At 45.9% G+C, this 142856-nt stretch overlaps 6 protein-coding genes, 2 long non-coding RNA genes and 2 pseudogenes across 12 annotated transcripts; 7 read left to right on the top strand and 3 right to left on the bottom strand.

Annotated features, from left to right (window-relative positions):
• The first annotated feature begins 8380 nt into the window (after nucleotides 1-8380).
• LOC133903510 (wall-associated receptor kinase 4-like) lies at nucleotides 8381-15188 on the top strand (annotated as a pseudogene).
• A 29684-nt stretch (nucleotides 15189-44872) lies between these two features.
• On the top strand, nucleotides 44873-48109 carry LOC133903611 (protein NEOXANTHIN-DEFICIENT 1-like). Of its 2 annotated transcripts, none has more exons than XM_062345035.1 (9): nucleotides 44873-45258; nucleotides 45370-45517; nucleotides 45617-45663; nucleotides 46278-46332; nucleotides 46409-46447; nucleotides 46577-46748; nucleotides 47214-47274; nucleotides 47493-47549; nucleotides 47658-48109. In XM_062345035.1, exons 1-9 carry the CDS (start codon nucleotides 45191-45193, stop codon nucleotides 47902-47904), a joined length of 894 nt encoding a protein of 297 aa, XP_062201019.1. In that variant the 5' UTR covers nucleotides 44873-45190; the 3' UTR covers nucleotides 47905-48109. The 2 variants fall into 2 exon arrangements, with proteins under 2 accessions (XP_062201019.1, XP_062201018.1); XM_062345034.1 differs by having other exon boundaries at nucleotides 47205-47274.
• A 12399-nt stretch (nucleotides 48110-60508) lies between these two features.
• Nucleotides 60509-61160, bottom strand: LOC133903407 (uncharacterized). Its single transcript, XR_009907260.1, has 2 exons — nucleotides 61045-61160; nucleotides 60509-60963 (listed from the first exon to the last, which is right to left on the bottom strand). It is a non-coding gene; the product is annotated as an uncharacterized LOC133903407 (long non-coding RNA).
• LOC133903406 (E3 ubiquitin-protein ligase AIRP2-like) lies at nucleotides 60949-74495 on the top strand. 4 transcript variants are annotated; one of them, XM_062344769.1, is made up of 7 exons: nucleotides 60949-61231; nucleotides 63237-63383; nucleotides 72336-72486; nucleotides 72570-72636; nucleotides 72725-72959; nucleotides 73624-73666; nucleotides 74008-74244. In XM_062344769.1, exons 1-7 carry the CDS (start codon nucleotides 61197-61199, stop codon nucleotides 74041-74043), a joined length of 714 nt encoding a protein of 237 aa, XP_062200753.1. In that variant the 5' UTR covers nucleotides 60949-61196; the 3' UTR covers nucleotides 74044-74244. The 4 variants fall into 4 exon arrangements, with proteins under 4 accessions (XP_062200753.1, XP_062200751.1, XP_062200750.1 ...); XM_062344767.1 differs by lacking the exon at nucleotides 73624-73666 and having other exon boundaries at nucleotides 63270-63383; nucleotides 74008-74495; XM_062344766.1 differs by lacking the exon at nucleotides 73624-73666 and having other exon boundaries at nucleotides 74008-74495.
• A 407-nt stretch (nucleotides 74496-74902) lies between these two features.
• On the bottom strand, nucleotides 74903-75819 carry LOC133903505 (uncharacterized). Its single transcript, XM_062344913.1, has 2 exons — nucleotides 75414-75819; nucleotides 74903-75306 (listed from the first exon to the last, which is right to left on the bottom strand). Exons 1-2 carry the CDS (start codon nucleotides 75682-75684, stop codon nucleotides 75086-75088), a joined length of 492 nt encoding a protein of 163 aa, XP_062200897.1. The 5' UTR covers nucleotides 75685-75819; the 3' UTR covers nucleotides 74903-75085.
• A 1369-nt stretch (nucleotides 75820-77188) lies between these two features.
• On the top strand, nucleotides 77189-80507 carry LOC133903503 (uncharacterized). Its single transcript, XM_062344912.1, has 5 exons — nucleotides 77189-77425; nucleotides 77750-78084; nucleotides 78468-78563; nucleotides 79503-79562; nucleotides 80009-80507. The coding sequence occupies exons 1-5, from the start codon at nucleotides 77296-77298 to the stop codon at nucleotides 80234-80236; spliced, it is 849 nt and encodes a 282-aa protein (XP_062200896.1). The 5' UTR covers nucleotides 77189-77295; the 3' UTR covers nucleotides 80237-80507.
• Nucleotides 80508-81494: 987 nt separating this feature from the next.
• Nucleotides 81495-95927, top strand: LOC133903050 (uncharacterized). Its single transcript, XM_062344394.1, has 6 exons — nucleotides 81495-83405; nucleotides 83732-83959; nucleotides 84092-84232; nucleotides 86423-86554; nucleotides 92819-92893; nucleotides 94359-95927. Exons 1-6 carry the CDS (start codon nucleotides 82254-82256, stop codon nucleotides 95604-95606), a joined length of 2976 nt encoding a protein of 991 aa, XP_062200378.1. The 5' UTR covers nucleotides 81495-82253; the 3' UTR covers nucleotides 95607-95927.
• LOC133903051 (uncharacterized) lies at nucleotides 85059-85527 on the bottom strand. The gene is made up of 2 exons (XR_009907191.1): nucleotides 85395-85527; nucleotides 85059-85142 (listed from the first exon to the last, which is right to left on the bottom strand). It is a non-coding gene; the product is annotated as an uncharacterized LOC133903051 (long non-coding RNA).
• A 4157-nt stretch (nucleotides 95928-100084) lies between the features above and the next one.
• LOC133904045 (pentatricopeptide repeat-containing protein At2g20710, mitochondrial-like) lies at nucleotides 100085-101860 on the top strand (annotated as a pseudogene).
• A 23167-nt stretch (nucleotides 101861-125027) lies between these two features.
• LOC133902998 (calcium uniporter protein 2, mitochondrial-like) lies at nucleotides 125028-128213 on the top strand. The gene is made up of 2 exons (XM_062344332.1): nucleotides 125028-125687; nucleotides 127586-128213. The coding sequence occupies exons 1-2, from the start codon at nucleotides 125196-125198 to the stop codon at nucleotides 128093-128095; spliced, it is 1002 nt and encodes a 333-aa protein (XP_062200316.1). The 5' UTR covers nucleotides 125028-125195; the 3' UTR covers nucleotides 128096-128213.
• Nucleotides 128214-142856: the final 14643 nt, after the last annotated feature.

The raw sequence follows: 142856 nt of genomic DNA, 5'->3' as shown, positions 1-142856 counted from the left end.
AACCATAACATATGGAAATTGTAACTGAACGCTAAAGAAATTGTTATGTTCTAACTCGATTGTTTTTTAAAAAAAGTTTCCAGCCAAGAAACACAATTCTAGCTGAAAATAATTTATTCTTGTTCCAGTCTATTTTCCCTTTTTCTGCAATCCCGCTTGATTCCTTATTCCTACTTCCTAGTCTATCAGGAGGTTTAGGTAGATGGTGACATGATGCCTCCTTATATATAGTTTTTTTCAGAAGAAAAGTTTCTTTATTTGCATGGCATGTCAGCAATCTTGATTGCATGGTTGCTAATTCCTTCTTTGTCTATTTTACGTTGCTTCTGTGTCGGTAGAGTTTCTTTTGGACCTTAATGTGGTATTATTTTCATCAAGCAAACTAGTCAGTTGTAGATGCTGAGTGCTCATCAGCAATCTGGAGGGGTATGAAGAAATTGTTGGATCGATCGTCAAAGCTTTTCCTTATGCCTACTTGCTACCCGAAGTAAGGGCGGCAAAAATCAGGTAATTCTCTTTTCACCTTTTTGTATTTTCTATGTTATCCTCTGGGTCATAATTCATTGTCAATTCTTGCAGGTCCTTCCTCAGATCATGCCGAGTTCTATAGGCGGCACGACATGGGCCTCTAACCAAGGGCCTAGTGGTTGAGGAAAAAATAGTACCAAGTCTCCTCCGACCCAAGGTAATGTTACCTTAACCCGAGCCAGTAAGAAGACATGGATCATAGTGGACAACTCAGAGACAGAGTCCGAGGATGCAATTGTCTACGTTCTCCCTGCTACAAGCAAAGGGAACTCTACATGAGGTAATCTTCAAACTCGAGTACCACACATTCGAAGTTGTTGGAGATCTACGATGGCATTTGGGTTGCGAGAGCCCAAGTCCCGCTCAACAATGGCTCCTATGTTATGACGTCCCCCTTCACTTAAAAAAAATGTTTTCCTGTCACTTGGGTGGGTTATCAACCCGTCTGAAATGGGTTATTTTCGTGTTAGGTTGTGCATCCTGAGAAATGTAATAGGGAGATTTTTGAGTCTCCCGTGATGCTTACATGGCTTTCTATATGATATGATTGGGAAAGGAAGTTGCTTGAAATTGTATTATGATGAAAAGAGGGTGGGTGTTAATATGATGTGAGATAAATTTAGGAATGAAGGATCAAACTGCAAGGTTTCGGAACCTATACGGCTACATGCAGCATAAGAGGGCGGAGCCAAGCGGAGACCATACTGGGCTCCGGCACTCCTTGGCCGAAAGAAATTTTCCAGAACCCAGGTATACCAGCCTAGCCCCATTAAGCTCAGTAGTAAATCAGCCCATGTGAGAAGCAAATACATGGTCGGCGGGCTGTGGAAACCAACATCGATCTCATCTCACACAGTACCTTCTTGGGTTCTTCTGTTCTGGTCGATCGCACGATAGAACGGGCGCACGGTGGCAAGCGGCAGAAAAGAGCGCGGTGTAGCAGCTAGGACTGGTAGCGACGATGCAGTGCAAGAGCTCGCACCATGGCTGCGCTCGTTCGTCGGACCTGTGCTCACCGCACTGCCGTGCTTCCTGGCTGCGGAGGACTGCCGCAAGGCCACCTGGACGGCTCACGGCTGGACCTGGTGCTCGCCTGCAGATTTCAATTTGCAACTTTGCTCCAATGATTCAATCATTCTTGCAATAGTTAGTTTGTAACATGTAGTCAATTGAGATCACTTGCACAAAAAAATTTATTGCAGAATTGTGTTTGTTTGCCCAAATTTCCTAATTGATGTCTTTTCATTAGTGATGAAAACGGAAATGATAAATCTCATTTATCTGAGCTCATTTTCGAAGTCTTCCGACCAAAGTAGTCGGAAATGATATTACGAGGAAATGATAAAAAAAAACAGAAAAAAGTACACGGAAACAATAATGCAAAAACTTTGGACTCTACTGGCTGTTTATGAGTTTTTGCGTTCTAGGCTGTAAATTACCGGCGGTAATTCCATTTTTTCTCCGATCCCAAAAAGGCCCATAAGGCCACGATGACACAAAAGGGCCATAGGCCCACCCAGGCACATGATAGCTCAATTCTTACTCGCTTAGTCACGCTACAACGCATCACGGTCACGGCTCACATCCAGACCTCACCTCACGCCTTATGGTTCATGTGGCCTCCCCAACTTGCCCTTGAAAACACTAGGGTCTTATCACAAGTCATATAACACTTGTCTTATGGAATGTATCTTGGTGTTTGTCTTATAAGATGTGTCATGTAAGACTTGTGAGATATCCATGCTATATTCCTATACATGGTGTTAGGGCCCAGCACTACGATTTGGTGTTTTCCGCTCGCGTTTAGTAGCAACCGTTCACTAGCTCTAGTATCCACATACTTTCAAGGAATTATCGATTCTCAATCGATACCGATATGTTTCTATCCCGATAATATCGATTCCGATTTTCCTGTAGTACTAAGTCTGTTCCTAAGAAAAAAATGAAACTCAAAGTGGTTTAGGTCTTTTCTCATCGTTTCCGAACTGTTTTCACCACTAGTTTTGATGGCTTTACAGTTAAGTGACTACTTTGTAATTTTTAATTTATTACCAATGGTTAAGAAAAACACTTTATTCATTTTACAAAAAGGAAAAGAAATGAATCTGTGGAGAAGATCTTTTGTCTCCTGTATTCTTAGTTGAATTGGAACAGCAAGAGCAAGATGAAGAACCATGAAAAAAATGAACCTGCCATATTTCGAGGCATTGAATTCTCGAGCGACATCCTGCATTACCGTCACAAATTTGGCATCTACATCGTTTCAAGTACAGTTGGTTTGGTCAATTTCCATCTTGGTTAGAGTACTCAGAGATGTCTACTTTGCTTCATTTGCACCAAAAATATAAATAAAAAGAAGTGGTTTTGATGTCTTCACAACACAAGGTTTTGACAATCGGAAGAGTTAACATTGAAGAAAGTGTGCATTCTTATGTCTAAGGTCATATAGGATGTGATCTTTGCTCGCAACACAAGTTTACGGTTCAATGGAGGAGGGGGATCTAACAGGACCAAAAAAATCAACATATCATGTCGCGTCTATCAAAGTCATCCGTCAGTCTCATGTCCATTTTCATACATCTCCATCCTAAGATGCCAAAGCCAACTAGTATTGTCCACCGGATCTGTTAATAATATGCATACGTTAATAATATGTTGTTTGGATATGCTCGTGGTAGCATAGTAATATTTTTAGTTCTGATATTAATGCAATATACTCGTGTGAGTGGTGTTGCGTGAATTGATCTTGACTCAAGCTAGAAAAAACTTATGCTCGTATATAAGTGGTTTCGTGGTTTGTTTATGTCTCAACTATGCAGAAACCCCCTTCACTGTCGGCTCCAAAACCACCTTCATTGCCGGTTTTGGAACCGACAGTGGGCAACGGACAGTGATATTCGTTGACTATCATTGCCAGCTCGGTGGACCGGTAATAAAGGGTCCTATCACTGCCGGCTAAATCCTTCAGCCGGCAGCGATAAACCTGAAATCACTGCCGGCTGAAGTGTTTTGGCTCTCCTCCCTCCCCTCCTCTATCCTCTTTGTACTCCCTCTCACTCCTCGATCTCTCTATCTCTCTCTCAATACATGCATACAATGATACATATATTTAATGTAAATCAATAATAAAAGCACCTTCATTAATATATAGTAATGAACACATATTTCAAGTCATAGGTATCAACAAACACACATATATAAATAATAGTTCTCACATGTCACCCCTGAAAAGTCGGTCGAGTTCAGCCAGTCCAGTATCCCTCTACCTCTACCTCTCCCGCGATGAGGACCGCGTCTCCGCACTATCGACTATTGGCGTGTGTACATCCAGGGACGCGCGGGGGGGGGGGAGGTGATGGTGGTGGAGCATTGGACCCGGCCATGCCTGATCAACCGCAACGTCGTCTAAGCTCCAGGATCGCCGGCATGTCAAAGGCATCTAAGTCTGATGCCTGAACGCCTCTACGGTTTGAGCCTTCGGTCTCCTCCGCAGCACACCGATGGCCTGCTATCACTGCCGGTCGGTGGATTAAACCGGCAGTGAAGATGGAGCATGGCATCACTGTCGACTCAAGCCAACAACCGGCTGTGATGTCCTTATCACTACCGGTTCGTAAGCCACGATGACTATATTTTTCCCGCGCAGCTTATGAACCAGCAGTGATTCCCTATCACTGCCGGCCCATTAGGACCTGGCAGTGATGGACCGGTATATATAGTAGTTTATGCAGTTGTGTGTGCAAGTGTCTTAAAGGTGAATATGATTGATGACGGAATTAAAACTAAGTTCAAAGAAAAACCAATATTCTAGTGATCAAAGATATTATACGGAACGTTCATACTAGAAAATAGTGTACGTGGAGTTGAGGATACAGACATGTAACGAAGATATAGGTAACGAAGATACAAGTGAGCACGGTGTGGATGGCGCGACTTCGGGCGTTTCGGATTGCGGTGCTGCGGCGTATGGATTGTCCGTGAAGGGGTGTCAGGCAGGAGTGCAGTACGAGGTTTGCTGTCAGTCTCCATCAAGCGTAGCGTGTAACAGAGGCCAGATGTTCAGTGTTTTCCATTCTGAATTATCGATTCTCAATCGATACCGATATGTTTCTATTCCGACAATATTGTTTCTGATTTTTTTTAGTACTAAGTATGTTCCTAAGAAAAACAAAATGAAACTGAAAGTGGTTTAGGCCTTTTCTCATCGTTTCCGAACGGTTACCCCTAGTTTTGATGGCTTTACAGTTAATTGACTACTTTGTAATTTTTAATTTATTATCAATGGTTAAAGAAAAATGCTTTATTCATTTAAAAAAAAGGAAAAGAGATGAATCAGTGGGGGAAGATCCTTTGTCTCCTACATTCTTAGTTGAATTGGAACAACGAGCAAGATGAAGAACCACGAAAAAAAATGAACCTGCCATATTTGGAGGCATTGAATTCTCGAGTGAGATTCTGCATTACCGCCACAAATTTGGCATCAACATCGTTTCCAGTACAGTTGGTTTGGTCAATTTCTATCTTGGTTAGAGTCCTCAGAGTGCACTAAGCGTGCATATTTGTCTACGTTGCTTCATTTGCACCAAAATATGAATAAAAAGAAGTGGTTTTGATGTCTTCACAACACAAGGTTTTGACAGTCGGAAGAGTTAACCTTGAAGAAAGTGTGCATTCTTAAGTCTAAAGTCATATAGGATGTGATCTTTGCTCGCAACACAAGTTTATGGTTCAATTGGGAAAAAATCTAACAGGGCCAAAAAAATCAACATATCATGTCGCTTCTATCAAAGTCATTCGTTCAGTCTCATGTCCATTTTCATACATCTTCATCCCAAGATGCCAAACCAACTTGCATTGTCCACAGGATTTGTGGAAAGTAATTTAGAACACATAACGGTATGTGCTGCATTGTGTGGAGGATCTGTGGAAAGTAATTTAGACCACAAATTCTTCGGCTATACTTTAATTTGATAGCGATTTCCTCCTTTAGTTTACATATAAGTGTTATTTCCGATGTTTGTAAGGTCATCGCAGCATACCCTTCATTGACCCTAAATAGTAATATGCTTGCTTGTGGACTTAATAAAATTTTAATATTATGAAAGTATTCTATAAACCATATTAGTACTATTCTACTATGGTAGATCTAAATATTCATAAAGATATATTGTTGATCAATGTTAATGTAATTTTATTGCACATGTTCATGGATGATTTTTTTCACAGGAGAGAAGATCAAACTATCGTTATCATGGACTAAATTTCCTATTGAGCAGGTTATAGAATAGTCACGGTGTTCCATATTCTTGGATACAATACCATTCACTTTCCTGGAACTTATAACGTTAGACTTCTCGGTGTGCAGATTATTCAAGAGAGTCTGAAATCATTATTCAAAACTGTACCTCTAAATTGATAATTTTTTATTCGCTATTCATAATGATATTTTTGATGAATGTTATAATGGTTTAACTTGATGCATTCCAAGATGACTTTTTCAGAGGAAAGAGTAGGTCAAGCTGTCATAATCATGGTTTCGCATTTTTTGGGTGCCAGTTTTAGCTTCTTGAAAATTCTGATGTTACACTTTAAGTGTGCTGATTTTCTACGCATAGTGATGAACTACCTGGAATATTCCAAAGATATTCTGAAATCGTTATCCAAAACTGCAGCTCATATATTGATAGAATTTCTGTTAGGCAGTTGAGGAAGCACACCCTAGACCTACCACACAAACATACTGACACCACACTGTACGTCCTGCTAAACATAATAGGATTCTGGAGGCTCTGACAATCGCAGGATCTTACACGAAGGATATTATCTGCGTCCTCAGTGAATGCACACATGTGTGTACTCTAAAACCAGCTTCCAATCGGTTGTTGTGTTGACTGATATATTGGTATTATTTCCTAAACAGAACCAACTTGGCAATATCATTTCAATATATCAAATTGGAGCATATCGCCCAATACGACCGATCGATGTGGCTGATATCTAATTTTTAATGTTTTAGATGTGAATTGAAAGTTTCTAGTGACATGGATCAAATGTTTTTTATTTTCTCTAGTTGCCATAGAGGATCAAAGTACCATCCAATGTGGTAGACCCACCAAGTCTTGCTACCATCCAATGCTGTGGAAATGCGAGTAAACAAAACCCATAAGGCACTGTTGGTTTCTCTTGAGTGTGATTATATGTGATAAAAAATTAGTTTAATGATAAAATTGATAAAAATATAGTGATTTAGCATTATAGCATAGATGATATGCATGTGTTAATAATACGTTGTTTCGATATTCTCGTGGTAACATAGTAATATTTTTTTTATTTTGATATTGATGTAATATACTTGTGTTAAAAAAAACTTATGCTCATATCTATGTGTCTTAAGAGTGAACGTAATCGATGATATGATTAAAACTAAGTTTAAGTTCTAGCGATCAACAATATTACAAGAAATATTTATGCTAGAAAACTGTGTACATAAAGTTGAGGTTGCAGACATACAACCAGATGCGTTGTGAGTAACGAAGATGTAGGTGAGGTCGTGGCACGGAAGAGCAACAAGACGGAGTGAGCACTTCGGGCGTTTCGGATTGAGGGGCTGCGGCGTGTACGTGCGGGCAGCTTGGGTTGTCCGTGAAGGACACGACACGGCGTCCGGCAGTACCAGGTTTCCTGTCAGTCTCCATCAAGCGTAGCATGTAACAGAGGCCAAAGGTTGCATGTGCAACCGCATGCAGGAGGGCCCACGGGTGTCCCATTAATGCAAGTGCAGGAAAAAAAAGGTACCCAGGCGTTTTGGAAGTTGAACTCCAGCCTTGCACCTCTGGATTTCTCGGCGCGCACTGCTGGAGTTTGCAGCCGAGTCAGTGGCGACCCAGGATTTAGCGATTGGTATTCAGTATTAAAAAAAATGTTTAATTTAAAATACGAGAAGTTCGTAGTAGCGTAAATTTTAAAGTATAAATTGTTTATAGTAGAGAAGTTTCAACTAATTAAAAGAAATTACAAAGTATTTAAAAAAAATACAATTTAACTTTGTGTTCCTTTATGGCTTAGAAGCGTTTAATGATGTCACCATCCTTAACTTGCAAAAAAATTCACGCTCAACTGCTGATTGCCGAACTGGGCAGTCACAACATAAAGATCATAAATACCTGATATTTGTTGCTATATGGGCTCTTTTCAGTTAGGGAAAAATGCAAACCCCCCAAAAGTCACTTGGATTTTAACTTTCCCCTCCAAAAATTGTTTTGTTGTAAAAAAAACCCCCAAAAGTTTGATTTTGTTGCAAAAACACGCCCAAAAATTTAAAAAATTTAAAAAAATCACAAAAAATTCTAAAAAAAACTAGAGACAATTATAAGACCTTTTGTGAAATTTGTTTTCAAAAATAATATCCTTTACATCATATTACATGGAGAGTAAGTTTGAAAAAAAAGAAAAACGTACAACTCATTTATTAATTCGAGTTAAATGCATAGTTAATTATTTACTAATCCAAAAATTATGAAACAAAATTTTTTAGTCTTCTTACATGATCCTCTATCTTGTAAAAATACATGAAATCTTGAAATAGTTATTGTAACTTGCAGGATTGAGTAAATGTGTTGCAGATAGATTAATTCATAACTAATCCATAACACCCCCAAAATTAGTAAAATCACTTTTATTAGTTTACTAAAACAATTAGTTTACAATTTGCTGAGTGGTCTGATGGATTGAAGCAGCAAAGATATATATACGTAGTATATGTGCTATATACTTAATTTTTTTTTTTAAAGTTGGGTATTCAATTGAATACCCATGCATCATGGTGGGTCCGCCCATGAGCCGAGTATAAAAAAAAGGCCTCGGGCCTGTTGTCTTGAGGTAGAGTAGAGCACAGAGATAGTGCAGGTGCCGTTGAGACCGAGAGAGAGAGAAAAAAAAAACTCGTATAGGGCTTCATGAATTCGTGAAGAATTCTTATAGGATGCTTGTAAGAGGCATCTACGTAATGAGATCAAATTTTGTAAGTTAATGTGTTGATATAATTCCGTTCCTTTTCTTCATTCTTCGTTTTGCATACTCTTTTTGGTTTTTACGGAGTTCTTGTTTTAACGTGATTTGTTTTAATTTGATCCATCCAAAATCTTTCTAAGTATCAAATCAATATTTAAAAAATCCATTGGTTAATCTTTCGTAATCAAGAAATTAGAATTTAATCAATTTTTATCATCATCTGTCGCAGTCTATTTTCAGGGTTTATAACTTTAAATCTAAATATCCGATTGACGTGATTGTTAGTGGTTTAGTTCTACAATTTTATCTAGTTCTTGCTATTAAAATTTGAGATCGACAAGAGTTACAAATTTGGATTTACGTTATTTTTAGTGATGTGTGTACAGTCTATCTAAAAGTGAAATACGGGATTAATTTAGGTTTTTTATTAAAATAAATTGTTATTTTAAAAAATAAATTTAGTTTCCGCAATCATTCAACGTCCCTCTGATTGACTGATTAGTGAATAAACGATCCTATATCTTGTGTAAAATGCACAATCTACATACCCTGCATAAACCTCCGACATAAACATACTGAAGTCATTTCAGAATTAGTTTCAGCACCAGTGGTGATGAGATGGGCCTCCTCGATGCAATGTTCCCTGTGCTCTTCTTTGGATTACTACATATGCCAAGGGCAGGAGCATCGTTGGATCTCCCCTCTGCTGCCACGCTCTCTAGCTGCCCGAAGAGATGCGGCAACGTGGACATCTTTTATCCTTTTGGCATCGGATCTGGGTGTTTCCGGCAGCCCGATTTCAACCTCACCTGCGATGACACCAACCAGCCGCCCAAGCTCTTCCTGCACGATGGCGCCACCGAGGTCGTCGCTGCTCCTGGTAACACGGTTGGGTGGTCGTCGTTGACCGACGTAGCCATTTCTCACACTATCCCTATGATACCTGATGTTCGCATCTACAACTTTTCATGGAACTTGGGCTCTTTCATTATAGATCATGCCTCTTTTAATATTACTGGGTGTGACTTAGACATTTATCTTCTCAAACAAGAAACAAATAGTTCTATATTGGTGTGTACCAACAGTTGCCTCCACAGCGACATCACAGAGATGGTAGCCAGACAAAACTGTAATGGTACTGGATGTTGCACAGTAGATATTGGATGGGATGTTCGTGATTTTCAGCTCAAATTTGTCCGACATAATAAAACCAAACTAAATGCTTACTCTAGTCGAAGCTCCTTATGGGACATGATTAATATAACTACCAACAAAGCGGCCCTCCTGTGGAGTATAGTCGATCAACCCACATGCGCCAGGGCAAAGGACAATAAGACAAACTATGCATGTGTTAGCATCAACAGCCAGTGCTATGATGACGGGCTGTGGGATCCTGGTTACATATGTGAATGTAACAGTGGTTATGAAGGCAATCCTTATCTACTTGATGGCTGCAAGCGTGATGAAGGTGATTATTCTGTACTAAATCATTTTAATACCTCATATTGTATTTAATATATATATATATATAGGTCAGTATGCAATCATTTTAAATTAATTTATAATGTGTCATACAAATATATGTTGGTTATTTCCGTTTCCATTGTACATTTATTCTTGAATAGTATGCGTTTATGCCTGACTACTAGTATAAAAACTCTTTCTTTTTTCTTACCAAGATCTATACTTAGGGAGGTTCTATATATATTATCAACCGACTGAAAACTCAGTCTTTCACACTTAATGATTGTAGACCACCATATCTTGATTGGATGTGCCTCCTTCTTCTACCTCCAACCAAAGAGTTCTCTCTGTCTCTCTTCACAGTGCTGGCGTGACTTGCTCCCCCACCATGCCCTCCTCCTTTGTCTTGGGTTGTTCTCTCGCCACCAAATCTACGACAACCAGTCATTCCCAATTAACCCGACAGTGTTGCTAGGAAAACTATCCAGTACTATAAAAATGAACCAACATCTCCGATATAGCTCTATGCCTCCTGTATTTAGGATTTTTTATTTTATTTTTTAAATTTAGCAATTTTAGACTGTCGTTTGAAAAAAATAGCAACTATAGACGTTTGTCGCCCGTTGAAAGAGCGATAGGCACATGTTGCCCTTCCAACGGGCGTCATGTTAAAAAAATAAAAATACAACATTCTATTGTTCTCAAAATTCAAAATACTATGTAAATGGTCATGAAAAATTCTAAAAACAAATTATGGTGTAGAGAATGCTATCATCTAGTTCTCACAAACATGTCTTTTTTGTTTCTCATTGTACAAGTAACTTTTTGAGCTTAAATTTTAGTGAGAGCTAGATGGTAGCATCCTTTACACCATAATTGTTTTTCATATTTTTTAATGATAATTTACATAGTCTTTTGAATTTTGAGAACAATGTAATGTTGTAATTTTATTTTTTTAACCTGTCTTTCATTGGAAGGGTGACAACATGTTTTAAAAAATAAAACTGTGGCTCTTCCAATGGGTGAATGATGCCTATCCATGCTATTTTTTCAAGCGGGTGTCTAAAATTTCTAAATTTGAAATTTTAAAATAAAAAATAAAAAAATCCTGTATTTAGAACGCGGAATGTTACAGCATAATTGTATCTTTTTTTTATATCAGTTCCATAGCTTGTAGCTTCGAGCTTTAATGTCTCTGCACTGACATCATTATATCACACATAACAACGAGATCTCAGTGCCACCTACACCAGTGCAAAGACATTAAAGCACAGCGGCATATAATATGGCGCGGATAAAAGAGGTCCATTTTTTAAATAAAATTCTAGGTCCAAATGAGGTTTTACCAAGTAATAAACAGTTAGGAGTGCCAAAAATGTGCCATTTTGAGTGCCAACTAAGTCCACGTCAAGGAAACGTCCACCACCTGGTATACAGATTTGATAACTCGCACATATGTTTATTGAATTGCACATAGATTGTCAAATATGTCTACAACTCTAAAGCATTTCAAGCATGAAAATTAGGAGAACTATTATTACTTGATATGTAACTGAGAAAATCAAAGGAACTGAGAATAATAATATATAAGTATTTAACTATGATCATAGTAATTATTTCACACATATTTCATTTTGTTAGATTAAAGAAGATTTATTCTAAGATGAAATAATGTTCCGGCCTTTGAACCAAGTGGGTACATGTAGCCTTTACATAGAAAAAGGAGAAAAAAAGAAAAAAGAAAAGACTAAAACTGATCATGCACAAAGTAGTACCGAATCTCAAAACAAGACCAAGAGCTAACAACCGTACACTTCAAGTCGATGAAAAGCTTTCTTATTGGTATTTCAATTGCTCATGTAGGGAGAGAAAAATCTAGCATCTATTGTCTTCTGCCACAGATTGAGAGGATCTCGATGACTCCCCAAAATCTGATATTCGCCCATTTGAATTCATAATCAGATTCGACCATTTGAAGTACTTTTCATGCAGAAGTTATTTGATTCCAGTATTTATGTCTTATAACACTAATTGTTGGATCATTATTTTTACACAAAGGAAACTAGAAAAATATTATTATTTTTTTGTAAAATTAGTGGTGAACCTCACGATTTGTTCACTGAATGCAGGATACAGTCCAATTCAACTAAAAGAAAATTGTGCTCAGTCGTGCGGGAATATCACGGTTCCATTTCCTTTCGGTTTACAGGAAGGCTGCTCTGCAAGAAAGCTATTTCAACTCAACTGCACCAATGTGACATCGTCCATGCTCCAATTTGATGATGACCATGTTGTGATGTATATAGATCTTACGGAAGGTCTTGTGGGCATTAGATTTACCTCACGTTACGAAGATCGGGAACTTGGAATGTACGTACCAGAAGAACCAAGTCTGTTTGTACGTGCGGGAATCTGTGGTCTTAGTGCACTGGGCTGCTGCCAATCTAACATGTCAGGAGGCTCAGAAAAACCTCTCTAAATATGCATGTGTCAGTACGAACAGCAGATGTTTAGGTGTTAACTCTACGGAAGGTTATGTTGGATATCGGTGCAAATGCTTAGATGGTTTTCAAGGAAATCCATATATAACTAATGGCTGTGAAGGTATAACTGTGGTCCCCCTCTCTCCCTTTTCTCCTCCCCCTCTTTCCCCCTGTTAGATTAACTATTTCTTTGCTACACTGGAGAACAACTTACATCCTCAATTTTGTATATTAAGTATATATTATTTGGAGTTGTTGCTTAACATACACGTCCACTTAGAAAATCAAAATTGTTGTGATTGAAATTTTTTCACTCTCTACATTTGCTTTAAGCAGGCATATCATACACATTTACGGGCTTGTATGATCTGACATTAGTTATTGCTACGAGTGAATAATTGTTGCAATATACAAACATTTTCTACTCTAAAGAGAGATGATAAATTGATATTATCTGCATTCTATAGACAAATAGTAGCTTTGGCGTGGTTGTAAGGCACTATGTGCGCAATGGTGAGATCTCAAGTTCGACTGCCATCAGTGAGGAACTGAGATCCGGCAAAGCCTTGTGAAAAATCCTATAATCCTTGGAAGCCCATGATGCCAAGACTGTTTAATTGTTATATTTACTTTTATCTATACCCATGACTTGAGCTGTTATAGGGACAAATATGAGGGGAATATGATTTTTTTTTTCATGCTTCTGAGTTAGCATTCAGCATAAATGGGAGTTCAAAATTTATTTTTATTTCTCACCATTGACATGGGAATTCAGTAGCAGGAATAAATTCTCTGGTTACATAGTCACGCCCTTAAAAGTGTACATTTTTGTAAGAATTGTTGTCTTGAATGACATGCATATTGAATGCGTTAATGTTGATTATTATATATACAACTTTTTATATAAAATTATATTTTTTGGGAAATTTTGCACTTTACTTTTTATGTACAATGGTCAAAGATTGAATAGTTGACAACAAGAATACTAGAGAGAAACGTTTATTACTTTCATCTTAAACATTTAGGGCCTAAAAACAATTTTATTATCTGAATCTGAGGTCAATCGTTACTTCCAGCTTAGTAATGTCGTTTGCCATTTGTATGCGGGTTTCTCATTTTACAGTTAATTATGTTTCCAGACATTGATGAGTGCGGAACGCCAGGCATTTGCAAAGGGGTATGCCATAATGTTGTAGGGAGCTACTACTGCACAAATTGTCCTGGTAAAACAGAGTACGATGCAACAACAATGCAGTGCAGTTCATCCAAAAGACAGAATCTTCTCTTTGGTATGTTCTCTGGTCGACTTTAGTCTTCAGAACTGAAAACTCTATGAAAATAACATTAATCAAATATCTTATTAGGTGTGATCATTGGGCTTAGTGTTGGCTTTGGCATTCTACTATCTGCCTTGGGTGTGATGTTTCTCATCCGTAGATGGAAAAGGGACATTGAAAAGCAACTACGAAGAAAATATTTCAGAAAAAACCAAGGCCTTCTCCTGGAACAACTAATATCATCTGATGAGAATGCCAACGACAAGACAAATATTTTTTCTTTAGAAGAGCTCAAAAAGGCAACAAATAACTTCGATCCATCACGTATCCTTGGACGTGGAGGCCATGGAATGGTATACAAAGGTATCTTGTCAGATCTGCGTGTGGTAGCAATAAAAATGCCTAAGATCATCGAGCAAGATGAAATCAGCAATTTCATCAATGAGGTTGCCATTCTTTCTCAGATAAATCACCGCAACATCGTACGGCTCTTTGGATGTTGTCTTGAAACCGAAGTCCCACTGCTTGTGTACGACTTTATTCCCAATGGTTCTTTGTTTGAAATTCTCCATGCTGATGCTGGCAATGATTTCCAATTGTCTTGGGATGAATGCTTAAAGATTGCTTTAGAGGCTGCAGGAGCTCTCTGTTATCTTCATTCCGCAGCTTCAATATCAATCTTCCATCGTGATGTGAAGTCTTCTAATATACTTTTGGATGGAGACTACACTGCTAAAGTTTCAGATTTTGGTGCATCAAGATTGGTCCCTATTGATCAAACCCATGTTGTTACAAATGTACAAGGCACTTTTGGGTACTTAGATCCTGAGTACTATCACACTGGGAAATTAAATGAGAAAAGTGACGTGTACAGCTTTGGAGTGGTACTTGTGGAGCTCCTCCTTCAGAAGAAACCTGTTTTTACAAGTGAGACTGGGATGAAGCAAAATTTGGCCAACTATTTTCTTGGGGAACAAAAGGTGAAGCCTATTACAGGCATAGTGGCTCCTCATGTTCTCAAGGACGCAACAGAGCAAGAAATTAACATGGTTGCCTCCCTTGCGGAGAAGTGTTTGAGACTTCGTGGTGAAGAAAGACCTACAATGAAGCATGTAGAGATGACATTGCAATTGTTGCGAGCAGAAAGGTTGAACTCATGCCGTGATGTTCCTGGAAACAAGCAATACATGGAACCATTTTTAGGTACAAGCACTACAGCCTATTCTGAGCCATTGGGTTTTGACTTTTTGGGCGAGAAAGCTACTTCCGAATCCCAACAATCCAAGAAATGTTATAGCTTGGAGCAAGAGTCGTCTTCTGTCACTCTGTCGCGTTAAATATGTCATCAGTTCTATACAGTGTGTACTTTTGTTATAAATACCGATTGTCTATTTAGAAGGATACAATACTATGGATTAGTTTACTATCCAACTGTTTAATTTAGAGGCATTGGTTCCTGAAAGAAAACTATTTTGTCAAGAATCATGTAGCGATTGTTGGACAGAACACCTAATGGTCAAAATATTCACTTATCTACTATTTATAAGTCTTTAAATTGCTTGATAATTTATCTGTTCATAAATGATCAGCATTGATGGACTTTTTTATCTCCTAGTTTGAGGCTAATTACGAATTTTTGGGCTAGATTTGGAATGGAGCATTTGGCTCCACCACTAAGTTCATATTTTTCGAATTGCTCCATTTTACTGTCTGAAATTTGTTCGTCACCAAAACTGGAATCATTGCTCCATTTTTATCCATCCTCCTACTAAATTAAACTACCCATCCTCCTACTAAATTAAACTACCCCTAATAATCAATGGCTATGATTCACCCCAGGACCTCTTGTGGAGTAAGTGGGACTGAGTGGAAGAGAGAGAGATTGCTCCAGGAATGTTTAGGTCCTCCCTTTCGAAATAGGCCCAAAATGAGCCCCATAAATATCACAAAAATGACAATGGCCATTCTTGTGGGAGCATTCTTACATCCAGCCTCTTAATTCATCGTAAGAGGCTTTGCATGTGCCTTTGCTGCTTGCAGGAAGAGACAAAAGAGAGTCTCTCTGCGCTAGTCATATCTTCAATTTCCCTAGTCCGATCGATGAAACTAGCACCTAGTTTTATTTACTAAAGTGTACCCTTTTCCTTGACTGCTATCGGCAGCCATGAAAATGTGTTTAGCCGAAAGGAAAACATAGTTGCTCAGCAATCTTATTTGCACTATACAGTTGTACTAGCCATAATTAATTGCACCATTTGCACATGCATAAAGAGAAAATAGAGGTTTAACATATAATTTGTTTGCACCATTGCACATTCATACACCATTCTTCCAGTTGTGAGCCAACATGTGACGAACTAGTCCCATGAGATGTGCATGTACAAGTGAGTTAAAAAAAATCAGCAAGCAATTGTGCCAGTCTCGTGAGATGTGCAGAAGGTAAAGTTGAAACAAAAACAGAAATATAAGGTTGTAATTTGTCATGCAAATCAATTGTCGGATGGTTTAGGAAGTCTTCTATCAGGAAGGAACTAATTTATTCGACATGAGGGAATTTTGGCATTCAGGCACAAGAATGCTTCGTGGCAAAGATTCTAAACTTGTATTAGCAAGCATTGTGGTCACGCAAACCAACCTTGAGTGATTTTACCATGAGCAGGGAGATCATGGACAGACCAACCTTTGTACATCCATCCACTCATGGTCTACCGTGTTAGTACTCCAGGCCCAGAGGAAGAAGCTACCGAACAAACCCTGAAGTCCAAGCGGAGCACTCAAGCCCGAAAAGATAGCACTCGCTATATTGGGCTGGATTGTGTCTAAGACCTGTGTTCACAGCTGGACGCTAGCATGCGTCGCCCATATATGTTCACGCATGTGTGACGGTGTGGGGATGATCAGCCGAACGGCTAACAACCTTCTTCCGCAACTAGCTAAGTACTTGTATATTACAATAAAAAAAAATTGATGTAGTAACATCAAGTATAAACTCAAGATATACAGATGTGGATACGCTATGGGAGCACCGGCGAATGAATACATCGGGAGTCATGTCGTAGTTTGATTTCAGATGGGGTCCAAAAAGAATGAGATTATTTGCTAATTTCCCTCATAATTTTTTTATTTATTTTTATTAGTAAAACGAGTCACATATCCGTAGATGGTAACAAGGCGGGGAGGCTAGAGTACAAGGGTGGATGATAAAAGTGAGTAAATTATTCAAATTTTAGGGATTTTTATTAGATGGAAAGAGAGTAGGGGAAGAGGTGACGCGGAACCAACTCGTGTTTTATATAGTACAGATTCATCTCCTATCCCAAACTCTCCTTCTCTGAATCCCAATTTTATATTGCTTTGCTCGTCGACACTTCCCTCTCTCTGAGGTCGTTAACAAGTAGGGTGCGATGGATCTAGAAATGAAAATCATCCTCGACAAATTGAAGAGTATCAGAGAGAGGTTAGAGGGCATGGAGAACTGCATCGATGGGGTGGAGCACACCATCGGCAACCGGTTCAAAGCGGTAGAGGATGCCACCGTTGATCTGAATGCTTGGAAGCCGAACATGGACGCCGCCATGGAGGATCTCCGCCTCAAGGACGGTGCCCTCGATAAGCAGATTGATCGAGTGATCCTTGATCAAGGAACGACCACGCCGGGCATCTTCACCATTCCGGAGGCGATCGCGGCGCTCAACTCTGCCGACAACCCAGTTGTTGGCCCCAATGAGCACTACATCGACAAACTCACTGAGACCATGCATACGGTTCGGTCACGACTCTTGCCCATCTGGTGGTCAAGCATGCATCTCATTCCCACCCTCCCAACCCATTAGATTCTCCCATTCTTTAATTTTCTAGGATTCCAGGGTCTGGTTGTAATGGAATTATAATACCCGTAGATTAGTGACCTATTATAAATTGACTGACGTTCAAGTGGTGTTGTGAATGTGTCAAACATGTCACAGTATTGGCTATAACATATATCCTGTATGTTTCATTTTTCTGGCTATCGATAGTCGTGAGCTCGTTGCAGCTCTCTATAGTGGGAACTAGATAGATCTAACTCTTGTATCAAATTCTCGAACGGAGAAAGGGGAGAGCTCCCCATTCTAGTCCTCCTGTAGCCGGATTTCTCACAACCAAAAGTTTATACGTTGCATTCATATTGAAATAGTATATCATTGCATTAAGGTAAGTATCCTCGTCCAGTTACATATACATACACACAGACACCTCTACATTCTCCATCCATAGTTCTGTGCGTGTCTGTCGTGATAGCGTTCCTGATGTCTCCCAATCCCAGTTGCACATCACGACCGGCATAATCTAGAAGTTGCTGGCTATATCACAGGTACGTGTTTCAAAAGACATGCGTTAAGGGCTAACTCTTGCAAACAAGGTGGAAGGGTCAATTGACCATATATATGTGGAATTTGTAAGCCAACAAGTGACCATGTGGATGCATTATGCTTCCTGTCCTGAAAAACAGGACACAGCAGTTATTCAACCTTTGTGAAAAGGAGCTAGCTAAATTCTGCCAGCTTTTGCATCTGCAGCCATGTCGCAATCCGTATCATTTACTGTTGTGTAAAGTACATTTTAGCAACTTTCTGATTAAATTGATTCCGAATTTACAAGAATATATAAAAGCATAACTACCAACATATATCATATAGGTAAACATGAGCATTTCAAAAGCATATATGAAAGCACATAATCTACTCATGAATACAAATGAATCAAGACTGACAGTTGATAAAGAGAGGCAATATAACACATGAACAATTATTAAAACAAAGTCATGGCTCTTAGAGCGAGTTGCCGAATTAACGGCCATCCAACACATACTAAGATGTTACTGATCAGTGTATCAAGTCACCTCTAGAGCTAAGCCGAGCTACCCTAGTTTATGATCAAGTGAACAACTCTGAAAAATATAAAGCACAGTATCAGTCGGCTTCTAAAGAATACAGAGAAAGAGCCGAACACAAAGTACAGCAGAGCGCCCAAGCCACCAGGATCAGGCAGCCACAAAGACAGCCGAATGCAACAGATCAAAGCAAGGTGCCACAAGGTGGCACCAGATCAAGAGGAATATTCAAGGGCGCCCAAGCCAACAGAATCAGAGAACTCCAAGTGCTCTCCAGAGTTACTGTGCCAATACAGAGCCACTAAACAGAGGGCGTCAAAAGACACACCACAGTGGACACACAGCTGAACAACAGAGATTCCACTAGATCAATAACCGGCTACTACGGCCCAGCTTAAGAGCTCAATTGATATACTAAACGCACTTAGCTCGCATTCATCACAGAGCAGAATATTGCCAATTCTAGCATGCATATACAATGAACTTAAATGAGAATCAAAATTGCATGCTAGAATGTAAAGGAGGGATTGGAACGAGCTTACTGTCCAGCAGGATGAAGATGGCAAGGCACGCGAATGCGCTGACCCAGAAAACTAAGATTCCCCCTCTATGCCGAGGACAACTGGGAATAGCTTTCGCAGATATAATGCCACAGAGCCGGCTGCGAGGCACATCACAGCCGACACACGAGAAGCAGAGAAAACCACAACAGCAAGAGTCCAACACCGGACCAAGGTGAAGAAGCTGAACACTGCAAGCTATGGCGTGCACGAAGGCACAGCCCAAAAACCACCAAGCCGACAACACCACGGATCTCCTCGCGCACACGCGCAGCCAGCAATCGAACAGCCGAGCACCGAACAGGCGGAAGGCGTAGCGCCAAATCTCGCACGAGGCCGGCGAGAGAGAGCCGACGGGAACTCGACCAAAGGTGAGCTCAACCGCGTCGGTCGACGCCCCACCGGAGGAAGTCGACACAGCCTCGCGCGAGAGAGAAACAGAGAGAGAACCGTGGCTCAGAGCAAGTGGAGAGCAGCTCGCAGAATCAAATGGGGGGAAAGATCAGGTGAGTCCACCTGCATTTGAAGGGAGAGGAAGAGGCCCGGCATCCACCCACGACGTCTCAACGGCGCGCCGAATCCGCCGGGCGACGAACGAGCGACCGAGAAGGGCAGAGCCCCCCAATGTGCCTCTGTGGCGGCCGCCGCCAGACCCCAGGGCACAGGCACCCTTTTAGGTTAGGCAACCGGCCGGGTGGGCTGCTCGGCTTTTGGGCCTAGAAGCGGCCCACTCGGTCAGGCCTTATTCCCCCGTTTTTTTTCTTTAAGGAATTTGTTCAATTCAAATTTGACTCCAACTCAAATTCGAATTTTAAAGGAAAACCTCCTTTAAATTCCAACATTTACTACAGCACTGTCGTTGAAAACCTACTATCGTGAATAAGAGAAAAGACATTTCACCATTCGGAAATACGCTACCATGATTTGCCAAATTCCAATCAATTTAACTAGAGAAAGCACAAGGACCGGAGGGCGCGACCCAATGCACATAGCAGAGGAAGCAACAGAGAGGGAGAGAGGATGAGGAATTCATACATTCTCAGTACATTGAACATCACATATGTTATGTACCATCATTCCTTATGGCCTACAATCCCTGTTGCACATCACCACAGCACATGTCAAAGCAAAACAAGGAACAACCACAGTTACTATATTGCGAAGTAAAGGCATGCACATTGAGGGCAACTAGCGATCTGCAAACACGCAGGCAGACTTCGGAAGCCAAGAAGTCACTATTCGTGTGCATGCAAAATAGTTCCATCTTTATGGGGAGGAACTCAATAGCATCACTGTGATGTACTCCCAACAAGAAGCAAAATAGGGTTAAAAGTGTGAAGTAATAGGATCCTGATCAGAGAGCTGGAGCCTACCTAAATGCTCTTCAGCTGGCGGTTGGTGCTTGCTTGCATCAGTCCCCGACGTCATCCGTGGCGTCCATCTGCTTCTTGTACAATTGTACTCGTTGTACGTGCCGCCGTAGAAGCGCTCGTCCATGGCGTCGCCGTAGTACTCGACACAGTTCCGCAGTTGTCGTTCCGTGAGGCGTTGGCGAGCTCGAGCCCGGTGCACGGGTGAGCACGCACGTCGGTGGCGTTGGCGGCCGTGGTTGATCCCGCGCCGATTCCGGACGTCGCCGCCCGCTGTTCCGCTTCTGGCACGAAGGTGTCCGCCTCATAGTCATACCACCCGACCATGTGGTTCATACCCAACCTCCTCTATCTCTGTGGTGCGCGAGCACGAAGGTGTCCTGCCATCTATATGGAGGAACGTTTCCTTTTTTTCTTTCCCCTTCGTTCATGTGGCTAGCATGTTATTTGACGTTTCGTATATCGTAAGAATTGTAAGATGTATTTCCATATCTATGTTGTAGTATGCATGTCGGACTCCTTTTCCATACCTTTTTTATTTGTCTTTTAAGATGTATTTCCGTATCAATGTTCTAGTATGCATGTAGGGACTTTTTTCAATATAGTTTTTCATATTCTACTAGTCTTCTAAATATGAACCAAATCCATCTCTCTGTTGTAACCCCTCTCATGTACGCATGAGTTTTTCTCTCTCATACTCGTATAACACGTTAGATAAGATCTAACCATCATAATCTGGGCCTACTAAACTAATGGTGAAGATCTTTTCTTTTTCAACGATTAACATGATAATTTCTACCTCTTGAGGTATTACTTTTAAGGAGGTACCATAAATCCTTTCGAGGCATCAACGATCTGACCATATGCTGTGTGCTTGTTTCCTGTTTTAATTTCCGCTTCTGTTAGGCTGTGTCTACCTTATTAGGCATTTTCTTGGCTTGGAGATTGCATGGAATGTTTGTTCAGCAATGTTGAAGAGTTGAAAGATACCACCACTTCGCTTGGGATTTCCATGAACTTGCAGTGAGCATTCTCTGCTCTGCAGCACTGAAGACAGAATAATCATCGAACGGGGGACCTGCAACTTCTGCAGTGTGAGAGGAGAGAGACCCTCTGAAGGCTACACAGAAGCTGCATCCTGCTGACGTCTCACGTACGATAAAATTGGAAGGATACAGAAGCTGCATCCTGATTCCTCTGGATGCCGACACGCTTGGAGAAAAGCTGAGGGTGCTGTCCAAGAGGCAGTGCAAGAACCATGAGACCTGGAGAAAGTGGTGGAGCAAAACAAAAGGAGTCTAGCACCCATTTCATCTCATCGGACTCGTGGTCGGCGAGCAGCAGCAAGCCAGAACTAGAGCAATCTCGTGCGAAGAATCGGTCAGGCTACTCGTAGCATTCTAGGCACTGGATTTGTGATCAAACGAGTCGCATGCAAATGAATATTATGCTTACGCGATCACTGATGTCAGCAGGCTAGATTTCTTTTTTGTTAGCGAGATTTGCTTGTCGTCAGCGTGCGTGTCCGTTCTGTTCACGCCGTGCGAGCTCTCCTCAGTGATTGTAAGGATGCATGTCATGCTGGAGATGTTGTCGAATAGCACGAGCTTGAATTCTGAACAGCGTTTTTTCCTCCAAATTTCAGTTCGTGAACCAGCTCGATGTGGAACTGTGCCGTGCGTGCTCACGTCACGCACCAGGACGGCTCTGCCGATTGCCAACAGGGCGAGCTGCACGCTCCGGGTGCCGATCGGGATTCTCGCGTTTCCTCCGCGAGATGCCGACGAGGGGCGCGCCGCCGGGCTATGTGGATCCACGGTTGCCGAGCAAGCACGTGATCGATCGGCTCGGCGCAAGGTCAGCTAGCGTGTGATGCGCTTGCCCTGCCAATTTTTTTGATGTTGACCTCGCGGGAGCGCTGCTGTTTGGTTTGGAGCCGGCGGTCGGCTCGTCGTCCACGCCCCCTTGTTGGCTGCTAGTTTATTTTCCGCGTCCACGCTGGTGACCGATTCCTCTGCTAATTTTTTTTGGCGTGTCTAAGTTTGACCGGTAGGCGTACGCCGAAATCAAAATGGCCCGTCGCCGCTCGCCTTGCGGTCGGTTGGGCCGCGCGCCCACGCGACGCTAAGCGCGGGCGCGGTTGGCTTGGGTTCGACCGTGTGCCACGGCGGTGCGACGCACTGTCGGAGCCCGAAGCTCTTTTTTTATTTTTATATTTTTTCAATTAAAAATTTAAATACATAGATTTCTCGTGAGAAAAATTATAAAACTAGACGTCTGCAATCCCTAAGAGGGCTACAACCCTCTGAGATAGCGGTTAGAACTGCATATCGCTCTTGGGAGGGCGGATGGCCTAATCGCTCCCTTAGAGGGCGGCAAGAAGGTGCCCGCCCGAGCCAACATCTTACCACCCCCAAGAGGGCGAGTACAGCTCCTTGCCGTCCTCCCAGAGGGAGGTAAGGTGGCTGCTCGCTTGCGCCCGCCCGCCTCCACCCCTTGCTCCCTCCTCTATAAAAAGCCCTAAAATGAGGTAAAATTCATATTTTATTCGAAAAAAGAAAAAACTCTGAAGAGGGAGGAGAGGAGAGGAAGAGAGCGCGGCGAAGCCCTGCTGTATTTGATCCGCGGATTTGAAGATCACTTTCCGGTAAGTTCCTCTATATTTTTATTGTTGTTAATTAGTACAGTAGTAGTATATGACATAGGTTTTAGACATGTATGATATAAGGTTTAGAAAATGCTATGTTTAGTAGAAAATTGTCAATTTTATTTACGATATGGTTCATATCATAATCTACCTCGCCAATTAGCCACAATTTATAGAAGGAACCCAGGCAGCTACTATGATATCAAGCATTACCCCTCGACTGATGGGGAGTACAGCGGGAAACGAGTATTGCAGCGTGCTTTCTTTGCATTCGTTGTAACCATCAAAGCATTTCAGTATTGTCGACCCATCATATGCCTAGATGGAACATTCCAGACTGTGAAGTACAAATGACAGATATTGTCTGCAATTGGGGTCGACGGTAACAATCAAGTCCTGCCACTGGGGTTTGCTTTCGTGGAGAGTGAGAACAGGGACAGCTGGTATTGGTTCCTTAAGCGGGTGAAACATGCTATTGTTCTTGACTGGCCAGATGTGTGTCTGATTCATGATAGACGTGCAGGGTTGTTGCAGGCTTTGCTGGATATGCATCATGGTAGTGTTTGACGAGGTGTAGCAGCACAGTGGCCTGACCTGAAGAGCAGGTGGTGCATGCACCATATGGGTGCAAACTTCTACATACAGTTTAAAACAAAGAGTTGATGAAGTTTTTTAAAAAGTTGCATAGTCAAAACCAGCAACAGAAGTTCAATACCCTATGGGCAAGGCTGGACGAACTAACTATAAAATAAACAGCGGAGGCTGCACAAACTGGTGATGAACTGATAGTTCTTGGACCTCTCCCAAAAGATACTCCGTAGATAGTAAGGAGGTTAGGGTCAGCTATTAGGAGTTTTTCACAGTGGATATATAATGAGCCAAATGAAAAATAGGTTTTGTTGTACGATAGTGGTGGGGCAAGGTATGGAGTAATGACAACAAATCTTGCTGAGATTTATAACTGGGTCATGCGAGGAATGAAGTCTCTCCCACTTGTTGGAATTGTAGAAGGCATTTTGCATGGGACTTGTAAGTACTTTATTGATCGGTACGCAGCTGCTAAAAATGTAATGGAGGATAATCGTATGCTGTATGGACGGATGCTATGTGAGTATATGGAGAAGGTCACAAAGAAGGCCCACATTCATCGCGCAAATCAAGAGGGGACTGCAGAGCATAGGTTCAGTGTCCTGTGCCGGGATAAGGGTTGAAGGGGTGGAAGATGTGAGCGGCATGTTCAAAAGTGCGTGCTAAGGAGTGGGATATGCATTTGTACTTGCCAGGAGCCACAATTATTCCACAAACCTTGTACACACGTCATAGCTACATGTGCGGAGCACAATATACTTCCCATGCAATATGTTTCAAAGTACTTCATGAAGGATAAATACTGAACACCTGGAATCATGAGCTGTATGGTTACAGCATTGTTGACACTTTTACAAGTAATCCAGGGCCTTCACGAATCTATGTGCCTGATTTGGAAAAGATGAAGAACGCACCTAGCCGCCGACAAACTCGCCAGATTCGCAACGATATGGATGAATCCGAGGTGGATCCTAGGGTCAAGCGATGCAGTCAGTGCAATGAAACAGGTCACACGTACAAGTATTGTCCTAAAAATGCACCTGTTGTCTAGGTGAGTATTATGACGCGTTCTAGTGTGATTGTATTTAGCATAGCATGCTGTCTTAATTGTACTTCTCATTTGAACCTTCATTTTTAAGTACATGTCACAATATATTCATGTTGCTTAGAACCTTCATTTTTAAGTACATGTCACAATATATTCATGTTGCTTAGAACCTTCATTTTTAAGTACATGTCACAATATATTCATGTTGCATATAGTTGTAAAGTGAATTTGCATTCAATGTATATTGTTCCTATCTACATGTTGCAATGCATTAATGTACATGTCTTTCAAATGCAGATATGACGGACCTTGCGACCCCTGAGCTTCTCGACCCTACAGTGGACAAGAGGCACCGCAACTTCTTGTCCGTCGAGCACCAGATGGAGTTAGGAGTGTTCCGACCACGTGGCCCTGGAGAGCTACTTACGATCGACGATCGGTGGAAGCACAGGTACTTCGATACTTTCATACGAAATTGCCATATCATTGATGTATTGCATTCCCCTGTTTATTTATATTCCTAATTGTTCAGGTTGGCAGCAGTGGGACTCCTACTGCTTTGCCGTTTGGTTGAGGCCCGATCGACAGAGAACCCCGAGGCAGTGGCGCGTTATTTCTATTTTGACCGGTCGCTGATAGCAGCACTGATTGACCGATGGAGGCCAGAGACACATACGTTCCACCTCCCTTGCGGCGAGATGACCCCGACCTTGCAGGACATAGCCTACCTTTTAGGCTTACCTTGCGCGGGAGCTACGGTTGGGGTTATCGATATGGATGCTGACTGGATCAATGTCATACCTCAGCGCTTTGGCCCGGTTGAACGGAAGGCCGATGCACCCCCCTACGTGCCTGAGTTTTTGTCCGATGCATGAGGGCCAACGAAGAAGTGGATCCTATAGTTTCAGGTTTGGTACAATACAACCTCTCATTTACTATTCGAGTATCTAGTTATGATCCTTATTGGCACCTATCATATTTGCAGCCGACATACATGCACCCGCAGGCCAACGCAAACTCGGTTTCCAAGCATTTGGAGGCCTATCTGCTTTGGCTATTTGGGTGGGTTATGTTCACCAGCGGCCAAAGCCACCTGGTTGCGAGGACCATTGTGCCGTACGCCAGGTTGATAGCGGATGCTGATGGTGAGGAGGTACCGCAGTTCAGTTGGACATCTGCTGTCTTTGCTGCGACATATCAGGCGCTCTGCGACGCGTGCACGAAGAAGGAGCCACTTGCCACTTTTGCTGGCTGCCCACTTCTTCTGCAACTGTGGTCCTACGAGTAGTTCACCATAGGCTGGCCAGTGGTGGACCATTCCCCGTACCCAGAGGAATGGTACGGCGACCCGAGGAGGACGCGTCTACCATGGTCTCGCTTTGGTGTTGTTGTCGGGTACATACTTTTTGTTAACACTTTCATTGGCACACATGTTATTTCTAATGAATTCTAACGATGTTTGTCACACAGCCACACTGGGCGCATAAGCAGCCTCGCAGAGCTTACGAGCATTTTCGGTCACAGTTCGACAGGCTGCGTCCGGACGACGTGGTCTGGTAGCCGTACAGCTTATTGGTCGTCTAAGGTCGTGCGGGTTTGGGTTTGTCGCCGTTGTATACCCAAGACGAGGAGCACTGACTTATGAAGGCACCGCTTGTCTTCGACATCTACGTCGAGGAGTACTCACTACACCGCGTCATGCGGCAATTTGGCCATCACCAGGCATTCCCTCTCGTCCACATTCGTATTGTTACCGTGCACGTCCATAGGTACATATGTAGAATTAAAATTTCCGTAACATTCGTCTTACTGTGAATTATATTTAACATGGTTAACTTGCAAGTACACACGCAAAGGCCAGCCAGCTGGCAACCTCTCGGCAGATAACTTGGCCCCATACGTCTCAACATGGGCCCAAGCGCTACAGGATGTCGTGGAGGAGGCGCGTCTGTCGGTGTATCAGGAACCGGGGGTCCCTGAGTCCCGAGGCCAGGCCAGCCGTCCGCCACGTGTCACCATCCCGCGAGGTCCCTCCTGCGGGATGAGGAAAGTCTAAGTTCCAGGAGAAGGTGTTCGGGGCCACAGTCTCTGGTCCCCGAGCACCCTAGTTCCCCGATGACCCGCAGAGTCTAAGAAGAAAGTGCTCGGGGAGGCGCCCGGTCACCCCCGAGCACCCTAGTCCCCCGATGATCAGAAGGGCTAGTGCGAAAGTGCTCGGGAGAGAATGCTCGGGGCTGCACGTGGCAGCCCCCGGGCTCTCGGTTCCCCGAAGCCTCGTACAAAGATAGGCATTCTCGGGAGAGAGTGCTCAGGGAGGTGAACAGTACCCCCGAGCACCCGGTACCCCGAAGACAAAGATAGGCATTCTCGGGAGAGAGTGCTCGGGGAGGTGAACGGTACCCCCGAGCACTCGGTTCCCCGACGACCCAGAGAGGCCCCCAAGGGGCCCACCGATGAGGTGTCCACCCGTCAGAGGTCCAAGGCCGCATTAAATGAGCGCGCGTGGCCTGACATATCCAACTGCTCCCGCCGCAGCGTCAGTTCCTGCCATGCATTGGCAGGGGCGCGTGGGGCTATTAATTGCACGGGTCCCGTCCCGTATCATCCGATGTGTCTCGGGATAACATTGCCAGGATCAAAGCGTTCTGCCTGCCGCCCTGCCGTGGCAGAGGAACAAGACAGGGCGGGCACGCCGGGTGGCTCTGTGGCTGCCCGGTAGGCCCTCTCAACGGCGCCCGTTGCCAGGGCGTCCACAGTGACAAGTGACTGGACGCGCGCCACATTTTTCCATCGCCCCAGTCACTTCGCTCAGAGGAAATGATGACGCCTTTCTCAGTCGTGGCGTCTTGAAACTTGTGCCCCCTCCTTCCCATTTGGGGCATGTCGCAGCCGGCGAGTGCATAAAAGAGTCGGCACACAGAAGAGAGGGGGGAGGGGAGAAGAAAAAGCCCAAGCAATCAACCGCAAGGGACGAGTTGACTGACGAAGAAGACGAATCCCACAGCAAACCAAGCCAACAGACGAGGACATTGTGAGCAAGCCTGAGCAGAGCCCCTGCCAAAGAGCAAGGAGCCTCAAGCTCTTAGTTAGACACAATATTCTTGTAACCAGATACATCCTCGAGGCATCTCCCTCAGGACAGTTATTGCATCCATACAGGAGTAGGGTATTACGCCCTGTGCGGCCCGAACCTGTCTAAACTCCGGTGCATTTATTTCTCTTTGCACTAGGTCGATCATCCCCCACCACCGGCCATTGCATTTACATCCACTTCCATTTATTTCTCCGACGAACTTATTCAGGATCATCCCCCCGGCCGAATCTCTAAAAAGGGGTCTCTCGGGATCCCTGCGACAGGAGCTAATCCTCCGACAGCTGGCGTGCCAGGTAGGGGGGAACATCCAACAACATGGTGGAGTATGAAGGTCTCATCGCCGGCCTCCGAGCTGCGGTGGGGCTCGGGATTCGTCGCCTCCTGGTAAAGTGAGACTCCTAGCTGGTGATCAACCAGGTGTCCAAAAAGTACCAGTGCACGGATCCTCAAATGGCGGCGTACGTGACAGCAGTCAGGAAGCTGGAGAGGCGCTTCGATGGCCTTGAGTTGCGGTACATCCCTCGCCGTGACAACGCTCTGGCCGACGAGCTCTCCCACCTGGCCTCCTCCCGTGCGCGCGTCCCTGCCGGAGTCTTTGAAGAAAGACTCACACGGCCTTCCGTCCTGCCTGCCGAACAGGACGAAGGGGAAACCTCGAACTCAATTCAGGGGACCCCGGCGGTGCCCTCGGTGGGAAGCCCCGTCAGGGTGCCGCCATCCGGCGAGTGCGCTGCACTTGCTGAATGTTCTCAAGATGCCTCGTGGATGGATGACATCCGAGAGTACTTGAAGGAAAAGTTCCTTCACGGGGATGAGGCGTCTGCCGAAAGAGTTGCTCGGCAGTCCAAGCGCTATGCCATAGTAGATTGGGATCTCTACCGGCATAGCGCAGGAGGTGTACTCCTGAAACTCCGCTGCATTTATTTCTCTTTGCACTAGGTCGATCATCCCCCACCACCGGCCGTTGCATTTACATCCACTTCCATTTATTTCTCCGATGAACTTATTCAGGATCATCCCCCCGGCCGAATCTCTAAAAAGGGGTCTCTCGGGATCCCTGCGACAGGAGCTAATCCTCCGACAGCGTCCCATCGACGAGCGGAGCTTCAACGACTAGCTACAGTGGCACGTTCCACGTAGACGCACACGGGTCACCTACACCCTGAGTGTGTCTGGCCCCACATCGCGTTGACTATGGAGGCGTACCCAGTCCATTGGGACGAGGACGCTGCATTGGTGGTATGTTTTACTTACAAGTCAGTAGTCCATACTCGATGAACAAAGACTGTAGATTTAAATTGGTTTTTTCTTGTTTGTATCCACAGGCCGATATCATTTACGATGTCCATAGGGATGCAGCTGGTACCATAGACCGTCTCAGGCAAGGGGTGCACCTCAGTGCATCGGATGTCGCGGGCTTCGTCAAGCGGGTTTTCAATAAGATCGCGTGAGCCTTGAAGCTTATCTCATGCCGATCCACCACAGATGTAGCTGGAGCGCCTCCCAGGTCTAGTGGGGTCCACGCCGAGTCATCCCGGAGGTCAGATGTGCATCATCGTTCATCGGTGTCGGCACCCACACGACCCTTTTTACCACGTCATGCAGGCTTGGAGCAAATAGGTATGAATTTTTAATTCGCACGGTGTTGAAATATATTCGTTTCTTACTGGTGCAATGATTATTAAACAAATATTAGGTGCACCTACACAAGCCTCAACGCAACCTCGTAGACCGAGCCCTGTACCTCCACCCTCATGTAGTGGGTGCCACTTCATCCCCGTATTCAATATATTCAGCAATTCATATAATATTGTCCACAGGTTATTTCGGTGATGAGGCCGGCTGTCGGAGGATTAACTCCTGTCATAAGGATCCCGAGAGACCCCTTTTTAGAGATTCGGCCGGGGGATGATCCTGAATAAGTTCGTCGGAGAAATAAATGGAAGTGGAAGTAAATGCAACGGCCGGTGGTGGGGGATGATCGACCTAGTGCAAAAGGAAGTAAATGCACCAGAGTTTAGACAGGTTCGGGCCGCACGGGGGCATAATACCCTACTCCTGTATGGATGCAATAACTATCCTGGGGGTGATCCCTCAAGGATGTAGCTGGTTACAAGAATATTGTGTCTAACTGAAAGCTTGAAGCCCCTTGCTCTTGGGCAGGGACTACGGTTTTTGTTCTCGGTGCTTCTGTGCTCGATGCTTACGGTCTCTTCTTCGTTGGTTGCGGCACGGTCGAATGCTTGGGCTTGTTCCTCTCTCTCTCTCTCTCCCTGTGTGCCGATCCTTTTATGCATTCGTCGGCCGCGACATACCCCGAACGGGAAGGAAGGGGCACAAGTTCCAAGACGCCACGACTGAGAGAGGCGTCATCATTTCCTCTGGGCGAAGTGACTGGGGCGGTGGAAAAACGCGGCGCGCGTCCGATCACTTGTCACTGTGGACGCCCTGGCAACGGGCGCCGTTGAGAGGGCCCACCGGGCAGCCTCAGAGCCACCCGGCGTGCCCGCCCTGCCATGTTCCTCTGCCACGGCAGGGCGGCAGGCGGAACGCCTTGATCCTGGCAACGTTATCCCGAGATACGTCGGATGATACGGGACGGGACCCATGCAATTAATAGCCCCACGCCCCTCTGCCAAAACATGGCAGGAACTAACGCCGCGGCGGGCGCAGTTGGATATGTCAGGCCACGCGCGCTCATTTAATGCGGCCCTGGACCTCTGACGGGCGGACACCTCATCTGTGGGCCCCTTGGGGGCCTCTCTGGGTCGTCGGGGATCCGAGTGCTCGGGGGTACCGTTCACCTCCCCGAGCACTCTCTCCCGGGAATGCCTATCTTTGTCTTCGGGGTACCGGGTGCTCGGGGGTACTTGTTACCTCCCCGAGGACTCTCTACCGAGCATTCGCGCATGATCCTCCGGGGAACCGAATGCTCGGGGGCTACCACGAGCAACCCCGAGCACTCTCTCCCGAGCACTTTCGCACAGACCCTTCGGGGAACCGAGAGCCCGGGGGCTGCCACACGCAGCCCCGAGCACTCACTCCCGAGCATTCTCACGCTGGCCCTCGGGGAACCGTGCGCTCGAGGACTGCTGCGCGTGGTCCCAGAGCACTCTCTCCCGGAACTTAGCTCTTCTGATCGTCGGGGGACTAGGGTGCTCGGGGATGAGCGGGCACCTCCCCGAGCACTCTCTTCCCGGTACTTGGACTCTGCGGGTCATCGGGGAACTGGGGTGCTCGGGGACCAGAGATTGTGGCCCCGAGCACCTTCTCCCGGAACTTAGATTTTCCTCATCCCGCAGGAGGGATCTCGCGGGATGGTGACACGTGGCGGACGGCTGGCCTGGCCTCGGGACTCAGGGACCCCCGGTTCCTGATACACCGACACCGGCCCATCTTCAGCTGCCTCACACCCTATCCCACCAGCACCGTTCGAGCCATACTACGCCACGCCTGCCTGGCCATCTTCTGCTGCACTGGCATACCACGTAGGTACAATTGTGCATTTTTTTACTACTACTTTCATTTCCACATTGTCCATATCTAATATAATTATTTATTCGTAGGCCCCTCCAGCCAGTACACATGGACGCCAGCAGATCCTTCACAATCCTCGTACCCTAGTCAGGAGGATGAGGCTGGCCCAGACCCCGCGTACGACCTCGTTCGGGACTTTTCGAGGGCACACCTAACTACGACGTCCTCCAGCGGTCCCATGTACCCAGTGCTCCACATCGGACACAGCCCACGCAGGACGAGACCTCGACACCGATGCTCCCTACTAGGCCTACCACGATGGGGGGCACGGTCGACGACAGCGGGGGAGACAGCAGTAGGATTTTACATTTGTTTTTGTAACTTATATATGCATATTTGATTCGCGATGTACTCTTACGTATTCAGACGCGTGTAATCTTTATGGTCCACTTAGCATGTCGTAACTGCATTTCTTATTCCAATGTGATGGCACGCTAGTTGTATTTCTTAATCCTACATGACCACACACTACATTCTATCGTCCTCACCCATGTATGAACCGTTCACGACAAACTAGAAAAGTATATCTTACAAAGCTACTTATACACGAAGTGACTGCTCGCTTACTCTGTTGGGAGTGTAACTTTAATCACGAAGTGACCACACTACTGAACTTTAACCATGAAAATGACAACACATGTCTCCTTGCGCAGGCTTTAGACAAGAAGTGATAACACCGGACAGCTTTTACCACAAAATAAATGACAACACAGGTACCAATACACATGGAATCTCTGTCCATCATCAATGACACAACTTTCCCATTCTTCAAGATGAAATTCAATGCTCCTGCCACCCTCTGAGCCCTTCCACTCACTCCTTTCTTCAAGAACGAATCCAATGCTCCTGCCTTTCCCCATCATAAATAGCCGAACCTCCATACATTGATGCACCACTCATTTCTCAGATCTCTCAAGTGCAATATCTTCCTCAGCTCCACCAAACCCACCAAGAAAACATTGGGGGATTTTCATCCCTCAAGGTATCGAACTACCGATGTACTTCTGTGATGACCGTTGCAGGCTCCACGAGTCACAGGACATCTCATACTCCTATGGACTACGCTTCTTCATGTGTGCCAACTACCAATATGACAAGCCTCAACATGGAATATATGAGTATCCACCAGTATAGCAACAAATATCAGCCACATTTTTGCTGATTTTGCACCCTGTTTTATTAACCGCTCATCTTGTTCTATTTCTTCAGTCCCCTTCACCGCTCTGTGATTTTATTCAATGGCTCAACAATGAGCAAAATGAGGAACAAAAGCAGTGGTCGACATGAACATGAGGTGGAAAAGGGAAGCTTACGCACGTCGGGAGTACGAGCAACAACAAGAGTAACTTCGCCTAAAAACGGCAGGAAGAAGAGCGCATGAGGAAGGAGGTGCACGACCATACCGTGGCTCAGACTCGGGAGGCTGAGAGGGCAAGGAAGAGGGAGAGAGCCCGCCATGCTAAGGCGGCAGGTCCCGATGCCCTATGAAAAGGAAAATATCCTAGATGCACTCAGTAGAGAGTATCTCATGTAACCCGACATACTTTCACTCCCTAAGGCATGTTATGATTAGGAGCGGCGCACTAATAAGTATGTGTTAGTGCGAACCGTACATGCCACCTTCTTTTCCTCGTCGTGGTTACAGTCTCATGTAATATTTTCTATAGTATGTTTAATATTATATTTGTCACCGTTCGCAACCTCATACCCACATAATATGCTACGAGTGCTTCACATATACAATTTGTTCACAAATACTGATTTTTTATTCTCCAACAATTACGTAACCTACTCTAAATTCTCGCTTCCTCAGTATACCGTTTTCACTACTCTTCAACCTTTTTAATTCTAAATTTTGTTAATTCCAAATTTTGTAAATTCCCTATTTTAAATTTTGGTGAAAAACATAAAATTTTACAATTTTTGGCAAAAAATATGCCATTACCGTCTCCTCAGAGGGCGGCTAGGCTGCTAACCGCCCTCTCAGGCCCTATCCGCCTCCTGACAGGGCGGTTAGCACCCTTGCTGTCGGAGGATTAACTCCTGTCGCAGGGATCCCGAGAGACCCTGAGGAAGTCCCTCAAGGGTGTGATGGTTACAAGAATATTGTGTCTAACTAAGAGCTTGAGGCTCCTTGTTCTTCGGCAGGGACTATGATTCGGCTCTTGGTGCTTCTGTGTTCGATGCTTGCGGTCTCTTGGACGTCTCGGATGTATCTTTGGCCGGATTCTCCTCGGTCTATTCTTCGGGCTTCTCTTTTGGAGACTCTATCTTCATTCTTGGGTGTGCCGACTCTTTTATGCACTCGCCGGCTGAGGCATGCCCCAAACAGGAAGGAGGGGGCACATGTTCCAAGATGCCATGACTGGAAAAGGTGTCATCATTTCTTCTGGGTGAAGTGACCGGGGGGTGGAAAACGCGGCGCACGCCCGATCACCTATCACCATAAACGCCCTGGCAACGGGCGCTGTAGAGAGAGCCCACCGGGCAGCCACAGAGCAATCTGGCGTGCCCGCCCTGTCTTGTTCCTCTGCCACAGCAGGGTGGTGGACGGAACGCCTTGATCCTGGCAATGTTATCCCGAGACACACCGGATGATACGGGACGGGACCCGTGCAATTAATGGCCCCACGCCTCTCTGCCAAAGCATGGCAGGGACTGACACTGCTGCGGGAGCAGTTGGGGATGTCAGGCCGCGCACGCTCATTAAATGCGGCCTCGGACCTCTGACTGATTGACACCTCATCGGCGGGCCCCTCGGGGGCCCTTCTGGGTCGTCGGGGCACCGAGTGCTCGGGGGTACTGTTCACCTCCCCGAGCACTCTCTCCCGAGAATGCCTACCCTTGCCCTCGGGGTACCGGGTGCTCGGGGGCACTATTTACCTCCCCGAGCACTCTCTCCCGAGCACTCTTGCACGAACCTTCGGGGAACCGAGTGCTCGGGGGCTGCCACGTGCAGCCCCGAGCACTCTCTCCCGAGCACTTTCACACTGACCCTCGGGGAACCGGGCGCTCGGGGGCTGCCGCACGCAGCCCCGAGCACTCTCTCCTGAGCACTTAGCTCTTCTGATCGTCGGGGGACTAGGGTGCTCAGGGGTGACCGGGCACCTCCCTGAGTACTTTCTTCCCGGTACTTAGACTCTGCGGATCATCGGGAAACTGGGGTGCTCGGGGACCAGGGACTGTGGCCCCGAGCACCTTCTCCCAGAACTTGAACTTTCCTCACCCCGCAGGAGGGACCTCGTGGGATGGTGACACGTGGCGGACGGCTGGCCTGGCCTCGGGACTCAGGGACCCGTGGTTCCAGATACACCGACAGTAGCCCACGGGCCCATTGGCAGGCGATGGCACGGAGACTGCGGATGGACCTTCATCGCGAACGAGGCCGAGGCTGCCGCGGACGCCACATGGCAAGCTTTCAAGAGGTGGCCTTTTAGATCCGGGCGTCTAGTACAGCCCAACGGGGAGATAAGCGGACGCGCGTCCACACAACTCCCGAAGGGCATGACAACGGGACGGGCGGCACGCGCGGCTGCCGCGTAGATCGAGGAAAATACGCCTAGCAACCGCTGACGCCGCACAGCCAGTGGGAGATTCGCCTGGCGGTTACGTCGACCGAGGAAACTGTCCCGCCGAGCGCACCGTTGGTAGGAGACGTTTGAATTCTGAGATATAAAAGGGGGAGGGGATCGATCTGCCCCCCTCTTTACGCCATCTTGCGATCTTGCTCTCGTTTCCTTCGTGCTCCTGAGCCCCTAGAACCCCTTGGGCGATCAGAGCGCTTCTCCTCCTTCCTCTCCACCACCAGACAACCTCCCCTCCCGACGAGATGCCGAGAGCCGGAGGAAGCCGCCGTGACAGGACTCCAGACAACGTGCTGCTGGAGTCTCGCCTGAAGAATGAGGAGGCGGCGGAGAAAATCAGGAAGCTGCTGGTCCCCGAGGGCCAGCAGGGGGCCTCGGTGGTGACGCCGGCGAACTTCCCGCCGGCGACGACCATCCCCCGACGCATCGTCTTATTCACGTCTTTCGTGGCGGCGGGACTGGTGCCGCCGTTCTTGACATTTCTCCTCCAAGTCATCGACACTTACGGCGTCCAGTTGGTGCACCTGAGCCCCAAGTCCGTTATTGTGTTGGCGGTGTTCGCGCATCTGTGCGAGATGTTCGTGGGAGTGGCACCTTCGGTGACGCTTCTTCGACATTTCTTCGTCCTGCGACCGGCCGGGAAGAAGAGGGGGTACTCCACGGCGGACGTCGCAGGGTACTGCAATCTTCGGCTGCGAGACGGTATGGGGGAGCGGTACATCCCCCAGGTGCTGCGAAGAAAGTGGGAGGAGTGGCGGCGGGACTGGTTCTTCGTCGACGTTGACCCCCATGACCGTCTTGCCCTACCAGAAGTGGCAGCGGAGCCCCAGAAGTCGACGTGGGAGGCGCCACCGCCGGAGGACGCGAGGCTGGAGCTGGTGTTCGAGCGCATCAGATTCCTGCGCGACGTCGGGCTGACCTAGGTGATGGTGGTGGTGGACTTCCTGCGCCGCCGCCTGGCGCCTCTGCGGGAGCGGGCCCGGCCGTGCTGGCTCTACATCGGGCCCGAAGACATCACCCGGACCCAAATCGGTGTAAGCTGGGACCTGGGCCTAGCGGAGCTAAGGGGAATGATCCGGGTGGTGACCGGCGTGGAGGATACGAGCCGGGCGGAGCTCCCGTGGTCGGAAATGGCGCTCTGTGCCAACCCCGAGCGCACGGCGATCCAGGCTGGGATGCCGGAGTTCGACGCCCAGGGGCTCATCGACCGGCCGAGGAGCCGGAGCCCCGAGGCCCCCGAGCTCCCAGGGCTGGATGAGGCGGCCAGCGAGGGCGCCGCAAGCAGCCAGGTGCAGACTGGTGGCCCGGGCGCCGCGAGCGGCAAGCCGCGGGCCAGCGGCGGGGCCGCTGCGGGTAGCAACCATCGCGCCGAAGGAGGAGGCACCGCCGACGACGGAGCGGTGGCGACGCCGGGGGACCGGGGGAAGCGCCCCCAGTTGTACATTCCCATGCCGGAGTCCCCACCGTCGCCATCGGCGGAGGCGGCGTTCCCGGTGCTGGAGCCACACCTCGTTCGGATGGGGCTCGATCCGGCGCCCGGAGAACGCGCGGCGGCCCCGCCTAGCCCCCGGCGGAAGAGAAGAAGGGAGGACTCCGGGCCGGCATTGACGTGCCCGGAGTTCAGACTCCCGGCGGCCAAATGGCAGTACCGGGGGACTACGACCGCATAAGTCTCATTCTTCGTTCTTTCTTGGGCGTGCTTCGCCCGAACTAAGCTTCAGTTTTGATCTTCGTCTGTCTCCTGCAGGCCGCCCAAGGACGCCGCCGAGGTTGAAGGGGCGCCGGCGCCAGCACCCGAGCCAAGCCGGCTGGCGGAGCCGAAGCAGGCAGACACGGCAATGGCGGCGGGGCCAGCGGATGCAGCGGCCGAGGCGGGGACGGCTGAAGCGGCGGCCGTGGCAGAGCCAGCAGACGCGGCGGCCGAGGCGGGGACACAGCCATCGCCTGAGCCCTCGGCGCCGGTGGAACCTACCCCGGGCGTACCGAGCCCAGGGCGGATGATGGCCTTGCTACCTTCGGGGACCCCCAACCCACCGGAGGAGGGTCGCGGGGAAACCAGCGCTCCACCGGCGCCCGGCAGGCCTGCCGACCCCTTCCTGGCCGCGATCGAGGGCGTCCAGGTGGCGGTCGAGCGGCTAGGCGCGGCGGTGGATGTGAAGGAGGAGCAGCTTGAAGCGGAGCGCGCCAGGCTAGACTCGAGAGGGCGCAGCTTGCAGCCGCCTGGCGCGCCTTCGAATCCCGCCTCACCGCGCAGCGAGCCGCGAACGAGGAGGAGCAAAGCGCCGTGGAAGAGGCCCGCGCGGCGGCCGCGTGAGAGCAAAAGCTTTTGGAGGATACACGCGCGGAGATCGCGCGGGGACTAGAAGACGCCGCCCGCCTGGCTGAGGCATCACGGCAGCAGGCTGCCGAGGCCCTTGCTAGGCAGAGGCGGGCGGAGGAGCGGGAGGAGGCGGTCGCGAGCCGTGAGATGGCGGCGGAGGCCCTCGAGGCCGACCTGACCTACCGGGTGGGCGAGACCGATCGAAATCACGCCGACCTCCAGCGTTGGGCAGCGGAGCTTCAGAGCATCAAAGGAGACCTCCGACGCTGGGAGGAGGACGTTGCCCTCCGGGAGTTCGACGCCGAAATCACGGCGGCGAACCTGGGCGCCCGGGAGGACTTGCTGTCCCACCGGGAGGGCGAAGCTGCAGAGGCGGAGGCGGCCATCGCCGCCAGGGAAGAGCAGAACGCTAAGCACGAGGCGGAACTGACCGGCCGCGAGCAAGCTCTGTCCGATCTGGTGGCGCAGGCGAAGCAAGCCGCCGGCCTCACACCCGGCGCCGGCGCTTCTGGTGCGGCCGGGGGCCAGGGTCTTGAGGAGCAGCTACGGGCCACGAAGGAGAAGCTCGAGGCTGCCTTTGTCGCGCAGATCAACCTGCAGCAGATGTTGGAGGACGTACTCCAGCGGATGCGATGGTCCGTGGCGAGGGCCGGCCTTGGGTGACTCGTCGCGGACGAGAAGAGCGATGCCCCCGGACGACACGTCCTGGGGCTTCGGCAAGTCTGCGAGCGCCTCGAGGCGCTGCCCTGGGCTGTCCAAGAACTTGCCACCCGGGAAGGACGCGGCTTGGCCCATGCGGTGGCCGAGCACGTTCTGGCCTGCTACCGGAGCAGAGACTCGAACTTCCCGCTGGAACCAGCGCAGGAAGGAGTAGTCGAAGCCGAGGGAGAGGCCGCCCGGGAAGCGGTTCGGAGCACCACTGTCGAGGTGGCGGCCGGCTTCAGGCGGGAAGTGCCGCCACCGCCAGCCCCCGGGGATGGCCAAGATGACTCCGACGCCGACTCTGCCTCCGATTAGGCTTTTGTAGTAGTTTCCTCTTCTTTTATTTTTGTCTTGATGTAAATACGGGAGTGATCCCTTAGAAATGCTTGTATTCCCCTTGTAAATATAATGGAAGCTTTTCTTTGGGCTCGCAACTCCGATATTCTCAAGTACTTAGTGCCTTTTCTGATGTTTCGCCTTGATGCCCCGGGGAGTACTTAGTCGGTCCAACCCCGACCTTTCCATCCCCGAGAATGAAGTCGTCCCGATCATCCTTTTCGGCGCGTTCCGCCCCCGAGCCCTCGCGAGCCCGCACTGTCTAAGTCAAAAGACAAAGACACGAACTTCCTTGCTCGGGAGATAGGTCGATCCAGCACGGAGCACGCCATGACCGGTGAACACTTTTTCACCTTGCGACCACTCAGTCAGCAGACCGGAGACACGTGCGGGCGGAAATGCGACCAAGAGTCCCCATGGTTCGGTGGTGCCCGGGCTTAAGGCGGACCGAACCGAGCACCGACAGCCCGCCCCTGAGGCCTAGGCTCCGGACTACTCGAGTGGCTCGAGCGATAGGATTACCCAGGGCACCCAGGGACTCGGTAGTGCTCGGGGCCCTTAAAAGCGGACCGAACACCATGACCACCTTGAAAGACTTCGATCAGACATTACCGCACACACGGTGCACCTTTCTGCGGACCGTTCTGTCGTTCTAGGAAAAAGCGGACACACGGTAGGGTTTTGTGCGCGAGGAGACCATCTCACCGGGCAGATTAGAATGCGAGGGCCCCCGAGGACGACTCGGGAACAAAATACTATTGAATGTAAATTCGTCTGAATTTAACCACTAACCGGATAGCTGTCGGCCTTCCAGCCAACCGATCCAGGAGGGGCGTGCGCTCCGAGCTCGGGGTGGCCGGGGACTTGGATCCCGCAGTCGGGGCACCCGAGCATCAAGGGGGCACGCGAGGAGCCCGAGGTCGGGTGATCTCGACCACTCATGCTTAAGCGGTAGGACCACCCGCGGACCCCTGGGGCCGAGCAGCGACCTAGGCATCGAGGCCCTCGCGGTCGAGCTGCCTTGCTTTGATTATCGATCTGTGACTTAAGAGAGAGAGGAGAAAATCCTTGTTTGGTGCGCTCTGTTAGTGCGGTACTTGTTATAGACTGCTCTCGTTTTCGATCCGAGACCTCTCGAATACCCAGACCGGCGGACAAGAGCGAGCAGAGGCATAACCTAGAGGTCCTATGGTTCGGTTGCGCCCGGGTATGACAGACCAGACCGAGCACCGACAGCCCGCCCCTGGGGACTGAGCTCCGGACTACTCGAGCGGCTCGAGCGATAGGATTACCCAGAGCACCCAGGGGCTCGGTAGTGCCCGGAGATCCGCCACGACACCGAACGCCACAGCCTACCACATCGGACGTAAGTCAGCGGCAGCTGCCCGCGCGCATACCGATCGGTATTCATTTATCAGCGGGGAAAATGAGAGAGCGAACTTTTCTCGCACAATCGAGCATCTCACCAGACAGATTAAACATACAAAATCCAGGAAAGCGAAATTGACATATGATTGCACATTAACATTACAAGGTTGGGTAACTTACCCAGCTAGTGGTAGCCCCCGGTCAACTTAGGCGGGGGGGAGCCCCCGGCCTGGTTGACCTGAGCCGCGAGCATGGCCATCTACGGGTAGAACCTGCGTAGGTGCTCGATGTTCCACGGGTTGGGAAGCGGCTGCCCGTCTTCTGTCGCCAACCTGAAAGAACCCTCTCGCGGGACTCCGATCACGGTGAAGGGACCCTCCCACATAGGGGACAGCTTATTCTTTCCTTCGCGCGACTGGACGCATCGGAGAACTAGATCCCCCACCTCAAAGGACCGTGCCCGGACGTGGCGCTGGTGATAGCGCCGCAAACTTTGCTGGTACCGACAGCTGGTGCCGTACCCCGTGGCGCGGGCGGCGCTCCTTGGCGGAGAACGCCGGTGAGCCGGGGAATCCTGGCGATCGTGGGCCAGAAAAGAGGAGGCTTGGTCCTCAGCCTCGGCCTCCTGCCAGGTCTCCCGCTGGCGCTCGAGAGTGACGCGCGCATCTCCGTGGCCCCTCCGCTCGTTGAGACGCAAGTGAAGGTCCTGGGCTTCGGACGTGGCCAGGAGGGTGGCGCTCTGCCTGGAGGCCCCCCGGCCCGTGCGAACGTTGCCCGTTGATGGGCCGGTCCGGGTGGCGCCACGCTGGGTGGTGGCGCGAGAATTGCCGGCCAGTACCTGGCGGCGAGCAGTGCCGACCAGGGCAGCGACTTCTTGGATCCAGCGACCCTCCGGGGTTTTCGGAGTCGCCTGGACAGGCGGATGCCTGAGGAGAGCATGCGCCGCAAGCAGCGCGCTCCCGGGGCCGGCCTCACTGAAAGCGAGCCTACGCCGAAGAGGCGCCCGACGCTGTCCAAAGGCGGACCTGGCGGCCGGAGTTTCGACCACCTGATGGGGGTCGGAAGGTGCACCGACGGCGGCGACGGCGGCCCTGCTGGGCCCAGCGCCCTGGTCCCCTTGGGAGGGGAAAGCCGTACGTGCAGATTGCGGCTGCTGCTGGGACGCAGCAGCGGCTAGGACCTCCTGTGCGAGGGGCTGCATTTCCTCACTGGAACTGGAGCCGGAACGCTAGAGGCGGAGTCCACTGGCCATTCTTTCTTGTGGAAGAAAACAAACAAACAGATTCAGGGATGTTCCCCCCTACCTAGCGTGCCAGCTGTCGGAGGATTAACTCCTGTCGCAGGGATCCCGAGAGACCTCTTTTTAGAGATTCGGCCGGGAGGATGATCCTGAATAAGTTCACCGGAGAAATGAATGAGAGTAAATGCAATGGCCGGTGGATGGGGGTGATGATCTAGTGCAAAAAGAAGTAAATGCACCGAAAATTTAGACAGGTTCGAGCCACACGGGGGCGTAATACCCTACTCCTGTGTGGATGTACTAATTGCCCTGAGGAAGTCCCTCAAGGGTGTGATGGTTACAAGAATATTGTGTCTAACTAAGAGCTTGAGGCTCCTTGTTCTTGGGCAGGGACTATGATTCGGCTCTTGGTGCTTCTGTGTTCGATGCTTGCGGTCTCTTGGACGTATCGGATGTATCTTTGGCCGGATTCTCCTCGGTCTATTCTTCGGGCTTCTCTTTTGGAGACTCTATCTTCTTTCTTGGGTGTGCCGACTCTTTTATGCACTCGCCGGCTGAGGCATGCCCCGAACAGGAAGGAGGGGGCACAAGTTCCGAGACGCCATGACTGGGAAAGACGTCATCATTTCTTCTGGGTGAAGTGACCGGGGGGTGGAAAACGCGGCGCACGCCCGGTCACCTATCACCATAAACGCCCTGGCAACGGGCGCCGTAGAGAGGGCCCACCCGGCAGCCACAGAGCAATCCGGCGTGTTCGCCCTATCTTGTTCCTCTGCTACAGCAGGGTGGCGGACGGAACACCTTGATCCTGGCAATGTTATCCCGAGACACATCGGATGATACGGGACAGGACCCGTGCAATTAATGGCCCCACGCCTCTCTGCCAAAGCATGGCAGGGACTGACACTGCGGCGGGAGCAGTTGGGGATGTCAGGCCGCGCACGCTCATTAAATGCGGCCTCGGACCTCTGACTGATTGACACCTCATCGGCGGGCCCCTCGGGGGCCCTTCTGGGTCGTCGGGGCACCGAGTGCTCGGGGGTACTGTTCACCTCCCCGAGCACTCTCTCCCGAGAATGCCTACCCTTGCCCTCGGGGTACCGGGTGCTCGGGGGCACTGTTTATCTCCCTGAGCACTCTCTCCCGAGCACTCTCGCACGAACCTTCAGGGAACCGAATGCTTGGGGGCTGCCACGTGCAACCCCGAGCACTCTCTCCCGAGCACTTTCACACTGACCTTCGGGGAACCGGGCGCTCGGGGGCTGCCGCACGCAGCCCCGAGCACTCTCTCCCGAGCACTTAGCTCTTCTGATCGTCGGGGGACTAGGGTGCTCGGGGGTGACCGGGCACCTCCCCGAGTACTTTCTTACCGGTACTTAGACTCTGCGGATCATCGGGAAACTGGGGTGCTCGGGGACCAGGGACTGTGGCCCCGAGCACCTTCTCCCGGAACTTGGACTTTCCTCACCCCGCAGGAGGGACCTCGCGGGATGGTGACACGTGGCGGACGGCTGGCCTGGCCTCGGGACTCAGGGACCCCCGGTTCCAGATACACCGACACTTGCCGCCATCTGAGGGAGCGGTTAGGCTACCCGCTCTCCTCAGGGGGCGATAAGCATGTTTAATTGTCCTCTCGGAGGGTTACAGTCCTCTCAGAAGGCTGCAGACGTCTAGTTTTATAATTTTTTTCACGAGTAATCTATTTATTTAAATTTTTAATAAAAAATATAAAAAAACTCGAGCCTAGAAGCCCCGCGCGGTGGGACGGGCTCCGCTCGGGAGCCGGGACACGGTGCGGCGAGGGGGCGACGCCAGGTAGCGAAAATCTCGTCGGGCGTCAGCTGCGCTGCGCTGCGCCGCGCACGGCGCGGTGTGCTCGCGGCAGGGCTGGCGGGTAGGTCGGGACCCGGCTCTGTGGTAGGTCAGTTTCTGAATCCTGACCGCTCCACCGTACCGATTCATTGAACTGCAGAGCGCAGAGGACAGCAGGGACGATCCTCTACGAAAGTGATCTAAGCTAACGAACGACGGCCCGTTTTAAGCACGGAAGCAAATTCTATATAGTATCATCTTCTTTGAATTTTTTTTTATGTAATGACACATATCTAAATTTTTTTATTCTCTTCAGTTTAGTTATTAGATTATATGATAAATAATGTGAATAATATCTCACATCTTTCTAGATATGATCTTATAGAATTTACTTCTCCATTTCACCGCTACTGACGAATTAATCAGGATGCCACCATTTTAATCACAAGAGATGCTGCAGAACTGGCCGTGACATTCTTGCCGATTCCTCCCCTCCATCACTAGGCACCGATGCATCCTTCTCTGTCCCCTCAAGGTTTAATTTATCGACAGTAACTTGTCAAAATTTACGGCAACCGAATTTAAATTCAAAAAAATAAAAATATCAAAAAATTTCTAAAAAACTAGAGACAATTATAAGACCTTATGTGAAAATAATTTCAAAAATAATATCGTTTGTATCATATTCTATACGGAGGAAGTTTGAAAAAAGGAAAAAAGTTGAAGCGTGCGACTCAGTTATTAACTCATGTTAAGGAAAAGATTAACATGTAAACACATATTTTTCTTGTGTAGAACGTATCTTAAGAGGATCTTTAAAATTGATTCCACTTCATTTAGAGTTTTATTAATTTCTCCATAATTTTTACAAAGTTCACAAGCATAAAGTGAATATGTTAAGAAACAACACTTTAATTAATATTTTCATGTCTAGCATTATTTTTCTTACATAAAGAATAGTATAAATAAACTAATAAAAGTAGTTTCACTAATTTTGGATGTGTGATGGGTCAGTTATGAATTAATATAGTTGCAACACATTTACACAATCCTGCATGTTAAAAAACTAATTCATGAGTTCATGTATTTTTAAAAGACATAGGATCATATAAGAAGACTAAAAAAATTACTTTCATGATTTTTGGATTAGCAAAGAGTAAACTAGGCATTTAACTTAGTTTAACAAATACATTTTCTCACAAAAAAATTTCAACTTTTTTATGAGTATAAATACTTTTATCATGTAGATCATGTTACAAGGAAATCAACAAAATTTGTTTCACTTGATTTGAAGCTCAGATAAATTAGTTATTGATTTTATAAGATTGAGCTAATTTTTGAGTTTTTTTAACTTCATAAAAATCGAGAAAACCGCTCGATAAATCGAGAAAATCGAGTTGTTACCGATAAAACCAAGCGGCTACCGATAATACGGAAAATTCGAGAAAACCGCTCGATAAATCGAAAAAATCGCTCGGTAACCGGTCCGATTCGACCGGTTACTGAACGGAGAATCTGATATCTTTTATCCAAATTTCAAATTTTAGCAAATGAATTTTGTTTGAATTTCAATCAAATTTTGAGCCGTTATCGTGATAACCGCGTTTTTTTTTTTACCGTGCTCTGAACCTGCACACACCGCACAGTGCTACTTACTCCTTGTGCTCCACTGTTCCCATCACCGGGCCACCTCACTTCTCATCACAACCAGTTGAGTCGTTAACTAATCCAAAGATCCAACGCCTCCAAAAACAGCAGAAAGCAGCCACCCACACCGTACCCTTGTAACAAGTTTAAGGTCTGTTTAGCAGAGTTATTAAACTAGTTTTTAAAAGTGAAATCAGAATCTATTTAAGTAGAACTCTTAGACCAGATTCCATCGCATTTGTATGCTATCAGGTACAAAGTCTGAGAGTGTTTGCAATTTTTAGCTCTCAATTAAATATCACTATATAATGACTTTCAATCGCAAAATTATCTTCTCTATATAATCATTTTTTATAAAAAAAAATAGATAAGAGTAAGCTTTACTAAACAGACGTGAGGCAGCCAAGCATGGGGTGGATCTCCGTCCCATGCCCCTGTGCACTGGATAAGCTCTGGGCTCCCACACATCCATCCCTCGCTCCTTTGAATGAACACTGATCAATAATAATCACTCGTTTAAGCAGCACCCTGCTTCCCAGCATCAATCAGTGCATCATCATTCATCGCCCCTTGCCTCCCCCTCCTCCCTTGCTCACATCATCATTCATCGCCCCTTGCCTTTGGATCCCTCCCTGCTCCGGTGGCCGGCCGGTTTCTTGCATTCTTGCGGAGCTCAGCCGCTGCGTGTCAGAGAGGGTGGGATCCATGGCGGCCGAGGAGGAGGGGCGCTGTGCGGGGTACCAGCACGGGCCGCCATGGGTGTTCAGGGGCAGGCAAGGCCGCGGTTTTTTTCTTTTTCTTTTTCTTTCTTGCCTGCTGTCTTGTCTGACCGTTTCGACTGTCTGGCTGACTCTTCCGTGCGGCTGTTCCGTTGGCGGCTGCAGCGCATTGTACCAGCTGCATTTGGTGAAGGCGTCGACGGCGCGCGCGTTCGTGCCCCGGGAGCTGCGGCTCGTGGAGGCGTTCGGCTACACGCTCGGCGGCATGTTCCTTGCGCGCTACCACGACAGCCCCGCCGGTGAGTTCGACGAGGTACGCAAGCAGCTGCACCCATCACATCTTCCTTTGTGTAGTACCTGCTGATTCTTGCAAGATTCAGTTTTTTCCCCTCTCTCTCTTTTATACCTGCAGCTCGTGGTGATCGCCGGCATTGTGTGGAACCCGCCGACCTCCCGCGCGTGAGTGTTAAGTTACTCTCTTCTACTTCAGTTCATCGCATATTCTTGCGTAGTTTAATCGCTTGTAGGTTTCAACTCCACTACCGCTTGGGGAGTTGGGGTGAGCAGGGCAAGGGCAACTCACCGTAGAGGCCAACTCGCATTAGAAAGAAAAGAAAGAAGAAAAAAAACCGAAAGCTCGTGTGCGCCAGGGTCGAGTGATCGAGTCACGGCAATAAACAACCCCCACTTGATTGTACTTGAGCAGTGAGCACGGACTTTGCCCTGCGGCCTTCAATTATTTGGGGGAATCGGTGGGCTGGCCTGGCCAGGTGCGGTGTACTTGCTCCGCGGTGGCTGGCCAAGTTGCTGTGCTCACCTCAGCTGACAAACAGAGGAAGGAGAAATGCAGGAACTGAGCAATATTGGTTTTTCTGATACTTTTTTTGTGTTGGAAAAACTTTCTGAAATCCAGTAGTACTTCAATGACCCATGCTCAAGGGTGAATAGGATGACTTGCTTGGTTCTTGATACTTGACCCATGCTCAAGGATGCATAATTATTTGAGCGAAAACGCTTGTAATTGTGAGTTCTGCTGGTTTGGTCTGAACTCTGATATCTGAACCTATTTATAGGTGGGCTGCTAGAGTGCTGGTGAACAGGGCCGAAGCCTGCCGGCATGGCCGCAAGGTGCCACCGAAACTCCTCCCTGATCTGTTTGCAGTGCTACTTTTTTTCCTAATTGAAGCCGTTCCATTTGCTGCAGGAAGTAGGGCTCCCAAGCCATGTCGCTACATTCTCAAAGGTACTGAGAAAGAAGGCCTGCATGACCATTGTAGATGTGCCAGGATATACAGAGTATACTTGTATGATTAGGATTAGCAAATGTTTGTCTAACCTTGTCTATGACATGAACTTTGATCACATGAGATAGACTGAAGCTGCTGCGCTCGGAAATAAACCATTGGTGAAACCAAACAGCTTCCTGAGCATACTTGGAATAGGCTCGACCATCACCAAGCAAGGGAATGGCCGTGAGATTGAGATTTCAGAGACCAAGGGTCCATCCACTAAACATTTGTGCAACATCAGCCTACCGCTTACCGGTAATTTCACTCTTATTATTTGCTTAATGCATCGATGTCATTTGATCTATTTACAGAAATAATTGTTAGGATCAAAGATGCTACCTGCTTTCCTTAGCCTTTTGAGTTGACTTGCCTGAACTTTTCAGTTACATTCTGAACATGGAAAAGGTATGATTTACTAGCATTAGATACTAGTAATGCATCTATTCCCTAGAAAAAAGGCTAGGCTCAGCAGAAACCATATATTGATCTGAATTTGCTATATTGCATTCCCTTTGTAGTTAAACAAGAGGCTATTCAACATCATAGTGTTTATCTTCATCAGTGAAAACCAATGAATGTCAATTACTTGTGGGTTACAAAATGTCTTCAGAATGACATCTTCCAACCTTATATTTTTCTCTCAAAAATGGCGCTTCTAAAGCTTCACTCTATTGATTCAGTGCTTTATTTCACCTTCTAATCATGTGAAAGTGGCAACAGGGTCACATAAGCACCACAACTGGATGGGCCCAGCAATCAGAATGTCACTTCCAAGCTTCAGGTTAGATAAAACAAACCGGATGGGCTCCATGATTTCTCAAAAGAAAACTGCCAAATCCCTAAATATGCACAAACGTGAAGAAATTAAGCGCTTAAGTAGCTCAAGAAAACATACTCAAGAAGCTGTTTGATTTCAAGAAAACATAAAAAGTCTCATCAAAATATATATTCATCTTCAGTGGTGTGAAATGTGAACATGACTCGCTCTGCAAATTTCAGTGGACAGACAGAGGACCATCCTGATCTTCTCGAGTACTCTTGCCAAGTAGAATGCAGGTGATGACATAAATAAACTCTCTGAACGTCCTGAGATATACATTGACAACATACTGTTTATTTGTTTATCATGTAATTGCCTTTCTAAGCAAGTATCTCCTTGCACAGGGTGCGTCCGGTAAAGCCTGCTAGGATTTGGAGTCCAAAAACCACAGAGCCACAGGAAACTGATGGCAAGATCAGCACCTCAGGCTCCAACGTGTTAGCCGACTCGGATGCACAAAACCAGAGCATTTCAGTCTTGTTATCAAGGCCCATCTTCGCTCTGGAGTTCAGCTCCCTTAGGATGCACGTTGATGCTCCAAAGATCGTTGTTCCGCACTGCAAGAAGAAAATCAGATACTCCAGCACTTGAACCTGATGGAACCGTGCTGTCACCATGGTTCACAAGCCTGGAGTTTTGACCACGTTTGACCTGGTGGCTTGATGAGTTCATGCTGTTTCTGGTTGTTCTTACCACCAACAATTCTTTTCTTGTTTGTTAAGGGTGAAAGAAAAAGGCTATGCTGGATATGCAAACTACTTGCTGAAATGAAAGTTGAAAATAGTTCTGTTTCTAACTTTCTATTGAAAAGAGTCAGAGAAATAAATAACCTTGCAATATCTGCAGTAATGCATATGCTGGATTCAACATAGAACAAGTTAAAGCATAATGAAAATAAAGGGCACAGAGCCACTGACATAAAACAACTGATCTCCAAATGCTTCGTCAGTAAAGATGAACATGGCTGAAGAAACATGTGCAATGTTCAGAAACAAAGGAAAGGTAAGATGATCAGATGAACATAAATTTTTCTTAGTTCCACATAAACCGAAGTCACTATTGGTCTCTTGCTATGCCACAGTGTTAATTCCACAGTAACACACCAGATATAGCCTAAACAACAGACAGTGTTAATGCCACAGTAACACACACGACAACAGAAACAAGACAGACACACAAACATGACGATCCTGCAACTACTCAACCACCATTGTTAACACTATGCTCTGAACCAGTCATGCAGCTACGGTACCATATCAGTGACGATCAAACCACGACAAGAAGCTATCGATGTCGTCGAGCTTGTAGACGCAAGCCAGCAGCTCCGGCTCCATGAAGTCTAGAGGGATGGGAGACATGGGAGCGCAGATGATGTCCATGGTCATCTCGCCGGTCTGATCACGAGTTGCCACCGGTGGTGGTGGTGTCCTCGTCAGAGGCAGGTCCCGCAACGGCGTCCTGGCGTCGGACGACGTGCTGGCGGTCTGACCCGGGCGGTTCCTGCGGCGGTAGCTCTCGCCGCCGGGAACCTCTTCTTGAGTGTGCTGTTCCAGTAGTTCTTGGTAGCGAGGTCAGTCCTCCCCGGGAGCTGGGCAGCGATGACGGACCAGCTGTTTCAATTAACATGTCAGTGATCAACAGGCAAACAGTGTTTGGTTTTCTTGCACTAGAAGCAGAGCAAGATACAGTAGAACTACAATTGATCAATCTGAAATGAAATCTCAATACAATAAAACAGCAGTCTAATTCATATGTTCAGTCAAAATGTGAGTAAAAGAGTGCAGTTTTTGCAGAACCAGATTAACAAGCACAAGGATAAGTAGCATCAACAAAGCAATGTTTAGTTATGCTTCTATCAACTTCTGAAGAATAATAATGGAAAACAGTGGTGTTATCTTGCTTGTCAGTGGCAGCAGAAATGGACAATGGAAACAATCTGAGACTTACCAGCTTCCCCTCTTGTTGTACATCTCGCAGATGATCCTCTCCTCGGCCGGCGTGAAGTTGCCGTCCCTCAGACCTGGGCGGAGGTAGTTCAGCCACCAGGAACGGCAGCTCCGGCCACACCGCTGCAGTCCTGAGAACCATCAAAATTTTCTTGAAGTGATCATGCCAAGAAATCCAGTCACATGAGTGACGGTTAGTTTATGTATGCATTGTCATGATCATGTCAGATATGATACTCTTAATAGAACTATTGCTTGTGCGAAATTGACAGGAGAAGCTTTTCACAATTTCACAGGGGACTGCTTGATCAAACAGTGACAACGATAGGAAATAGAGTTAACTATGTATTCTTTTTTACTAAGATAAACTAGTGAGACCATTAAAAGTTGGACATAAGTATGAATAGAAGTATTGCACAATGCACATATTTCCAGTTTTGTGGTAAATAACGTGCATTGAAACAATATTACATATCTACCGGTTCTCATGTAAGTCTGAACAGAAGAACGACTTGTAAAAAGAACAACAAATTTCGCAGTTCATGGGGAACAATGCAGATCATTACCAAGCCAAATAATAGCAAGCAGGTTTTTCTCTTCTTTTAAAAATAAAAATAGAAGTGCGTGGATATATAAATTTTTGTGGCAATATCAAAAGCTTAAGATTTATAATGAGGGGTTGAAAAAAACAAACCTAAAGTGTTAGACAATGCCTGCCAACTACGCCCAATGCCATGCTTTTCAATGTGGTTTTTGATCAAGTTATCCTCTTCCTTAGACCACTTCCCCTTCTTCATCATGCTTCTCCTTTTTTGTTTTGTACTGAACTCTTTCTCTATTGGATAGATTTTCCTCTTGTCTCCAAAAAGGGCACGTGAATTCAAATAAGGGGAATAAGACCCCAATTTATACTGCAATATTTCTTGTACGGTAAAACACGGCATGATAATTGTTAATCGCATGTTTTACCATGCAGTAATATCTCTCTACCCTTTTCGTTCTATTGGTTTGTCTTATATTATATCGAAATACCCTTTTCGTTCTATTGGTTTGTCTTATATTATATCGAACTATTCCTTATTCTCAAAAAAGAGGAATTGAGAAGGGATGAAACGAAAGGGAATGGTAAAAGGAGAAAAAAAAAATCACACCACATGATGAGGTTACAGAGGTGAAGAAAAGGTAAAAAAGAAATGTCATTCAGATGATACATTTGATGTAAAAAAGGAATTGCATGTGTGTTCTTCTGCTAGGTCCGGCTCTTAAGGGTTTGGTACACAAAGGTTGGGTAGATTCCTCTGCTCAAGAAATGGTGCGAGCCTAGTTGATGCAGCCTTTGAATTTTAGCACTAGAAGAGTTTGAGTTCATTTGCTTTGTGTCATATGGATGTAATGAGGTCCATTTTATTGGTGCTACGAGGCTCGGCTCGATAACATAATTGGTTCTAAACTTACTGATCACAATTTACCCTCAATAAGGAATATGTTAGCAAACAATGTGAAAAGCGGATCAAACACGAGACACAATTTTTATGTGAAAAAATCTTACGGGAAAAAACTATAGGTGTGACAATCTTTACTATATGAGGAGTAGAGTAAAACAGAAATTACATTAAGCCATCTTTTCTTCCCGCGCGGCTTACAAGATGTATTTATAGATGGAAAAGAAGACTCGAGTCTAGTACAGATAGATCCGGAACATGAACCAAACATGCATCCCTAGTGAGACCCACATTGGAATTTAGATCATATTTCAACAGAATAAGGCCCTAATTTGTATTGCAATGGTTCTTGTACGGTGAAGCACCTAATGCGTGATGGTTTTTGGTCGCATGTTTACCATGCAGTAATATCTCTCTACCCTTTTCATTTTATTGGTTTGCCTTATATTATATCGAACTATTCCTTATTCTCAAAAAGGAGAAAACGAGAAGGGATGAAATGAAAGGGAATGGTAAAAGGAGAAAAAAAATCACACCACATGGTGAGGTTACATAGGTGAAGAAAAAGTAAAAAAGAAATTTCATTCAGATGTTACATTTGATGTAAAAAAAAGGAATTACATTAATGTTCTTCTGCCTGATCCGGCCCTTCAGGGTGTGGTACACAAAGGTTGGGTAGATTCCCCTCTGCTGCTCAAGAAATGGTGCGAGGCCAGCCAGTTGATGCAGCCTTTGAATTTTTAGCAGTAGAAGAGCTTGAGTTCATTTGCTTTGTGTGATATGGATGTTATGAGGTCCATTTTATTGGTGCTACGAGGCTCGGCTCGACTCGATAACATAATTGATTCTAAACTTACTGAACGTAATTTACCCTCAATAAGCTTTGTTGCAGTTGAAAAGGTAAAGAACTGAAGAATTATTGGCTACCTTGTAGGTTGGGAAAAATGGAGAGATGCTGGAATTTACCCTCAATAAGCTTTGTTGCAATTGAAAAAGGTAAAGAACTGAAGAATTCTTGGCTACCTTGTAGGTTGGCAAAAATGGAGAGATGCTGGAATTTACCCTCAATAAGCTTTGTTGCAAAAAATGGAGAGATGCTCAAACGGAAGTGAAGTCAAAGCTTTCAATTTCACTATCAGTGCAAGCGTGAAAACATGTTTTTCCTATTTAAAAGTGATATATGGGCCTCCAGGCTGGATTGGAGTTTAGCGGACTGAACTAAACTGAAGGCATAAGGTCTTGTTTTCGTTCATGTTTAGAGAACACGCAAGGTTTTCTTCGTTTTGTTTTCTTTTACACATAATAGCGTAGAGGCTGTAAGGCTATAATAGTCTGCAGAACCGATCAAAGAAGAAACAGTAATTTCAAAGGTGTTTCGCATATCTGAAACATGCCGTTTTATGTATTCGGACTGCTGTATTGTATAACTGTATATGTATCACGAGCGTGTCAGTATATTAATATATACGAAAAAACAGAAGACAAAATATAATTGAAACATGTAACTTTATTCATTTATTATTGAAATTATAAAGTATAATTTCATAGATATAATGTCACGCATATACACATACGCACAAGCTACCGACTATTTTTCTTCTAGCGATTGTTGATTCTGGTTCTCGTGGTCTCGCAAGACCTCCGGTTAATTACGTCTGGCTTCCCGGAGAACCTCCGATTAAGTTGTTATTGATCGTTCTTAGGTCATCTCCGAGTCTGCAAGGCTATAGAGACACGTCTTAAAGACAAAGCAGAGTGAGCGTTAGACAATAAATAAAAGGAAAAGGCGGGACAAACAATCTAGAGTGAGCTTATAGACTGTTTATATATCCTGGGTCATCATCGGCTAAAGCCTCAGAATCAGTAGTCCCTCATCATCGACCTCGACCTTAGGTACTACAAGAGAACAGAAGGAGAGAGTCTAGCTACACAGCAATTCACCAGCTACAACCTCTCGGGAGCGCAATGAACTGCAGTGTTTCTAAACTTCTATCTACCACCTCCAACCTCACCCCACAGCAAATCGAGCCACAAAGACTAACACCACAAAGGCGGTAACGCCACATAGGCAAAAGGGTAACAAGCCGCAAAGGCAAAGAGCTCTAAAGACATCACACTGCCAGGCCTCACCGCATGTCATCGGCCACGACACAATACCAAACTCAACAAAATCATTAATCCTCATTGGCCACCTAATAACATAATCATTAGACCATCAACCAAAGCAGCGGCAAAAAAGGCCTCAGATAAACTGATCACATCACCGAGTCCTCAACAGCAAGGCCAAAACAACAGGCCATGATAGCAGTAAAAAGGCCACAGATCAACCAGCATGGTCGGGGGGGGGGGGGCTTCAGAACTTTAAGCCCAAAAGAGATGATCAAACTTACAACATAATCAATAAAAGGGGATGTCACAACACCATGTCGCATATCAGTAGCACCACCATCAGATCACAGAGAAAGGGGTCAGCACCAAGGGGCTTCACATCTACAGTCATAGCTTAGAGAAGAAGAGCCAACCATGGCCAACAAAGCTATCATTTCTCCAAGTAACAGAACCGAGAAAAAAAGAGCAACAAGGCCATTACCACAACATCAGACCACCAGAACAGGAGATAAAAGACCACAAAGGTAAAAGGGCACCTAGGCACCAGGGACACAATTAGTCAAAACCAATGACAAAACTTGTCATAAGCATTCTGAATAACAAGCATCAGGCGCTGGCAACAGGTTTGGGCTATAAACATAACCAGCGACAGCCTCAACCATAACAACACAGTAAACAAGCTGACCATATCATCAGCACCTAAAATAACTAGAGAGCGAACTCATCACCAGCAGCAATCGGCCACAACATGCTAGTCGAGCCCTACCACACATGGATCAGAGCCTCAATGGCATCATGGCCATCAACCACATATACTCACGAACCACTCATACAAGGGAATGGTACACAAACGCACCGGACTTCCCTGATAACAGCACATGCACCCGACGACACTTAGACTCCCTACCGATTCGTCGGCAGCCCTCTAACTCCCAGCTGGCCACATGGACACCACGGCAAACAAAAAAGAGGGCAACAACACATCTGTACCCATCCACACTCACGACAGTATGCCCACCTCCATGGCCATGGCACAAAGCGTTGGCCGGATCCAAATTAGGAAGCACTAACGACCAGCACACCTCCAAATCGCCCACCGCAATCATAGTGCATCTCCACGGACTGGGCACATGGTCGGCCTAATCACAGATCAAGAACAACATCTGGTCACCAAAAAACACTCAACGAACTCGACACATGGCCGGCCGAGCACCACCACAGATCAAAGGACAACTCGTCGGGTTCAATTACGAACACACGACACAAAGAAGCAGCACAAAGCACCATCAACCGGTTGGATTTTCCACTGCGCAGACATGGCACATAGACTGACCGACCACCACATCAAAGCACAACTCGTCGGGTTCAATTACGAACACCACGACACCAGAAATAGCACAAAGCACCTCCATCTGCTCATCGTGTGAGCACGAAGGCACCGGCCAAAAACACACACATGGACGTGGCATGAACACCGTCCGGCCAAAACCACACCACGGATGTGGCGCGAACACCACGACCGGCCACCTGCTTTACACGGACACGGCGCCAAAGCACCAACCGACCACCTGCTTTGCACGGACATGGTGCTGAAGCACCGGCTAGCCAACACATACTCGCACGGCACAAGCACTAGGCCACGGCTGACGCCTGTAACAGTAAGAAGGAGGGGATATGAGGTGGCACTCTTGTCAAGACCCACCAGCAACGGCGACAGCCATGGCACTCCAGCGAACATGAACAGCAACGGCAAAAGTGGTGGCTAGATGCGACGAAAGCTCTCTCTTCTCTCCCCCTCTCTCTCTCTTCTCTTGGATCCGGCCTCTTCTCCCTCTGTATCCCCCCTCCGCGGGCACCCTCTCCTGGCCTCTTATAGCGGTGGCTAGGGTTTCCCTCGTGGAGGAAACAAATCGAGGGCCGTTCGGATGGGAGAGAGGATAAGTATAAGGGGAGATAAGGATGGACGCGCATGTCCGTGGTCCACCGGCTAGAGGAGAGGGGGAGAGGAGCGCGCATGGCATGAGAGAGGGCGGTGTGTCTCGGGCGCGGCTCGAGCGTGGCCGGAGCGGCGCGCTCGTGCGCCTTGGCCCAGGGAGCAGAGAGGGGGAACGGGCCAGCTTGGCTGGTGGTGCGGCTCGAGAGCGTGGGCGAGGCGGCCGAGCACGTGGAGAAGCGGCATGGGAGAGAGGCGACGTGGGGAGAGAGAGGAGGAAGAACAACAGTGGCGGTCGGGCACCCCCTAGGGAAAGTGGAGCCAGGTGAGGGGATAAGGAGAGAGGCGACGTGGGGGGAGAGAGGAGGAAGAACAACAGTGGCGGTCGGGCACCCCCTAGGGAAAGTGGAGCCAGGTGAGGGGATAAGGAGAGAGGCAGCGGGCCGAGCCGGCCAAGCGAGAGGAGGGGAAGAGGTCGGCTTGGGCCGAAAAAAAAGAAGGGGGAGGGAGCTGGGCCGGCCCGAAAAGAAAGAGGCCAGCCACCACTACTCTTTCTTTTTTTATTTTTTTATTTTTTATGTATATATGTATGTATATGGAGATCGCGCATATATGCGGTAAAAATGCCGTCGTAAAAAAGGACTAAAAAAAGTTCAGATCCTTGGAATTCACATGGCTCCCAAAAGTCAAATCTTTGGAATTATTGTAGAAATACTTGTTAAAATGCGACAGTTTAGCGGAGTCCATGTACAAATATTTTACTTTTTGAAATGCACTTAGATGCCTTCAGTGGCAGATTCATAGATGAGAATTAGGATGGTTCAATTTTTTCTTCTTCCTCCTTCCCTTCTTTTTTTCTCTTCTTCTTCTTCTTTCTCCTCCTCCTCTTCTCTTCTTCTTTCTCTTTCATACCAAAAAATTGTAGAGAGGGCTTGGAGTGCTCTCAAGTGTTACCAGGGTAGGGCTCAAGCCCCCCGGTAGATTAGCATAAGGATGCCTCATGTGACACTGATTGAATGCGGAAGAGCATCTCTAACCGGTCCTCTATATTTGACCCCTTATATCTTCATATAGGGGTTCTTCTGTTCAGACTGACCCCTATTTCTCTATGCACTTCAATCGCCTCCACCCTAAATTTGACCCTAATATTTTACTCACCTATATTTTACTACTATCATGTAACTACCAAATTAATTTCTAGTATTAAAATAATGTTGTCGGCCAACCCTCCCTCTTATTCTCTCCCAGTCGGCCTCCATCTTCAGCTCTCCCATCCAAACTCCCTCTATCTCCAGGCTCTCTCTCTCTCTCTCTCTCTCTCTCTCTCTCTCTCTCTCCAGCCGGCCTCCCTCTGTCCCGGCCCTCTCTCTCCCAGTTGGCCTTCCTCTCCCCCGACCCTCTCTCGCTTAGATCTAGGGGGTGGGGGCACTAGAGGAGCGGAGGCGGTGGTGTGGGTGGCCAAGGTACGTGAAGGCTTGACCTTAAGGGCCAGGGGGTGAGGCAACAGAGGAGCTGATGGTGCGGGGCAAGCGGAGGATCCGGCGGCGTGGTCGGTGGTGGGACAGGGGCGCGGGGAGAAGGCGTATCTAGCGTGAAGGAGATGTCAATGGTATTGGTGGTGGCAGGAAGGAGGGAACGTTAAGAGATAGGGAACCGGTAGCCACTCTCTATATTGGAGGAGCGAGAGATGCAAAGTAGGGATTCTCAAAAATAGGGAACCGGATGAGGGACCAGTTGGAGAGGTGGTTTGAACGTTTTTTGATAAAAAAAAAAAAGGATTGATGATGGGATAAGGGTTCGGTTGAAGATGCACTAAGCTGCAATTTTTTCACCCCCTATAAAATCTTGTGGTATTGGTATGTGCAATGCGATGGGTCAAAAGGTCAGCAGCTGAGCTGTGTTACTATCGGTGTGGCTGACTGACTGGGGTACAATGCTCTAAAAGCACGACGGCACATTGCATAGGCTTGATGTTGATGGCCTCATGAGCCGTAGTTTTCTTGCGTTGAAGCATTGAAGTTTTCATGGGCCCTTCTGATCTTCTTTTTCTCAACGCAGCAAGGGCACGGCACGACGCCCGTGCCGTGTCGCCGTCGCCGTTCCACCCGTTCCCAACCCTATCGCACCGGCGCACCGGCGCACGGTGCACTCGGCGACGAGCCGCTGACGGCACCTCAGGCGACTAGGCGACGACTAGGGCTTGTTTGATTGTTTCCTTTCCAATTTCCTTACCTACGCGACGGTGACGACTTAGTTTGCAACCGTCCTGCCCGCAGTGAGGTCTTTCTTACTGCTATGGTGAGTGAGACTTCGTCTGAATCGTTTCCTTTCTTAATTCACTTCATTTCTGTTCCTGTATCACAGAATTAAGACTACCATTGGTTTATGTGTATCACGGAATTGTGAAATTCTATGGCTACTGTTTGCTTTTGTGTACCGCGAAACTGTGTTTTTTATAACACTTAACTAAGAGTGACTCACGCTAATAAGTATAGCTAGCCTCGCTACAACAAAATTAGTCTTTTTAGCTTTGATTTGGGTTGTAGATAGCCTGCGGGTAATGCCGCGGCTAGCTTATACATCAATAAACCTATTTTCTATTGTTAAGTTTGATTTGGGTTGTCACGGTAAATCTATTTATCGTGACTAATTTTTGCATATTTTTATTTTAATATTAGCTATTTATTAATTGTATTTGATATAATCTCTTTGATTTACTATTAATATTTAATGGTGTAGATCTTTTTTTATTTTACGTGAACTCTTATTCATATTTCATTATTGATTTGGTGTAGACCCTATGGAAATTGAACTATTGATTTTACTATTTTTTTTATTTTGAACTTTAACTACTAATTAATTGTATTTTAATAGACTCTTTGTTATGTATTTTGCTTGACAATTTGCATGAAAATTAAACTACTAATATTTCATATTTTTTTAATTTTGAATTTAGCTACGTATTAATTTATTTGATATGATATTTTTGGTTTAATATAGACTGTTAGATATCATAACAATTAATAGTGTAGATTTTTTTTATTTTCATATCAACGTTGTAATTTTATGATCTTAAAAGTGAATATGATGATTTTTTTAACTCTTAAATAATAAGATAATAGATAGATGTATGTATAGGTAGTAAGGCCGACTCCAGCAGTGCCTTAAAGCACAGTACTGATATCCCTGTAGCGCTTTTGCCGATTGGAGCAGTAGCAAAGCTCAATAGCAGAGTCTTTTTCCTAACACTACAGGGATAGGGGAGGAGAGAGGTATCTTAAATTTGAGGTACTTTTTCTGCTCCTCTTATTACTCTTTATAGAGATTGATAGGTGGGCTTGGAGGAAGAAGAAGAGTAATAAAATATGATAAATAAGGTAGCTGTTGGAGATGAAAAAATAGATGATATTGTAATAGTATTAGGAGATAATATAATAGTGTTATAGATGATGAATTTTTAAAATATCTGCTAGAGATAATCTAAGAAATTTAATGGCGTATATAGTTGATCTCCACATTTGTTGACTCTTGTACTGCGATATGTGGATCGTATTTTTCTCAGGCCCACCATGTGTAATTTCTACTCTGTCACTGGAATTTGCGCTCTTTCTTTAACAGTACAACCCCATCTGCACGGACTTTATTGGAGGCCCGTGGCAAAGGCGAAACGGGGGATCAAACCCCGCCGGGTTTGGCTCCACCGTAAAACGTTGCCCCCACGCTCCATACGTGATCACGTGGGAGCCCTAAAATTTGTTCGCCTGGGGATCGAACCCGGAACTCCCAAGTGCTACTTGAGCCAGCTGATCACTCGGGTAGTTGCCAGCATATGAGTGCGTAGTGTGGTGGCAAGACACCAAAGGTGGTTGCAAGCCAGTCAGGGTTCAATTCCTGGCAACCACAATTTGACGTACAAAGAACACCGGGTCTCACCCAAATTTTGCACATGAGTGCATAATATGGTGTCAAGGTACCATGGGTGGTTGCAAGACAACCGGTGTTCAATTTCTGGCCACAATTTGGCATCTAAAGAACGCCGGGATCTCCCCAAATTTTCCACATGAGTGTGTAGTATGATGGTAAGGCACCATAGGTGGCTGTAAGCCCGGTCGCCACAATTTAACGTCAAAAGAACGCCGAAGTCCCCCTAAATTTTTTCACACATGAGTGCGTAGTGGGTGGCAAAGTGTCATAGGTGGTTACAAGTCAGCAGGATTCAATTCTTAGCAGTCATAATTTGGTGTCCAATAAATGCCAAGGTCTCTCCAAATTTTTTGCACATGAGTGCGTAAGTGTCGTGGTAAGATACCAGAGGTGGTTGCAAGCCAGCCAAGATTTAATTCCTAGCAGCCATAATTTGACGCGCAAAGAACGTCGGAGTCTTTCCAAACTTTTTAATCTGCGCGCTTTGATGGACGAATGAGGTCAGATTCAAACAAATTTTCGGAACCGGGACCACTGGCCATACCGGATGAGGCGAGAGATGTTTTAAAAAGCAGCCGCAGCTGATGAGTCTAGAAATATCTTGAGGTTCTCTGCCCTGTCGCATCATACTAGTATTCTTTACTTGTACTTATCTCTACTTACCTGCAATTATCATGGCTTAATTATTTAATTACAGGAAGAATCCACTGCCGTCTCATAAATTCTTCCAGGCCCATCAACCTGCTGGGTTCCACTAGGAGGAAAACTGATAGGCTCATCTGAGGATTCTACCTAATTTTGCATATTTACGTTTTCCCCCCTCTAGTGGATAAAGCCATCCAATCTTATATCTCATCTTAAACTTTTAGATTTGGCTAAGTTACTGTATTTTTCTAGAAATTGTTAAATCTTTGTCAACTAACGCTAAACCATAGGGTTAGGAGCGAGTTTGGTGGACCTTGTTTATGGAAGGAAGGGGGCTGTGCCGCAGCTATGGCTGGCAGTCTGGAGCAAGAGGAGTGTTACTTCTAAACTCATAGGAGGCAATGAGAAAAGGAGGGTGAAAAGGAAAGAGGGCGCCGACAACAGTGGTTTAGGTGACGACAAAGCTGGGGGATAGGGGAAGGAAGATGCAATTGAAAGTTCGAGGAAGGGGCTCGAGAGTTCGGGTTATTTTAACAGAGAATGGAGGAATATATGTAAGACTCTGAGTTTTAGTATTTTAGAAAAATAGTAAAATTTACTTTAAATTAGAAAAATTTAATTATCAAATCAGTATAAAATCAAGAAAATATATATTTAAATATGCATATACTTGTATGTGTGTATTCAAATATATTATTTTTGCTAAGTATTCCAGAGAGCACCAAATAAATTCCTAAATTAATCGTTACAATAAATTAATCATATACATTTTGGTTTAATTGTTTTTATGGTTCTTCAAGTGGAGTTTTGGAATTGAATCTCTCTCAATTCCAAATCTGATTCTTAGAATCTTTTCAGCTCAAACCCAAATTGAATTCAATCCTTTTGAATTCAAACTCTCTCAAATCCCAAAGCTTTAAGTCCGAAATCATTTTCCTAATTCAAATACTGCCAATCTCCAATTTCAAATCCTAAATTCAAATACTTTTATTTGGATTAATGCCAAATTCAAATTCAGATCTAAATTCAAATAGTCCTATTTGAATTTAATCCCAATTAGCTCCAATCCAGACTCATTCAAATGTTCGTCGATTATGTATTCGAATGCATCGAACCATACAAGATATATTCATTTTGTTTCCAGTTCAATCGCTTCGCAAATTCGTTTCAATACAATCCAATTCAAAGTCAAGCCATTTAATTGAATCATCACACATCTCATTTCATTTCAAATACATTCATTTGAATAATTACAAATCCAATTTACAAATCTACTTTATAAATTCGGTCACATTCAAATGCGCTCTCTCTCTCTCTCTCTTGAGATCTTTCATCTCTTTCACTCTCTCTCCTCCTCACAGTTCTCTCTCCCTCACAAGCAGAAGCCCATACCACCACCACCCCACGTGCTGATGTGCCTTCCCCTCTCTCTCACTCTCATCTCTCTGATCTCCCTCTGCTCCCTCTCACACAGGTAGCAAAAGATTAACTCCCTGCCACCAATTTCTCTCCCATGTTCACACCAGCCTTCACTTCCCTCTCTGATCTTTTCTCTGTGCAGCAACACCGGCCACCTCCTCCTCATGCCAGCCTCTGATCTTTCCACCGGGAGCCCAAAACCGAATTCTCCTCCTCCTCTCCCTTGCTTCACCTGCAAGCCAACCAACACAACACTGAACAACCATACTTACACACGAGCATACACATAGCAAACACGGCTCAAGCAACACACAACAGCACCAGTCCTCCCTCTCCATCTCGCTCCCTGTCCGTCGAGCTACACTGAGCAGCTGTCGGCACCGCCAACTGTTCGGCTGTGCAGCCGCTCGCTCGTGCCGTGCTGCCTCCTGCTGCGCCGTCCCAGCCCTTCCCCGCACTGTCGCCATGCATGTCATCACCGAGAACATTGGCCATCCACAGTGAGCACCTCGTTCTTTGCTCCTTCCTCCCCCTCCTTTTAGAACCATCATACAACCGCCCAGCCTCCGCGCTGTGGCCTCTTTTTGCGCCGAAGACGTTACCGTGCCTACATGTCCTCTTGTGCACGCCACTGCTGCCCCATCGCATACGCAGCCGCTCACACCACGCTGTGTCGTGCCGCCCCTGCCCGCGCGTGCGCCACCCTAGCCCACGACGTCATTCCGGCTAGCACACGCGAGCCGATCTCCCTCTGCTCCATCGCGCACGTCGTCCCGTCGCATCGCGCTGCCTGCTAATGCATCATCGTCGTGCACGTATCCACGCGTGCTGCCGTCGTGCTCGCTCGCCCCTCAGGCCACCGCCACCTGAGATCCTCTCATCCCCGGTCGGTCGATCCTCTCCGCCGTCTAGCTCTCCATCATAGGCGCCGCCTTAACCCTCTCCGGCTCCCTCCTCTCCAGGCCAACACCCATCTTTCTCCCCCTGCCGGACTCCACTTCCCGCCGGCCACCTCCCTTTTCTCCTCCCCCACCGGTGCGCTGCTGAGCCCACCCGACTCTGAGCCATGGCCGAGTCGTCGTCTTTCTCTAGCTTCTTGCTCTCTCCCGACGCCGCCTCCAACTCCCTCCGGCCGCTCCCTCTCCCTCGGCGCCCCTCCCTCTCTTTTCCTCTGTGATCTGCCCACGCCAACCAAGCCAGCCAGCCTTATCCCTTGGCATCCCTCCTCACACAAAATGGTGGGCCCACGAGCCACTCCACCGGCATGATCCATGGTGGACCATACACCCGCGCCCAACTCCAGTCCATCGGCCAATACACCGTGTCCGTAGCATAGTCACCGCACTAGTCTATAGTGCACCACCCTCACAGCTCCCTCCAGTCCACAAATCCCATAGACCAAGTCCATCAAATAGTGTCATTTTCTAATTTACAAGATTTATCCTTCCGATAAATCTTCTGTTGGTCATAACTCCTCCATTTCAACTCTGATTTCAGCGATTTTTTCGTCGATATTCCTCTAAATCATAATATACCTTTAGGCCAAATCTTGTATTTTTTTTGGAGTTTGTTTAATTTTCTCGTTCGATATTTAATTCGTGTTGCAACGTTTAAACCTAGAATATAATTTGTCTTTTATTAAATAAAATTGAGTTAGATAATTCGATAACCATGATTAGGTTATAATCATAGATTATTTGCTTATGTTAATCTAGTTTAAGCATAGACTAATCCTTTTGCTAATTAGAATAGTTGTTAGTTTACCTAAAGGTTTGCTTTATTTCATGTTTAGAAATAGATTGTTATTTCATGTTTAGGTTATAGATTAATCTTAGTTTTAATTAATGTAATAAGATTAACCAGTGTAGCTGCTAAATAAATAAATACCAGTCATTAAAATATGATTGAATAATTTGGCGTTAGTAATTAATTAACTAACACCCCTTTTAGTAATTAATTAGATTAATGAAGTAATTTAACCTAGATAATTAAATATATGTATGCTTTTGCCATAGCAATAGTTTATTGCTTAGTTAGAGTGGTAATTAAGAAACACTAGGTAATTAAGATTAATTCTTGGATAATCATGGTTAATGCTATAGATTGTGATGTTTAACCTGACACTTAAGCACCTAGAGTTATACTTATGTATATATGTATACATGCTCATATACATATAGATGTAAGTATCGCACATATATTGATGTCGATACATGTGTACCCACCTACACGTAAAAAACCCTAACTAGCGCTTTCCGATAGTTAGGCTACTAAATGCTCACCTAGTTATTTAATAACTTGATTATGCTTTCTATTAAGTTAATAAAACATCTAGTTAACAATTTGACCGAGCTTCACTAAATGACCTCGCTAGTCTCTGCATGTTAGTTTCGCTAAGCTTAGTTTTGCCGCCATCTTTTCGCTAGGTAAGTTTTTATCGTTTTTCCAGTCGTTCTTCTTTCGTTTTGGTGTTTCCTTAGGTTTTTTTTATGTTCCTTTGCTTAGTCGATGTGCGTTTTTCATCGATAATCTATGTAGCCTCAAAGTCAAGGTTCTAAGCAAGATCGCGAGGAAGGAACTGAAGGCGAGGCCGATGATGAAGAACTTGGGATGCTCGAATGACAAGACTAATCATGAATTGACCTTCATAAGGCAAGTCCTAATTCCTTGATCATATTGAACCCATGTTTGCAATATAATAACATGACGAACTAAAACATGGCAGTTATATTTGCATGCTATATAAAGGTTTCTCTTTAAAATTCTATTATTAGTTATAACTCATTTACTGAGCTATACTACAACCACTACTCGCAATACTCAAATGATAACCCTAGAATGCTCCTGATACCTGATATAATGATATTGGATGAACCCTTGCTAACTAGTATGCTTAGGGCTGAATACGTTGCTCTCTTTGGAGACATTTGATCTCTCCTCGGAGAGTACTTAATCACTTTGAATATGATCATATGCTTTGAAAATGAGTGAAATGTGTTGAGGTGTTTGATGGTGTGAATAATGAAAAATGGTGTTAGTGTTAAGAAAAACTAGGAAAACTGCTTTGGCGAGGGTGAGTGGGGTAGTCCTCTGAAAGTTAGAGGCTATCTCATGTGGGTATTCATTTGGGAATGATGCTCTTGGGGCTTGAGGTGATACTCAGTGCCAATGTTGAAGATGCTTGCCTCAGCCATGTAAGGACCGAATCAATTGTGATCGTGCTAAGCCACCCTGTGTAACCAAGTGTCATGTATGGACAAGACTTGATCTCACACCCCATTAGCTGAGCTCAGTACCCACCTTGGAGGCTGTAGTGCAATGGGATCCAGGAAAAGTCTTGCGGAAATCAAAGTCGGCTGGTGATATTGAATTGGCCAGATTCGAGTCATTTTCAAAAGGAGGGTGGGGTAAATCCCCATGGGTGGTTACCGCGTGGCAACATGCTTGATGGGTACGGGATCTCGGTATGATTCGCTCATCTGCTTGCAACAGTTGGAGGCTGAGCATATTATGTGGGTAAAGTGTACAACCTCTACAGAGTGTTTATCTATTTGAATAGCCGTGTCCACAGTTATGGACATGCAAACGTTACAAACTCACAATAGTTAGTTTTAAGGTGTGTGTACCCCTTCGTATGAGTGGGCAGTGTGCCCATGTTTTGGAGAAAGCCGGCTATATGTCATTGAGTCTAGTTGGACTAGATGTCAACCAGCTAAAAGAAGGGAACTATGGGGAACATATAGCTTTCCCCTAGGGCCAACAACCTTTTATCAATCAAACATGATTTTTGTTCAACTAGTTTAAACTAAGTGTTACATTTTAATTCACATTGCATATAAAACTGGCTTTGCGCCCAAACTATAGTCCTATGGTTTTTATCCTTGGTTACCTCCCTTATGCATCTATTCAACCCCCTTGAAGTAGTATTAGGACTTGTTGAATACCTTCTGTACTCAGCCTTAATTGCTTTCTGATTATTAAGATGGAGATCAACCTCAACCCAGACGAAGTTGAAGAGAAGTAGTCTAAGGTCGTGTCCGCACCCGAGTTGCCTATGGCATTGGGTTGTCCGCTTGTTTCGCTCCGCACCCGAGTAGGCTCTTCTTCCTGGCTGGTCTGTCGTGGATCCTTGTCCACAAGACCATATTTTATTTTTTTTAGGTAATTATTTTACTTTATTTTATTCTAAGTACTCTATTTGATATAATTCTGAAAATTTTTGTGTGTATCAGCTACTTGATCCAGAGACTGATATAGGAGGCAGAGGGGAACCCGAGGTCGGGGTCCTGACAATATACAACTGCCAAATCAGGAGCCATGAATTGTTTAAGTTGGAACTGTCGAGTATAGGAACGCCCCGACAGTTCATGATCTTGTGGATTGGTTAAAGCCAATAATTCCTAGCTTATGTTCCTTTGTGAAACTACACAAAAGAGTGAGAAAGTGTGTCGCCTGCATAGTAGGCTAGGTTTGAGAGGTTTTGTTGGTAGTGATAGTGATTGTCGGAGTGGTGGGCTAGCTTTATTTTTGCATGAGCAATTGTGTGTGGAAATAAAAGGTGTGAATGAAAGATACATTGATGCGTATGTACACGTGTCCCAGAATGAACCGGCATGGCACATCACTTGTGTGTATGGCGAGCCAAGAATTGAGAACCATCAGCATATGTGGAACCTTTTATGTGATATTAAACAAAGGTCTGACCTACCTTGGATGGTTTTGGGTGATTTTAATGAAGCCCTTCGACAATTTGAACATATCTCGAACACTTTGAGATCGGAGCGACAGATCCAAGCCTTCAGAGATGTACTTTAGGTATCTGAATTAAGAGAATCGGGTTTTGAGGGTCTACCTTACACTTATGATAATAATAGAATGGGCAGAGGGAATGTTAAGGTGAGACTGGATACAACAACTGCAAATGACTCTTGGAGGGACTTGTTTAGTGTTGTTACGGTGAAACACCTAGTGTCACCTCGCTCGGATAATTGCCCTATCATGGTTCAGCTGCTGCAGGAAGCCCAGGTTCCAAATGAAAGGAAGTGTCGAAACTATGAAATCATGTGGGAGAGGGAAACTGAGCTACCTGAAATCATATTCAATGCATGGCTTGAAATGGTGTTAAATCGGATCAGGGACAGGTGGGAGAAGATTATGACTACTCTGCAGGCATGGGGAAGGAGGAAGTTTGGGAATGTCGGTAGACAAATTGAGGAACTTATAGAGAAGTTGATAGGTCTCCAGAACAGCTAGGGAGATAGAATAGAGATTAGAAGGGTACAAGACCAAATGAATGAACTTTTGGCTAAAGGAAGGGGATAAAAATACAAGGTTTTTTCACAACAAGGTGATTTGGCGAGCGAGGAAGAATATAATTTCCAAGCTACGAGACAGTCATGAAAATACCCAAATTGTTCCCACTACAATGGAAATATTAGCTACTTCCTATTTTCAAGAACTATATACCAAAGATCCCTCACTTAACCCTAACATGATTACTCAGCTGATTGATGCGCAGATAACGGAGGATATCAATGTTTCGCTATGCAGGGAGTTCGTAGAGGAGGAGATAGCTAATATAGTTTTTCAGATAGGGACAATCAAGGCACCAGGGTTGGACGGTTTCCCTACGAGATTTTATCAGAGAAATTGGGGAACAACGAAGCAAGAGATTGTCAGTGTCGTGAGGCGATTTTTTGAAACAAGGGTAATGCCTGAGGGAGTTAATAATTCCTCTATTGTTTTAATTCCAAAGGTAAAAAATCCGATTGATATCAAAGATTTAAGGCCTATTAGTTTGTGCAATATTCTTTACAAAATTGTTTCTAAGTGTCTGGTCAACAAATTGCGGCCTTTATTGGATGACATTATTTCGCCAAATCAGAGTGTATTTGTGCAGGGACGCATTATCACATCCCAAACCCGTAATCATGTCAATAAGAATAGTCATGCATCATTAGCATCATGTTTAATTGTTGAGCATTGAAGTGCTTGCTAAATTCTAATAGTGACTTAACTTTGCGTTGAGTTATGAAAATACCCGACGTTAGAGATTTTCGTTTAGTTAAGTCTCACCTAGGCTTTTAGGGTGAATCCAATTTAAAATGGGTTCATCTCGTTTTGTTATCACTGCACAAGAATTCTTAGAATTTTGGAGCACTAGAGCACCCTCTCTAGGGCTAATGAAAAAGAGAAGGATTTTGAGGAGGGATAGAAATGTTTTCAGCATGTGGGCCCACCTGGCCAGCCCACACCCTCTTCTCTCTTGGGTTGCAGTAGTCCCACCCCTCCACCTCACTCCCTCACTCTTTCATGTGCTCCCTTCTCTCTTCTCCAACCGGATAAAGGTAGCAGAGCTGCTGCTCTTCTCCTCCCTCTCAAACCCTCTCATATTCTCCCCCAAATCTCTCCTTCAAGAGCAAGGATTTGAGTTATGCATGCCACACCAATGAAATCCCTAGCTTATTAGCTTCACATCCACCCAAAAATCTCCTGCATGCACGAAGATTTGGGTGTTTTCCAATCCAATTTTGTCACCCTTTCTTTCTCTAAAATTTCAGTAGCAGCCATCTTCCTCTTCCTCAAGCTTTCCCCTCCAATTTTTCCTTCGCCGACGATCACCAACCTCTACAAGGATATAGGGTAAGTCTTTAGGTTTCCCCTGTTGTGAATGCACACCTTGAGATGGTTGATTTCAAGTTTAGGAGTTGTGTTCTTGAAATGGTGAAGTATCGTTGTGTTCTTAAGGCAACGGAGTAAGCAGGAATGTTTGGATGAGTAGAGCTAGTGTTTGTGCATGTTCCAGTGAGTGAATTAGGTTTATAACTAATGCTTTAGTGCCTATACATGGTTAGGTGAATTAGATTTCAACATATAAGTCAAATCAACTGACAAATCATTGAAAAACTCATGTAGAAGTTCTGGATAATTCTAGCTAAAAATACCCGAGAACCCTACCCAAAAGTTTCAGTATAACCCAAAAGTTTCGGGTTAATCCAAGCAATTTTAACTTATAGCCAGTACCTGTAATAGAGTCATACCCAAACTTTAAGAGCCACAACCCACCATTCCCTCACCTGGAAGTTCCAACCTCAACTCGGAACTTTCGAATTTACTGTTTATCAGATATTTTTCTTTTTTCCTTTTCTTTTACTTTGTTGATAGCTTGTATATTTTGTATTTAATTTATACAAACTTCAAATATAATGAAACCAGTTGCGTTAGCTTCGCATGAGTGTGAACTACATGTTAAAAATTTTGGAACTCAAGAAAACATTTTTTATAATTAATTAATTAATTAATGCTTTTTAACTCAATTAAATTATAGTTAATTGATACCATGCCCTAAAATTATGAAACCACTTGGACAATTCATATGATTTTTTTGCATTATGTTATTTACTTAGTACTTGATCTCCTATTATATTTTTATGATATTTGGTGCATGTATCACAGTATTTTGTCACGTTAATTGTGATGCATCATTCTTACTTTTAGCGATCGATGAACTAGAGAGCGATGGGTTATTTTTTAGGTGGAAGCTGATTGTGATTTTATGTCTGAAACAACTGAGAACCAAGGCATGCATCTAAGCATACTCCACCTATTATTTTGGATCATGTGATGTTAATATGATAAATTATGCTTATGTATGTTTGCATGTTAACGAGTCAATATCGGTTTGTGGGTAGATCCTAACGTTGCATTGCCCTATCTTTACTTTGTTTATCCCTTGATCCATTGTAACCTGGGTGGCTCTCATGGATTTGTCAAACGTAAAATGAATGTGATGTGCTTAGCAATCTTAGTTTTGTGGCTCTCATGGATTTGTTTATCCCTTGATCCATTGTAACCTAGGTGGCTCTCATGGATTTGTTTATTCCTTGATCCATTGTAACCGAAAGAGTTTGTGGCCATTACCCACTACACAGACCAAGTGATCAAAATTCCTGGGCCAACAGGGGCCATCACCGTTACTGACAGTGCCAAGACAGCCCTGCACTGTGACAAGAGGAGCCTCGACATAGTCGAACTGACTCCCAGGTCGCATCCCTTGACCACGAAACCCAGCGGGCGGCCGAAAAAAGTCCATATCATCGCCAGCCCTGACGATCGGCTCAGCGCAGTGAGTCTGGGCGATACCAATCCAACAAGGTCGGTCCAGATAGGGGCCGCCCTGAACCCCAAATAGGAACTCGCGCTCATCACCTTCCTCCGGCGCGAACGCGGACGTCTTTTCATGGAATCTGTCTGATATGCGTGGAGTCCCCAGGGGTGTGATCGAGCACAGGCTGTCTATGCGACCAGACGCATGACCAATAAAACAGAAAGCGCGTCGGTTCGTAGCCGACCGAAAGGAAGCACTTCGTCAGGAGATCGACAAGCTCTTCGAAGCAGGCTTCATACGGGAGGTGCAGTACCCAGAATGGCTAGGTAACCCAGTCATGGTCCGAAAGCATAATGGTGGGTGGAGAATGTACGTCGAATTCACCGACCTCAACAAGCCCTCACTGTCAGGGATTTACCCTCGACACACCCTTATCATCTAGCCTTCCTGCCTTGTTATCAACTACGAATATAGAAATTTGTTTCACTAATGAAAATAAATAAAGAAATTAGGAGGGAAATTAGCGGATAATCCCCTTCGTCGTTTTTTTATCACATCTGAAATCAAACTACGACATCACTCCTGACATATTCGTTCGGTGGCGCTCTTATGATGTATATATATTTCCATACTTTGAGTTTGCAACCGATATTATCACGTTTAATATTTGTATTTCCGTTGTAACGTATATGCACTTAGCTAGTTGATTTTATGGTAAGTGTTGGACCCACGCACCCCCAGGTGTCTCTCTTTCGTAGAAAGTTGAATATAACCTTCTCCGATCAATTGGGAAAAAAAAAGAATAAAAGTTTCAAGTCGGAAAAAAAAAGTTCCAACTCAAGAATTTCAAGTTGAGCAAAAAAAAAAGGTTCCAAATCAACAGTTCAACTCGAACAAAAAGTTTCAAATCAAAATTTTCAACTCATAAAAGTTTCAATTGAATAAGTTTCAACTAAAAAATTAGAAAGTTCCAATTGAATAAGGCCTCTACTCCTTCCTCTCTCCATCGACAGTGTGAGCTCCTCTTCCGTTGCCATTGGGGCTTGCGTGCGACCTCCCGCAGTAGAGTGCATTGCGGATTGCGAGCTCTGGGATGGGGAAATTTCTGGTAGCTGAGACCACAATGTAAAGTTCCTTTGTTTGGGTCGGCTTCGGGCGCAGGTCGCCCGCAAGCTAAAGAGCTCAAGCGCGAACATCTGATAAGGTTTTTGGGTGTGTACCTCGTCAAAAGAAAGCCTGAAAGCGATTGGATAACCATATATAGGCCTGCCTCCTTGTAGTATTTTAGGTCGTTTTCGCGTGTGTACCTCGTGAAAAGAAAGCTCGAAAGCCCGAAAGCGATTGGATAATCATATATAGTCCAGGTTCACGAATTCGTTCGGCCAGCCCAGGTTCACGAATTCGTTCGGCGACCGAAATGCGGTGGCCGACGAATTGTCTGAAATTCGCTAATATCGGTATGAATTCGGTAAAAATCAGACAAATTTTGTTAAAATTTTGAATTTGAATTGGATTAAAATGCGGTCGCATTCTGAATGCGGTGCAGACCAAATTCATCGAAAACCGTGAATTTTGAGCGGGTTTCGACGAATTTATCTCCATGTAGTATTTTAGTTCATATGTAGATAGTAAAAACAATAGTTAATCTAGAAGAAACTAGATGATTTTTTATTAAGAAAAAATAAACATTTAAAATTAATGTATTCGAATTTGGATGGTAATGATGTACAACCACACTTTATCCTTTTCTTCCATAACCAACTAAATTAGGTTCAATTCTTTGGTACATAGATAATCTAAATGGTAAAATTAGTATGCTCTACTAATTAGGGAGGTGAGCATGTTGGTCACAGTACAATATTCGTATGTTACGATGTTTCGAATCTTTTGCTAAAGTAGAGCAGAAGATCCCATGATACTATAGATCATAAGAGCTCGAGCAATTCAGTATAATGAAACCAATCTTAGTGTTGCGTTGGAGTATGTAAATGCGCCCTATGGAAAGAACTGTTACAACTCTGAACTTATGCTATGCGCACGGATTAAAAAAAACGTTATAAAAGCCTATGTGCGTTCGCGTTTATTAGTTCTACTTTTGAATATGAGATTTCTATGACAAATAATTCAGCCATTCCTTGCAAAATTCACGTTGAAATCAGTGAGACACCTGTTCCATCTAACGTTTATTGCAAACCTTTCATCTGATATAGTCCACCTAGGAATACAAGTATATAGTGTACCCAATAAATAGTTTTGTATCATCAGTTAGTTCATTTTTTTCTTAATTTAACTAAATGAAAGTAAATTTTTAGTTAATTTTTAAAGTTTTAGATCGATCTATTAAATAAAAAGTACAAAACTTGTGTCCCCAAAGCAAATATACTTTACCGCCTCACGTTATTCCCACCGGACAACTTCCGCCGTTGGTGCACGGCTCGTTTACCACGGAAAACTTTTACCCGGCTGTCGTGAACCAGTTACCGACCCGCGAGGGCAGGCCGGCCGGCCGGCCGGCCGGCAGTCGCCCAGGCTCACGGGGATGTCACGTATCCCGACGCGGCCACGCCCGCCGCGGGCAAACGCGGCGCGCTCCGCTCCCCCTGTCTGCTCCATCACGCACACTCGCGTCCTGCCCTTGCCCCTCCCCGTCGTTGTCTCCTCCCCTCAAAGCCCACCACCACCCCACGCCACCCACCCCACCCCACTGCGCGCCCCCCGAGAGACTCCCCCTCCCGAATGCAATCGCGAGCCCCAACCGCAGCAGCGTCTTAGCCAGGCGGGCGGCCAGGTTCGGTAGATTTCTTCGTTGCGGCGAGGGACCGGCGGAGGAGGGGGTTGCCGCCTTGCCGGGGCCGGCACTTGGATGAGAAGGGCGGCACCGGCGGCGGCGGAGGAGGATGCGGAAGGCGTACAGGGACTCCATCAAGGTGCTCGAAGCTGACATCCAGCATGCCAACACTCTGTAAGCCTCTCTCGCCCGCCTCCTCACCCCCCAATCCCAGCGCCCCCCCCCCCCCACACCCCCTCTCGATTCCGTTCCAGTTCACTTGACGGCTGACGCCGCGACCCGTGTCGTTCTGGTCTCCGTGTCTGATTCATTGGTGTAGGCGGTGCTTGAGGTTTTGGTGGGGCTGGGACGCTGCCTCGCGCTGCTGCGGCTGCTGCCGAGGCGGCGCAATGCGCGGCCTGGGAGGGTGACGGATTGATCGATCGCGCATCCGGTTCGTCTCGTGCGTTGGGTGGGATTCGTCGCGGGGTTTGGTGCGGTTGTTCAATGCGTTATCCGTGAGCGCACGAGCGGCGAAGCAGCAGCAGATCGGGAGGGGATCGCATGTGTTTAGCATGTTAAAAAACGCTGCTTCCCATGGGTTTCTGCGTTCTAAATTATAGTATTTGCTTAGAGGAAAGGGAGAAGGTATTGTAGTTTAGGTGAGGGTTGTCTCTTCTCTGAGCGCATGTGATCCGTCAAGTGGTTGTTTGTTTGTTTGGATGAGCAGGGCCTCTGAATTTCCCCGGGACTACGATGGGGCGTGCCTGCAGATGCGGCTGTCGTACAGCCCCGCTGCACACATATTCCTCTTTCTGGTGCAGTGGACGGACTGCAGCCTCGCCGGGGCACTTGGTCTGCTGAGAATTCTCATATACAAGGTCTGGCATGTTTTGCTGCATGGTTGTTGGTTTGGTGCTCACAGTGTGGAGTTGTCCTGCTGAATTTGTAGCTCATTGTGCAGGTTTATGTTGATGGCACGACAACCATGTCGACTCACGAGAGGAAAGCCAGCATCAAAGAGTTTTATGGTACATGATGTTCTTATAACTTTACCTCGTTGTGTATCATTTTGTACTGTTTTATTGATCAGAATTGTTATATTGTTGCCATGAGCAGCTGTGATATTTCCTTCTTTGCTGCAACTGCAAAAGGGGATCACTGATATGGAGGACAAGAAGCAGAAGGCTGTGCGCATGGAGAGGTACAGGAGGAAAGATGAAGACGAACGAAACAACTTATCTGATATTGATGTCGAGAGGGAAGAAGAGTGTGGGATTTGCATGGAGATGAACAGCAAAGTTGTGTTGCCCAACTGCACCCATGCTATGTGCCTCAGATGTTACCAGGACTGGTATGCACGAAATTTCAATTTCTGCCCATATGTTTTGCGTGACTGCATTGAGTCTTACGTTCTCAATTGCCCTTACGTTTACTTCTGTGCAACCTTCTCTCGTGTAGGCTCTAGTTATGATTATTGATTAACAAACTTTAGTTGGATGAAGCTATCTATATTGTTCCTCCAAGTATATCTCTTGAGAATCATGGAAGCTTGAGGGCCTGCTAAACATGAGCTGCTTATAATTGTGATTTTGTAGATAAGCTTAAACCTATCTTTCTGGTTCTTTCCACCAACTTATATGCTTGTAAACAAGATTGAGCCCCTCCATGCTTATGGGCTTATGCACAAGATTAACATTGTCTACATAGTACTTGATATGTATGTCCAGTAGCTAAACAGAACAGAGCATAGTACTTCGCGAAGCAGATTTCTATTTATTTATGTGCTATCCCATTGTCTGCATCATTCTGAAAAATGAAATTAGCATTAGAAAGTGGCATTGCGATATTCAAGTATTTTGCCAACTGCAGTAAGTATGCAAAATGTAGTGCTTAGCTACCTGGAAAATATTTGTAATCCTGCCATTCTTTATTGCAAAGAAACCTGTGTGGCACTCTATCAAGTATTGACTTTTCTTTGGTCCAGTTCCTGCTTATTCATCTTCTGTGTACGCCAGGTACTCTGTTTACAGTTCATTGGTTCCAGGCTATGAAAGCATGGTACTCTTTTTGTTCACTTCAGCTAACAATTTCGCTAATTAAACATGGTGTGGTCCTTCCGATCATAGTAGCTTCATATGTTAGCAAACATGTCTGCAATTTATTGTTCCTGTATATTAGAACTGTAGCTGAACAACCTCATTCACAATCATGTGTACTAGGTGTTCCTATGATAGTTGTGGGTTCTGTATTCTTTTGGCCAATGCTCCTGTTCTCTTAGCTTAACTTGGATCGAGTAACTGCATTCCCTGTTCCTGGTTGCGTTATAACTATTACCATTAGAATTGATATTATTTGTGTTCCAGATACCAGGCTTTGACAATAATATTGCTTTGTTGCAGGAGTTCAAGATCGCGGTCCTGCCCATTCTGCCGTGACAACCTGAACAAGACCTGCCCTGGTGACTTGTGGATCTATGTTGAGGACCAAGATGTGGTCGACATGGAGACAGTGTCAAGAGAGAACCTCAGTAGGCTGTTCATGTACATAAGCAAGCTACCTCTGATTGTTCCAGATATCATCTTCGGTGTTTATGATTCCCACATAAAATGACCGCAATGCAGCCTTATGAAGGCGACCAGCCAACACTTAGTTCCATTTAATCTATGCCCCAAGTTCTCCATTTCCATGCTTCCACTCGAGCTTCTTCTGGAAATGCCTGAACTCTTGTGGAATCGCAAGCCGTTCGGTTGTGCTTTAGAACTTATTTAGTGCCTGCATGCATCCGTAAGCTATCCAGCCACTTTTGTACATATCTGACCTGGCTCAGTTAAATGCTAATAGAGAACTTGTGCTTGCCCCAAATGGAGGCAGTGATGTTTGTGACTTATCTCATGTTTCTACATACAGGTCTGAGCACTTGAAAGTTGCTGCTGCAAAACTAGGTTGTTGGTCAGCGCCAGGGAAACTGGCCGACTGCTGTTAACTTGGGGACTAGCCTGTCCTTGAAAGAGCAACTCAGAACCGAATTGGCTAACAATGGTTCGGAAATACTTATCTACAGTTTATAATCACTGATACTACCTCGGAATTTTATTTCCTCGTTCCTGCCAAAATTGAACTGGTTTTTGCGAAATTCCTAGTCATGCGTTCCATATCAGTTCCAAACTTGCTTAGGATTTGAAACTACAGAACCATCGATAAACATATTCACAGCATCATAATCCATCATAAACTGCATCAGTTCCAAGAATCAGAGCAACTGCTCAAATCCAACTTAAGAACATCACAACTGGCAAGCAAACTCCATTCTCTCATGATGGGGATTGATTTTTTAGCCACTATCAAAAAGTAATTTCGTACGGTCTTTAACTCAGATGACCTTATATTTCATTAATATTAGTGACATCATAATCAAAATGGCAAATCATCAATTTATTCATGATGAGAAATGCCTCCTCGTGCTCGGCCTTTTGATCCCTACAGATCTATGTACATACGGTAGGCGTTCCTCCGCGGCGCGTAGTAGCCCTCGATGGTGGCGTCGACCTGGAACCCGGCCTTCCGGTACAGCGCGACGGCGGCCGTCCTCGCCGGGTCGACGTGCAGGGACACCCGCTGGACCCTCCGCCTCCGGCACCGCTCCACGGCGGCATTCAGCAGCGCCTCGCCGTGGCCCTGCCGCCTGCGGCTCTCCTTCACTGCAACCGCCAACCAGAGTTGCCGATTTGGGTTACGGTCTTAAGATCCGAAAGCTTCGGAAAGAGAGGTGAAAGAGAGCGAGCGAGCTACGTGTGCGTGTTCTCACCGGCGAGCTTGGTGATGGTGGCGCAGAGGGTGGTGGGGCAGGTGTACATGGCGTACCCAACGACCTCGTCGCCGTCGTCTCCAGCGGCGCTGGATGTCAAGTAGATCAGGCCGGAGTTCCGGCGCTGGAGCTCGTCGTGGAGGGATCGCGCCAGCGACTCGTGCTTCGGGAAGATCCTCCTCTCCAGCCGCACGATGTCTTCGATGACGCGGCCGGCTCGCTCGTGCGAGGGATCCAGCTCGAGTATCGTTGCTGTAGCGGCCGCCGCCATGGCTCCTTGGTCGTGTGGGGAGGAGGGAACTTCGTTTTGCTATTTGCACCCCGCTCTTGTTTCTTTTTCACTTGGCAACCAAACCGTGATAGGACCAAAATCTCGTAGTCCCGCAGTGAGCAAACTTAGAAATCTAGCATGCAATTTACAAACTCCAATCGTGCCCACAAGGCACAAATGTCATACCAGTTGGATTACAATTTGGCAGTAATTGCGCTGCTCATTTTGCTTTCCTTGGCGAATAACAAAAAATCTGCATTTGTTGCTTTCTTTAGCTTGAAATATATCATAGATGATTATGAGTTTTGAGTCGAACTGTGAAATAGCACATGTAAAATAATTACAATGTATAAGTCGAGTCGAATAATTTTTTGACTAGCTTGTATAGTTATATGTAGAAGATATATTTCTTCTCAAACACAATAAGCTAGCAGCAGGTGAGATTATCATGAGATGCCACTTTCAACCCAGGACAAGGTTTGACCTTGGACTATTAACCTAGCAGGTGCCTTTTTTACCATGTATTTGTGCTAAATATGAGCCTTATGCGTTGAAGAGAGCTTTAGGCCTTGCTTTTCGACCCATATTTGTTATAAAGCTGGACAGCAATGTTATTTTTGGCTAGTCTTTTTTGTCGAATCAGGCTCGTAAAGCCACTTATTTTTGTTTTTTTCAGATTTAAACCGGTAGTTTTTCCTATTTTTTAAAACTATGCTAGCATGTATAACATAGTTAGTGACCGAGCTCTCTAGGGCCTTTATATTTTTTACCAGATAGGAACTATTCAAACGCTAAATTGTCCTTAGCTGTAAGTATTATTGATTGAGCTACTTAGATTAGCCTTTTTCATGTTTCACTTCATTTTATGTCATGAACACGCCGCTAGCAAATATCTTGTGAAACAATAGAGAAAATGAAGTTAGCAGAAGCATATCACTGTCTTTTGATATTCTTGTTTCTCAAAACTGGTACCGAGGAATATGCATCATCCTACCTTTGTTATTTAGTGCAACTGTACGAGAGGGTTTGAAAATAATATATGAGATAAAAGAGTGACCGTAAGAAGTTGTATTGCAAAACTAACGTCTAGTTCCAATGACACAAATTCTCTTTTTCAATATAAACTCTACTATTGTTTCCTATCAATTTTGAATGTCCGAAGCTCTGTCTACGGATCTTATTAGTTACATCAGTAAATAAGATTAGACTGTATTAGTAGCTGGACATCACAACGAACAAGGTAAAGGTAACTCCATATGGAGATGTGGACATACTGGTTATCTCGTCCGTCTATCCTCCCTCACCTGATATTCATTTATCTGTTGATTCTTTCACTTACTTATAATTTTTTTTATCGAACTCTTCAATATAAATTTTAACACAAATAAACGATTTTGATAGCTCTTGCATCCGTAATGCTTAATGAAAATTTCCCTACCAATGAACAACCACTGAAATGGCCAGGCATGGACGGGTGATCCATAAGCACAAAAGGAGTCATCCACGAGGCCCGAAACGCAAAAAGGAACGAAACCCCTAACCCCTAAATTACCCATTCCTCCCACTGGTGGCCGGGTTTGCGGCGGCGCCGACGGGCCACCACCGAGCGCGATGGCGAGCTCGGCGCTCAGGCGATCTCTCCCGCTGCGTGGCGTCTCGCTCCGCCGTGCCCTACCCTCCCACCCGCCACCAGCCGCCGCCGTCGCCGCCGGGGGCTCCTTCCGTCGCTCCTTCCAGTCTGGTGAGCAAACCCCCACCTTCACCTCCTCTGATCCCCGCTTCTCCCTAAATCCTAGCTCTACCATGCAGTGTCTATCCCCGCTTGCCGCATGATGCGCGTACTTCTCATGCTTGCTCGCCCTTCCCCATTCGGTTGTTGTAACAAAAACCGAATCGAATGGCCGTAGAGATCTAGGTCTGACGCAAATGAGTTGTCTAGCTTTCGTGTGCCGAAACCCATCATTTTCCAGTGGTTTCAGGTGTGATGTTTGAAGAATTGATGTTAGAATGTTCTCCATAAGTATGTTGTTTTACATGCTTGTTTGGTTCGATTGTTGTTGCGCAGGGGATGGCGAGACCATGGACGAATTCGAAGAGCGGCTGTTTGGGAACAAGGGCATGGACGAGGGGTCACTGTACGCGAAGCTTGATAGGGTTGGGAACACCGGTAGGAGATACGGCATGGGCTCTGGGATGGGTGGCTTTGGTGGGTTCGGCGACAGGAGCAGCTCTGGGTCCATGGGTGGTTTTGATTCTTTGAACGATGGCATGAGTGAGATGCTGGGTAATACGGCCCGCAGATTCCAAATGGATGATGATGATGAGGACGACTGGGAGGATGAGGAGTTTGAATTCAGGCCAGATGTGCAGTATAGGCGAGGTTCGATGTATAATGTCCGGGTAAGAGGGAGCTTGGTTCATCAATGCATTTGTCGAAATTATTCAAGACATCTAAAATATTTTGCAGTCTTGAGGTTTGCTTTATCCTGTGTAAGCATTCAGTAATTCGGTGAGAAAGTGCATGGGCCAGAAGCGCTTGTGTTGTCCTTGAACATGTACAGTAAAAATGTTTTACTAGGCAGATATTTGTCAAACAAAAAAGAAACTGCTTTTCGGATCCGCTATTTCCAAAACAATTAAGAACATCCAGATGATGGTGGAATTACTCTTTATAGTCTGTGTAATTTACAGATTTTTTTTTCTTCATTTATACTTTATTCAATAACCTGCTCTTGTGGCATTGCTATTCTAATGCTAGATTTATTCAACTCTAATGAGTGTAGGACCTTGACCTTAAAAGACCTGCAGTCGCAAAGAACCCTCCTAGACCCCAGTTTGAAACATCCACAAAGGAAGTTTTGAGGAAAGCCGATTTTAGGGTGAGTACAGTTGCTTGGCAACCTAAGTAAATTCACTACAGTTTTTACTTTATATTGAATTGTGGATTTTGTAGCATTCTGCCACTTTTGTTGGACTAACACAGGAACACAAGGAATCTATGCTGATCTCAAAACTGTACTTTTTTGTAATTTGATGAAGTCGTGCAATGTACTTTACCACCCTACACTTTATTGTGTGTTGAAGTAGGATTTTCTCGAATATCATCTTATTATATGAACATAGCATGATTAAATAACAATCACAGTTAGCCCTAAAGGTCTGTTATTCTGACATCTTTTTTCTCATTGGGCATTTTATTATATTATGATTTAGCAAATATTAGATACTTTGTTATATTTTGCTAACATGTATGTTGTTATCCTACTCATGTTAAGTTACTAATGCACACAAAAAACTTAAATACATCTTGGAATGGTTTTTGTTTCAAACGTTGGGCTGCAGTAAGTATCAAAAGCAAAGATTGGAACACTAAACATGTATTTCAAGTTAGCTTTTTGCTAGGTACCATCTCAAAGATGCATGAGTTGGAAAATACCATCACATGTGTGGATGAAAGGTGGGCTCTCATGTGTGGATGACATGTGGGCCCTAGGCCCAATTGTTAGTGACACACCGATGGTATTTTCCAACTCATGCATCTTTCTGATGGTACTGAGCAATTTCACCCTTCAAGTTTCAATACATTACGTACATATATTTCGAAGATCAGATCTACATGCACACAAAAACCATATCCTATTGTACAGAGGTTTGCCAATAAATAATTACATTAGGTGCCTCTTTGGATGGAAGATATGTATTTTTTTTGTTTCAAAGGTTCTATCTTTGATCTGCTTGATTAATTTCCATATCGAGGCTACAGCCCACAAGTATCTTCCAGTCGCATTTTTTTTAATAGTCAGAACTGTTACTTGCAGAATGTTAGATTCCTCTCCAACTTTCTTACAGAAGCCGGTATTATCATCAAGAGAAGCCAGGTAAATGTTCCTACTCTGTTATGTGATGAGGAAATTTGTTAGATATTCCTACTTTGGAAAATCAGATCCTGTTCTGTTAGATATAGTTGCTAATCATGCAAATTGAGAGCAGTGCAAAGTTTTATTGCAGTTGTCCATTTATGCATTACCCTATCGTGGCTTTGCTTTGTTATGAAATACAAGCCTTTGCTACTGCTGCTGTTGTGCTGAGAATCTTGTTGGATGTGGATCTTTTCAATGCCTTGGTTCTAAAATAAAATGACACACCATATGTAATTGAAAAAACATGCAGACCACGATATCTCTTTATCCATTGCCAGTTTTGTGTTTCATTTGCCTTCTTGTTTAACTATATTACATTTAGAGAGTGCCTCACGGTTGCACTTGTAACTCTGTATTGATATATCTGTTTGCCATGGTTTTTAACGTACCGATCTGCTTCTCAGACTCGTATCAGTGCCAAAGCTCAGCGTAAGGTTGCGAGAGAGATTAAAACTGCCCGTGCATTTGGGCTAATGCCTTTCACAACTATGGGTAGAAGACCATTCATCTTTGGCAGAAGCGCGGAGGAGCGCCTTTCGGATGAGGAATACGAATACAACTTTGTAGAGCAGAAGGATGGTGACCCTGAAGAGGGCAATGGGGATGCTGAGCCAGCTGTGGAAACTGCCTAAACGTTCACATGGGAGTATTCTTTTTTTCTTTCTTTTCAGGCGCTCTGTTTCTCTGTTACTCTCATTCGACACAGCGTCGCATGCCTTCCTGATGCCCCATTTTGCTTCTCAAGAGCATAGCTCAGCTTGAAATAAACTGTAATTTTTCACGGGTTATGTACACTTATGTCTAGCTTGCTTGCTGTGCCATGATAACGAGATATTTCCGGCTTGATAACGAGATATTTCCGGCTTGGTATCCTCCAGGCTGGAGATCATATGCCAAATGAAATGTGGTCATGTGATCAGCGCTTTCCTGCGCGTTGCAAGAAGTTTGAGGTAGCAGTACTGATTTCAATTTTCTGTTCAATGATGATTGTTCAGCTCTGTTCAGCGAAGGCACCGACAGTTCACGATTCATGTGCTGGATGTTGAAAGCTTCATTTTTCTATTGGTTTTGAAAGATTTTATCCTGTTGTCTCAGAAAGAATGTAACTTGCTGGGTTAGGATATGCTCTTGCATCTTTGTGCCTCGAGAGTGGATTGTGCTCTGGATATGCTCATTGCTCTCGGGTACGGTGGCATGGTATATTGAAACATCGATATGCTTAAAACTATATTTTTTTTCTGGTAGTATTATCAGTTTAATCCTTTAAAGTACTTTTGTAATATTATACTTTTACTAGTAATAAAAAGTGATGGGAAAAGTTTTATCTAAAAAAACCGTGAAAAGCCAAATAAATCAAATAAATGAGTATTTCCTTCCCTCTGGTTGGGTGTCACGTCGGTGTGGATTGCACAGGTCAAGTGTCAATTCAGAAATAGGTATCAGAATATAGCCTGAAGCATATCCGCGGGCAAGGAACAATTTTTTTGAGAGGCACCGAAGAATTCATCATTGTAGAGTTATTTATTTTTTATACTGAGAAATGTTTAACCTCTGACACACGAAAATAAATGAGCGAACACGGAAAAGGCCCAGTGGATGCACCGAAGAAATGAAGCGTTGGGGTAAAAACTCTTTTCTGACTATCACTTTTTGTGCGAGAAATTTTATGTGTGTTTATTTGCCCCATTTCCTCATTATTCATTTAAGTGAGAACGTAGTTAGACATGTTAAAAAAAATCGATAATGTATTTAGAGACGTTTTAAAGAAAGTCAATGCTCATCTAGGATCTCCTGTAAATGCAATTATGCATTTAAGTGATTTCTTAAAAATTGCTCGGTCCCTTGAATCTATCACGACCATTAAAAAAACCATTTAATTGACGCCTCATCCTGATACGTCACGAGCCATTAAAAAAACCAGAGTTCAAGGGTCTCCGGCAACCATTTCCTTTCGCTTTCGTCGTTTTCTCGACGTGTCGTCCTCCGCTTCCTGTCCTGCCTCCTCCTCATCCCAAATTCAGCACGCCCGCCCGCCCGCTCGCCGGCAACCACCACCTCGCCGGCGACCTCCTCCCGCCTCCCGCCATCCAACTTTACCCTCTTCGCCGGACCGCGCCGCGGGACACACCCCTCACGCCAAGCGAGGCACCGAGAGTTTTGCGCTCTCTTCCCCTTCGCTGGTGACCACCAACCGGACCTGCAGATCGATCTGGGCTTCCATTGGTTTCTCCTTTGGTTGGTAAGGGAGCAATAGCTTGCTTGCTTGGATGGGTTGTGCCAAGAGTTAGGTCTGCCCTGGTCTGCCCTTTTTCTTCCTTTGCTTCGAGCAATAGAGATTCAAATCTCTGTTTCTGGGATGGGCGCTCAAATTCGTCCGATTTCGTGTGATTTATCGTCCTATCCACGAATACAGAGCTGGAAAAACGGGTCGGGAGGTCGAGGTCCGCTCTGGCCTCCGTTATCCTGTTGTTAAGTTTGTAATTTTAGGGTTTGGAGGGAAGCAAAGATCTCAAGAGGGGTGAGATTTGCTTGTAATTTCAGTGAATTTCTACAAGAAAAGAGTAGAAAAGGTAGTTTTGGAGGGCAGTTTGAGGGATTTGTGAGCAGAGAGGTGGAAATTGAGGTTGGTGGTGGCCTGAGGATTCCACCATGGTGGGGAAGGAACTAGTGGTGCAAAGGAATGGCCCTGTGGACATCCGCGAGATTTCCGCCAAGGCCACGCTCAGGGAGGTGCGGCAGAGCGGGCACACCTACGTGGAGCTCCGTCGTGTCGGGAAGCGCGTCATCTTCTTCTGCACCATCTGCCTCACCGAGTGCTTCAGCGACAACGTGCTGTTCGACCATCTCAAGGGGAACCTGCACTCACGGCGGTACGCTGAGGCCAAGGTCACGCTGTTTGGGCCGATGCCGTGGCCGTTCAACGACGGCGTGCTCTTCTTCAACAACTCGCGCGAGAAGGATCCGCTCTTGTTGGACTCGAGCTCGCAGAATGCTAGAGAGCTGTCGCTTGTTCCGCAGCCTGAGTTGGCAAGGAATGATGCCGAGGTGACTTCGAGGTTGAGAGATGGTTCAAGCTCCCGTAATGGTGTGAAAGGTGCAGGCGCTAGTGCCAAAGGCCGTGCTAATGGTAGAATTGCTGCTGTCTCTGAAGATAATGTGCTGTCAAGAAGCAGTGGAACTGATGGTCCTCTTGTTATTCCTGGTGTATTGCTAAAGGATACTGTTTTGAACTTGCCTGTGCATCTTTTGGGGTATGGAAATATCGCATATAGGATCTGTGAAGTTAGCCAGAGTTGCAAGAAGATTAGCAAGATCTGGTGTGCTTGGGTAGGACAAGAAGGCTCTGTGGGGTGGAACACTTATGAGCAATCTGGCTTTGCCATAGTCAACTTCTCTTATACATCTGATTTGGGTAGGAAGTGGTCTTGCGATGATCAGGACCTTCCTATCTCTGCTGGATCTTTCTTTGTAATTGATGATGCTGGGCATCGTGGAAAGCGAAGGAAGAAGTCATTTTCTGATCAAGAAGCATCTTCAGAAGAGTCTAATGGTCAGAGCAGCTCTCCACATGGCAATAGCCAAGCTATTGTGGCTAGTTCCCCAACAGGTACCTCAAACAATCTTCAAGTTGACCTCTTATCCAGCAAGTCAATGAGGAGAGAGTTGAGGAAGCAGAAGCGCATTGCAGCTGAGAAAGTTTGTGATATTTGTGGGCGACCAATGCTTCCTGGGAAGGATGTTGCTACCTTGCTGAACTGCAATACAGGAAACCTAGCTTGCAGCAGTAGAAATTTGAGTGGGGTGAGTAATTTCAAACATTCTTTGCTGTTTCTGTTTCCTAGTGTTTCTTGAAGATAGCAGCATGGACACATTTACCATTTTGTACAGAGAAAAAGTGAATGAGAAACTAATTAGAAAGTTGTATCTTCTACAATCACAATTAGAGATGCAAGCTTTCTCCACTGTTGAAAGTTCAGTTCTGATCAATTGGATACTCTCAGAATCGAATAAAGAACAATTATGTTGGAAGAATTCTTTTTTCACCCCAAATATAGAAATTAGAAAAATTCCTCTTGCAAATTCCAAATCTTCTGCTGCAATGACTAGACTACATTTGATCTTTGCAGGCTTATCATTTATTTCACACTTCCTGCCTTTTACACTGGACTATTTTGTGCCAATATGAGATGCTGACTGACCAAATAGCAAGCAAGGGTAAGAGCAATCGAGGAAGAAAGGCGAAAAATGCACCTAAGAAGAGCAAAATAACAACCATCCTTTGCCCAGAATGTCAGGGAACAGGAATCCATGTTGAGGGAGATGAACTTGAAAAGCCAACTGTTTCTTTATCTGAGGTTTGCAGCACTTTGTCACTCCTTTCTAGTTATCTACCTACTTTTTTCTTTCAGGGAGCTCGCTTTAGATTTTGTTTGTGTAAATCACATATGGTGCAACCTGAAAATTGGGTGGTTTGTTGGCACTTGCAGATGTTTCGCTTTAAGCTGAAAGCCATTGAAGCTCAGAAAGCATGGCTGAAGAGTCCAGAAGTGCTTGAGAACTGTTCCACTGGGCTTCATTTCCCCGCTGAACATGTGGAGAACTCTGAGGTAGCTTTAGAAGCACACACTGTTCCAATTCATTTTTGATGAGACATGGATTGAAATTCACTTACTCACATCACATACATTTGTTGCAGGAGAAGGTGATGCCACTGAAGTCGCTTCCTTTCTACGCCGCTGATGGGTAGGGATATACTTGGGTAAGCTCGGATGTACCAGGAGCCTGCCGGAGACGCTGTATAAATTTGCTAGAGCACCTGTAAATAAGCTGGCTAGACGCTGACACTGAAGTTTACTTCGGTTTACGTAGTTGGTGTTTGCCAGATGTTTGTACTGGAACTGTTTCGTGACTTTGTTAACCTGTGTCCGCCAGATACTATGACATTCAGTTAACTGGCAGGAACCGTATTCGACTTGGTTCAGTGTGTCAGATGCCGTTGTTTCTGAATTATATCTGGCTTTACAGATGCTGTTTTCGCTTGGGACTTTCTGATGCTACATTTCTTTCTAGCTGTTCCCAGACGTCATGTGCGCTACACGTTTTGTTTCTATAGTCTGAACTGTTTATTATGTTGTACGCTAAACGAGGCTAGAGTCAGCAATGATACTATTTTTAGAGGGCATTTCAAGAAAGATGGAACAGCGTGCAATGCTGTAGGATGATTTGTTTCATAGGAGCATAACGTCAGGAGGGATTATGGTTGTCCAAACAGCGAACTATCTGGTCTCGAAATCACATCTGACTATCTGTGTATGCAACAATTCTGAAACAGATTAGATAAATCGTATTTATTCAACGAAATACGATCAAATGTCAGACAAACAGATTGTACTAAACTGATTAGACTACTAAGATCAAGAGGATGGTGGTCACAAACATCGAAACAAAGTAATCTGAATGTTTGCTATGGCAGGGAAGTTTCAGAGATAAAATCATTATGGCCCCGTTACGACTTCAAGAAGGCATTTCAACGAAACTCTACAAGAAAAAAGGGCAGACGTGAGAGAAAAGAAATTAGGAAAAATAAAAGAAATAAAAGTTGCCAACTTGGATCTCAGCAAGACAGTTGTGTCTTCAGGAAGCCATCGAAACGACGGCCTCACATTTCGAGAAAGATAACGCAGTGTTCGTCGAACAACATCATTGATCCGTGCGATCCAGCAACGACACAAAATAACCAAGCAAAAAAAGATAGCGCGCACACACGCAAACACAAATCACCATACCAACCTTCAGGCGTACTGAGAAATCCAAGATGTGGTCACACATAGATCTAGAAGGGTGAGAGATGGGTTTCTTGAACGAGGCGGCCGTGGCGACTAGGGTTTCTGCTGCCCTCGCGATGGGCGATCGACAGATGCGGAGACCCCTCCAATTTATAGGCTCGCCCACCGGCAGCGGGGCCCCACCGCCGCCAAGCGCACAAGTCACTTTGCCAGGCCGGCGGTGTGACCCACGGGTCCCCCCCCCCCTACCCACCCAAAAAAAAAGAGTTTTTTATTTTTATATTTCAAAAATAAAAAAAATAAAAAATGTACATCCGTTTGAAAAAAATAATAAAATAGATATTGTTGGCCCATATTATCCATCTAACAAGCGATATGTTTTAAAAAATAAACACGCCACGACATGTTAAAAAACATTATATTCTATTGCTCTCAAAATTAAAGTAATATCAAAATAATTCTAAAAAATTAGTGGTGTAGAAGATACTACAATCTAGTTTAAAAAATCCAGCCAAAAATATGATCTGCACAATAAAAATAAAAAAGAACAAAATTTATTGTACACAGCCCGTGCCGAGCGGGCCGAACGGGCCGAAACAACAAAAATCTCGGCGCGGCGCGATCGCCCCCCCCCCCCACCCCCCCGACCGCCGTGACGTAATCTTTGGCCCAGCAAGCGCCGAACCCGCGGCCCGCCCGGCCGTCGCTTTCCCAATTCCCACGCGCCCGCTTCTGCCATGTTCCGTCGCCGTCCGTCCGTCCGTCACACCGCACGGGAAGCCGCACAAAAGGAGACGACCCTTCCGGGCTTTCGGCTCGCTGTTCGACCCACCCGATCGATCCGGCGGCGCAAAGCAGAGGAAAACCCCAGGCCGCAACCCCCCACAGTCCCACACCCGGAGTCCTCGCCTCCTCCTCCTCTACCACCGCCTCCACCACGTCTCTTCTCTTCTCGTTCTGCTGCCGCGCGAAGGAGGGGAGCAGGCGATGGCGAGCGGCGGGGCGGTGAGGGAGGTGGGGTCGAGGGCAGAGCTGGAGGCGGCGGTGGCCGGCGCGCGGGCGGCGGCGGTGCACTTCTGGGCGGGCTGGTGCGAGGCGTCCAAGCAGATGGATGAGGTCTTCGCCCACCTCGCCGTCGACTTCCCCCACGCGGCCTTCCTCCGGGTACGTGCTGCCGCTGTGCCTTAGCGCCCCGCCCTCCGTCCCCGATCCGATCGCGGTATAAATTTGGGTTGGTTCGGTTCGGTCGCCGATGTATGGGTTCGTCGGGGGCGGCGTAGGGATTGGATCCGTTGACCGTTGTTAGCGCTTGGGGTTTTGGTGTGGTAACGCGGAGAAGATAGGTTTTTTCGTGTGTGCTTGTTGGGCTGGGTTGTTTTTTCTTTTTTGAATACGGGAAACCCCATCTCCATTAGCAAGTAACGGAACAACCGTTTAAGTATTTTACAGCCGACCAGAAAGAACAGGGACGGAAAGCAAACGGTTCAACAGGGATAAAACCTGTTCAAAGACATAGACTATACAAAACTAAAGATATAACCAAGTCACTAGAGACTGCAAGATAAGCACCAGCAGACAACAGCCACTGGAAAAAAAATTTGGACAATTTCACTGGGCTTCTTCGGTATCTTCAGCAGGATTATGATCATCATCTTCGGACTGATCCTCTGAAATGGTCACTTGATTGCTTGGGAGAGCTCTAGATTAGGACTGCAGATGATTGGCAAGAGCATTCATCACCATGTGAAGCAGGCCTTGAGGCCCCTCCATCAGCTCATCTTTGCTCAAACCCTTCAACAGATCTGCCCAAAAATTCAAAAAAGAACAAACATGGAAGATGATTTCACTAGGAATCTAGGATCATGAATTAACTTCTTATCAAAACAAGCACAATTCCTTGCTTTCCAAATGGCCCAACTTGAAACTCCTTTTTCTAAGGCAGGAAATCGGTAATCCAACTAAAGAATTGTCGGACCCCTCCTTTGGGGTCACCTCGTGTAGCTCATACCAGTCCCTGGATCAGTAGCTGGTACGCACGAACTCCAACAGAAGTAGACATCATAGTCATACATCGGATAAATACGATAATAAAGCACATTACAGAGTTCATTACAATAGAAGCCCGAAGGCATAATCTTACAAACTCTCAGAACACAGCGGAAACACACAAAAGCGACCCAAGCCCTACAGGCAGCTTGAGTGCAGACGAAACCGGCTTCTCTAATCTTCATCTCCTTCTTCGGCGAAGTCGGCCTCTGGATTATCTGGATCCACAATTAGCAAGTATGAGTACATAAGGTACTTAACAAGTCCTACCTCAAGGGGAGAAATTAGATGCTTAAGGGTAGTTCAAGGATAAGGCTGTAGAGTCTTTTAGGTTTTGCGGAAAGCTAGTTTTATTGATGCAGGGTTCATTTTGCAAAGACTAACTTTTAATACAAACATTTACAAGAGAAATACATAAGTTGAGTTTATGGGGGTTGACGGCCCTGGGGGAGGTACACCCGTCCCGCTAGTTCCCACAAGACTTTGCCAGCGGACACACAGTCCAGGAGGCTTAGGGCACAAAGTCAAAACCATTTTTTTTAGAAAACACGGGCACACAGCCCACTCACACGCTAAGGAGTTACTCACGCCAAAAAACTAATCATTGTGACCAAACCATAGCATGTCCTTGACCGAGGATACGGCTATCCGGATAGGTTTAACACTCTGCAGAGGTTGTACACTTTACCCACAAGATATGCACGGGCTCCCACCTTAGCAACTGGTGAAGCCGTCATAACGAGACGTAACGACCTCACAACGAAACCACAATATCCACCCATGGGGCACTAAGATACCAGGGGCTTTAGAAGAAATACGGGAAAGATCACTTAGCAATCCCAAGGCTTGACTTAGCCTCAACAATATCACCAGCCGGACCTTGGGCTACACACTACCCAAGTCTTCTCCTGGTCTCCATTGCCACTACCGGCCTCCGGGTGGGTACCGCACTAAGTCAGAGGGGTTAGGTCATGTCCTGCCCATACAGGCCATGTGGTTGTACGAGTGGATACTAAGTGAGATGTCACAGCGAACCGGTCCTTATATGACCGAGGTAAGAGTCTCCCAGCAAGAACACCACAAAGGCGAACCTTGCTCCAAGGTGGCTCCCACCTTTGTGGGGCACCTTACTCACCCTCGTCAACACTACTCTAAAGTTTTCCCAAGAACACAAGTTTTACACGCACCAAGCACCAAGCACACACCATTCATTTTGTAAAGCATGATTATCACATGTAAATAATCTAGTTCTTTCTTTTGAGCAAAGCAATCCTAAGCATACTAGTAAACAAGCAATCTTCCAAACAATCATTATAGTTGATGTTGGGAATCTTCTAGGGTTTCAACGAAATAATGGTAACAATGACAAGGCATGGGATAAACAAGCTGGGTTATAACTATTCTAGCATTTCTTTAAGAATCATAACTATTAATCTAAACATGCATACTCCTATTATTTGAAACGATGGCTCTACGGGTTGTGTTCAAAAACATAGGATCAACATGGTCAACGGTTGTAGGACTTGCCTTCGTTGAAGTCCTCGCCTGCTCCTTCAAACTCCGGGTCCTCGGGGTCGTCCTCGAATGCTCCTTCCTCTAATAGTCGCAACAACGACAAAGGCACAATCAATCAAACAATTAAAATAATGACCAAACAATTTACAAAAATTATGAAATTGACATGATTGGATAGATCTCGAATTTAGATGAATATCGGTGGAAGAATCGACGAAAACGGAGTTAGGACGGAGGAGAAACGGGCTTCAGAAGGTTTGCCGGGAGAAAAATTCAGAAAAAGAAAAGGGGAGAATATTCCAGGAATATTCTGCTGAGTCGGCTCGGACTGGACTCGGCTCACGGCTCGGCTCACGGCTCGGCTCGGGTTCGGCTCGGCTCACGGCTCGGCTCGGGTTCGGCTCGGCTCGGGTTCGGCTCGGCTCAGTTTTTCGGCTTGGGCTCGGGCTCGGTTTTCGGCTCGCGGCTCGGCTCGGTGTCAGTGGGCTCAGCAGCCGGCTCGGCTCGGCTGACAGCGGGCGGCTCGGCTTGGCAAAGGGCCCGCCTGTCAGTTGCACCGGGGGGAAAGGATATAAGAGAGAGAGAGAGCAGAGCAGAGAGAGGAAGACCGGCTCGGGCACAGAGAGGATCGGGAGGGAGAGAGAGGGGCGATGGCGGAGCTGGTGCGGCGGCGGCGCGACGGCGGAAGCCGGCGACGGGGCGCCGACCGGAGGGCGGCGGCAGGCCTTGCCGGCCGGGGCTGGCTGACGGGCGGCCGGCGGCTCAGGGACGGGCAGCGGAGGCCGGCGACGGGGAACGGCGGCGGCGGGCGTCAAGGAGGGGGAAAGGGCACTGTTCACCGCTTTTATAGCGGCCGGCGGGGCTCGGGGCGGCGCGCGGAGCGAGGCAGCACGGGGCTCGGAGCGGCGCGGGGCGCGAGGCACGGCGCGGGGCGCGAGGACTGCCGGTGGCGATGGGACGGCGAGCGGCGCTGCGCGCGGCGATGGGACGGTGAGTCACGGGGAGATAGAGAAGAGAGAAAGAGAGAGAGAGAGGAGGGAGAAAAGGGGGAAAAATTTTAGGGATTTGACAAACTGAGAAACCGAATTAGGAATGAAGTCAGCTCCAATGAACATGGCAATAAAACCCAAGCAGCTTTAGCCCGATTGGGGCAAGACAGTGCGGGGCACCGGTCAGGGTGGGGCAAGACGGGGCGAGGCACCGGGCGGGGGCGGGTTAAGTTCTGCCCCGCCCCGTCCCGCTCCAGAGTATATGTTATATGCACGTTTAGCAAGTTTATTAAGAAGTTTATTTTCCTTTTGTAATGAAACTTTTAGTAAACTAATGCATGTATATAACTATTGTCATATTATGTTAGGTCTCGTGAATCTTAGATGCAATTTTTTATTGATTTGTATGTTGTGGTAGCTATTATTTCCTAATTAAACTTGATCTAGAGCTTTTAACAATTTTAATCGGAGCGGGGTGGGGCGGGTCGGGTCAAAATCGGAGCTCTATGGGGTGGGGTGGGGCGGGGCAAGAAAAAATTTCACCCGGTCTCGGATCGGGGCGGGGCAAAACTCGTCCCCGCCCCGCTCCATCGAGATCTGTAGCCACTGGACACAAGAAGAACAATTGTGTGCAAGATTCTTGTTGAGTGCAAAAATAGCAAGTCCTATCTCCAACCCAATTTCTTTTCAGCATATTATCCTTAGTAAGCAGCGCATTGTTCTTTAAAAACCACAGATAAACTTTAATCTTCAAAGGAATCTTGGCTTTCCAAACATGATCAAAAGAAGTGTTAGGAGAACCACTCACTAACCAAGTTTCGAGGAGGATTAAGGTTAGAAGCAGCAGGTATCACATGTTTTCCCTTTCCACCATCAATTCATCTCTTGAGTTCGCTCAAGTCTCATCTCTGGATGATGATCCAGACGACCTCTACTAATATTGCCAGCAGCAACCGCCCAAGGATCGGGAGATTGATGCTTAGGGATCAAAGAAGGGGTAGGGTTTTGAGCCCCTTGAATCAAATCCTAAGTAGATCGAGGACCAAATCCAATTGGTTGCCAAGCATGGCCCCCCTCACAACGCCCAAATACACTCCGCGCCATAGTACGACCATCCCCACACCCGTATCTACTAGATCCGAAGCCATCTCGCCTCGATCCCCAACCTTGCCTCCCTGCCATGAGCACCGGCGCATCAAGTTTGTATTGAGGTGGAGGTGAAGCTACCACTTGGGAGAACGACCTCGTATCTCCGGTGATAGATCCACACCAAACCGAGGAATCGGAAGAAGATGGAGATTTCCAAAAGTGTTGAAGTAGTTTCCCAAGAGCAGGATTGAAAGAGAGAGGCGCAACCGGCGGAACTCTAGGGTTCTCTGCAGTTAAAGGGGCAGGAATCGCAACTGCTCTGTGCAAGTTCAAAACTACCCTTCGCGACGCCTCTGGCTCCTCCCGCAAAGACCGAGCAAGCTCCAATGGCGGCCCCTCCCACTTCTTCGGTGCATATCCTAAGATTCCGAGGAATATTCGTGCATTCGCCCACGTAGCTTCACGAGCCCCTGGCACGCGCGACCACAACCGCGTGAACGGCACGAACCTGAAAGCCTCACAAGGTAGATTGAATCGACGTGCCACGGCCTCCCTTCTTGAAGCAGCCGATGGAAGCATGGTGGCTGGCGGTGGTCCCCCCGGCCGGGCCACCCGAGCGTAACCATCACGCATCCCTACCTCGTTCCCACTACAAGGTGTTCTTGATGCCCGTTCTGGGCTGAGTTGTTGTACTGTGAATGTTTCCACCCTGTTGCTTGGGCAAATTTGTTAGTGACTCTGGACATATTACTGATTTGATTCAATGGCACAAAGCAAGACTTTAATATTCTAGAGCAGTGAACTCAATTCTGTCGCTGAAATAGTTCGTGAGAATATATAAAAATTGAACTTACTTCTGTCTATCAGTTATATGCTCACATGATAGTTTTGAACTTGTATATTGTAACCTCCTCATTGGTTGCTGTTGAAAATTGTACTACCCTCACTTTTCAACTCTATGGAGTACTCAAATTGTGGGGTTGCATAGTTAAGCCATTGTAGGTGAGAGTGGGACTATGAGCCAGTATTCAGAGTGCCTGATGCTTGCAGCCCGGCATTCTGTGCTAGGCGTTCTCCACTGATGTGCCAATTTTTATTAAATTGTATCGATGGGAGGATCTTTTCTTTCTGGGTGGCGAGTTACCTTTATGCGCCAAATGTTGTTTGTGATTAGTGGTGCTAGTTGACACTTCATTGTAGTTTTGATATGTCATGTTAAAATATAAAATTATGTGTTCTATCTATTTGGTGCTAACTAGTACCAAAGTTATGTTTAAGTCGCTTTCTTGATGTTTGATTACTAATTTTGCTGTGGTGTTTATTTAGTATCATGTTGAGATAGAGGCAAGTACACCCTGTTGAGTACTAAGCTATCTTATGGTGTGTGCACAGTTGATTTGCTGGCTGAATACATCCCTATTGCGCCTGTGTCCTTCCGCTGTTTCCACTAAGCTATGAACTAAAATACAGCCCAGTTAAGCCTGTGACCTTTTGCTGTTTCCATTGAGCTATGAACTAAGTTACGAGAGATAAACACAAAACATTGTTGAATCCATTATCAATCTGTTTCTTCATTGATCTTATCATTGGTAAATAATCAGATTGAGTTTTTAATAAATACCGATGACCGATCCGATCCAATATTCCTCATTTATGGCCATTATGCTTTGGGCATTACTTCTGTCTCCCTGCGTATCTAGTAAATATGGTTCATTGACTGTCAAAAAGATTAGGATGTCCTTACATTCTTTGCTTATTTGTTTCTTACTACACTGTTGACTTCTGTCAGGTTGAAGCTGAAGAACAACCTGAAATATCAGAGGCATATGGAGTGACAGCGGTGCCATATTTTGTTTTCTGCAAGGTATTTATAATTACCGAGTAATATAATTCATTCTTGCTTCTTATCATTGAACTTTTTTACATTTTAATATACTTTTTTTTTTTTGCACAATGACTTCTGATAAGATCATGGTACTTGTCTTCTTCACTGAAGTTGAATAACTGCATGAATTCTAGTTTTCAATGATGGCATTATGAGTATAATGTTTAATAAGTGACGTGTGCTCTTTTAATATGGCGAGGGGTTTTCTGATGCTGTTTGGATTCACATGATCAATCTTCTCATTACTTATTTTGAAACCAGTTGCATTGGTTCGGTATATCTGGAGAATAAAGTCTCCCATTTTATTTGCAAAAAAGAAATTGTTATGTGGTGGATACTAGAGCAGAACTGTAGCAGAAGTGCAGAACTATCCACTTGTTCATGTGGTGGATCCAAGCAATGTTCACGTGGGATTCAATGGTGCATCAGTATCTCAAAGTGAGATTAGTTTGAAGTTAGAATAGAATATTTAGTTATCTTGTTGTTTTCTTTCTTTTCGAATAGATTCCACGTATTATGGATAACTTTTCTTATTCTAGATGTTAGAAGCAAAGTCAAGCCACCCTATAAAGGGATAGTGTGTTATCCTTTGGAATCAGGCAATAATAGAGAGATTCTCTAGTCTCCCCCCCCCCCCCCCCCCTTCTCAGCCAGGCCTTGGAGCCTTACCCATCCATGTCCAAAACAGAAATCTTTCCTGTATACGGAATAACAGAAATATCCTCGGACCCTTACCCATCCGTGTCCATAACAGAAATGTGCTTTCCTGTATACGGAATAATAACTTTCTGTAGGCGCTTCACCACATTCACTTGAGTCTGCCTGCACTAAGATGTTGTAGAATTTGTTCATCAGAACTTTCTATACTCTGCTAAAGGCTCCATGTGAATGTACAATACCTTTTGGTTAGGGTTTCGGTGTGTTTTGTGATGATGTAGCATATAGGCTCTCAATTCAAGTTCTTGTGGTGCTGAATGAAGTGTTTTCCTTGATTTTAACCTGTGCTGCTTGCACCTTGCAAAAGATGCATTTATAGTTTCTTTTTTCCCTAGTTTAGTGTGTCATGTACTCATGTCATCTCTTGGGACTTTGGTAGGCCTGTGAAAGTCCTTCATAGTGCCAATTTATATATGTCCAACAATTGTGATATCCTTATACATGTTCTCCACAAACAAGTTACAATACGTGATTTATTATGTGGTAACTGCCTCGTTCATATGGTTGTCTAGTGTACTAATTCTGCATAATTGCAAGATAGAGGTTAAATCTGCATGAAACATTGTCAAATATGTTGTTTTTCTATTAGTGATTGTTTTATGTTCCTGGAGGTTACTTCAGGAATTCCTTCAATGCAATGCTAAATCTTTGTTACTGACTGCTTTGAAAGATTTGTATGAATTTTGTAAAAGGTGGCTGTTCTCATGCAGACATTTTCTGCTTGCAGGAAGGCAAAACTGTTGATACTCTGGAGGGTGCAAATCCAGCCAGCCTAGCCAATAAGGTTGCAAAAATAGCTGGGCTTGCCAGTGTTGCTGAGTCTGCTGTACCTGCTAGCCTTGGAGTTGCGGCTGGGCCTGCTGTACTTGAAAAGGTCCAAAAGACGGCGCAGCAAAATGGATCTTCTGCTGCTGAAAGCACTCACTCTGGCAGCATGGAAGATGCATTGAATAAGCAATTGGAGCGGCTTGTCAATTCCCATCCTGTGTTTTTATTTATGAAGGGAACCCCTGAACAACCAAGGTGCGGTTTCAGCCGTAAAGTGGTTGACATTTTGAAGCAGGAAGGAGTTGAGTTTGGAAGCTTTGACATTCTTACAGACAATGATGTACGTGAAGGAATGAAGAAGTTCTCCAACTGGCCAACTTTCCCTCAGCTTTACTGCAAAGGTGAGCTGCTTGGTGGATGTGATATTGTTGTTGCTATGCATGACAGTGGTGAATTGAAGGATGTTTTCGAGGAGCACAATATTCCCCTCCAACCACAGGGAAGCAAACACGAAGAGGCAGTGAAAACTGAGTCTGCAACTGAAAAGGGTGGTGCAGTTTCTGAACCAATCGGGCTTACTGATGCTCAGAAAGCTCGCCTGCTAAGCCTTATTAATTCCAACCCAGTGATGGTCTTTATCAAAGGTTCGCCTGAGGAGCCTAAGTGTGGCTTCAGTGGGAAGTTGGTCCACATTCTTAAGCAAGAGAACATTCCTTTCTCTAGTTTTGACGTTCTTTCAGATGATGAGGTTAGACAGGGTCTAAAGGTTTTCTCAAACTGGCCTAGTTACCCTCAACTGTACATAAAAGGTGAATTGGTTGGCGGTTCAGACATAGTGATGGAGATGCATAAGAGTGGTGAGCTGAAGAAGGCTTTGTCTGAGAAAGGGGTTATCCCAAAAGAAACTCTGGAGGACCGATTGAAGGTCCTAATTTCCTCAGCCCCGGTGATGCTTTTCATGAAGGGCACCCCAGACGCTCCTCGTTGCGGCTTCAGTTCGAAAGTCGTGAATGCACTGAAGAAGGAAGGGATCAGCTTTGGGTCCTTTGACATTTTATCTGATGAGGAAGTTAGACAAGGTTTGAAGACATACTCCAACTGGCCTACTTTCCCTCAACTGTACTACAAGTCAGAGCTGATAGGGGGCTGTGATATCATTCTCGAGATGGAGAAGAGTGGAGAGCTGAAGTCGACCCTTTCAGAGTAGATGCTTTGTGTCTTGCTGGCGTTTCTAGCATCTGGTCAGCATCAAAGTGCTCTACGATGACATTTATGCCGATGTATTCATAGATGCACGTTTGAAACTTATCTGCACTGCCACATTACTAGAATTGTGACGTCTGCAGAAGGAATAACTTGAAACACTTGATCAGTACTGAATGGTCTTATATATTCACCAGTTTATTTTGTGGTCCTGGCTCTGGCTGGAAGTTTTTTATTCAGGTTTTGTCACAATTAGTAGATGAATGGTGTAAAATGTGTATGGAATGCTTGTGATGTCTACCAATCTGATCATTATTCTTGAGAATCGTAGTTGATTTTTTTAGAAACTTTTCATTCGAAGTGCTAGAATGGAGAAAAGACACTGGATGTTGATGTGGTCGGTGCTACCATGTTAAGCTGTAGATGTGAACTGGAAAGATGATGCATCTATGCACTATCAAGTTTTTATATCCTTATTTCTTTTTCTTTTTTACACCCATGATGATTGATCACTATCGCGCTCTTTCTGTTACTTTTGGGGGTATTGGATTTTTTTTATGTTCGGGGTGCATTGAGCTCTCTCTGATCAAAGCTACATGATGCCATTTTCCCGTTGAATAAACCTTGGAACGGTGCTCTTCAGTTGGCATTCAAGCGTGCCGCTGTGACAGCCTGCATCCTCTTCCGAATCACTGCGTGATTTGGAGCGTCGGGAAAGGATTTACTGTGTGGTCGGAACGACCTACGGACAACTATCCATTTTGCTTCGCACTCTTCCGAATTCATTTGTTTTTCGAAACGTTGCTGGTTGATGAGCTCGTGTACTCCCTGCCTCTTCCAATTTTTGCAGAATTTTTCGTGTTGATTTGGAACGCAGGGACGCTATTTTCTTGTGACCGGAGTTTGAGGGGTAGATACCGGCTGCTGGACACTAGTCAACATGGTCGGTATATAGGGATTAAACAAGATCATAAGGATGTAAGCAACATGACCAATCAAAGGTCGCTTCTTCACGTGGACAAAGAAGCAACAAAGCCCACTCCTTAAGAGGCCTCGACTGGTTTTTCATTTCAAACTCATGGACAACGCACTATCCAGGCATAATAGCTTGCCATTTGTCAAGAGATACTTCGGACCCTGCTTGATAACAATCAATACTGATATTTCTAAAGGAAAGATCTTTAGATTTAAGAATTATTGGATAGAGCATGAAAATTTTATACAAGTTATTCAACATGGTTAAGCAGTTTCAGTTCAACAAAATGACAAAGCCAAGAGATTAATGGCCAAATTTAAAAATTTAAGAAGAGTCCTCAAAGCCTGGCAGAAAACTTTGTCAAATCCGACAACCACCATTGCCAACATGAAGGTGATCATTCTTTTATTGGACACTATGGAGGAACACGAGTATTGAGGAATGGAATTTTAGAGAAATACTCTAGCAACATCTTGTGGTGCTCCTTAAACAACAAAGAATTTATTGGAAACAAAGAGGAACTATCAAGTGGGTTAAATTCGGGGATGAGAGCACACAATTCTTTCATGCCAATGCCACAATTAAATATAGGAAAAACTTGATCACCACTCTAAAGGACAAGGAAGGTAATATCCGCTCTAATCATGAAGAAAAAGCAGCTCTCTTGTGGGAATCTTATAAAGATATGCTTGGCACTTCTGAATTCATGGAAATTTTCTTTGACCTAAGAAGCCTTATAAATCCTATAGAGGGTTTGGAACAGTTGGAAGAGCCTTTCACACGGTATGAATTGACAAAATAATCCAGTCTTTGCCCTCCAATATATCGCCAGGACCGGATGGTTTTAATGGGGACTTTCTCAAGAAATGCTGGAGTATAGTGGCTGAGGATTTTTATGAACTTTGCGATGCTTTTCATCAATAGGAAATATGCTTACAAAGTATTAATGGGTCGTACATTACCTTTGTCCTAAAAAGGATGGTGCTTCCAATGTGAACGATTATAGACCCATTTCATTGCTGAATTCCACAATTAAACTGCTCACCAAACTGCTTGCTGATAGACTTCAAGAGATAATCCTACTGCTTAGCCTAGGCTTTTGAGTATATACACATATACCACAAATCCAAGAAAGAGATAGTTATTCTCAAATTGGTCTTTGAAAAAGCCTTTTATAAGATAGAGCACCAGGTGATTCTAGAGATACTGAGGCACAAAGGATTTGGTGATAAATGGGTGAGCTACATTGAAAAATTCTAAGCACAGGAACCTCATCAGTTCTACTCAATGGGATACCTAGAAAAGTCTTGCATTGCAAAGGAGGAGTGAGGCAAAGAGATCCTCTTTCGCCTCTACTCTTCGTTTTGGCAGCAAATCTACTTCAATCAATAATGAACATAGCAAAGGATTGAGGACTGTTGAACCTTCCAATCCACATGGGTGCACGATTGGATTTCCCTATTATCCAATATGCAGATGACACACTACTAGTTATGGAAGCATGTCCAAAACAACTTTTTGCACTTAAAGCACTACTCAACACCTTTGTCGCCTCCACATGACTCAAAGTGAATTATAACAAATCAAGTATGGTGCCAATTAATGCCAGTGAGGAGAAAATACGAATCTTAGCAGATACATTCAATTGTCAAGTGGACAGCTTACCCTTCACTTACTTAGGCTTACCTTTGGGTCTCACTAAACCTGAAGTGGAGGATTTCCTACCCTCGATGAAAAGATGTGAACTAAGAATGGTAAGCTGTTCCATCTACTCGACCGAGGCTGGAAGATTACAACTAGTGAATTCAGTGCTTTCCTCCTTACTGACACTTTTCATATGCACATTGAAGTTGTCTCCCACGGTCATCAAGCAAATTGATAGGTACAGGAAATATTGTTTATGGAGAGGTTCCGATGTTAATGCAAAAAAAACACCGAAAGCTGCATGGAACATGATGCGTAGACCCAAAAAGGAAGGGGGTCTGAGTGTCATCAACCTCAGAGTACATAATGAGGTTTTATTGAAGAAAAATCTGCACAAGTTCTTTAACAAAGCAGAGCTTCCTTGGGTTAAGTTGGTTTGGGACAATCACTATCCAAATTCTCAATTACCAGAAAAAGAAAAGGAGGCTCTTTTTCGTGGAGAGATGTGACCAAGCTGCTGGACCAATTCAAAGGCATTGCAATTGCAGAAGTTGGCAATGGATCCACAGTTATCTTTTGGAAGGGCCTTTGGTCTGGAGCTTGCCCAGCCATTGCATATCCTGAATTGTTTTCCTTTACCAATCAACCGCTTATCACTTTAAAACAAGTAGCTGCATTTGAAAGTCTACAAGAAATATTCAATCTCCCGTTGTCTATACAAGCCTTCGAGCAGTTCCAAGATTTAGAGTAAAAATGGCTACCATCACCATCTCTGAGAGTCTTATACCTGGAATTATGTTTGGGGTTCTGCCTATTTTTCTTCAGTCAAGGCTTACAAGCTCTTCATGGGACATTTGCAAATACATCCAGTGTATAGATGGCTGTGAAAATCATCCTGTCAAATAAAGCATAAGCTTTTCTTCTGGATGCTTATCAAAGACAGATTGAGCACAAGAAACATCCTACGAAGAAAGAACATGCTCCTAGACTCTTATGCATGTGAACTCTGCTTATGGCAGGAAGAAGAGACGGTTACTCACCTGTTTCTTCACTGCAGCTTCGCCAAAAGATGTGGGGTTCTACTAGGACTGCTAATCCCATATTTGGAGCCACCAGACATTGTTCGTTTCTTCAAAGTAACTCTGAATGTCCCATTTTTCATGGAGATTATCGTTCTTATGGCTTGGTGTATTTGGACAGAGCGAAACGACTGAATTTTCAATGGAAAAGACCCAACAGTGCAAGGATGCCAGACAAAGTTTTTTCAAGAATTCGCCATGGTTATCCATCGAGCGAAATCTAGTTACTTTCCAGCAATGTCACAATGGCTAGAATCTTCTGTTTGATGTTTTTGGCTCTTTTGTTGAATTTGTTTTTAAAGACTGCTTGTTTTCCTTTTTTTTAATATAATATGTAGGGGAGCTTTCCCCTCCAGTTTCTTCAACAACAAAAAACTAGCTAATTTGGTATGGAAACACACGGGCAAGCAAATCCTCGAGTCACCCATGATGCCCTGCACCGCGACATCGATCCCTTGGGATGTAGGATCCACCGGTAGTTGCACAGTTTGGGGTAAAGGCTTGCAGCATCGCGCACCACCGGTCCAATGGCGAAAAAAAAGCAGAGATGTCTGAAACACTAGTGCAGTATCTGTGGAACCCAACTCAACGCAAAGCAAACGGATGCACACATCTAGACCAAGTGATGAAGTGAGGTCGTATCATTCGAACAACCATCACCATCTACCGCGCCATCACCCAGTGAAAGTGCAATGCCGGGAGACGGCGAAGATTCCAGGACTCAAGTGAGTCCATCGTGCATGGTAATGGTGTTAGCGGCCATGCTCGAGCACTCTGTCCAACATGAGGCAAGGGAGGTATGCTAAAAGGAAGCAAAAGGCGGTCGGCTCGATGGAGTGCCAGCACGGTCTGGCTGAGAACGCCGGCGGCCTCGGCATGGAGATGCAGTCCGTCGCCGCCGTGCCTGGCGCCCGAGCTTGGAAGTGCCGTGGACGCGCGGGTCGTGGCTACGTGCTCGCGAGGTGAAATCTTGCGAATTCACTTGGCTGCAAGTGCTATAGCTAAAAGGAACGATCGCGAGCATATCGATGACGCTGGTAATTAACTGTGATCGATCTTCCGAGGTGTGGAGAGCGAGACAGACACAGTTAAAGATTCGCTGATCTCGTCTAATAAACCTGTCGATGTGCTATAATTGCTCTTATTTTCGTTTCCAAGAAATATAATTGTAGCCAATTAGATAAGCACACCCCAGCCAAGGCCACACCATCGAGAAGCACGTCATCCAGTCCATCGTTAAGAAGCTCATCGGCCTACGCCGCTTCGCCCACGCGCTCGAAGTCCCAGGCAAACCATCATCCCCCTCCACCCCCACCCCCACCCCTCAAGTGAATTCTCTGCAAAGATTATCGCGCATTCCGCTCACCGATTCAGACGATTCTTTGCGTTCTTGCAGCTTTCGTTCCGGATGACTGACCGGAGGTACCGTACCTCTACCTGTCGGCCGGTGACGTCGCTTACCGGCTGGAGCTGATCAGCAAGGTGCACGGCCTTGAGAGAGCAGTTGAGTACTTCGGCAACGTGCCGAGGCAGCTGAGGAAGCCGCAATGCTACGGCTCCCTGCTGAAATGTTACGGGGAGGCGAAGGCCGTCGAGAACCGAGGAGCTCTTCGCGAAGATGCAGGAGATGGGGATGAAGAGTGCTTACGCTGAGAAGAGAAAGGTGTCGAGCCCGATATGTTCAGTGTGGAGAATCTGTTGGCCGCATACATTGCTGCCGATGATGTTGAGGGGCTTGGGAAGGTGCTCGACAAGGCCAATCCGCACCAGAAGCTTTTGAGTTGGCACGGACATGCCTCGGGATCAAGGGTTTTTAGGAAAGCTGGGATGCGGATAAGGGCCTTCATGGCTGTTCTGGAAGCGGAGAGGCGGATTACTCCTAAGAATGGTAGGGTCGCATACAGTTTCTTGCTCAACACATACACTGAGCTGGGGATGTATCCTGAGATTGAATGCATTTGGAGTGTCTATAAATCCAAAGTGCCACCGTGCAACTCGATGTATTTGTCCAGGATAAGTGTGCTACTCAAGATGAATGACATCGAGGGGGCTGAGGAAGCATTGAAAGAGTGGGAAACGATGTGTGTTTCCTTGATTTCAGATTAACCAACTTACTGGTCGATGCGCACTGCAGGCAAGATCTTGTAGAGAAGGCAGTAGCTCTTGTGGATGAAGCCATCGAGAAGGGGAGGACACCTTGCGCTAACACTTGGTATAAGTTGGCTGGTTGATTATTTAGGACTGGTCAGGTGCTGAAGGCCGTGGACATGACAAGGAAGGCTCTTGCGTCCGCAACTCATCCTTGGAAACCTGACCTGACAGACATATGTGCTAACGAGCTTGAACCATTTCATGGAGCAAAAGGATGTAGAAGCAGCCGAGGAGATGGCGAGTATGCTACAGAAGTTGGTTCCTTTGACTATGGATGTTTATCATTGTTTACTGAAGACATATGTCCGTGCGGGAAAGCCAGTGTGCGGCTTGCTTGATCGTATGAAGAAAGATGGTCTTGAGGCTGATGAAGAAACTGATAGAATCCTTGCTGGAGAATGCCAGTAGATAACCACTACCGCCTATCGCTAAATGATCTCTTTTACCAGTTCAAATTCTTCACCTCTTTTCTCTTAAACTCTGCTCATTAATTTGGCTCCTGTCCACTGCTTACATGGAACACTGCAACCCTTTGTTGTTGTATGTGGTGGCCTCATAGGGCAGTGGGGATGTGAGCGATCTATATATTACTGATAGGATCAGATATGATGGAATGGAACTGTTCAATTGTTTAAATGAGTTTTAGGGCATATTGCTTACTTTTTTGTAATCTTACTAATATTTCTTTTGAGTCAACATTACTCCCATATTTGTGTATCTGTTTTTTTTATTTCACTGTACGTTCATATGAGTTAGACATCCATTTTCAAATCTGTTTGAATCATGATGTTTCTTGGAATCAATAGAACAAAATGAGATCCAATATGAATATTATTTTGTTTGATATTTTGAAAAAAAACAACATTTTGAATATGCTATTTCAACAATTTGAATATACTATTTCAACATTTGCAATATATTGTTTCAACAATTCATACATGAAATATTGAACTATTTTTTCCATAATGTTGAATTAGGGGTCTAATCAAGTTTTATAAAATGTTGAGTGCATAAGAAATATGCTTTAACAACTTACATATAAAGTGTTGAACAACATAGAATGGTTGAATTAGATTTGAAAATTTGTTAAATCAAGACTTTAAAATTGTCGAGTGCATAAAAAAGCACAAATTTATTTAAATGTAATTGCTTCTAGTAATTTTATTTTTATACATAAATTTGTTTGTTTTTTTTTCAATGGTAAGAAAAACCATTCTTATCTTAAAGAAGCAAAATGTTCCATAAATTCCTGCCTCTATCTATACTCCTATAAAAATGCACGAGTTGTGGCAGAACTAAACGATCTTCACCGTTCACCCGAATTAATTAAACGGTCACCGTGTAAAGATTATCCCCATTCCTTTTTTAAAAAATATTTAATCTCATATTAATTGTCTTCCATATCTAGACGTCTAATATTCGGCTTCCATATATTTTTAAAAAAACATTCAATCTATCATTATTTGTCTTTCGTACTAGATGTTCAATATTTACCTTCCATATATTGCTATATTATAAATTGATTCTACATATGTAAAATACGTGTGCAATTACTAGTAACTATCTCTGGGGGTGTTTGGGTTTTGCAATGCAAAAAAATTAGGAAAAAAAAAGTCCAAAGCGAGCTGCTAGTTCCCTCCGTGCGGCTTGTGGGCCCTATGAAGTGGGCCTCGAGGTGGGCAGTGGGTTGTCCGATGCCGAAGCTAACCGGCCGTCGGGCAGAAGGTGTCTAGGAGGTCCCCTTCCTCTTTTATATATAAAGAATATATGTCCGTTTGAAAAAATTGCATGGATAGGTTACCGTTGCCCGTTTAATAGGTGAGAACAAGATCTCGCATGTTGAACAAATGAGAATTTGTGGGTCCCGACGCTCAGTGTATTTAATAACTGGAGAGAGGAACATCTCGCCCATTTGATGGGCGAGAGCTTAGTCTCGCCCGCTGAACGGGCGACATCTTTAGTAATATACAGCAGAATAGACATATGTATAATTGTTTTTTTCTAATATACTTTTGTATACGGCAATTTGAAAAATATTTCACATTCATTCGGCGAAAAATACTAGTTGTGCAAATAATTGTCCAAACGGCATTACGAAATGGTTCATCCTATCCTTAATTTTGGTTCGATGTCATTTTATCGACATTTCTTTATTTAGTTGATGTAAAAGTTTGTTAGTTAATTTTTTTAGTGTAGTAACGTTGGAAGGGTACAAAATCTAATTTGTCGAACAATAGTAGTTGTGAAGCACAATTATCATATAACTCGGCACGGAGATTACATATGCTGATAAATATTACATGGGACATGGGGTTTATCGTCGCTGCATTAATGGATCCTAACTATTAAAAGATGACGACAACAAATATTGACACGTATGGTACGCGTAAAGACTAACCTAATAGCGTATCGTCGCTAAATCTAAAATGTCTTAGGCAATAAAAATAGGTCATGTTGCAATAGATGCTCTCTAGTGAGTGCATATAGGATATTTGCCCTTTTGTAGGGCATCGAACCCTTCGTCTTAGCGCGATGGGGCATCTCCCGCTTCATTTCCTTCTCTGCTTCGCGTGCCTCAGCCGCGGCGCGCTCCTTCGTTGTCTTCCTCATGCGCTCCTCCTCCTGACGCTTGAGCCGTAGTTCCTCCTGCTGTTGCTCGTACTCCCGGTGTTCGTAAGCTTACCTCCTCCACCGCATGCTCATATCAACCGACCACTTTTGGTCCTCAGTTTGCTCAATGTCCAGCCATCCCATGAAGTCACAAATAGGTGGAGGAGATTGGAGAAATAAAACAAGAGTGGAGATTAGTAAGACAATGCATGAAATCGTATGGAAAGTGCCGCATGAGTGATCTACGTCGCTATACCGGTGGGTACTCATCGGTCCATGTCGAGGCGGGTCATACTGATAGTTGGTATACATGAAGAAGCGTCTGTCATAGGTGTAGGAGATACTCGTGAAGCCTACAAGGGTCGCTACAGAAGCATATCAGCGGTTCGACCCCTTAGAGAATGAAAATCCCCCAATATTTCTTGGGTGGGCTTGGTGGTGCTGAGGAAGATATTGCAGTTAAGAGAGCTGAGGAAGGTGTGGTCTATCCATGATCGAGGGTGGGGTTATTTATGGTGGTTGGGGGCTAGTGCATGGACTCAGTGCATGGGCATGGCTGGGAGCTGGAGCATGGGATTCACTGTGAAAGCTAAAAAAGTTATGGTATTAATGTTTGGCAGAGATTCTTTGTAAAAGTTGTTGCTTGGTGTGGTCATTTCATTCTACAAAAGTTCAGGAATGAGTTATTGTTGCCTCTTGCTGGAAGGGTGGTTCAATTGGTGCAGACAATTGAGTTTGTTACCGTCAATGTATTCCACATAAGGTATTCATGTGTCGTATGCTACGTGTATCGTACTATCATTGTTGCAGTTTATGAGGGTGTTGTCAATTCAGTATGATTAGAAGCAATGTATCCCGAATGTAGTAGTGGTAGGGTTCGTAATACGAATGGTTTTGATGTAAAAAGTTGCAAGCCAATTATTAATTGCCTAACAGGACGGCACCCCTAACCTGGCCCTTGCCTCTAGCACGCTTTCGCCTACATGCTGACGCTGGTTTTCACCTTAATGTAGAGTAGGTTTCAGAAACTATACAGTTGTCAGTGGTACCCCTAATAGACCAGTGCAGTCTAGCGAATAGACTTTCGGTGCTACCCCTAATAGGCTGGTGCAGTCTAGGCAATAGGCTTTTCAGTGCTGCCACATATATCCACTACCGCTAGGACTTCTTGTATATTAACAAAACCTAATCGATTCTCTACTTACACATCTCCTGACCTTGAATTGAATAGAGATAATGGTGTATGCTCATCCTCCTGATGGCTCCATCGATCCACCGCCTCCACACTTTCATTTAGACGTCTATGATAGAGATTACTATGAAAAATCACAATGCTCTTCCTTGCTCATTTTGGCCGCCATGTCGGCATGGAGATGATGTTGTAGTCCAAGTTTATGAGCATTTCGGTGACGCAGGCCGTCGATTCTTCCGTTGTCTACATTTTAGAGTACGAACAAATAATACTCACTTTCTTTCCTATTATCTCAACACTATTTACTTATCCTATCTATCACTTTTTCCAGACGGATGATTATGGGTTTCAGTACTGGATTGACATACGGATAAAACCACACATTCAAGAATACATCCATCACCTTCACGTCATCATCGAGAAACTACATGAACAATCGCGCCAAGAGAGATAGCCATCGACGTCAGAAGATGCTATATCCCACCTCGCATAGCGGGTTGGAGGAACAATTGGGAGTACTATTGATGTGCTCTAGCTGTCGGCAGGGGATTTGATTTCGTATTTGACTTAAACTATTTTTCATTCCCTAAGGCATGTTAGTTGAAGCATCAGTACACCACTAGGGGTATAGTATATGCCATCGTTCATTCGGTCAACGTGTTTATTATGATTGTTATGGAATGATCATTGTACGAGTCAATGGTCCGAATAGAATCACAAAATAAAAATACGGTACATGAAAGCTATTATGACAGTAATAATAACATAGTAGCATGAAGAAAGATAATGACATAACACTATGAAACTAACAATGATATAGCTGCCTACAGGTTACGTTCCCTCTTAGGGACAAGGCCCTTGGTCGTATCCGTCCTCGGGACCTTGTGCCTCCTCACTCTCACCTGGTTAGCTGGGTACATCAGGTGGTCCGGTAACGATCAGCCGCTCAGGCTGTCCAGCGGGCGGTGGAGTAGTGTACTCATCCTGGGAGCTGTGTCCCCGAGAGTGGCGCGCCAGGTAGTTGCGACACACTGAGCTCGTCGCTCTATCCAAAGATGAAGTCATACCCAGGGACCTGAGTTACGTCCCTGCTAAGCAGCTCCATGTAGCTACCATGCACCTCTACGTTCCGAAGATCGTCGATATGTGCACATGGAACAACGAAGAAAATATGTTAGCATCGATAAACCATGACATACATAACAAGTTGTTATGCATGAAGTGAGTGTCGTACCTGAGCCAGGGACGCGAGAACTCAAAGGACCTGGGTCCGCGGAGGAAGGGTGTGTCGCCCCGTTCGTGGCGTAGAAGCGGTCACCGCCACTGGTGAAGGGTGTCCTAGACGCTGTGACACTGTAGCGGGGGTCACCGATGTCTAGGAATGAAAGCCGAGGCAACATGCCACTGTACTGGGGGTGACCAGCCCCGGTGAAGGACTACCTCGCCATAGTAGGGGTCGAAGAGGAAGTCGGGATCGAAGACATGCTCAATAGGTCGGCGGCGAAGGTCGGCCGTTCCGGTGGGTGCGGCGGTGAAGGTGGCATACGGGCGTGCCGGGATATGAGCTAACGCTCGTGGTCCTGTCGTAATGTCTGAGGATGAATTGCACCTCATCGATCGGAAGACCTTGGCCATGTTCCGGATAATTCGGCCAAACACTGTGCTCATCTCGGCCCTGGGGACCTCGCCACCACTGTCGAACCACAGCTTAGACACACATGCCTCGGCATCAATATGGTGCAGTATGTACCTCTGCAAAGGAAAGCTTCATTTAATTACACAATTTTTTTTACAATCTATTGTAGTAAATAAGGACAGGCCTTCATCGGGCCATGCTTCTCGGTCCCTAGAAAAGGCCTGAACGGGGCTAGGTCATCCCTCCATTCAATGACGGAGAAGCGGGTCAGCATCTCGTCATGCCAGACCAAACCCATGTCTCTAGCCCCAACAGTGGCACACACGCAAGGCAGGCCCATCAGGAGCGAGACGTCCTCGAGCGTGGGTGTCATCTCACCGCACCGAAGGTGGAACGTGTACGTCTAGGGACGCGACCTGTCGACGAGGGCCGCAAGGAGGGCCCTGTCGTAGCTAAACCGCATCACCACCTCCGAGGCTCCCACCAATGCATCCACCTCCATCAGCTAACACAGCGGAAGTAGGCTAGTAGCACGCAACCTGCAAACATAATACAGTTAGAGACGAATAACGATAAAATTTGGTATGAAACGTTAAATTCAAAATAGACAAACATCGGGATCCAGCACTCGTAAATCCTCATGAGCTCACCCGACACACGAGGTCGTGGTACCGGGAGCTCCTTAGCCTGCACCGCGGTGCGGTATGAATGGTGCCTAATGTCGAGCTTAGGTTCAAGCAGCTCCAAGTGCGCCATACCTGCATATTCACAAGTTATTTACATTTGTATATGCAAAACAAACACAGAGTAAGAAGTATCGACCACTCTAGACCTAATAACTGATCTTTATTTATGGGAACAGAACAAGTAAACGTCTAACATATAACATGACATAATAGATTGTTTAATCGTACATAAATATGTGAACAAATCACAACCTAACACGTTACAACCTCGCATATAGTGACAATCTCAGTACTAAAATAGTGAAGTGCACTGTTGTGGACATGAATATTCATCACACCACGAATTACAACATTAATCAATCTCAATAAGCTGACGGAGCTTATGACCCCGACAACTGGTGCCCGGAAGGACCTGCTTCCGTGGGGTTCACACTTGGAACACCAATTGTGTATTTTTTGTAAGTGTGTCCTGTTCTATTGCACTTGCTGCAGAATTTCACACGACACCCAGCTTTTGCTTCATCCATGTTATTACGAGCCTCGTAGTCCTGTGACATCCCTTCTTCTGCTTCATCTTGTCGGGATCAGGGATGAATAGACAATCGGGCCCAGGTTCCTTCGTGAAAGAATCATAAATCCCGAAACCGTAGACCTCATGGTTCCAGGTGTTGAACAAAGCTTCCTTCTTGAAGTACTCGGAGACATACCTCCGAATCCTCATACCCGTCACAACACACGTGGCAATCACATGGGAGCATAGCTTTTGCAGTAGCATCGGCTTGTAGCAGGTGCAAACGCACCTATCATCGAAGATGGTGCACATAACTCTCTCACGCTTGCCCCCTCTTCTTCCTTTATCCCTGCATAGAATTTCGTATATGTGCTGTGTAGTTCTCATGATCTTTACCCAGTGCATCTTCACCTTCTCCGCCTTGTCTTCCATGTACTTAGCATTTTCGTCCCATAAATCAGACGAGCATCATTCAACGCCATGTGCGCTACCACATAGCGGTCCCTGAAATACTTGCAGGTCCCTTGAAATATGAACTATATAATCCCCACCAGGCAACCCCTTCACACCTTTAATCACCCAGTTGTAAACCTCTGCTAAATTTGTAGTCATAATGTCGTACCTAGCTCCGTTTGTGTCGTAGAGAAGAGCCCACTTCTGCTTCGGCTCATTCTCAATCGACTCGCTAAATGACATAGTAGATGACACGGTTCTCCGCGTGATGCTAACTTCATTATTCGTTGGCAGGGACACAAGAGGTACTGGTTCGTCCTCTGGTCCGCTCACGAGCCTCCTTACACGCTCATGTGTTTGCTTCTTCGTCAGCTCATCCAGTGTCTTCCAAAGAGCATCAAACTTCCGCTGTTAGTTCTGACCGCACATCCTCTTGAACATGTTCATGAGGTTCTTGTTCTTAAATTGACAGAAGAAGTTTGCACCCAAATGCCTCATGCACCACCTACTCTGCAGATCTGGCCACACAGGTCCAATCAAGCCATCGTCTATTCCAGTTTGCAGATCCTTAATTGTCGCGAGCATCCCAGCATGTCGGTCATGTATAAGACACATGTTCGACTGAGCATCAATAATTATTATCCTCACACTGTACAAAAACCAATACCAACTGCTGGTATTCTCACTCTCCACAAATGCAAAGGCCGACGGTAGAACTTGGTTGTTCTCATCAACCCCAATGGCAGTAAGGATCTGTCCCGTGTACTTGCCGGTAACAAAGGTGTCGATGATGCACATGATAGGTCGACAATGCTTGAAAGATTTGATACATGCTCCTAATGCGAAGAAAGATCGCTTCAGGATGTACTTGCCAGGTTTGAACAACAAAGAGTACTTATCAATGTTGTAATATGTCCCCAAGTTCCTTCGAGCAATGGTCTGCAGCAAATATGGCAGATTATCATATGACGCTTCGTAGATCCCGAACCTCCTCTCAATTTCCTTCCTCTTCGCCCTCCATGCCTTGTTGTAACTGATAGTGTACTTATACTCCTCCTCAATTTTCCTAATTATAGACATTGGTTCGTAGTTCAGGTTGTTCACAATCTGGGCATACATCATATTGGCGACAAAGACTGAGGTGATGTTCCCGTGGCTGGACTCAAGTTTGTTTATCATGCAAGTGTGGTCGATCACAATCGACACCTCCCAATAGTCAACCCACTTCCCCTTCAAGCCGTGCACCCACCACGGGCAACCCACCTTCACACACTTGATATCATATTCCTTCTTGCTTGACTTCACAACATAAAATTGCCATCAAAGCGATATCGCTCATTGAATCACTACATCATTCATGGTCTGACTGGTAAGATACCTAGCACCTTGGGTCATCTCATTCTGCATATACTCTCAGGCCACCTGATTCCCCTCATTCACCATAAGATTGTTGAAGTTGGGATTGCTCCGATCCGCGGGAACAACAGTATCGTACTCATCATCCGAGATGTCATACTTAGGGGATTCGTCAGCTTGAAAATCATCACTCCATCTGTTCAATTAGAGAAGGGATTTGTTCCCCCTCGTCTGCCTCATCAGTCAGTTCAGTCGGATACTCCGATGAATGTGCACCATCTGGATCGAGATCATCCTCATACTCTTCCTCATCACCCTCCTCCTCCACGTACCTCCCACTGTGCATCTCCCCCCACTACCTCCTTATTCTTCCATTACACAAGCAACATAGAAGACCAACCTCTGTGCACAACATCCTGCAGGTACCTCTTCCACACTGAATCTTTCCAGAGCAGGCATACCTTCCAGTACACACCATCTCTCACTTGGTTACCCACAATGCTAATGGTCATCTCTTGAACCTCAGGGTCTATTTTGAGACTCCGCACCAACCAGACGTACAAGTGTCCGACACTTTTGTGCATAGGTCTAGAGATACTCTTGTCCATTGAGTGAAATACGGACAATACTACCCTTTTCGGACCATATAATATTTTATTGTCCCTAAAAAAATCCTAAACTACCATATATCCGAGATACCTGGCAACCATCGACAAAAACACTAACATTATTGCGATAAAACAGAAATAATTATGTAAAACTACATCTACAATGAAAATTTGATTACAAACATAACCCAACATGTAATCTATACTGCAACAAAAAATTCCCAGATCGCTACATCAAACACCTCTAAATCATACATCTGTCAAACCGGTTATGACTATATTATATCCAAATCATACATCTATTACCTAACGTATATCTAAATACTACATCTAATTGCTAAAAATGCGTATAAAAAGGATCTAATCGTTAAACTAAATCCAATCCTAATTCTGAAACTAGATCTACATTTTAATCTATATCTAGTGGCTATCCTACCAAGTTTGTAAAAAAAATTATAGATCTACCATCTAACATATGTCAAAACCTAGCACTAATAGCTATCCTATCAGGTTTGTAAAAAATCAGAGAAAAAAAAAACATACCTCTTTCCTGCCGCAGGGCTTCGCCGCATAGTTTCCCTCCCCTCCCCTCCCCTCCTCTCCTCTCAATTCTGTTGGTATGAAAGGAGTATTTTTTATCATTGCATGTAAATAGAGCATTATAAAGGAATTTAATTTTTATTATATAACCTAGCGTTAAAAATAATTTTAGAAATTAATCTATTATATAAGAAGAATATTAGTGAGTTTTTTCAGATTTTTAATATTTTATTTGAGGCCCTAACAATTATTAGAAGTTATAAAAGTAGTCTTTTTTAAGAATTTTAGTTTAAATCCTACACAGATTTTTTAGTGTATCCAATTAAAATAGATTGCACATGGACTATAAAACACGCAAAAAAATTCTAGAATATTCGGAGAAACAAAATATCACTGATTTTTGGAGAAGCGGAGGACCGCTGCTCCTGTGATCAGTACCTATGAACAATGATTTTAAGCGGCAGTTCTGCCGGACGGCTCACGCAGTGGCAAGGAAGAAAAGGAAATTAAAACTGATATTCAAGAAGGAATTTTAAAATTTTTGATGGCATAGAGAATAAGTAAAATTTGCAATGGCATAGAGTGAATTGCCTCAAGGGAAATAGCTTGGTTTTTGTTAGGCTTGTGTCCTCATCATGGACTCATAGCTCACTTGATCAGCACTAGGCAGTAAAGCCACAACCAGTTCTGGCTAGCTGGATGGAATGATGGTTCAGATCATTTCTTTGAGACTAGCGAAAAGCTTCAGAATAACAATTTTGAACCATGTTTGTAACGCCGGAACATCACAGGAATACAGGAGAAATTCCTATGGAGTTTCTCCATTCCAAATGGGGCCTCCTCGTTTGTATTTTGCGAACTTCTGAGTTTGAGTCAAATGTAGGCCATTTGTCATGAGATTTGCTGCTGTACATTTGCAGTTGGAATGCGGCTCGGCAGGATTCCTGCTACATTTTCACATCTAAAGTTGACTCAGGCAAGAATATATTGTCGTTACCAGGGTTATATTCTCGCGCCGCCGTTTACTTTCAGATTGTTCGCGCCGCAGTTGTTCCGGCGGGTTGCAAGATATCGACGTCGAACGATCCGGCGGGCTGCAGTCAGTGGGAAGCTGACACTGTTCAGAAGCTAGCACAAACAAAACTCACGATACTGTTGAAAGCTAGCAAAAAACACATATGAACAGAGTGAGAGGAGGTCGATTTATGCTGCACAACTTCTCAGCTTTTCTGAGTTTTTTCTTCTCCTTTTATTCATCGATTACATGAACGTGAGTCCGATCATTTTGCCATGACGGCGAGGGATCCGCGCACAGCATGGCCGCATGTGTAATACTCGATGCTGCTCTAACAGATGAGCTGGCCGCTAACTGATCGGAGAAGACCACTAACTAGCAACTGAAATAGCACAGAAAATAACTAGATTATCTAACACAGATCACGCTACTAAAGAATATACTTCTTCGACTCCTTTATTCGAGCCAGACCGAATTCACTGCCGGTCTTACTGATGTTTCGGTTGTGATGTGCCATGTACCTGCCTTGCAAAAAAAAAAGAAAAGAATGCAACATACCTCAGTTGACCTTGCTGACTGGGTTCAGGCCGGCTAAACTTTTGTTTTCCCAAGCAACAGATTCCCTGCATTTCTCTATCGTTTCTTTAAGGCCACGTGAAGTTTATTTTTGCTGATTGTTGCCCACAAACCGTGTCTGCCCAGTCAGCGTTTCATCACCCATCTTCCGACCATGAACGCCGTATGATTGATGCTGCATCCATCCTGAATGAGCTGTGTGATTGTGCCCTCCTCCGTCCCGGGCGCACGTAGACCACCGCAGCCACCGAACTGGTAAGATCGAAGCTACAGCTTTAAAAATCTGAGTACACATTTCAACATATCTAGAACTAGATAGTGTAAATATTTAAGACTAGATGATAGATAATTAAATTACTAATAACTGAGTTTTTTTTTCCTGTTGCCAGTGTATTTGGATCACTTGCTGTAGCTTCACCGCTGCTGGCTGGTACTACACGCCGCCACAGGTTCCGTACCACCGCTGCAACACAAGCAGTAGAACGGTAGAACCCAGCCCAGCCATCATCCTCGTGGTTTGAGCCCCGAATCAACATGAAAATTTGTCAAAGAAAGAAACTGAACTATCATAGCATCGTTGAAGAATTATTGTCAGAGGGAAAAACTGAGCTGTTATGGCATCATCGAGGACCCTATGGTGCGTGGTCTCACACGAAAACACTGGCACTCATGCAGCCATGCATGATTATACAGGGGTGTCTTGTGATGCAACTGCGAGACCCAGCCATGAACAGTCCCGGGCTTCACGCACGGCACGTACGGCAGCACTAGTTGCTTCTGAAAAAAAGAGCCACTTCTTCTAACGCTGCCTGTGTTGCTGGCTTGCTGTTTCTCATCTCCTCCTCATCGTTCTCACTGACTCGTCGTCAGTCGTTTCTCCATGTCTGCGAGACGTGTTTCGTTGGCCGATGCAAGAGAATATCCCGCGGGATGCTATAGTCTAGTACTAGTATTAAGGCATCGATCACTAGACTACTGAACAAGAGAATCTTGGCATGTAGCGTCACCGCACCAATCAGTGGAGTTGGTTTCATGGTGATCAGACGCAAATTATTTTGAGAGCATCAGCACGCCACTAAAACATGGCCGTTTTCTTGGTCTTGTTCTTTTGTGTCTGCTTGAGTCCTGCGTCGGATGATTGGTATGTTCTGCTGATTCAAAGGAGCTCAGTTGGTGTGGGCATCAGCTTAGGTCCTTTTCGGCTCGGATTTAGATGCCTTTCTTCCTAATGAAAAGGACGACTATTATAATCTGCTCTATGTATTCTTTTTCTGCTGCTGTTGTTGTTGATCGGATCGGAAGGAGATTAGCACAAGATTTCATAGGAGTCATCTTTGTTTGCTTAATTTCTAAAGACTCCCACGAATAACAGAGTGGAAGATCAGTGAAAAAGGAGGCGGTGACAGCACAAGTTCATGGGCCATCACGGCATCGCCCCAACACATTGATCTGTAACAAAAAATTTCAGAAGCGTTGTCACACGACGCCACACAAGTCTTCTGTTCCTTTGCTCAATGGTCAGATCAAATTCCAAACTTTCTCCGCGCCCGTGCAGGCATACATGAAGACAACAACGTTCACGTGACAAGTGGGTCCAAGTCTAATCCCACGGAAGGGAAAATTCCACTAGCCTTTGAACACATGAACAGTTAAAATCGTTTATTTATATTGAGATTTGTATCAAATGGATATATAAAAAAAATCATAGAATAAGTAAAAGAATCAATAAATAGATGAATATAGACGAAAGAGATAACTGGCGTATCCACACGATCGTATGAAGTTGCCTTTCTCTAGTCCCACCTGTCATCGAGAGATTTGCCGGAAGAAGATCCTGATCACATTTCATTTGCCTATTTGGTGCTTGTTTTCAGGTTCGCTAGAGAAATGAAGCGGCGCCAGTTCCAAAAGAACAGCAGCGTCAAGTGATTAATGTATGGTGCAAGTGCAAATGCAACGGACCGAACTTCCGCACTGCCGAAAGGGCCCGGCCCCCCGGTTTCGCTTGCAGAACTGGAGCTTTTAGCTCCTCCAGTCCCAGCGTGCCGCTCGGCTCATGTGATTTGTGGCCTGACCCACGCACGCCGCGCGCGAGGCCTCGCGGCACGGGCGCGAGGCGGCGAGGGAGAGCAGGCCACCAGAAACAATGCGGGCAACGCGCGGTGGCGTCGGTCGGTGACTGCAAGCAGATCAGGCAAGCGCGGCCTTGGGAGCAGCGGCGGACGCAGGATTTGCAAATTGGGTGCACGAAGAACCGAAGAATTATTCCATGCAACTGCTGGCGTGGCGGCCTCTGCAGCTGTCCCTGCATCAGGACGCCCCTCGCCCACGGGAGCGAGGACCTGCGCTAATTATTGGGTTTCTGTACCTACTAGGTTCTGTAGCTATAGTAAAAATAATCTATAGTTCACTAAATGAATAAAAATGAGTGAGGATCCGTGCTCCCGCTCGGTATATGCTAGATCCACCCCTGCTCTCGCTACGCTCTGGCTCCGCCATCCATGCTCCCGCGGACCAGGCGAGTCAAGAGAGGCACATGTCGTCGTCACGACCGTTGGGGGTGGTGTCATGACCGTAGCTAGCAAAGGATGGATGGACGGCTACAGTACAAGGATACCGCTTCATGGGTGGTCGACGGCTTTTTTCCTTTTACTGCTGGTAGTTAGTTTTGTTATTACTGTTATGTGCCGGTTAAGTAACAGTGAAACACGTTTTTACCTTGAGTGAGTTTAGCTGTTGTAATCCAAGACTTAGTCATATATAAACCAAGCTGGGGAGAGGGGGACAGCATCATCTGTAATATCGTAAAATACTTTACTTCTTATGAATGGACATGGCTAGTTCATAGCTTTTTCCCAAATTCTTCTATGGTTCAATTCAATTTCATTTCCTCTAGATTCCGACTACATGTGACAAGTGGCAGCGGGCAGCACAAGAAACCCTAGTTGAAGAAGGGAGTCGGCTCGGGGATGAGTGGATGTCTCGGTGAGATGCGAGAGCAGAGATGAGACGACGAGTGGATACTTGCCACTCAGGAGTCAATCCATATGTGCTCAGCTCTGTTCCCATTTGTTTCCACCTAGGGCAAAGTGAGCAACATAGATGGTGACATTAGGTCAGCCCAACATGAGAGGGGGATGCGAGGCGAGGGATGGATGTGGACTTTTTCACAATTCTAGACTCAAATACACATAATCTGATCTACGTATCCAATATAGATATGTAACATACCCACTAAACTACCTAATTTTTTGCAAAAAATACTAGGCGACAGACGTACACCCTTGTCCCGAGGTAGGGACACCCTTTGTCGGGGAGTGCCCATGAGCCGGCCCTCCCTGCACGGTCAGCAAGTGTTGGATAGGTTGGGTCGGCCTTTGGACTCACAGTTTGTGCGGTGGAACACAGTTAGATGTGCGCACAAGTCCACCAAGGATGCGGGTATATTCCATCGCGATCTTGTGGTTGAGTTTGAGGTTTTGAGTATGGATGATTATTGTAGGACGCAAGGTTAGAGCTTAGGAGTGAGGTTAGAGGTCGGGGCAAAGTTAGAGTTCAAGTTCACTTGATCTTGGTCTTAAAGGGATGGCAGAGGAGGTGGTGGTGACGATAGAAATTTTTCATGGGCATTTTTCACTTTGCTCAATGGACAGATGAGATTCTAGACATTCTCCACGCGCCATACGAACATACGAGAGTGCAAAGTTCATGTGACAAAGTGGGTTCCATATCTGGTCCCACCTGTCATTGACAGGTGCAGGGTGCATGTAAAGCATGAAGTTGCTATATACGGACAGACCACGAGTCAAAGAAGTATGGCGCACTGGAGAGTGACTAGGTCACACATTCAGCGGACATTCCAAGAATCCAGGAAGTGGCAAACAAGTGTAACTCAATTGAGTGTTTTTTTTATGGAATGAGAGGAGCTTGAGTTATCTAGCACATGACTTTGACGTTTGCGTGTAACTCGGCGTGCATGACTAGATTAATTCCAAATGGCCTATGCACCAATGTATATATGCATGTTTAGTCTTAGCTCCGCTTGGTAGCATTTTTTATTTAAAGGAATAATTGGACAAGAATTCTAGTGTTCACTGAAGATGGAGATGGGTGCTGAAGCTAGCGTAGAACTAGCTCCAAAGTGAGTGGACACGGTGGTCATATAAGTAACACCAGTTGGGAATGCTTGGGTCTTTCACCCGCCTCGCTTTCACTCTCAAAGAATGACACCGACAACATGCATGCTTCGTGTGGGACTGGGAGGGACAAAATTGCAAGCCTTCCTATTTAGCAAACCTTCAGCTTAGATTCATATACGATTAAAAGTTACTTTAAGATAAAATAAAATAGTTTAAATATTTGTTTTTAATTTACAATAATAACAAGATATCTCAACCAAATACTCTTAATCTATGTATAACTTTAGCTATAGAAATTTCTAAAACTAAAAATAATCAGCTCTAACAAATTTTAAAACTAAAGATCTACTCCCTCCGTTTTGCAATGTTTATCCACACCCATCATTGTATACAAACCAAGAAATACTGAAATCGAGTGAAAAAATACAGTGAGATGATTATACTACCCATAATCAATGCAAGTATGAGAATAAGTAACTCACCAGCGTTAGAGTAAATACATACATACATTCAAAGACATAACAGAAAAATAAACTATAAAGTATCTTTGTTACCACAATAGATAAATAATTTGAGACAGATAATTTCGAGATCATAAATAAATATTGCAAAACGGAGGAGGACTAAACAAATCCTAATTAAGTTGATGAAGACAGAAAAAACTCTAGGAACTCGGAACCTCGCCGCAATGCCCCCGGCCCTCTCAAGTCCAGATCGATCGACACGTGTCGTGGCGCGGCGTGAAACTAAACCCGGCCGGCACGGAACTGGCGGTTGGTGCGCGCGGTTCCTCAAGCGTGCGGTGCTGTGCCGGTGCAGCGAAACGAAGGGAAAGCGCCCGCGCCCCCGATCCGCCACGGTTCTCTCACGTCTCTCCAGAAGAGTCTAGAGCCTAGACGTGCCGTGCCATGCCACAACAGCGCGTGCGTCAATCGATCGACCAGTGCTGCCTTCAGCCGGGAGAATTTGTTGATGAGACGCTACGTGTACATGTGAACGTTTCCGATGCTGGACAGATGAGGCTGATGACGTTAACGGCTGCTCGATCTTAAAAATGGGAGATTGCGTCCTTACCGTCTGCATGCGTTGTCCGATTTTGATAGCTTGGGAAGCGTGGACTTTGTATATCTTGATCTCTCCCATTTTAAACGATGTTCTCCCCTCCAAAAGAAACAAAGAAAGGTTCGTACGTGAGACGGCAGAGCCGATTGCATTGGCAGGTTGATGTAGGTAGGGGACTAATCTTGGTAGCTCGTGGCAGGTTGTCTTCCGATCACTTCTGAAGGAGCATGTACACCTTCCTCAAAACTGAAGGAACATCAACGAAATGCACCGGAAGCAGCAACAAGAACAACACCCCTGTTGTGGCCTCCAATGAAGGCCGGGTAAAGAGACCCTGATCTATTTTTTTTTTTTTTAAAAACAATCTCTAGTTATGCTGTATTTGGTTCAATGTCAAGGGTAGGTTAGGGGCTTAATTGACCTGTCAAATACGGGATATTTAAGTTTTTGCCATCCTTAAAAATGGCAAGGGTGTTGCGGCAAGGGTGTTAGTGTCGCCACCAAGCGGGGGTCAGGGAAGACGAATAGCCCAGTCTACCCATCTCGCGCAAGAACTAGTCCGCGGGACTCCTCAAGTTCATCACGACCATGGTCATCTTCATGGCGGTGGAGGCGATAGGGGAGTAATCGGGGAGGGGAGTTGAGAGCAGAGAAGGCGAAGTCCCCCTCGGGTCACGTGGGTCCATGGCGGTCAATTACAGTAAACGTCAGCCCGAGACAGTGGTGCAGTGGTGAGGTGTGGGCTTGTGCGGGGATTGCTCGGGATCGAAGGGGAAAGGTGAGTGGCAAGAGACATGATGGTGGAGGAAGCAGGGTAGTGATGGAGGATGCGAACTAGTGAGAGGAGGAAGATGACTTGAGCTAGTACACACTTTGGCCAGGGCAGCGAGGTCATTTCCCGTATCGTGCCACATTGGAACGACCATGTGGTGGTGAAAAGATGCCAAAATGGTAAGCGAGTAAGAAAAACTCTCTCCAATGGCAAAAACGTGGACAACAAAGTCAACGGCATTTGAAGAGTGGTCATTCTTAAGTATGGCAAAAACTTAAATGTCTGGTCAAAAACCAGTAGGTTTGGCAGGATTAAGATTGATAGCCAGGACTCTAGTGCAGTATACATGGAAAAACCTTCATCGTCAGTGAAAGGAAGGGGCTTCTTAAACCATTTTAAGTGCCATTGTTATGGACAATTTTACGGTACATCACTTTTAATAAGGGACATTGGTTTTATTTGATCTAACAGTGTGGTGATCTCCTACCTTGCAAGGAGTAATATGTTACTATTGACCCTGTAAGGGCTAATTCAGTCTTTGCATGCCATACATTTACATTAAATAGGTGTGTTCAAATGGAAGTAATAAACGTGTACAAGGAAACAGACTAATCAGAATCGATTCTTCCTTAAAAGAAGAATTAGCATTTGTCAGGGTTAGCTGCAACGTGAGTAGATTTTACATTTCAATTTAAAATGAAAAAAAGATACAAACTTAACCAAACCTATTTACATTGAATCGTATACTAATTACTTATGAATCTATATTTAAAAATAATATTTTGTCAATATCGATTTATTCATATAAAACATGACTAGTTTAACTTGTCGATAAATTTTGCCTAAACATAGATATATCAAGTCTCAACAGGACGAATGACTTTCAATTTATTGTTTAACAGCATTTGGACTAATTAAATTTGGGAGAACCAAAGTAGCCACTTCCTACATCTACATGCACATCCAAGATCCGTTCACACTATTTTTTCAAGATACGCCTCTTTTAATTAGCAGTAACAATCTTTTGTATGGAAGAATAATACCAGCATTTAATGCATTCCTTAATATCCAGATTTCTACTAATTCTAAATTGACCTTGATCAATTAACGGCTGAGATTCAAACCATCTTATTTGACAGGAATACGCCGCTTAGAGGAAATGGGTTGCAGCATATGCGCAGATCTTACATGGAATCTTCCCATCAAGGGACATATTATAGCTGCCGCTACGCACAAAATTATTAATCCCATTGTTAATTTTTCTTAGCTTGTCGTTCTCACGAGAGACTAGCTAGCTATACGGTGCTATGCATGCATATAACTAGTTCGACAAGGCCCAACCAACATGTCGGGGACGCTACTCCTGGAAGGCCATATTGTTCTACTTTTTTTTTTAACGATAAGATCTATTTTCACTGCCTTCGTTAGAGGCGGGGCCAGACGAGGTTGCTCCGTGCAGCCTGCCGAAGAATCGGGAAAAAACCACTGTATGCCTGCGGGAGCACGAGCTCGAGCGCAAGTCGGCTGGTACACACGTTCCGTACGGCGTAGTCCTTGCCGACGGAGCTAATGCTCAGATGCGGCCATATTGTTCTACTGCCGTTTCATTTTGGTTTGTTTTTTTTAACCTGCTCCTAGATACATAATAGAGCGCATTGTGTGTGTGTGTTTTGCGCATTGTTTCTTCATGCAATTGCTAGGGCGAATTGTAGGAGTTATGAAACAAGATTATTAAAGGGTCAGGCAGAATTTTTGAAACCGTTTCTTCGTGCTTTGGACGCAGCCGATGAAGGAGCATGTGGAGAGCGAATAACTTGTCCCCTACTGTTGTTTACGGCTCACGTTCAAATGAAATCGGGTAAAACTAGCACGTCGCACGTACGAGTGATGCCAGCTATCTATAAGAGTTGACATGTAGGATTTCTAATAATATGAATGAGTTTTATTTATATATTTTTTAAATCTGAATTTTGCAAATATATATGTCTATTTTGAAAAAGTTTAGGACGATAGGAGACGCTACTGCTCGAGTTGCCCTGTTATCTATTGAACGAGCAACAGGTATTAAGTCATGTTTACGCTGGACAGCCATATAGACTTGTTGCCCGTCCGAGGGATAGGAGTATAGATATATAATTTTTCAAAGTATGTACATATATTTACAAATTCCGGGATTAAAAATATATAAATAACAAATTCTGGCCGAGACATGGCAGAGCGGTTCGCTCGATCGACATGGGCAGGAGTGGTCACGTACAGCGCGCAGAAAGTTGGGATAGCAGACCTGGACACGTACGCACACGTTCACACGAGAAATCGCCAACTGGGGGACGTCGCACCTTTGCCTGGATGACATGTGTTTTCTCGTCCGTCCGGCCGTTGTGCACGCGACATCACCGCATACGTTGATATCTTTGGGCATGTGTGGTGGGCGGCTTTACCACATTTATTTTGCGTATTTGGTGCTTGCGTTCAGGTACGCGAGACAAAAATGAAGCGGTGTGAATTCCAAACTCTTGACCGGTGCATCCATATCTAACCCGTCCATGGAAAAATAATTGGGGCGTGCCACTTGAGGAACCAACTATTTGTTTCAAGACAATTTGAAGAACTAATCCGGGCCTTGATTTTCCTCGACCGTCAAATCTACTGCCTCCGCACCGACGGGGCCCGTCACGTCCCGTACACTGTCAAAAAAGGGCCCAGAACCGCACGATTTCGCCCGCAAACCTCCAAGTTTTTTGCTCCTCCTGACGTGCGCTCCGTGCGCGGCGCGCCGCTCGATCGGCTTCGGGTACTACTCATGTGAGTGCGTGACCTGACGTGACTCGCGCGCGCGGCACGGGGCCGGGGCCGGGACCGCGACGGGCGAGTGGGGCGCGGAGGGTCGGCGGGTGGGCACGCTTGGACGCTGGGCGCGGCGCGCGACACCTGCCTGTGCGCGGTGACCGCAAGCGGGGGCGGGGGCGGGGGGCCGTCGCTACCTGGTGCAGCTGCGACTGGGAGCGGCCGGGGGCGCGTGAGTTACTGAGCCGGCCCTGCCCGCGCGGTTGACAACTCGTGCGGCGGTGGACACGGGCTGGCGCGCGAGCACGAGGCTCACGGAGGGGAAGGATGCAACCACCAGCGCGATCTTGAGGCCGTCGAGTTCGAGCTTTAGATTTTCCAGGACGCATGTCCGAGCTTTGTTTGCCGTTAAAAATTTCTCACGTGCACATGCTTCGCAAGTAACGCCGTGACGTGCGGCCGTGTACGGAAAGTAAGCCTGTGCAGGAGCGCGCGGCAGGCAGGTCCACACGAAAGCGCACGGCGGGTGGGCCCACACAGGAGCACGTGGGTGCAGGACACAGGCTCACGCCGAGGAGCGGAGCGGAACGCAGCACCAAAAATACCAAAAGCAGAACACATACCAACGAAACAGTAGCAGAGATTATCACATGCTACAGTGAGTTAGATATTTTATTGACGAAGAAAGCAGAGAGGCCAGAGGTGTCTATCAGGGAAGGGCGTATTTGGCGGGCATAGTTGAAGAGTAGTGTTTCATTGCTCCATCTAAAAGTGTGATGTGCAGCCTAAACATGCTAGCTATCACTAGGTTGAATGAACCAAGCAGTCCCTAACGATTAATGGTGTATAATTAGCTTGCAAGCTTTGTTTTCAGGTAGCTTTTGAGGCTAGTATATTAGAAGGCGTATGGAAAGGTACATATCGATCAACAAGAAAGAGTATCCAAGGCTAGAAATTAAGTAGGCCAAAATGCATGTTATTGCTTCGATTTTGCGATCAACTCCTCTTCTTTTAATATTCGTCATCGGCTTTTGGAACAGGATTCCAAAGCTGGAGATAACACCGGCACGCACTAGTTGTGGCTCAGTCCTGCCTCTGTATTTTTGGTGGCCTTTTTGGACGAGACACTTGCATGCATGTCTTGTTAGCCCTAGACATGGATACGTGAGAGATGTCTAGCTTTTCCGTGACAGGAACTGCAACTGAATATAGGTGAGTTTGGTTCTTTTGACTGTTTGTCTCGTTCGCAAGGCTAGCCTTGTCAGCGCAGGAGAGATTTGGCTATCTCACGCTAGCGAGGTGAGCATGGGCATCAATGCAGCTGACAAAACATCCAAATACGTGATTTCTTGCTTTGCCAAGCAAAACAAGCCACAGCAAAGCTATTAAACGCGCCATATATATTCCTAAGATAAAAATAGAGGCCAGTAATCTTACAAGAATACCTTGAAGGAAATTAGATATATGCGCATAATTTGAGTCGGAGAGGAATAAAAAAACAACAGAGCAGTGAATACCAACTCTGTCTCCTTGCCAGGTGAGTAAGATATTGTGTATGTCCTTAATCACATTTGTAACTGTAAAATTTTATCCTCACAATCGTAAAATCCTATTATTTTTTAGGGTCAGGTAGACATAAGCAAAATCTTAATGGACCGAGAACTAGCAATTCTCTATAAATAATGCTTGGCTCCTTAACAAAGCTGGAAATTACAGAGTACTAATTGCAGTTGGGTGCCATTAATCATGCAGGAGATATCTCGCTATATACGGTCTCTTGTTGCCATTGAGGTTGGCCTTTTCATCCACGTTATCGCAGCTGGACATTGCTTACATGCTCAAACCAGATATCACTCATTCAGGAATCCAGTTTTCCTTGACTTGTTTTTTTTTTTCTTCATCATGCAACTGTGTGTCGCTGGGACTTCTCATCTCCAATGGAAGAAGGAACTTAATTTATCACAACGGTAAAGCTAAACCTCAATTGAGTGTTTTATTCCTTCCCAGCACCCGAATTTGGGTGTGTCGGATGTGTGCCACGATGCATTCTTCTCCAGTGACGGGGCTTTTCCGGTGAGGAAGGCCCTTCTTCAATGACGATGGGCTTGTCCGGCGAGCTACTATTTAGGTTGGGGTTTTGAGTTTTTAGGTTCTAACATGCTTCCTTCGATCCATGAGATTAAAGGGAGGCTGGTCCGATGGTGGTGACGGATATAAGGGGTAGAGCGACGAAGCGGCAAGAACACCGTTAGCCTCGGGCGGCAGAGAACAACCGGTTAGAAAGGGTTGAGGTGGGACGTCACGGTAATCATCAATGAAGGAAGTTGTGTTAGCGCGGCAGTGAGGAGCTGCCAAAGATGAGATTAGGAGGGCGGGAGCGGGGGTGTCATGCAGTAGAGATGCTTGCCGGCGAGGAGATCAGGAAGAGGAGGATCCTTTGATTCGATGGTCCAAAAATCCAGTGTTTTGCCTCAACAAAACACTGGAGCGTGACGTAGACTTATCCTTATCGCAATATCGTAAACTTCGTGTTGTGTTGGACTGTTGGTGATCCAATCCAAACCTTGTGTTAGTGCTAATTTAAAATCCAAAACTTCTACAGGATCCCATTTGTACCGTCTTAGCACTATAGATCGCAGTTTATATTATCATGTGCCACATGCGTAATTAACTCCAATTTTATTTTTTCATGGACTCGAAATAGACGGATCAACAGCGAGTCGTTTTTGTGTGCCAATAATGACTTAATGAGCTCAACATCAGCGAGACTTTCAAAGGAAACATGACATTCACATGATAAAATTTCCAAAACACCCCGACCATAAGCTACTAGTACGAAATACATCGCCAAAACGTCTCTCCAAAATAAAGTGTCTCTCCGACCAAGCACACACGATACACGTTTCATATTAGGGACTGATCATAGTAAGATAAAGATTATTATTCTATCTGATTACAAATATAGATCGTTTTAGTCTTCTTAACTATTCTTTAAATATAAATCATTATCGAACTTCTATGTTTTCTTTTTCTTTTTTTTCCTTTCTATCCTTTTTAATAAATACTACCATTTTCACAAATTAATGAGTTATCTTTTCTAATGCAGAATAAATAAAGAGCAATAAGATCATTTGATCTACTTTCTTAATTATTATGCACAAGTCTAAAACGATATACATTTGCAATCGGAGAGAGTATCGTTTACATTTTACATATATACGATATTTATTAAATATCTAATATTAATTATATATTCTCATCAGTAACATTGCTGGAAGTCACGATAGACCATTTTAACGGCTGCAAAAACTTATACTCCGTACTACAATACAATAGTACTACCCGAAATCCAAATTATCGGTAAAAGGACTTTAGAATACGTGTAGTAAAACTGTATGTTTTAAAAAAGAATCGTTATTCTAAAAAGATATTGATGAAAAACATGTGTTTAGTAGAAAGTATTTATGTCCGAAACGATACGTAAAACGAGCTGGCTCCCAAAGAGCAGGAGCAAATCTTCGTGCTGGTCCGAGCAGACCCGGGTCGGAACGCGAGCTGGTAACGTTCGCGTCGTGTCCTAGTCACCCTCGCGTCTGCGAGCGGAGCCGACTCGGAGGAGGTCCCGGACTCCCGGGGCAGAGCGGAGCCGCAGACGCAAACGCGCGGCGGTATAAATAGCCTCCACGCCCTCCTCCCACAAATCCACCCCGAGTTCGATTGACCCGTTCATCTTCCGCCGATTCGGAGCTCATAGAAGTCGTGAACTAGAGAGAGAGATCTGTTAAGCACCAGCAGCAGCAATGGCGGCCGTGCTGAGGAGAGCCGTGGCGCAGCGCTGCGCGTCGTCGCCGGCGGCGGCGTATGGGCTCCGGCGGCTCCTGCAGGAGCAGACGGCGTTCCGGCCCGCCGTGCCGCCCGACCGGTTCATGCCCCTGGCCGACCGGATCCGGGACCTAGGGGTCGGGTTCGCGTTCCCGCGGATCAACCTCGACGGCCTCGTGCCGCCCGCGGCGCCGCCACCGACGGCTGCGCGAGCGGCGGCGGCGGCGGCGGCGGCACCGGCGGCGAGCCTGACGGTAGAGGAGGCGCGGAAGGTGCTGCGGGCCACGCAGATGGAGGCGGCGCGCGCGCGGCTGCGTGCCTCCGGCGCCGGCGCCGTGCCGTACGCCGAGTACCTGCGCCTCTGCTGCGACGCCGCCGGGCCGGACGCGGGACCTTCCGTCGCGCGTGCGCTCGACGAGTCCGGATCGGTCATCGTGCTCGGCAAGACCGTCTTCCTCAGGCCCGATATGGTACGATCCTCCCCTCCTCCCCTTCTCTCTCCTCTATTTCGAGTCCATCAGCTTAATGTTGCTTGATGCGTCTCCTCCAAATTTATTTTTTCTTGTCTAGTTTGTGCTTTGCAGTTAGGATGTGTTAAGACAGAAGACACGTTGGTTTCTTCTCTCTTGCTGTTAATTTCTCTCCGGGTGACCGGGTAGAGATTTGATCTGAAAAACACAGAGATCTGATGAGCCTTTTCGCGTGTTTTTTCTATGTTTCCCAACAGGAAAAGAATGAAAGAAAGGGCGGTGTTCTTAAACGATATTAAGAGATGTTGACACCCAAAATTTGGGGAATTTTTCTCCGCTCCAAGATGGGAGTTTCTTTTCTTCTCACAGAACCAGAAGAAGAAGAAAACTAATTTTGACCCCTCTTGTTTAAATCTGAGAGGGGAGAACCACAATGAAAAAAAAACTAGAATATTGATCTTCGATGAATGAACATGAGGAGAATTCACTTGGCCCTCTTTCTGGGCACTAAACATTTTGGGGAAAAAAAGATGCATATTGTCTTCTCACTTGGGCATGGACACGTTATACAGATCGGTTGCTGGTGTCTAGGCCGCGTGAAGAGAATAATAATTGCTCCATAATATTTTGTATTCATATCAATAGCAATGATCCATATTATTTGATATTTGGTAATTGTATAATGGCATAGTGTAGTATTTCATTGAATTTTCTACCAGACAATTGATTGTACAGAATTGCCATTTGAATTGCATAGTAGAAGATTAAAATCTATGGTAGAATCATATGCCCCATCAGAACCTAGTGGTGGAGGAGAATTGAATTGATGCACCTTTCAGCTTGAAAGCTGTAGGTAGCTAGTACACATATATGCTCAATAACTTCTTTTCCAGTACATATGCCGTTCTGGTTTATTGTAGGGTAAAAGTTGTTAAGTTGCAAGTTTATTTACCTTTAGTCATCATATGAGGATCGCCTGAAATTAGAGTTTAGACAACAAAAAGTGAAGATGTTAATTTTCATTATATACAGTAGAAAATTATCTTCACTGTAAAGTACGAAAGGAACTAGGGCGACTCTATTTTTACATCAGACTATTATCATAGCTGCTCCTCTCTTTTTGTGTTCTTGCTGTTTGAGGTTTTTACATGTTTAACTGCATCAAAGCAAGTTGATCTAGTTACTAGTACTATTCGTTTTGGTGGATGTAGAAGCTCATGAAAAAAAAATAGAACTGTTTTTTTGCTATCACTGTATACATTAACTGATTGGCGTCCCTAGCCATTTCCCATTTGAATAACATGAGACTAATGGAGGGCTAACAAGTAATGACTAATCTACTTTCCTTATGCTATGGGTGACCTAAACAAAGTTTGGTGAACATTCACATGCTATGTGATCCGGATTAGGCCATAGCATCCGTAGGCAGCATAAGCAGTACTGTTTACTCTTTGTTTTGTCTTGTGGTTGGTGGTTCCTGCCAGACAATTTGGCAATTTGTCCCCATAGTAGTGGTGGTGGTGGTGGGACATTCCAAAGATAGTTTTGAAAATTCTTTTACTAGTACTTGCTTTACTCTTGTAACTGCATTATTTTTACTTGTTCCGGTCTTGTAAACTGCATCATGTGTGAGCCTAAAATAGATGTTGAGGAGTTCATGTCCAATTATACAATCTTATCCTGCACAAGCCGACTGTCTGGCATGGGCATTGTTTTCTTGAAGCAACCCAACAATTTGCATTGTTTTGAGAGTTCAGTCATTTTACATTTCATTTGGATTTCATGGATGCATCATGTCGTATATCAGCATTGCTCTTCCTTTGATGGATCTCCCTTGAAAAGAAGAGCAGCCAAGTAAATTGTGGAAATGTTTCTCTTCTGTTTCTTCACAACTGCAGGTGGTCAAAGCAATCGAGAAGGCCATACCCGTCCGGCAAACTGCATCTGTCACCGAGAATGACCAGGCAAGGGAAGAGCTGAAGGCCATGGAGGCGCAGAAGGCAGACATCGACCGCGCCGCGGCGTCCCTGGTGCGCCGGGAGCTGTGGTGCGGGCTGGCGTACCTGGTCATCCAGACGGGCGGTTTCATGCGGCTCACGTTCTGGGAGCTGTCGTGGGACGTGATGGAGCCCATCTGCTTCTACGTGACGTCCATGTACTTCATGGCCGGCTATGCCTTCTTCCTCCGGACCAAGAAGGAGCCGTCGTTCGAAGGCTTCTTCGAGAGCCGGTTCGCGGCCAAGCAGAAGCGCCTGATGCAGGCCCGGGATTTTGACCTCCGCCGGTACGACGAGCTCCGGCGAGCCTGCGGCCTGCTGCCGGCGCTCCAGGCCCCGAGCGCCTGCGCTCAGTCGTCGTTGCAACCGCAGGAGAGCGGCCATTGCCATTCTTACTGCCATTGTCATTGATCTGTTATTTTCATTTTTTTTTTCATGCCCATTTTGTGGGGATGATTCGTGTACCGTTCTGATGCGGATGCAAAAACATAATCATTGAAGAGATGACGAGCAAAATTTAAACTTGAAACCTGGAGCTAAGGCATGTAGTGATGGATCTTTGATCATGGATGCAACTTACTAGAATAGTTAACCACGTAACCTTTCAGGACAAGGAATTTCACGGAAAACGATGTAATTCTAGGATGATTTTTTGTGAAGTTACCGAGTTTGAAACCGAGCTGTAGAGTTTCTAGAATCGGTTGCAAACTAGTAATTATACTACTCCAGTAAGTAGGTCAACAACGAATCGTCCACCAAATCTTTAAATAAATCTTCAAGGATGTGCTGTGGACGGTGCAGGCCAATCTATCGTCAGCTCTGATCCTCACCTACATTAAACCAGCGATTTGATTCCCACCTATACATTATCTTCTACCTTGGCTGCCCAGGAAATAAAAAAGGTCGTCACAAGCTCAGCAGATTGTGATCCAATTGGACTTATCACTACTTGCTGCATTTCGCTCACTCTCCAGAAGTCCATTTGACGTTTGGGCAAGGAATATAAGACATCGGATGGGACTGCAAAATGCTAGGAAGTATTCAGCTGCCCCTGCTCTCTCTCAGCTTTTTTTTTCTCTCTCTCCAAAAGATGAAGAAAGGCATCCATCCATCTTCAACGGCTGCCGCCGACGAGAGCAAAACACGGCCGCCAGCAACAGCATTAAAGCGACGGACCCCCTCTGGCCCTCTCGCCTGTCCTCGTCGCCACCAGCTGACCGTTCGGCCCACGCCGTTCCGCGGAAAGCTGGTGGGGATGCCGCCTTTCGCTCGTGACCGTCCATTGCTAGCCGCCGTTTATTACAACACCCACTCGTCCGCTGTCACGAACTCGTCAGCTAGAAAAGTTACACAACTACTTGGCAGAAAAATTCAGCCGCGGGGTTCGGCATTTGTGACCCTGTGGACACGGCACCAGCCGTGCTCGCGTTCCGCGCGACGAAAGCGACCCGCCAAACCTCCAAAAGAAGACCGGGCACGAATTCGTAGCTGCAGCTCGGGCGGTGGACAGCCCGCGGCGCCAGGCGACTGGGCGGGTCACGGCCTCGCGGCTCGCGGCGTACGAGCGTGGGGGACCGGAGAAAATAATGCAAAATAATGCCACACTTAGTGTCTGTTGGTAGAGCTCGTCTCGCTTCAAATTCTCTACGAAAAATGATTTTTTAAAGAAGTAATTATGTGACTGAAAATGATTCTACAGTGATTTTTTATAATAAATTATATAAGAAAGTGATTCTGTCCAGAAAGTGAATCAGTGAAAACTACTTTTTTCAGCTCCCCAGCTTCTAGTTTATTTCAGAGAATCACTTCTACGAATTTCACTAAGTCAGTTAAAAGCTGAAAGCTGTTATTTGACAGAGCTCTCCTAATTCTAACCAGAAATCTGCTCTGGGAGCTCTGCCAACCAGGCCCTTTCACATGCTCGCGCGGCATGCGATGGTCTTCAGCGCTGCAACGAATTCACTTCACAAAGGGATCTTCTTCTATTTCTCTCATCTTAGGATTCCCTCTTTTCTATTTACAAATTGTTTTAAAGAAAAACTATTAAAGATGAGAAAAATAAAGAACATGAGAATAAAGAGGGACTGGAGCCATGCCTCACATATCTCGTGAACGCGTGCATCCGTTTCCACCTGTGGTTAGGGAGGGCCGTGGCTCCCGTTGGCTGGAAGAAGAGACTGAGATGAAGCGAGATTACCAGGGTGTCGGAGGGTTAGCTCCTATCGCAGGGATCCTGAGAGACCCCTATTTAGAGATTCGGTCGGGGGGGATGATTCTGAATAAGTTTGCTGAAGAAATAAATGGATGTAAATGCGATAGCTGGTGGGGTGAAATGATCTAATGCAGAAAAGAGTAAATGCGCTGGGGGATTTTTAGACAGGTTCGGACCGCACTACGCGTAACACCCTACTCCTGTGTGGATGCTATAAATGTCATGAGAATGTCTCCCAGGAACGTGCTAGTTACAAGAATGTCTGTCTATCCTAGAGCCTGGGGCTCCTTGTTCTTCGGTTTCTATGCTCGTACGAAGGGGTTCTTCGATCTCTGTTGGACTCTGTGTATGCCTGTCTGAGAGTTCGAGCGTCGTCTTCCAATTAACTCTCTCAGACCTCTCAGACTTCAGCCCCCTAGAGCTTTTTTTTGTCTGTGCTGTTGGCCGCTTTAAATATCTACCGGCGGTAACGTGCCCCGAATGGGAGGACACGAGTTCTAAGGCACCATAAATGGAAAGGGCGTCATCATGACCTCTGCGCGAAGTGACGGGGGTTGAAAACGCGCCCCGCGCCCGGTCTTCAGTCGTCATGATGACACTGGCAACGGGCGCCGTGGAGAGGGCCCACCGGGCAGCCACAGAGCTGCCCGGTGTGCCCGCCCAATCTTGTTCGCCTGCCACAGCAGCGCGACAGAGGGAACGCCTCGGGCCTCACGATGCTATCCCGAGGCGCGCCGGATAGCACGGGATGGGACCTATGCATTAAATGTCCCCACGCCCTTCTGCCAGAATATGGCAGGAACTAACACCGAGCGTGGCGGGAGCAGTTGGAGGTGACAGGCCACGCGCGCTCTTAAATGTGGCCTCGGGCCTTTCACCGGCTGACGCCTCATCGCTGGACCCCTATGGGGGCCACTGACGGAGGGGCTTCCTGGGTCGTCGGGGAACTGAGTGCTCGGGGGTCACTGTTCACCTCCCCGAGCACCCTCTCCCGAGAACGCCCTTTCTTGGTCCTCGGGGAACCGAGTGCTCGGGGGCCACTGTTCACGGCCCGAGCACTCTCTCCCGATCTTGACTGTACGGATCCTCGGGGAACCGAGTACTCGGGGGCCGCTGCTCGCAGTCCTGAGCACTCTCTCCCGGAACTACCTTCCTTGAGTCCTCGGGGTACTCGGGTGCCCGGGGGGCTACTGCTCGCAGCCGCGGGCACACCTCTCCCGGTACTCGGTTCTCCTGGTCGTCGGGGGACTTGGGTGCTCAGGGGTCACTGTTCACCTCCCCGAGCATTTTCTTCCCGGTCACTTAGTCTTCGCAGATCATCGGGGAACCCGGGTACTCAGGGACCACTGACTGTGGCCCCGAGCGCCCTCTCCTGGGACTTAGTCTTTTTTACCTTGCGAAGGTCACCTCACGGGATGGCGCCACGTGGTGGATTGCTGGCCTGACCTCGGGATTCGAGGACCCCTGGTTCCTGATTCACCGACACAGGGGGAGGTGGGTTAGGTTCCTAGTAGTATAGGTTGGTGGTAAGCAGCTTTGCTGCATCGGAATTGACCATGATCTGTTTCAGAGAGTTCACCAAGAGGACTAACATTTTGGATATAACAGAAGAATCAGTTGACAGTCATATATGATTCAAACACAGATAGCTGATAATTCATCTCTTAGGTAGTTTCTTTTGTTGAGGTAATATTCAAACATAGATAGCTGATAATTCAAACATAGATCCCGTTGCATGCCCGCCCGAGAGACGGAGAGTGTTGCCACCGCCGACCGAGTCCGAGGCCTCATCCTGCCTGGGACGCTTAGGCCACAGGCCCGACAGCCCATCGTGTCGGCCAGCACCCAAAGCGTCGCCGCCCTGTCGTCCACACCATCGCCGTCAGGACCATGCTCACCTGACGCGTTATCCCCACTCTGTGCGTCACCACCACGCCGGAGCTCATGCACCGCCCTGACCGTGATGATGACGCTGTATCTCAACATCGATAGGCCCTCCGGTAGCATGGGAGCACCAGGGATGGGTGGCGGCTAGGGCACAATCAGCACCACCTCCTGCGGAATCAGGGCGAGATTTACACAAAGCGCCACACAGTGGAACACTGACATGTCCTCCCTGGAGATTGTCTCTGGCGCCAGTTGCACAATCGAGCAGGAAGTGCCCACAACTGCCTGCTCTGTGGGGTGCAGCAACAGGTGTGCCAAAACGCCCTCCAGAGAGAGAAGCACCTGAAACTTTAGCGGTGCCAACAATGCATGGTGTTGCCGCCGTCACGATTTAAAGATCAGCTTGAGAGCTGTCGACGGTGGCAGCGGCATGTGGAGGACATGACTGAGGTCGTCGGCCCCCCGAAAAACAAGCAGGAAGGACCCCAATAATTAGGGTGGACGGCAGCTGCATCCGATGAGTGAAAGTGTATCTAGGCCCCCTAAGTGGGTTTTGCTGATTAATGACAAACGGTTAAGGGACTAATGAGTTTATTGAGATTATGAACATGATTTAGTCCCATTGGTGAATTTAATGGACGCTGGCATCCCTTAAAAAGAAAAGAGAAGCGGATTGTAGTTGCTCAATAGGTTTTAATTAATTTTATTTTTTGAATTTGAGTTTAGAAATGTCGTACTATCAAGAGGGATTCATTTGATAGTCTTGATGGTGTCTTAGTGCTCAAAGTGTCCTTTTAGAATCAAAAGATGAGAGACACAATCACCCACGGACACCATAAAAAAGGGCTGAGTTGCCTGAGTCCGGAGTCTCCGGGTTGGGCCGGATAGTCCAGGGTCTGGCATTTTGGCTGGAGTCTCTGGGTGTGACTCCGCTAGAGAGTCTCAGTTAGTCCTTAAATGTTTCAGGTCGGAGTCTCCGGGTTAGGCCGAATACTCCAGGGTCTGGCATTTTAGCCGGAGTCTCCGTGAGACTCTGCCAGAGCCTCTCTGTTTGGGTTCAAATGTTTATGGTAGGAGTCTCCGGGCAAACTCGGAGTCTCCGAGTCAGTTCAAATTTTGCCGTAACGACTAGTTTCTGACAGCGTTCAATGCTCGAGTTCCTGTGCTGGCCGGAGTCTCCGGGTGAGTCCAGATACTCTAGTAAAAGTCAACCATCACAGTAACGGCTAGTTTTTGGTAGAAGGGTATAAATACCTCTTCTCCCCCTCCAATTGAATACTGCTGTTTCTGCTGAACTACTTGTGGACAAACACCTTCAAAGCATTCAAGAGCCCTCCCAAGCTCCATCTAGAGTCTTGTTTCTTGCTATATTGGAAATTTAGGGTTTGGTGAGTGAGATTAAAAGCTTCAGAGCAAAAAAGCAAATCTTTAAGCATTCGAGTCATCGTCAAGTTTTCGATTCGCAATCTTTTACTCTTGGAGCTTCGTGCTCCTAGACGGCAAGGCGTTACCCGTAGAACACCCAAGATTTGTGGAGTACCACAGGAAGTTTGTAATCCACCATCAAGTTGCGTAAGAACCCTAGCTTGATCTTTGTGGTCGCTAGGAGAGGATAGGGTTGAAAGAGACATGTCTCTTTGTGAGCTCCTCAACGGAGACGTAGGCACTTCTTTATGGAGTGGCCGAACTTTGGGATAAATTCTTTGTTTCCTTAACATTTTTGCAAAGTTACTTTGTTCTATTTGATTTTGGGGATTTTTTCCGATCTTTGTGCTTGTGAGTCTCTAGCTGCAGGTTCTTGTTGAAAAGAAGCTCATACACCTGTTAGGACCTTTGGTGACCTTTAGATCATATAAAAGTTCTTTCAACTTACTTTGATTTTGCACTCCTATGTAGGCCGGATAATCCGGGTTAGACCGGATACTCTGGACCCCAGAGTATCCGGACTCGATCAGAGTATCTGGGTCTGTTTTAATCCACTGCGAAGTTTTAAATTTCAGGAACGCATATTCACCCCCCCCTCTAGGCGGCATCAAGTACATTCAGTGAGACCTCGAACTTCTCCCACAGGAAGCGAAACAGTTGATCAATGGTGACCTCTGGGCGGGTACCGCTGACCGTAGCAACCAGTGCAGTGCCCAATGCCCGCTCGTTGAGCTCGATAGCCTTGATGCGGGGTAGAACGCACAGCTCGACTCGCGTACGCTGTGTCGGCAGGTCCTGTGATAGGAGTGGTGCATGCGGCTGCCGAGGCAAGTCCACACGCGGCGACGACAACGTGAAGCTTTCGTCTGAGCAAGAGGGGGAGGCGTCGTCCACAGGTGGGGAAGACAGTGGCGAGGCTAGCACGATGCAACCCTGTTGTGACTGGGTGTGTGCAGCCACATGACCCAACGGTGGTCGACCGACGGGAGGTGCCCGGCCACATTCAAGCTCCAGCGACCTGGGCCTTTGCCTGCCCACACCTGGTGGCCGACCTCATGACATCGCAGGCAACGAGAGGGCTTTATACACACCGTAGCAACATGGTCGGTTGTGAGGCAATTGAAGCAGCGGCTGACTAAGTGCGGCGGCATGGGGCGTGACTCGTGATGAGCTCTCGGCGGCTAGTGGACGGACTGATCCACCCGACGCCAGACCCGGCGGTGCCTGACCTCGTGCAAACCATCCTGGTCACGTGGCTGGGCTGGCAGAGGGGCCGGAGGGACAACCACAAAGGCAAGGCGACGCCGGACAGGAGGCCCCTCACGGCTCGCATCCGCCGCGCGACCAAGGTCCAGCCAGGACACCGCAGAGGCGACCTCGGGTGACTGAACGACGGCGACCGACTTACCTTTGACGGCATCACAATACGAGGACCCCTCCAACGCGAGGAACCCGGTGGCGTGCATCGACGAGTCGGACGAGGACTGTAGCATCTAGACCCTTGGGTAAGTGTTAAGTGTTTCGGTGATTACTGACAACCGTATTATTGTGACTAATAATTGTGCTTTGAAGGGTATCAAAAATTTAGTTTATGATGATTGTGTATTCTTGGTCACTAAGGCAATTATATGGATGATCAAAGGACATGTGCATCAAGATTAAGGACCATCTAGTTCTAAGTATCACAAGGAGATGAATGAAACTTAGAGTAGTATAGGTTCTTATTTTCTTTGTCTTTTGACCGCACTATAAAGAGTGGCTAAGAGTAGTAACTTGACCCAGATGAGTCTAGATATGGTTGATGCACACTTGTGAAATTCTAGCACTAGGTAGCTTAGAGAACCCCATGATTGAGTTGTCGAGAAGTTAGAAATCAAGAATGGTTGAATTGGACGAGTTCAGAAAAGTTCTAACATGCCGGATGGTCCGACGCTACGTATTTTGAACTCGCCAGAGTATTCTTGGATCAGGGCGAAAAAGTGTTGACTACGTCGGATGTTCTGGCGATATGAAGGATGGACTCACTGTAGCATTTTTATCTGATGACATAGCACAAAAAGTATGAAGTCAATGCCAGATGGTCCAACACCCACACAGAAGCTTCGCCAGAGCATTTCTTGCAGAGAAGAAATTTTAGATGTTTTTTTTTTTTGCAGTTGTGCACGCCAGATGTTCCGACGTTTGAATTTGATGCTTCACCGGAGTATTTCTTGTAGTAACGGCTATTGACAGTTGGCAGTGTTGGAATTTGAAAAAGGTACATGCCAGAAGTTCCAGCGTTTATGAGCCAAGCCACGCTAGACCTTCCGGTGTTCATAGAAAAAGGGGGTTGTTGGGCAACGCTAGATTTGGACCTCTAGCCTATAAGTACCCCCTCACTCGGTTTCATTTTGATCTCTTGCGAACTCAGAGGAGCCTATACACTGTGTGTGTTATCAAGAAGCAAGAGAGATCACTTGGAGTGATTTGAAAGTCACTAATTGAAGATTAAGAACATCATTAGTGATTGGAGAGTAGCAAGTGTACATCCAGCTGTAGTTTAGACTTGATCTTGGTCAAGTGAGGTATTTAGCTTGTTACTCTTGGTGGTTGGCAACACCTAGCCGGTCATTGGTGATTGAAGATGTTTTGGTGAGCTCTTTGAGTTCTTGTGGGAGCCTCGGGACGAGCGATGTACTTGGTTTGATGCCCGCCAATCCGGAGATAGAGAAGTGACAATCATGAGGGAGCACTTGAGTCTTGGTGACTCAAAAGAGAGTGATATCCTTAGTGGATGCTCCAACGAGGACTAAGGGGGAGTGCTAACTCCTCGATACCTCGGAAAAAAATTGGTGCTCTCTTGTCCATCTCATTTACATTCTCGCATTTACTTTGAGCATTTATTTTTTTGCAAGCATTCATTTCCGCATTATATTCTTGCTTGCTCCTTTGTTTGACTTGTTCTAGCTTGTTCGTGTAGTCGTTCTTTCTTTTATCTAGGCTAAGATTGTTTATTATACTAGAATTCAGTAGAAGTTTTATTTAGTGTCCAATTCACCTCCCTTTCTTTGGTCACTCGATCCTTTCAAGGACACTGATGACCCGCCGCTGCTGAGCCACCACAGCTCATGCGCCATAGGGATGGATGGGCCGACCTCATCCGACATGAGAGAGGAGGGTCGCGACGAAGGCTCACGGGAGGAGGCAGATCTAGTGGTCTGGGCAGCCGACGATGGCGTGAAGTGGCCTCTGATGCCGGGGTGGTAGCCGGTGAGGGTTTGGCATGAGGCTCGGGGGTTGGAGAGGGGCGGTACGGAACAGGAGCGAGAGCACTCCAGAGTGCACCAGGATCCTCTGCAGTGCTACAGACGTGTCGTGTCCCACAGGAGTCATGTTGAGCTCTCCAAAGCGGAAAGTTTCTTTTCACCCATCACCAGCAAAATTTGCCGCGATCACAAAAGGAGAGGAGAAACAGCGAACAAGCCAGTCAGTCTACCCAATTCTCAATACCACCGACGCGGTGCAAATGCAAAGCCTCAACGCTCGAGTTCAATTTTTATCTTGTATCTCTCTTCCACACTTATAGAAGTGCCATGTAATCAAGCCACAAGGCTCTTATTGTACTTGTTCTAAGACAATACTGTACATGCCACACAAAAAGTCTTGTTTAGCCTTCGTGTGTGAGCTCATTGATAACCTTCCTCGTTCAATTTTTTCTTCTCAGTCCGCTCTCTTGGACAAAACCAAAGCCATAAGACACCGTTTCTTGTGAGCAGTATTGGGAATCCACCTCTCCACCACCGGATCCTACCTCCCCTCTTGTCGGAGCCCGCCTTGCCGACTGCAGCGTAGGAAGAGCACTAACTTCTCGTTGAAAATGAGGTCACATCAGCGCCGCCGCCTCCACCAGAGGAGGAGGTCGTGATGATGACCATCGGTGCCATCGCCAGTACAAGCTCTAACACCTGAGTGTCTTACATTGGACACATTTAATGGTCAACGTTGTTCTGATGAAAATGTTTCAAGTTGCTGTCCTAGGCACAAGTCTATTCTGAAGGAAGCCCGAGCGCTTGCACCTATCAGAACATACATTGAGGATAAAGTTCCTAGAACAGCTAAGTTGACTGTTGTGGAGCCTTGCAGCCGGTGTCATGCTGGAGGATGGTAGGTGCCATAAGTTATCATAATCACACAATGTAATTCAATTTTAGGTGAACCATGCTTTGTTTTTTGAATGGTCGGATAAGCTATTGTAATAGGTGCGATGTGTAATAGTTTTAATTTAATTTTAGGTGAACCATGCTTTGTTTCTTAAATTTTCAGGTAATCTATTGTAATAGGTGCGATGTGTAATAATTTTAATCTAACTTTAGGCGAACCGTGCTTTGTTTCTTGAATTATTGGACCTGTACAATGTCCCCCCCCCCCCCCCCCTGGACTTACATGCCGATTTTTGTTTCTATAGATAAGTTGGCAGCAATGCACATGTGCGTTTGATGCCATGCTAAAATGTTTATTTGTGTACCATGCGCGCCAAGGAGGCTGGCATTCAGCAGGTGGGGTTCACCGTGACGGTTTCCCGTGGGCCGCCGGCGGCGAATGAGTTCGTGCGTGCCGCCGGCGTTTGGTCCGACGGTGTGCTTTCAGCCTTGAGGTGAGGAGTCAGATTATTGTGCATACGGCGGATGTTCAACAGAGTAACCCACCATACAAAACACTCGGTCTGGATACTTCGATTTGTTGTCAAAGTTGCTCGCAAAATAACGTGGTGTCGATCGTAGAAAATACTCGGGGATTGCAACGCATTTTGACTGGAGCTTTGGATGTTGCTCTAGATTGAAGGCAACTGGGCTCCTGGTTGCACGACAGCGTCCACAGACCCTTGTGTCTCACCATCAACGGACACAGACCCTTGTGTCTCACCATCAACGGACAATGATCTTCTGACTTGAGAGGGTAAAGACACGGTGAACAGTATCATAACTTTTACCCCTCTGCAAACCGTCGGATTGAAAATAAATGAGCGAGATCGATCGCTACAGTTCTAATACAGTACCATGTTACTGTGCAATCGCTACATGTTTTCATGTACAGTAGTTTTGCTACAGTGATCATAGTGAAGTCACATCACTGCTCACAATCTCACAGAAAAATACAGTCCACCAATGACTTAACTTTTAAGTCAGAGGATCCGGTTCCCACCACCGACTCCATCCTTCCCTCCAGGGTGCTCTCAAGTCTCAACCTGCAAATTTCAAACGGTTCAGATGCCAGTTCAGTGCAGATGCTAAAGGAACTGTAGTGGGCTAGGATATCGAAAGTTCTGGCGCACTTCTGCAGGTAGCAGGCCTCTTCTCTCCCGGCCATCGGCTCTCCTCTCCTGCAGGCAGCAGGCCTCTTCTGCGAGCCGATGAGTTCACAAGATGCTGTCTCCTGCAAACAGTAAGGTGGTAAGATGTAAACTGGATTGAGACCACTTACCAGCTGTGCCACCAAAGAAAGCAAAGACCAGCAACAACTCAGGACACTCTACAAATGACCAGCTGTGAGACCGTGTGAAGATAAGGGCCTGACTAATTGTGCCAACTTGAAGCAAAATGGCAAGGCAAGCTTCTGAAAGTTATCGTGGGCAGTGTCAAGGCTTTCGTCGTGGAACACTCGCAGTGAATTAGCAAACCCATGACAAAGATGAGAAAATATCACTTCACCGATGACGGATGACCTATGCGCTAAATCACTAAACTCTAGAAACGCCTAAGAAATTACAAGTCCGTAACAGGAAGAAGTCAGCCTTGTATGCTGCCCAGAAGAAAATGACTGTCGTCATGGCTAAATAATCATCAAGAATGATCCCAGCTGCATACATCTCAGCTAACTTCCAACTATCAGGTTGTGCAGATGGTTTTGCTCTGTCTTCTGAAAGTCCTAATGGTACCTATCCATGTCAAAAGGTATTGGTGGTTTTTAGGCAACCTAATATGCTACTTACATTTGAAATGTGTGTCAATATGAACAAGACAATTTATTGATCAATTCCAGGTTATACTCATCATGAATCAACTTAAAAGGGAGCAGGCTTACCATTATTGAGGATGGCAACGATCAGAACACCATAAACAGTGGGAAGTCAAACTTCTATATCAGCGCAAGAAGCATAATACCAAACGGTTTCAATGGAGTATGTGGCGGTAAGATAAATTAGCTGTCCAATCAATCAACAGAACATTATTTAGCAAACAGTCTAATATAAGTACCAGGACAAGTAAATACACTATGGATAGTAACTGACACAGCATGTATCTGCAATCACAAATAAACTTTGAAAGTACTGATGACAACGGTTCCTCATCCTATGAGGTCTATTCATTCTATCAAACGAGACTGTGCTAAGTACATAGATTACCCATCTGATGAAACCCCTCTTCTGATGAAACCCCAAGAATATTGCTGCCAAGTAATAAGACTGTGCTAAAGCCATCTCCAGCAGCTACCTAAAATTTTAATCCTCAAAAATACTATTACATCATCCTCTATTTTTTTCATCTCCAGCAACTACCATATTTTCTACCCTCTATTACTCTCCTTCTTCCCTCGAACCTACACTCATACACCGTGAATAGTGATAGGAGGTGCTGCATCCGTCCGCAACTTTGCCGATCGTTTCCTCCGTCCGTATCACTGTGCCGCTAGAAATGGCCTCTGCTGGAGAGCTCTCCGGAGTGTTTGGTTCGGCAAAAGTACAAGCAGCAGGTGGCACAGTAATTTATGGAAGCGGATGCCGCTTCGGCTAGAGATGGCCTAAGTACATTGAGATAACTCATCTGATGAAACCCCAAAAATACTGCTGCCAAGTAACTACATCCATACCATCCATAGTATTAGCTAGATACAGATTGCGATAGTCAAAATCGGTGACGAACAAGGGTTGCTGCTACAGATGTGGTGACTAGGCGGTGATGTCGCAGATGGTGAAGGGCCTCGAGCAGAAGAGGGTGACGCGGTGGCTAATGTGCTGTGCTGGGTCGATAAGGACGCTGTGGGTTACGAGGACAGGGCGACGGCGTTGCGTCGGCGTGGTTCTCGAAGGAGCCCCCGATGACGGCCGTGAGCACCTTGATCCGGGTGGCATACCGGCAGTTGAGCATCACCGGGGTTGGAAAGGATGCGGGGGACGAGGGCCCTGATGACCACGCGAAGCAGGCCATCGACGAGGACAAGGGCGCGGAGGCGGGAGATGTTCACCACGTTCCAGGCCTCCTGCAAGCGAAGTAGCACCATCAACGCGGTGGCGTGGCCGATGTGAAGCTCTTGGACAATGACGTTCCGCGGGCCAACTGGCTTCTCCACCATGGTGTCGAGGGCCTGACGGAGGGAGGTGAATAGCTTGTTTGGTTGCCTAAGCACGGGCTGGCCAGGCCTCGCGGGTGCATGAAAACGGCGTTTGGTTGCTGGGTGCACGTGCGGGCCCGTCCACATCCATGCAAAATCACTGTGCCGGCCAGGATTCATGGAAATGGATTTCGTTTCCACCGAGCCTGCTCTCGCTCGGTGCAACTCGTATACGTGTGTATTTTTTATTTAACTCTTAATTTTATTTAGTATAAGAGTGATCTAAAATTTTTAAAAGTTTTTATAACTAAATTAGAGCTCACTAGCAACTCATTTTAATTGGTTTGATCTAAAAAGTCTAAGCCAATATTTAATTAAAATTCTAAAAAAAACCTACTTTCATAATTTCTAGCAATTTTTATATCTCAAATAAATTCCAAAAATCAGAAGAAAAAAAACCACTAATATTTTTATTATGTGATATACTAATTTATAAAAATATTTTTAACCATAAATTATTTGGTGAAAAAATAATTTCATTTATAATATAATATAGACTCATATAAATAACTAAATACAATATCTTCTCGACCAAACTGACCACGCATAACTAACCAAACATATCCTATTATACTCATCAACCTAACTAACATCAACTTAACTCACTAGATATGAACAGACTAAACCATATGAAAAACCAAACGAGCCCGAACCGGCTGACGGGGACCTACATGGATTGGAATGAGATCTTATCTCTCGGACGACCTCGATGGGAATGGGGGTGGCTGCAGACGCTGCACAGGTGGTCCCATTTATAGCCAGGGGATCGCAAACGCAAGAAGCCTCTAGCCGCGTGCCACCACACACCCCCGCTTCTGATTGGCTCGACCCTTCCCGCTCGGATCGCGGCCAGCACACCGATCCGCTGCCCCCTGGCCGCGTTGGTGATTCCTCACTCATTGGATATTTGTAAAAGTGAGAATTGCACAAAAACCTTTACAAATCATTTTAATTTCAAGCTTCCCTCCTAAAACTAATTTTGTTGTAGAAAGCCAACTGCTAACTGGGGATGGTTTGGTGTCCTCGCTTTTTATGTTCGTGATGTATTCATCGGGCTCGTTTTCAGTAACCTAACATAGTTAGGCGACACTCAATGCTTCTAGAAGGTCTTTGGGGTATTTATAAAAACTCCACTCTAATTAGTTTGGGAACTGTGATATCTCTAAAACCTTAGTCTTTTGGGCAGTTATAAAAAGGCCCTGTCTAGCTGTTACCTAGATAATTTCGGCTCAACTCTTACCGAATTTTGGGCTGTCTGCTCCGCTCGATCAACGGCCGACCGTTTTCTTCCTTCTCCGACTCAACTTCGCTCCGCTCGATCTCACCAATCGTCGGCGTGCTCGCCGCCACCCCGCCCTCCTGCTGCGTCTCCGGTGGCTCCCCGCCGCCCACTCCCTTACTAACTCCTCTCGTTTTGACGCCCCACTGCCGACCCTTCCCACCGGGCATCCTCCACCACCCCGACCAGTGGTACCCTCGCCGCCTCGCCGCACCGCCCACCAACCGCCTCCTTTATCGGACCAGCCTCCCTCCCTAACACCTCTTTCTAAGCCTGAGGACCCAAACCCGAAACCTCGGTCCTGAAACCCTAACCTCTTCGCCTCATTGGAGCCGTCAGAGAGAGAGATAGTAGATCGGGGTGGATCTCCGCCGCCGAAGACGGAGAAGGCGGCCGGAGCTCGCCAAGAGAGGGAGAAAGTGAGGTGAAGAGAGAGAATAAAAATTCGAGTAAGAGTTTACCCGGGCAAACTATAGCAATCCCGTATAAAAATCCACTTGGAGTGGATTTTTCTCAGAACCTGGTTTTCTCCACCGGCACTTGAAAAAAAATGTGATTTTAAAATACTATAGTTTTTAGAAGCTATAACATCAAAGGATGCCTACTATGCATTCCGATTGGTTTACTGGCCATGGAGGGATGCGATCAGCGTGTAGCTGAACGCTGCATTCTGGTTGGCTCGACCGGCCGGGGTCAGGTCAGAGTGGGCAATTCGCGTCCGGCTGAATCATGCACATTTCCTAGATGAAAATGAATCGGATACTGATCGAATAATCCATTTTCCATATTATTATCTATATATTAATTCAGATATAAATACGGATTCGAATATTCTCAAATACGAATCGGTTAGATCGAATACGAATCCGTATTTGGACATCTACACAATCTTCGAAATTCATATCAGAAATTTAATTTTTTAATAAAATTTGACTGAAATTTGATAAATTCAACTAAAATTTGTTCTAATTTGATTGGGCTGAAATTTTAGAAATTTGGTT

Source organism: Phragmites australis, chromosome 21 (genome assembly GCF_958298935.1).
Source record: "Phragmites australis chromosome 21, lpPhrAust1.1, whole genome shotgun sequence".
Lineage (NCBI taxonomy): Eukaryota > Viridiplantae > Streptophyta > Magnoliopsida > Poales > Poaceae > Phragmites > Phragmites australis.
This window is presented reverse-complemented; position numbering and strand designations above follow the sequence as displayed.

What these genes read in the sequence shown, in the direction of transcription:
- LOC133903611 (XM_062345034.1), top strand. Translation starts at nt 45,191, where the DNA reads ATGGCGGCCGAGGAGGAGGGGCGCTGTGCGGGGTACCAGCACGGGCCG. An exon ending in CATCAGCCTACCGCTTACCG is followed by an intron (nt 46,749 to 47,204) that starts GTAATTTCACTC and finishes ATCATGTGAAAG; the next exon opens with TGGCAACAGGGTCACATAAG. An exon ending in TCTTGCCAAGTAGAATGCAG is followed by an intron (nt 47,550 to 47,657) that starts GTGATGACATAA and finishes CTCCTTGCACAG; the next exon opens with GGTGCGTCCGGTAAAGCCTG.
- LOC133903406 (XM_062344766.1), top strand. Translation starts at nt 61,197, where the DNA reads ATGCATGTCATCACCGAGAACATTGGCCATCCACA. An exon ending in CATGAATTGACCTTCATAAG is followed by an intron (nt 63,384 to 72,335) that starts GCAAGTCCTAAT and finishes TTGGATGAGCAG; the next exon opens with GGCCTCTGAATTTCCCCGGG. An exon ending in TGAGAATTCTCATATACAAG is followed by an intron (nt 72,487 to 72,569) that starts GTCTGGCATGTT and finishes CTCATTGTGCAG; the next exon opens with GTTTATGTTGATGGCACGAC.
- LOC133903505 (XM_062344913.1), bottom strand. Translation starts at nt 75,684, where the DNA reads ATGGCGGCGGCCGCTACAGCAACGATACTCGAGCTGGATCCCTCGCAC. An exon ending in CACCATCACCAAGCTCGCCG is followed by an intron (nt 75,307 to 75,413) that starts GTGAGAACACGC and finishes TGGCGGTTGCAG; the next exon opens with TGAAGGAGAGCCGCAGGCGG.
- LOC133903503 (XM_062344912.1), top strand. Translation starts at nt 77,296, where the DNA reads ATGGCGAGCTCGGCGCTCAGGCGATCTCTCCCGCTGCGTGGCGTCTCG. An exon ending in CCGTCGCTCCTTCCAGTCTG is followed by an intron (nt 77,426 to 77,749) that starts GTGAGCAAACCC and finishes GTTGTTGCGCAG; the next exon opens with GGGATGGCGAGACCATGGAC. An exon ending in TTATCATCAAGAGAAGCCAG is followed by an intron (nt 79,563 to 80,008) that starts GTAAATGTTCCT and finishes TCTGCTTCTCAG; the next exon opens with ACTCGTATCAGTGCCAAAGC.
- LOC133903050 (XM_062344394.1), top strand. Translation starts at nt 82,254, where the DNA reads ATGGTGGGGAAGGAACTAGTGGTGCAAAGGAATGGCCCTGTGGACATC. An exon ending in CAACTGTTTCTTTATCTGAG is followed by an intron (nt 83,960 to 84,091) that starts GTTTGCAGCACT and finishes TGGCACTTGCAG; the next exon opens with ATGTTTCGCTTTAAGCTGAA. An exon ending in CCCACGCGGCCTTCCTCCGG is followed by an intron (nt 86,555 to 92,818) that starts GTACGTGCTGCC and finishes GACTTCTGTCAG; the next exon opens with GTTGAAGCTGAAGAACAACC.
- LOC133902998 (XM_062344332.1), top strand. Translation starts at nt 125,196, where the DNA reads ATGGCGGCCGTGCTGAGGAGAGCCGTGGCGCAGCGCTGCGCGTCGTCG. An exon ending in TCTTCCTCAGGCCCGATATG is followed by an intron (nt 125,688 to 127,585) that starts GTACGATCCTCC and finishes TCACAACTGCAG; the next exon opens with GTGGTCAAAGCAATCGAGAA.